This window comes from Molossus molossus, unplaced genomic scaffold (genome assembly GCF_014108415.1).
Source record: "Molossus molossus isolate mMolMol1 unplaced genomic scaffold, mMolMol1.p scaffold_m16_p_18, whole genome shotgun sequence".
NCBI classification, from domain to species: Eukaryota; Metazoa; Chordata; class Mammalia; order Chiroptera; family Molossidae; genus Molossus; species Molossus molossus.
In genome coordinates, this window is record NW_023425353.1 from 65790214 (window position 1) to 65927966 (window position 137753).

Here is a 137753-nt window from a genome sequence, read left to right on the forward strand (position 1 = left end):
TCCTGCCCTCTGTACTGTGTCGCAGAGGTCCAGTGCCCATTGTCCACCCCAACGACCACCGCAGCCTCCTCACAGTCCCCTGTCCTGCACACTTGCTCCTCTGGCTATTCTCCTCTTAGCAGCAGGGGATCCTTCTAGTGCCAACCAGATCCTGTCAGCCCTGGGCCTGAAGCCCTTACAGGGCTCCCCTGGGCCCCAGCCCGGCTCTTCCTGGTCCGCACAGCCCGAGAAGGGCTGCGGCTGCTCCCCTCTGGGCCAGCGGAGCAGGTGTGGGTGTGGAGGGGCCAATGGAGACACACGATGCCCGGAAGCTGCAGGTAGGTGCTGGCCCCTGCAGGTGGGCGGTGGGCGGCCCGGGAAGGGGCTGCTGCCGGAGACAAGGGGGTTCTGGCAGGGGCTGGAGTCCTGTGTCATCTGTAGGGGATCATCTGACCCAGAGACAATGGGACCGAGGCCTGGTCCTACCTCTGGAGATGTGCTAATGGTGGGCTTCATGGCCTGGGAAGAGAGGACCTCACGCAGGCCACGCCCTGATGACGGGAGGCGGGAGTCAGAGGCAGGTGGTCCCTCCATCGCTGTGAGGCCTGCTTGGGCTTGTTCATCTGAGAAACGAGGGTGTGTGTGTGTGTGCGTGTGCACATGTCCGTGCGTGTATATCCGGTCCTCCAGGGCCCGAGGGCCAAGACTCCCAGCTGGTTGAAGGAGGCAGGACCTAGATGGGGAGGCTCAGGCAGCAGGGTGGGGAGCCCACTGCCACCCTGTCTCACTCTGACTCCGGCTGCTGGGGGGGCCGGAGGGTTCTGAGCCCTCCCGGGACTCTCAGGTCTGCTGGGCACCGGGAGTCAGAGGGCAGCGATCCCCGGAGGCCTCTGGGAAGACACGAGGGCTGTGCCCAGATGAGGCCGGAACAAGCAGGGGACATGTGTCAAAGATCAGACCAGACACTCCCATGAAACCCAGGCTCCTGGGGTACCCAGAGGTTAACATGTTAGCACCCTCCCTCCAGGTACACTGCAACCCATGAGGCTCTCTGGCCTCTGCTAGGGGCTGGGTGTGGGGGCTGATGTTGTCGGCCACGTCCACGCGGACACCCAGGGCAGCCCCGAGTGCCAGGCAGCGGCGGCAACAGGGGAGGGGCAGGTGCCATCCTGGGCTTGCTGCCCGCCCGCACCCTGCCCCATTCCTGAGGGATGAATGACTCTGCACTCTGGGGAGGGGCTGTGGGGGGGGGGGCTCTCCAGAGGGCTGCCCCTCCACCAGGCTCAGAACAGACCCACCCCAAGGAAATGCTCCCATCGTCTGTGGTCTCCTTGTCAGACCTACAAGGTGACGGCTCCACGGTGCTGCAAGTCCTTTCTTGTGTCCGGCCTTAGTCACTGCTGCTGCTGCACCTGATTCATTAATCAGAGGCCAAGTGAGGGCCCCATTATCCTGCGGCCCAGCCTGACATCACTGAACTTCCCTGGGGCATGTTCCCACTCCTGGGCCGGCCCGCCAGCCCGGACACGGCGGCAGGGCGAGCGGGTGAGCAGCTCAGATCCCTCTCCCGTGGGAATGCTAAGTGGCTGAGGGGTCTCTGGGAACTGCGCTGAGAGGCAGACAGAAGCGGGGCCCCCAAGGGAGGCAAAGGGTCAGGAGTGTCGGGAGGGAAGAGATGGGACCGAGGCCACAGAGACAAGCCGACTCCACCTCGGCTGGTGTCCAGGAGTCCGGGGACACAGGCGCCAAGGGCTTCGCCTCGGAGGCTGGGGCAACAGTAGAGCAGGAACAGGTGCAATAATGAGCCCCGAGTGGACTGTGGGCCAGGTCAGAGGGACCGTGAAGCAAGAACCTGGGACCCAGGGGGAACAGCCACCCAGAATAAGCATGGCCCAGCCCAAGGTCACGAAGTGAGCCACCCAGCCATGACCTGGCCCTCTGTCCCCACCAGAAGGGAGCCCCAGCCAGGCAAGGTGCTGAGGTGCCAATTTCTACAGATGAGGACACTGCGGGTCATAGAGGCCACCGGGCCTGGGGAGGGCCCTGTGGGGGAGGCCTCTGTCCTGAGGGCTGCCCCGCCATCCTGTGCCTGGGCACACTGGCACCGTCAGGCACTTACTCATCCTGTGAGGGCCCAGCCCCCTGCCGGGCGCCGCGGGCTTCCCCAGCCCTGGCTGAGGGCAGCGAGAGGGAACAAAGGCCCAGTCTCTGCCTGCTCAGCCGCCCACCCCGTGCCCACCCCGGCACAGAAGGCCGGGGCCTCAGGAAGCACACGAGCAGATGTAGCACCCACCCCCCCAGGCCGGCCGGCACACAGCGGTGGCCCCAGTTCTGCGCGAGGGGGAGGAGCAGCAGCCACGCAGCTGGGGTGCGAAACCAGCCCCCTGTGCTCACAGACCTGCCCTCCACCCTCCTCCCGTGCTCGCAGGTGCGGCCTTCTGGTCAGCGGTCACTCCAGGCAGAGGCGGGCAGGGCACAGCGAGTAGAGCCTGGACAGCCCAGCCGGGAGGGTCCTTGGAAAGGGGTTGAGTTGCCCTCCCCCTTCTGGCCAGCCTACCTCTTACCCGCCTATCCGGGGCCAGTCCAGTGTAGGTCACCTGGAAGGGAGCAAGTCATGTGAGAGCCAGAGGTGGGGAAACCAAGTCAGCACCCAAACTCCCTCGTCCCTGACTGGGGTCACTCAGTCCAGCTGGAGATGGAGACATGAAGCCCTCTGGAGACTGTGTCCACACCTGTAACACGGGACTGTCACCCACAAGGGGCCCTACTTCCCCAGGCAAGACCACCCTCCTCTCCAGGCCTCTTCCCTGCTCCCAGGGACTGGTCTTGAGCCCCCCAGAGGGGCCTGCATGGGTGGCCAATTCCTCCCTGTAGGCCCGGACCAGGAAATGAATACGAAGGGGGCTGGGTATCCGGGTGACTGACCCCACCTGACAGAGATGGAAACAGACTCAGGAAGGCTGAGACCTGTCGGAGGTCAGCCATGACCTCCAAAGGAGCGAAGTAGGCTGACTTGTCCTTGGGCAGGTGTCATGTCCCACTGGTGGCCCTGCGGCTGCAGGGATGTGGGGAGAGTGTGATAAACGTGCACAAGGGTCCCACCGACAGGAGCAGCAGGAGAAAGGTCAGGCCCTGGGGCTGCAGGGGACAGAGCCCTGTGCACCCAGGCAATGTCCAGAGCAGGCAGATTCAGGAGAGACTGGTGAGCAGAGGCTCAGCGTTGGGACCTTGGTCCATGAACCTCGCCAGGCCTCCTCCTGTCAACCACCAGCCCACAGAGAAAGCCGGTGCCGGCCTACCCGTGCCCACGGGCTGGGTGAGTGCCCACACCCAGCTCCTCCGAGGCAGGGCAGCTCCTCCCGGCTGCGGGCACCTGACCTGTCAAAGCAAGTGCCCAGTAGGCCCAGCCACCACCTCACACGAACGAGCCCCGGGATGCTGGCCACAGTGTCCCCTGGCCCCCGGCCCTCATCAGACACCACGACTCATCTTAAAGAAAAAATAATATTTATTTGCAATATAAACAAAGTCCCGTCGCTGGCTCGGGATATATATGTGTGTGTGTATACATGTAGGGTCACAAATTTTCCTTCATAAGGTCATAAAGCAAAACTGGCCCCCTCTTGGCAAACTCTCATTCACACAAATCTGATGCATCTTTCTGGGTTTTTCTTTTTAAAAGTAAGAGAGAGAAAGAGCCGTGTCAGCATGGAAGCTTTTCGTCGATTTCTCGACTGTGGCAAGATTCGAACCCACTGCCTGAAGAATCCCTGAAACAACCCCGTGAGGTAAGATGCAGTGGGGGGAGGGGCGTGGCCGCGCTCCGGCCAAGTTCGGCTCGCTCAGGGACCAGGCCCGGCTGCTCCCCGCCGGCCCCCATGCAGTCCTGACTCCAGGTAGAAGTGAGGTTGGAGAAGGAACAAAACTGGAGGAGGATAACGGAATCCGTGGCTTTGTTCTGTAGACGCCGGGGGTGGGGCGCAGAGGACAGGGCCTCACCCCTTTCCCTTGTCCATCCCTGCCCCCCGCCCCGCGCCTGCCCTGGGACTGAAATGGGATGGGAACGAGGTTCCTGGCCACAGAAGGCATGGGCAAGACGGGCGCCGGGCAGGCTTCCACTGGGACAAAGGGGCTGGGAGGGGCAGCTGAACCGAAGCAACAGCCAGGGTGAGGGGCAGACCTGGGAGGCAGGGCTGGGTCCCCACCACCTAAGCTTCCCCCAGCCACTGGGCCCTCACTCTCAGCAACCAGCAGAGAGTGAGAAAGAGACAGAAGTAGTGAGTATGTAGAGGAAAGGGCCCGGGCCCTGTGTGGGGCTGAGCCCTGAGGGCTGATGCTCCCACCGCCGCGGCCCCACCGCGCAGGGAGCTGCAGGGCCCCGGTCCTGCCTCTGGGAGTCTGCGGGGCCGCCCGGTCCTGCCTCTGGGAGTCTGCGGGCCGCCCGAGGGCAGCGGGAAGGCAGAGAAGGCAGAGACCACTCGTCTCACCGCCCAAGCGTGCGGCTGTCATTCGCCCAAGGCAGGGCCAGGCTGCGCGGGCCAGGTCGGGCGATGTGGGCGCGATTGGGGCGCACGCCGAGCAGCGAACCACCCCTTGGAGGAGGGCCTGCCGCAGAACCGGGCTTCGCACATGTGCAAAATGCATTTGGTCAAGATCAACACGGGGTTTGTCTTTTCCATTAAAAAAAGAAAACAAAAAACCAATAACTGCTTTTGGAAATAGAAAGAAAAACAAAACTGAGAACACTTCTCTCTCTCGCAGGATCAAGAAAGGGATGAAATACTGGTTTATACAATCCACTGTTGTATATAGCCTGAAAATAACACTTTTCATTAAAAAAAGAAAAATCAAGACGACCGTGAACACTCTGTGCTCCGGGGGGCTTGGATTTACCTGCCAGAAGTAAAAAGTACACTCGGGTCCGTGGGTGTCTTTAAAAAACGCCGAACTGGCTGAGCCGTTAGCAGAAAGAAGGGTCCTGAGCACAGGAGGCCCCACGGGACTCCCCGAGCCCTGCGCCTGAGCGCCCGGGCCCCTGAAAGTCCTGCACACGGGGACCTGGCGGTGGGCTCCGTCCGCCCCGGATGACGAGGGCAGCTCAGCCACCTGCCAGCCGGGGCCTCTGGACATCGGCGATGTCCGGGGAGGGCCCGGCGCCCTGCCCACCCGTGCCCGGGCCTCACGTGGACTCCAGGGTGTTCAGTGGGAACAGGTTGTGGTTGGTGGGCGTGGAGAAATGGAGCTGCTCGCCGGGTGTGTGGTTGTCACACGGGCTGCTGAGCCCCAGCGTCCGCTCGAAGTCCAGCAGCTGTCCCATAAAGTTGAAGTTGGGTGAGATGTTGGATTTTTTCCTCTTGACAAAGTCGTAGGCGTCATTGAGTGACAGGTTCATCTTCTGCATCAGGTAGGCCACAGTGACCGTCACCGAGCGGCTGATGCCTGCCAGGCAGTGCACCAGGACACCACACTTCTTGGAGCGGGCCTCGTCTGAAACACACAGGCACGGGTCAGGGAGGCACCTCCAAGGAGCCGCAGGCAGGGCTGGGGCACAGAGGGTGGCATGGTTACTGGCTGGTGCTGCCCCACTCTTGAGAGACCTGGTTAAGTCCCACATGAGTGGGACAGCAATTTGGGGTAGAGGTCGAAAGCATGACTGGGAGAGGGGTCTGCCATGTGTCAGCCAAGTCCCTGGACACCCCGTGCCTCCGTGTGCCCGCCTACAGGACAGGGCCCTCGTTACCAGCTCTGACAAGGGCCTGAGCCAAGGGCCCTGTGACGACGGGTCACTGCTGCTCGAGTGAGCTGCGGTGTCACCTGCCCTCGCAGGTCACCAGTTAAGCTAATTATAAATGAGGCGAAACGAGCCCCAGGCCACACAGAGGCTCCTCCTAAGTCATAGCATCCACCACGGCCAGCCACAGACATGCACCCCATGGGCACATCCTCCGCAGGGAACAGGGGCCCCAGCCCCACACTCCGCTCTGCCCTGCCAGCCAGTCCCCAGGGCTTAGCCCTGCTCCTGAATGGCCAGGGACAGGAGAGCCACGCCTGAGGTTTCACAAGTGGGATTCGCTTAAGTGGTACTGGACCCTCCCCGGCAGGCCCACAGGCCAGTGACAGTTCCCATCACTGCCAGCCCTGCCCGCACCCGTCTCGGCTTCCCCGTTCTGCTCCTCTGCCTCACACACAAGTAGGAGCTCGACAAATACTGGTTGAGCCACTGAACAACTCGGTCTCCGCCCCGGACCCAGGGCAGCTGCCCCTCTCTACACCATAGCTGTGCCAGGGGCACAGAACAACAAGAGGCAGCCCTGAGCCCTCCAGGTCCCCACATCCCTGTCCGCGAGCCCCGAGAGCCATGCAGTCGGCACAACCAGTGACTCCCACACCCACCATGACCACAGGTTCAGACTGTTCTGCAGCTGGTGCTCCCGCCTGCGGCCAGGCAGAGCTTCCCCTCCCCACCCCCACCCGAGAGTCCCCAGGGCTAAGCACGCAGTAGGTGCTTCATCCCCACTCGGGGCTAACTCGGGGTAAGACCAGCAGGAGGAGGGAGAGTTCTTGCGGCCTCACATAGAGCTATGTGGTCTGACCTTGAGATTTGGGGCAGAAGGGGGTGGTGGAGATGAGCCTCCAGTGGTGACACACCAGGATATGGGCAACGCCTGGCCCCCAAACCCACTCCCGTGTGATCCAAAGTGAAACCACTTCCGCCAGCTTTATTTTTAGCCCTCTCAGGGCGTGGCTGAGCACTGGGGGGCTGGTGCTGGAGCCTGTCCCACGTCCTCTGATGCTTGGGCCTCAATCCCTTCACGTGTCAAGTGGGGAACAATGTCCCCCCCCATTACATCCTGTTCTGGCCCCCTCCCCAGATGTAGAGGGGCCTCCAGGAAGGGGAAAGGCATGGGGCACCCCTCCATTTCTCCCACTCACTGGGGCAGCACCACCTCCCGGTGGCCCAGGTCCCGGCAGAGACGGACGCTCAGGGCAGCCCCAGCCCCTCCCCCAGGCCTCTGCTTCCTTCCTTCCTCCCGGCAAGGCACCTAGTTTTGGTTCCCAGTAAGCGGATGAGGCGGGGAAGCCTCCCACTTCCTGTTATTAAAGCTAGCCCAGCCCAGCTGACACCAAAAGGCCCTCCATCGGACACACCACCAGCATAAGACTGCCCTGGCCACCCCTCCTTGCCACCGGAGGCTGGGAAGAAACACTGGGTCACCAGGCTCAGAGAACCATGGTTCTCATTCACCCTGTGTCCCTTCCCAGCACCATGGGTGAGAGGGGAGGCCAGGGAAGATGATCTGCCATCCAACAGCCTCCAGCTGGCTGAGGAGGAAGCAGGATGAGGGGTTAGAGATAAAGTGACTCCGGAGACCAAGTCAGCTGAGGCTGGGACACAGCAGGCTCGGAGGGCTCTAAGCCAGACAACAGAGCACACTGCTCTGGGGAGGCCTTCCTCTGCCTCCCCCCACATTTTCTCTACACCCCCTATACTCCAAATAAACCCCACTGGCTGTGGGGAGCATCTGGGGCCCACCAAGGCGTTCAGGCTCCCCACATTCCAACAGCTGTCTATTTTGGGCAGGCCTTTGGCTGCAGACCACCCATCAGCCCCCTCAGGTACACAGTAAAGGCAAAGAGGCCCTGTGACAGCCCCATCCTGGAGAGACACGTGTGCTGAGGCGTGACGCAGAGCCAGTGAGACCCGTGGGAGGTCTGAGAGCTGTGATGTTTCAGCTTGCTCAGCCTGAAACAGCAGAGCCAGAAAAACCCAAGCTGGACAGAAGAGGCTATGAGGTGCCCAGGACTCAGGGGACTGCTTAGACCTGGAGGGCCCCGGTGACTCACAGCAGGCATGGGTACACCCATGGGCACACGCTGGCACATGCAGGGCACACACAGGCCTCAGCAGGCCCAGAGGTACCCAGTCAGGCACGGGCAACACCCAGAGTCCTGTACACACCTTGACATGCCTGCCCACCCACCCTGCCCAGAGCACAGCAACACCTACCAATGAAGCTGATGGCCTCAGGGAAGAACTGGGAGAGGTTCTGGCTCCAGTGGTCGGAGATGGGGATCTGCTTGTAGGTGAACTCGCCACCGTGCTCGAAGGCGTTGGGCAGGTTGGGCGTGACGTTGAGGATGTACTTGATGCCATACTTGCCGAGCACGTCCAGGTTGGTGGAGTCCTTGGCGCAGCCGAGGTAGAGGTAGGGCAAAATCTGGACGGGGAAGGCCGGCTGGCTGGATGGCACAGGGCTGCCGTCCGACTCGGTGGCACTGCTGGGCAGCTCTCGGTCTGATTCCCCGTCCGAGCAGTCCGAGCTGATGCGCAGGCCCCCCAGGCCCAGCACCGAGGTGGGCGGCGAGCTGCTTGGCGAGGACGAGCTGTCGACGTTGGTCTCGCAGTGCTCAGAGTACTCAGTCTGGAACTTGTTGAAACCACCTGTGGCCAGGGCAAGACAGGGCTGGGGTGAGAGACTGTCGATGCCACTGGCCAATGCCCCTCCACCCAGATGGGCTGCAGGAGACCAACCATGGTCATGGGTCCCCATGTCAAGCACCGTAACAACAGCCACCGTGGGCCATGCCAAGTATGTCACACATGTACCTTCTCATGTTTTTTCCACGTCTGTCCTATGACCCACTTCATAGATGAAGAAACTGAGGCCCCAGGAGAAGTAACATGCCTGAGCTCCATACTCTTACTCAAGGCTTCAGGGCCCCAGCCATAGCACCAGCTTTAAGGCACTTAAGGACAGGCCCCAGCTCAGCCCTCTTCTGCAGCTCCGTGCCCACCTGGCACACACGCTGCCCAATAATGGCTAAGTGATAAAGGAAAGCAGACAGCCCCATCTCAGGCCAGCACCTGTGGGTTTGCAAGCCTCTTATAGAAGAGACTGCAGATGCCAGAGCTGTGTCTGGGTTAGAGGCAGAGAGGGCCTGAGCCTCCAGATTTGGGAGTCTAGAGCTTGCCCCCCACCCCCAACCAGAGTCAGGGAGGGTAGTGTGACAGTATTGGTTGGTCCTTTCCCCCAGCGGGGGCAGATTCATAAAAGAGGTCCCAGCTCCACCTCTCCAGAACCCCCCTTAGAACATAAGTCCCCTCTAGCCTTAGACCCACAGAGTCAGAGGGCCACTGGGGGCCTTACAGGGACAAGACGGGAGCGCCTTGCAGCGAGGCATGGGCCCTGCGCCCGAGGGTGCCGCAGGCCTCCCCTCCCCTCCCGCCTGCCCGCCCGCTGCCAGCGAGAGGCCATTTTGGAATGTTAATTGGAAACACCGGCTGCAGCCACTCGCCCCCCCCCCCCCAGTGCTGCCTCCCCCTTCTGCAAGCTCAGGGGCAGCAGTTTGGGGACTGGGGGGACCCGGAAAACTAGGGCCAGGGCAAGGGATACTACTCACAGCCCCACCCAGATGCCTCCAAGCAGCGAGAAATATGCAGGAATACTCAGAGTCCCCCAACCCAAACCCTGGGGGCGGGGATGGGGCTGAGAAACGCTCTCATCTTGACCCTGGCCTTCCAGGGACATGCATTCCAGGCTGGAGAAGCTGGACTTCGGTGCCCTATGCCTTTGGGGGGGGGGTCCCAAGAGGGGCCCCTCCCTCCTCTGAGGGGCTCAGCTGGAAGTTGGGCGCTGCTATGGCGCCAACAACAGTTAAAAAGGAAAGCTCAGGCGGGGTAAAGTTTGTCCAGCCCCCAAAAAGGGGTGCACAGGAGGCCCCCCCACCAGGCTAAACCGCGGGGGCCGGGCTCCGGGGAGGGGCGGATGCGGGCCGGGGGCGACGTGGCGCCTGCGGAGCAGGCTGGGCGCGTGGAGAGAAAGCAGCCTCCGGCGGGGGCGTCGGGGAGCCTCGGGAGATCCCTAATCCCGGACGGGAGTCTCGTGGCCTCACCTTGGAGGTAGTAGGCCTGGCAGCCGTCGTCGCGCAGCTTCTGCAGGAGCAGGCCAAGCACCGAGGCGGGAGCGCCGGGCTCCGGCTGCCACTCGGCCGTGGCCTCGTCGTAGAGCAGCACGGTGGCCGCCTTGCAGCGCGTAGCGAAGCGCTCCTTGTCCGCGTGGTTGGGGATGATGGAGCGGATGGGCAGGTTGCCCTTGCGCAGGCGGCGCAGCATGAGGCCCGGGATGGCCAGGTTGATGGCCGTCTCGATATGCGACGACTCGAAGAGCTCGTGCGGCCGGCAGTCGAGCAGCAGCAGGGACGCGCCGCCGCGCGCCTCCAGCTCCTCCTGCAGCCACTCTGCGCTCTTGCACGGCATGGCCCCCGCACCCGTCGCCGCGCCCGTGCCGGTGCCCGCGCCGGACCCCGCACCGGGCTCCGACCCCGCCCCGGTACCCCCAGCCGCCGACGTCCCCGAGGCCGACATGTGCGCCCGCGCTGGGGGGCCACGGAGCTGGTTTTTCATGTGGAGCGCGGGTGGCCCGGGCCGGGGCCGGGCAGCCCTGCCCAGGGACGGCGCCCCGGCCGCGCGGGCCCCAGCCGCGTCTCCGGGCGCCCGCCTCCCGCCGAGCTGCGCGCCCTCCGCCCCGGCCTCCCGGCCTCCGTCCCGCCCGGCCCTCCGCGCGCGCCGCGGCCTGACAGCCCCAATTAAACGGCGGCTCCGGCGGTCGCGCGCCGAGGCGTCCTCCGGGGGGCGGGGCCGCGGGGCCGGCGTCTGGGCTTAAAGGCGCCGCGCCGCTGCCGCCCCTCCCCACGGGGTACGCGGGCGCGCTCGCGGCCCCGGGTGCCCCGGCCCTCGCCCCGACTCAGCGCCGCCGCGGTCTCGCCCTGCCCGGAACCGGCTGTGACCCGCCTAGAGGGCCCGGCACGACGCCCTCCTGGGTCCCGTGCCCGCGCTCCCAACGCTACAGGGCCCTACCGCGAAAGGGGGCTTTGGGGGCGTTCTGCACTGGGCGTCCCCTCCCCACACGAACAGACGCTGAGTCCCCCCGCGATGGGGCGGTCACGCCGAGCCCACCTCCCCCTTCCTGCCAACCCCCCCATTCATTCTCTCGGCGAGTTCATTCAACAAAAGGAAACTGACCGCCTACTACGTGCCAGGCTCTGTGCTTAGGCGGTCACCGTTTCAGGTGACCACATCGTCCCTGCGGTGGCCACAGGCTCCGAGACCCGACAGAGGTCTCACCCCAGTAGGCCCGATCGGAAATCAGCCCCTGGGCCACTGGCTAAGTAGGACGGCCCAGGCAGGCCACCCTCGTTGGGCAGGGGTGGAGAAATCCTGGAAAGGACCAGTCCTAGGGAGAGAGCGCGAGCCCTTTAAGAAAGCTTTCCAAGCGGGGTGGTGACAGGCGCCGAGTGAAGCGCCACGTGACTTTTGCACTGGGGCGGGTGGGCGGGGGAGCGCTCCTTTAGGATCGGCTCTCCTTCGCCTACCCCCTTCCCCACGCACCAATCAACTTTCGCGGTAGGCGGGAGCGCGTTGTGCAGATGGCCAATCGCGGCCAAAGGAGAGCGTGGAGGAGGAAGGCGGGGCTCGCCGCCGGTCCCACCCAGCGCGGGAAGTGGGCGGGGTCTGCGCGAGCGGGCTGCACCCGCTCGCTTGCGGGCGGGGCGGAGGAGGTGAATGGATCCGCAGGTAGCGCTGGAACAAAGCGGCTCCACTCGAGCGGCGCGCGTGCGCAGGGCCTGCCGCGCTTTCCTGCAGTCACGGTGCACGCCCGCGTAGGGCTCGCGGCTGGACCCCGGGGTCCGCCCAGTGCGTCCCCTGTCCGGCAGCGTGCCCCCACCTCCTTCGGCTTAGCCTCCCACTCTGCCCGAGGCTGGCCCGCCCACCGCCACCTTGCCTCCGCCCCCGCTGGAGGGAGTCGCGGTCAGAGGTGTGGGGCGGTGGCGCTGAGATTTGCCGGATGGGGGCCTCTGTGACCCGGGGGATGTGAGCTTTCCGATGACCCGAAGGCACGGAGCAGGGCGGCCCTGCAGCAGTCCCGCTCCCCCAGCCTTCCCTGCGAAGGACAGTCCACTTGAAGGGCTTCGCCCCGGCCCGCAGGGCTGTATCGCAAAGCAGCAGGGGTCTTGCCCACAGTCCCGGCCTCAAAGACCGCAGGTTGCAGTCAGAGATGGCCTGGCCACCTAGGGTTGTCCTGGGGTTGTTAGGCAGAGCCTACTTCCCGGGGGTCCTAGGACCCGTGGAGAGAGCTTCCGGGGCCTGAGAGGCCGGACCGGATTCTGCCCTGCCACTCGCTGCCCTGTGGTGTGGTTGTCACCTCTCTGGACCTCAGTCTCCCAGAGGAAGGAGTGTGCTGGCCAGGGCAGCACCCAGCCAGGGCAGCACAAACCTGCCCGTTTGGGAGGGTGCTGCTCCCAGGCCAGGGCAGGTGCTGGGTGTCAGGGATGGAGGCAGCACTCTAAAAGGAGCCTGAGGACCCCCAGGAGGGAGGGGACCTGCTGGCCAGGGAATCGGTCCTCAGAAGCTGTTTGAGGAGCTTCTGCCCTACCAGTGCCTGGAGAGGAACTGGCCACCGCTCTCACTAGTGGGGCACAGCTGTAATGGAACCTCCCCGGCAGGCACCCCGCAGTCCCCATCCCTGGAGAGAAGACCGGCACATTAGCTTGTGATGGCTGCCTTGTCTCCCCCTCTGCATTCCTCCAGTGGGGACCTACACCCTGGAGGGGAGGGCTGGGGGAGTGTGGGGCTGGAATGACTCCCCGGGGTACGGATGTAAAGAGGAGGGTTTGGATGAGTACAGGAGTGAGAGCATATGGGGACAGGGTGGCAGTGGAACCAAAGGGGTGGAGAATTAACATGGCCCTATGTGGGGCCCTAGGCCCCCATCATCCGGGTTCCTGGTGGAAGGAAGCCCTGCCTCCTGCCTCGAACAGCTAGACACAATGCATAGACTGGATAAAAGAGAGCTGCCCTTGGGTGTGTGGGGCAGGGGTGAGGGGGCCACAGAAACCCTTTGACTTACAAGGCCCAGAGCACGACAGGAGCTTGCCCTTGGTCAGACGGCAAGAGACTAGAGCTGTCCCTGCCCAGGGACTTGCCCTGCAACTGTGAGCCTCCCGAGGATGCTGGGAGAAGGAACCTGGTGCCCTGGACCAGGCCTGGAGATCAGGGACATTCCTTCTTTCCAGGAAGGTGGCCTTTCCTACCCTGAGGATTCAGGCTTCCTCTCACCTGCAGCCCCCAGGAGAGGCCCCTGCTCACCAGGCCCATTCCTCCTCCTGCCATCTCTGCCTCACCCCTGTTCACCCAGGTGCCATGCGGAGCCCATGCGGCATGTTGGGAGCTGCCCTCCTGTCTGTACATGTCCAGCCCCTGAACCACACAGTGAAGGGACCATCCCAGCAGGGCAAGGCTTGGCCTAATGGTGGGACTTTTGATGTGGACCAAGCAGACATGAACTGGTGTGCACTCCTCATACACATTCTACATGACTTAGGAGCTGTGTCACCAAGAATAGTTTACGCATCTTGGAAGCAGACTTTCCTTTTTCCACTGGTGTCCACGCATCTCTTAGAGACGGGCCACCATGTTTTGAATGGCATTTGCTGGGGGGGAGGGGAGGGGAGAAGAGCCGGTCAGTTCCTTGCCCGCCCGGCCTAAGAGGCTAGCACAGACTTAGGGTGAGCTCCTGCTTGCTTCCAGCAGGGCAGCTTTCCAATAAGGTCCATTTCACATTCCCCTGAGTGCAGAGCAGGTGGGGGCAGGGGCTGGGCCCTCCCGCCCATGATGCCATGATGCCAGCTTCTGACCAGGGCAGCTCCACCACGCTGGGGAGGTGTGCCGTCAGAGCCCTGCCTGAGACCCAGACTGGGGGGGGGGTCACTCTGCTTGCCCCTGAACCTTGGGACAGCTTCTTACGTGTCCCTTGGTGAGGTGCCTGCCTGGGTGACAGTCAGGACAGGAAATGTCTAAGCAAGGACAAGAGTGGACTGTGAAAGACCTGGCAAGTCTTCTGCCCTGGACAGAGCTCCTGGACGTACACACCAATGCATGTGCATGGACACACGCACAGTGCAGGCACAAACACATACAGACCTACCTATCTAGCTATGTATGCTCACGGGCACATATGTGGGTGTACAGAAATACATAGGTACAGACCTGTGCACGAGTGCAGAAATATACAACTCATACATGCACGCACACTGTATGCACCCTCACAGACAGACGCTGTATGTCTGGGCACTTGCCACTCTTGTTGGAAGGGTGCCCATAGAGGGGTTGTTAGCCAGGTGCAATCCATGCTCCCCTCCCCCAGCCCTCCAGTCACCTGGGCTCACCCTGCCCTGTTGCTGTTGTTGGGATCCCAAGGAGACAGGTTCTGGATGGAGTGATGGTTGATGCCGATATGGCAGGGAAAGCTGTTGCCCGGGACAACTCTGGTGCTAGGGAGCCACGTGCCTGTTCGTGTCCTCGTGCCCTGCCCAGGTGAATGGGGTAGAGGGGTAGACAGGACAGGAAAATCAGAACAAGACCTGGCAGGGTGGCGGCTAGGGCCCGGGAGATGGGGAACTCCCCCAGCTGCTGGAAAAGACAAAGGGGGAAGAATGAAGACGGTGCCCCTCCATTTGTGCGCAGACCTTTCCTGAGCACCTGCTGTGGCCAGGGACTGTGCCGGATGGTGAGCGCGACCTCAGAGGGGGATGAAACGGAAATAATTCCTCCTTCAACCAAGCTCTTCAGCCAGCAGTGACAGCAGGCCCTCGCCCCCCCCCGCCCCCCGTGTGAGTTCCCGTGGCCCCTCTCCGAGCCGCATACCCAGCCAGCCCACTGGGTCAACCTGAGGATGGGAAACAGAGACTAACGCTCACCACTCGGCAAAGCTAGGTCCTCGGCAGACATCACTAGTTAATCACGGCACTGTCTCTGTCGCCATCTGCTTGCTTCTAGACCCTTCTAAGCAGGTGCAAACAGCTGACTGACTATGGTAGACAAGGCAAATAAAACCTATTCGTTAAGCCTCAATTCATAGCCAGACCAGCCAGGGCCCCCCTGTCCCCACCCCCAGCACTTCACCCTGACCTCCTCCTGCTCCCTGCTGTGCCCTAGACACAGCACCCTGCCCCCACCCTCTGCAATCAGCCTGTTTTTGAGGGGTCACCACCTCAGACTACCCTACCTCACCTCATTCTCTGTGGGGCCCTGTGTGCCACCCTCCACCCATTTAAGGGCAGTTTGGCCTGGAGGGGTCTGGGGCGGGGCAACCAGGCCTGCCTCATGGCCCCACCCTCCCTCCACTCCAAGCTCTTGTCCGTACAGGTTCCTCCAAGGGGGCCGGGGCCCTGCTGGGTCGGTTGGCCTGGGCAAGTAAGCTTTTCAAGCTGTGCTCGGGCTGACTTGGGACTGGCGTCAAGCAGGCCTGGTTTCTGTCCTGGCCCGAAGGTCACTCCCCATGTTGCAGTGTTTACACCCTCAGCCCTGCTTCACCCCAGTTTCCAGTCTGTTCTACAGATGGGAAAGCTGAGGCCCAGGAAGGGAAATGTCTAGCCCCAGGGCCTGGCTCCCGCCCAAGCCGGTTACTCACTCACCCACTGGGCCTGGGCTGAGTCATGGTGGCCCAGGTGATGGGAAGGAAACACAAACAGAGCGAGTGGGAGGAATGGGCTGAGGGCGGATGTGCCTGCCTGGGGTTCCCAGCTAGGAGCTCCCCACCACAGGCTTCGGGCTTCCTAGGCAGGTGCACACCTGCCTTTCCAGTCCGGCTCCTCTGACTCCAGGTCCAGGCCGTGTATCAGCCCTGGGGGGGCTGTCAACCCATTTGGCAGCCGGGGAAACGGAGGCCCAAGGTTACACAAATTAAGCTGCGGCAGAGGGCTGGGCCCCAGACTGAGAGCTCAGGGGGTCCCAGCTGGCGCTCTCTGTGGCTGCAGGATCTGAAGGAGGGGCCCCTTGCTCTACCCGCTGTTCCATGTCCGGGTGGCAGGGCCCAGCAATGCAGGGAGGGGACACACGGGAGGCATGGACAGCCACGCACCGCACCTGGGGCGGGGGGCTATTCGTGTGCAGCTCCGGCACGGTCAGATGCTCTTTCCACACCCACGTCGCTGACCCTCCCCAGGACCCAGGCCCTGGACCCAGGCCCATCCTCTCTCGCATCCACAGTCCAGGCCCTCTTACCTCTCCCTGGACCATCTCGCCAGCTCCTCTCAGCTCGCTGCTCCATCCTCACAGTCCGTGCCCCTTATGCAGGCAGAGGGATCGGGGAGAATGTGAATCGGACCTGGTCCTCCCCTGCTCCGAAGCCTCCCACGGTTCCCAGCACAGAGCCCCCTGTGGCTAGCATGGCCCTGGGTGATCCGGCCCTGCTCCTCCCCCCTCCTGGCCTCTCCGATCACTGCCCCCAACCCAGCCCCCTCATTGTTCCGCCTGCTCTCTCTCTCCAGGGCCTTTGCACCCACTGGTCCCTCTTCTCGAATCTTCCCCTCCTAGCTGTTTCCTTTGACTACGTTTTTTTTTTTACTTTTTTTTTTTTTGTATCCTCACCCGAGGACATTTTTTTGATATTTTGTTCAGATAGAGTGGGAGGGAGAGAGAGAGAGAGAAACATCGACGTGAAAGGGACACATCAAGTAGTTGCCACCCGCACAACCCAACCAGGGCCGGGGACACACTGCAACCAGGCACATGCCCTTAGCGGGAACCGAACCCGGGTCTCTCGGGACCGCAGGCTGGCACTCTAACCGCTGAGCCAAACCAGCTAGGGCCCTTTGACTACGTTTTAATCCTTCCCCAAACCCACCCGTCCTCCAGGGTCAGAGAGGGCACCTGGGACATGACTGAGCCGAACTGGACCCCAGCCTCCTTTTAGACTCTTGTCAGCACATGGTCCTGTGATTTCAAATGCCACTGGCTCTCCCTGCCACACGGGATGATTCTGGAAGCTTCTCACTTGCATTCCCCACGTGGGCCTCAGCCGGTCCTGCATGACCTGCCCAGATTCAGATTCTCTTGCCAGAGGCTCCCACCGTGCTTGTCCTGGCCTCAGGCTGCAGGTCACCATTTCCAGTTCAGCAAGGGCTCCTCTCCCATCCAGGAGCTGCTCATCCTCCCTGCTCAGATGGAGCCCAAACTCCCTGGAGCCCCAAGCCTGGGTTCCAGTCCTGCACACTGCCACCTTAGTGGATGGGCCGGGCTGGGTGGGGGCCCTGACTCTGCTGGGAGCCCCATTTGCTGGCACTGAGGCCATGGAGGGCCAGGCGCTGTTCAACTGCCCCTGGAAGCCAGGCAGGCTGGGTTCAATGTCCTTGAAACTCAGAGGAAGGCAGAACAAGAGGGAAAGCCCAGGCGAGCCCAGGTGGGCCAGTCCCCTGCCCCCAAGCCACAGGTGAAGGCCAGACCCTTTGACTTTACATCCCCTCCCCGGACCGTCTATCTGGGCTGATGTCCCCTCCCTCTTATGGCACCACAGGCCTTCTGGCAGCACCCCGCGTCCACACAGGGCTCTGAGGGATGGATCAGGGCTCTGGGGAGCAAGTGTCCTTAGCTGCCTGCCCTTCTGGCCGCCAGTTCACCCTTGGATGTGCTGCCCTGACCCTCGGAGGCCACCTCTGCCAGAAAGGTGGCTGGAGCAGGCCTGGGGGCAGGTGGGCACCTCGGGCAGGCGTGCCCAGCCAGGGGAAAGGCAGGGGCAGCGGCGGCGGCGGGGAGGGGACCGGGTTCTGTCTTTGCCCAACAGCCTGTGGTTCTGGGTTAGGAAGGCCAGCGTGGCAGGCTCCTTGCAGGAAAGCCAGTCCAACCTGTGAGGCTGGGAATCCCGGGGCACCTGGCGGGCGGATGTGCCAGGGGCCGGGGCTGGGTCTGCTTTGGGAGGGCCAACAGGCAGGTGCTAGTCGGTCTCTCTGTAGCTGCCAGGCCTAATTGGCCTCATTAGCATCTGCCTGCTGCCCAGGCCTGTCTGCTCCTGTCCCCTGCGGCCCACACAGCCCTGTTTTTCAGGAATCCTCCCATGAGGCATTGACGGTGACAGTGACGGTAACCATGTCACCATGATGAGGCTGGGGAACGTCCTGGGAGCTGGCTGGCTGGTCCAGGCCTGAGGTTTCGAGGTTGAGGCTCAGTGCCCAGCCCACCCCACCCCAGGTTTCACGGGCAGTACCAGCCTACACGGGCTCAGCACCTGCCTGGAGCTGGAACCGCGGTTCCCATCGCCAGGGGGGCAGCACCAGGAAGCCTGGGCACTCTCCTTCCTGCCCGGCCCCTCCCAGCCCGACTCCTGCCACAGGGGCATGGGCCCCAGGACCTGGGAGACTCCCTCCCTTCAAAGACAAGAGTCTCCTGGGAGAGGAGGGCCCAGCAAACCGACTCCCAGGGCTCCTGACAGCCCGCGGAGCAGGGACTGGGGACCAGGAGCCAGCTCTGCCCGAGGCCCCGCCCACGTCCCTGGTCCAGCCAGGGCTTCCGCAGTCTCCCCTCAGAGAGCACTGCCCTGACCCCCATCTGCAGACCACAGCCTCTGGCCTGAGCCCTCGGGGCAGCGCAGAGCCCAGGCCCGGCCTGGGTGAGGTATGGCGAGGCCGTCTGGCCGGAGCTGCAGTCGTCCTCAGACATCTTCCCAGGAGCCTCCCCAGCCTCCCCAGCACCACCAGGCCTGGCCCGAGAACTCATGCTGGGGAGCGGGCTGGATCCCCAGGCCATGCACTAGCAGATGTGAACCCCAACAGAGCTGGGGACACAGTCCACTTCCTGCTGTAGAATCGGGTGGTCCCTGGAGGTGCCTCAGCCTCTTTCGCTACAAAATGGGGCAAAACCTCCTGCCTACCTAGCTCCAGGGGTGCAGGGCAGCCAGGCAGGTTCTGCATTGGAACTGTCAGGGGGAAGGGGCTCTCTGGCTCCAGAGTGGGCACAGAGCCCCAACCGCACCCGGGCACTGCAGGCAGCAGGAGTGGCCTTGGCCTGGCACCTGCTCTAGGCAAGGTCAGGCGCCGCCCACCTGCCAGGCCCTGCACTGGACATAGCAGACAGTCCTATGTGGCCCTCAGATGACCACGGTACAAGTGGGCATGTGTGTTGGGCCAGGGCATGGGTGAGATGTTGGGGGCAGGGGGCGGAGACTGGGGAGCTTGACCTCGAGACCTGGTTCTAACACTGACTTGCTCACTGGCCTCCCCTCCCTGGGTCTCAGTCTCCTCCTCTATAAAGCGGGTGCAGTATACCACGTCAGCCGTCTGTGAGGCAGGAGGGAACATACCGCGTGAGAGGCCCGCCCTGGAAGGAACCCCTGCCCTTGGGAAGGCCAGGGAGTGTGGGCAGAGGGGCTGAGGACAGAGGCTGGCCCTGGGAAATGGGGACCGGAGACAGAGCATCGATTCTGAACCCAGAGCCGGGCTGCCCAGCCTGAGGCTGTGGTGGTGGGGGCGGCACCTGGACGCGCCCCACCCCCGGGGCTTGCCCGTGCAGGTCCCATCCCCAGGGCCAGGCTCTGCCCACCAGCCTCGGCCTCTGCGCCTGCACCTGCCCTCCCATGAGGAAGGGAGGAGATCTGGATCGCCAGGGCCCTGGCATGGCTCAAGCCTTGGGCTCGCCAGCCCCTGCTGCCCCCTGCTCACCTCCTTAGCTCTCATCCCACTCAATCCCACCCTGGGCTCAGACCCAGCAGAAAACAGCCCCTTCTCTGACCTCAAGGAGCCTTTCCCATCAGGGGCTCTGACCCATGCCTCCTGCCCGCTCGGGGCTCCTCCTGGACCACTGTCCTGGGATCCGTGGAACACCAGGCCTGCTGGGTGCATGCACCTCGATACAAAGGTTCGCGGGGTCAAGTGTCTGGGAGGGCCATGAACCGTGGCCCTGGCTGCACAGCACAGGAGCACGTTAAAGGCTCTGACAAGTACTGCAGGCCCAGACCTGGCTTTATTGTGTTCACCTGGCATTTCCCTAACTGGTGACCACAGATCAGTGTTCGCATAACCTCTACCACCAGCTCAGCTCATGGGACCGTGCCCTCAGTGCATCCTTCAGGAAAAGTGGCCTTATGTTGCCCAGGAGCTGTTCATGCCACGTTTCTCTTCTCTGGGTCCCCCTTTGCATTTTCAGACGGGAAGCTGAGGGTCATCAAGGTTGCGGCTCAGAACCCCACACTCTGCTCCAGCCCACTGCCGCAGGTCCAGCTGCCCCCGTGGGATCAAAGTGCACTTGGCCTGGCTCCTGGGGAGGCTGGGATGATGAAATCGGCGCTGGAGAGGGGAGCCGGACGCCTGGCCGTGCGTCCGTCCCCTGGCTTCAGCCAGCTTCTGGCCATCCCCCTCCTGTGGTCTCTAGCTGGAGGCTGCACAGGGCGACACGGGCCAGACGGTGCCTGCTCCAGCTCTCCGCATGGGGGCTGAGGACAGGCCCCTCCCCACATCCAGGCGAGTTGGGTTACGAGCCCTGAGGGTCTCCTAATGAGTTCCATAGGCAGCAGATGCCTCGGAGAGGAAATGGGAAGGGGCTGGGGAGGGGAGAGGGGCCTGAGTCAGGGCGGAAAACATGTGTTTTGGAGGAGGAAGAAGGGAGGAGGGAGGGAAAGGGCAGAGGAGCCAAGAGTCAGGGAAGACTTTGTCCCTGGAAATCCTTGCCCCCCCGGACTCCCCTTCCCGAAAGGTTGATTCCAGCCTCCCTGGAAGGCCCCAGTGGTCTGCTGGGGTGGGAGAGACCCCTTAGAAGGCCCAGGCCTCTCTTCCAGGCAGAGAAGCCCCAAGTCCCTGGCTCTGCTCGGCTGGGTCTGAGCCATTAGGAGCAGAACGGAACCAGGCAGGCGGGAGGGTCCATGGCATTAGGGAGCCCCACTGCCCACCACAGCCAGTCGGCCAGCAGCACCACGCTCAGACCCAGCCCAGCGCCCCAGCCTTAACCGAGGGAGGCTGGGGTACAGTGGGGCCGCTGCTCCGGCCAGCCCTAACCCCCGCCTTTGCCCCCTCGGCTAGCAGGCGGGCAGGGGGCCTGGCTTGTGGGCTGGTTGCCCCTCCCTCCCTCCCTCCCTCCCTCCCTCCCTCTCCAGTGGGGGCCGTGCATGGGCACCCAGACTGGCCTGGCAGCTGGAAGCCTCATTAGGGAAAGGCTGTGTGGGAGCCAGGCTGATGTGGGGTGGGGGGTTCAGGGAGACCTGTGGCGGTTAGGGAGCGGAGCCTGAGGGCCTTACAGGTTCCCCTCACGGGTCCCCCTTGCAGGAGCACTAGTCAAACCCCAGGTTTCTAGCTGGCCAGCTAGGGATGAGCCTGCAGCTGGCAGGACTCTGACGCTGGGGGCCGCCCTTCCGCCCCCACCCCCAGCCACCTGGCAGGTCGTGGTTCCGAGCCCAGGACGGACAAAGCCTGCTCTCAGGACTCAGAGTGAACTGTGAGCAAATCCTCCCAGCAACCCTACGAGGCCACTCCTGCTCTTACTCCACGCTATGGACCAGGAGACCAGGGCACCAACTGAAGCCAGAGCATTCCTGGCGGTGGGAATGGCAGGTGCAAAGGCCCTGGGGCTGGAACTTGCCTGGCATGGCTGGGGGTGGGGCATGAGGGGAGAGTAACTGCGGTAGATGGGGGTGGGGACAGGCAGGATGCAGGAGGGGTCATAGCTGTGGTGGGTGCTGTGGCCTGTCCTGGGAGGAGGCTGGGAAACCACGAGAAGGCTTTGAGCAGGGATGGCATGAGCCGTCTTACAAGTTTCCTTTTTATTACTTATTTTAATCTTTCTGCTATGTGGAGAACAGTGGGGTGGCACAGGGCAGAGTGGAGACCAGGCAGGAAATGAGGCCACCTCCCTGCAGGTCCTGGCTCCCGGGGGGGGGGGGGTGCTCCAGGATGGCCCGAGTGGCGGCAGGCCCGAGCTTCCGGGGGACATGGAAAGGGCCCTCACCTGCCCTGCCCTAGCCTGAGGCTCCTTTCCCCCACCACAGGGGCCCGCAGGGCTGAGGACCCCACACCAGACGCACTGTCTCCAACAGTAGACTTCAGGTTATCTCGGGGGGCACGGGTGTCCTCATGGGCCCTCACAAATGACCCTACTCCTGAGCACACCCTAACTACTGGGGAGCTGGACCCCACCCAGGGCCAGGGCACCCTTGGGAACAGAGGTCAGCGTCACAGTCCCAGCCAGGAGTCTCACTGCAGCAGCCCAGATGAGGGCCGGCCCGCGGCAGGAACGTGGTTTCTCGCGAGCAGCACGCGCTCTGCCTGGGGCCTGGGAGGACTCGGCGCTTCTCCTGCCCTGAACCCAGGGGCTCCCGGGAGCCGGACCTGGAGCAGTGGTCATGGCAGAGACGTCGGGGCAGAGCGGGGGTGGGAATGCGCTGTCTTGGGGGGCACAATCAGCGCTCCTGAGCCAACCCTGGGACAAGGGCATCTTTGGGGTGGCTCTGGCTGGGGTCAGAGTTTGAGGGGCTCAGTGCAGAGCGGGGGTAGAGCATCACAGGAGTTTTGGGAGAACCGGTGAGTCTACAGACCTGCCCGGCCAAGGCAAGGCCCTGCGCTGGGGGTGGGGGGGGGCAGGGGTCTGGAAGAGGCCAGCTGAGCACGTGCAGCTGCGTGCACCTGGGCCAGGCCTGCGCCCCGGACAGGTGGCCTCCATCAACGTGGGCCAAGGTGCTCAGGGCCGTCCACGCTCCGAAGTCGGTCTGGCCTCCGGGTGCCCAGCCGGGGAAGGGTGCAGACGGGCAGGTGCAGTACCACTGGCTCCTACAGCCAGGCCTCTGCCCCCAGGCACCCCGGAAGAGCTGGGGTCCTCCTTTCAGGAGCACGCACTGTGCCTAGAGAGAAGCCTGGGCCAAGACGGGCAGCCTCAGGACGCGCTGCCCCGGCTCCCTGGAAGCGCCCCCGGCAGCGGGCTGGGGGCTCGCTCTCCTCAGGCTGAAGCACAGGAAGCTCCCCGACGGCTTCGCCCAGGCTCTCGCCCTGGCTTGTCTCATCTTGCAAATGGCTGACGGCCCCGGTCCCGGGCCTTCCTGTTAGGAGGCAGGGTGACACCGCTGGAGCAAGGCTCTCCAAGGGGCTGAGCGAGTGCGCCCAGGTGCCGGCCACCAGCCGGGGTGAGCCCACCGGGCCCGGGACAAGGCCTTGTGCCGGACCGAGATGCGCAAGCAAGTGCGATGATGCCCCGGGCACCGGCGTCACCCGCCCACCACGGCTGCCTTGCCAAGGTGGCCCCTCAGCAGCCGGCGGGTGGAGTGGGGTGCTTGGCGAGGACCCCGGCTTGGAGCAAATCATTTTGGAAGAGAGGTTAATGGCAGGGAGCGGGGCACAGGGCAGATGACTCAGCGTGCTCCCGCTGGCTCAGCAGCCGTTTCCGGGATTCCGGGCAGTCACACCCGCCCACCCGAGCCTGCGGGGCCTCGGTGACAGCAGCAGAGGTGGCCTTGCAGGGCTTGCTCCCGCAGGTGACAGGGGCTGCCCTGAGCCCTACGCCCCCCCCCCCGGGATGCCCATAGCAGGGACCACTGGACCAGTGACCATGGCTCTGGCCACCTGGAATTTCGGGGCCAGAGGGACCCTGGGTGCACCATGGACACATGGACAAAGTTCCAGGGAAGGGCCCACAGGACAAGGTGTGTGTGGGTGTGGGTGTGGGTGTGGGGGGTGCGCACGTGTGGTTACCCCCACCAGTTTACATTGAATAACAGTAGTGGGGCTTCCAGGGACAAATACCAGCACCCCCCACCCCAGCCACTTCCCACATCCCTGGCAGACCCCCACACCACCGTGTCTTTGGAGACGGCCCCTCCCGGGGCTGCTGCTCCAATCAGCGGAGCCCTAGCTCCCAGGAGCTCCAGCTCCGGAAGCCACAGGACAGCCAGCACGAGGGATGACAGGGCCGCCCCACTAGCTGCACCCCCAGAGCAGACTAGGGTTGCACTCTCCACAAAAGCCTCCAAGGATGGGAGCCGTGGCCGCCGCAGCAACTGACGGCCCCCGCCTGCCAAGTCGAACAGGCCTGCCAGCTCCCCTACACGCTGGGGGGCCCCAGGGGTGCACGCAGCAGCCTCTTCCCCACCTACAGCTCTCGGGAAGCACGTCGTCATGTCATGTCATCGTGTCGTCATGTCATTGACAGCGGCCCGTTGTCCTCGTGGGCCCGGTGGGGTGGGGAGCGATGGGCACAGCACGTGGGTGAGTGCGGCACCCAGCTCGCGACCACCTGGAGGGACTTACCGCCACCACTCACCACAAGAACCGGAGGCTCAGAGAGGTCATGTCAACGTGTCGAGGTCACACAGCGGGCCAAAAGCCTTCAGCCTGACCCGGCCTTCAGCTCTGCGTCCCCGGCCGCTGGAGGCAGCTGCCTGCTCTCGTCCGTCGGCCGCCTCGCGGGAGCTCCCAGGCTGCTCCCACAGGAAGCCGCGGCAGCTGGAGCCGTACTAGCCGAGTGGCACTGACAGCTCCTGGGAAGCTCTGACTGTCCCCCCACGCCCCCAGGGCAGGTGCACTGGAGGACGAACCGGCCCGGCTGGCTGGGCCCCAAGCGGAATGCTGAAGGCATGGACACCAGACATGGGGCAAACACGCCTGCTTTCCTGCACGGACGCAGAGGGAGGAGCCTCGGGAAGCCCCCATGAGCCAGTGGAAATGCGGTGCCTGCAGGTCCCAGTGGAAGCTGGCTGAGGCCAGCCAGGAGGGAGGTGGCATGCAGGGGCTCTGGCTGTCCCTGCTCCCCCAACACCCTGAACGGCTGAAAACAAGGGTGCCCTGGCCTCAGAGTTGATCCTAGCAGGGACCTCCCAAGTGGCCATCATCATTTTCACTGTATGGGCCCTGGGGACGGGGCTGATTAGGCCTCTCAGAACGAGCCATTTCTACAACAACCTCAATCAAGTCCATTTTAATTCTGATTCGTTTGCCCTGGTGCACACAGAGGAGGCCACCAGGGCCCAGGCAGAGCGGAAATCAAGCCACTGCAGAGCCAGTGCTCAGTCCTGGACACACCAAGTCAGATGGGCCCACGCTGGGGCCTCCGTCCGAGTAGAGAACAGTCCTGGGTCATCCATCCGGGAGCCATCGTGTCTCAGCTGTGATGGCGGGGACAGTGGTCACAGGGTAGGAGGGACGAAGCCCAGCAAGGCAAATGAAACAAGGGCTTGGAGCTACCTCCTCTGGGAACTGGGCTCTCGGGATTCTCAAGACTGAAGCAGCTCACGTTCCCCAGCAGCTCCTTCCCCTCGAACCAGCTGGGGCCCGCTGGGCAGGTGTGGGCCCCAGGTACGGACAGCTGGGCAGACCGGCACAAGCCCCAGGCTCAGGGTGGATGTGATTCCCGCTGGGCTGAGTCCCACAGTACAAACCCCAGCCCGCCACCCCCCCCAATCAACCGAGCTCCTGGTGCCTGCTCCCGGTCACGGCGCCGTCCCCTGTGCCGCTAGCTGCTGATGCTCCGGGTCACGGCGCCGTCCCCTGTGCCGCTAGCTGCTGATGCTCCAGGCACTGCTTCAGCCGGTCCTCCGTCAGTGTCAGCCGCTGCTCCAGCACGGAGACCGTCTGCAAGACAGCAGGCACGGGCTCACCGCTTGCCCGGGGCCTCCGCCAGTCCCGCTCCACACCGCGCTGCCCCAGGGCCGGCCGTGGCTCCCCCCCCAGTCCCGCTCCGCACCCTCCCTGCCCCAGGGCCGGCCGTGGCTCCCCACCCAGTCCCGCTCCACACCCTCCCTGCCCCAGGGCCGGCCGTGGTTCTACCCCAGTCCCGCTCCACACCCTCCCTGCCCCAGGGCCGGCCGTGGCTCCCCCAGTCCCGCTCCGCACCCGCCCTGCCCCAGGGCCGGCCGTGGCTCCCCCAGTCCCGCTCCGCACCCTCCCTGCCCCAGGGCCGGCCGTGGCTCCCCCAGGGCCCTGGCCGCCCTCCCCGGTGTTGCTGGAACAGCCTCCTGCCTTCATGCACACCCTTCCTGGCACTGGGGGGCTGTCCTCTGACATCTGTGGGCAGGGGCAAGACAGTGAGAGGAGGTGGCAGGTCCCACAGCCTGTGGTCATTCCCGAGACAACCGAGGTCAGGAGGAATCCCTGGTCCTGGTGGACCGCCACCATCAACCACCTTCATTCCAAAGGCTCGAACACCACACCCACGGCGAAGGCCCCCACGGGCCCTGCCCACGCCTCGGGCCCTCACCTCCACACTGGCAGAGGCTTCCCAGGCTGGGAGGACCACTGCAGGAATGTGCCATCAGGGCACGGCCCCGACTCTCACCTCCGAGCCCACTTGCCCCTCAGTGAGGGGAAGGGCATGCTGAGCTCGCAGCCATCCTGGGAACTGAGGTGACTCCGCGTGGGGCCCAGCTTGTTAGCGTGCCCGTGCTGGCCACTGTGACAATGCCTGTCATCACAGTGGCTTCCGAAGGCTGTGCCCTTGCTCCCTGGCCCTCCACACACCCAGCATGACAGCTAGCCTGCCAGATGCCCCAGCTGCTGGGCTACACGGCCTTTGTGCGCCGGGCGTCCTGCCGACATGGCCCAGCCAAGGCCACTAGAGCAGCCCGTGTGCCAGCCTGGCCGTGGACGGGGTGTCAGCAGAGGGGCAGTGGTGTCTGGGTGCCTGTGTGCTCCCCAGGGAGAGCTGGCCAACAGCCCTGAGGCCTCTCCCAAGGGCCTGCCCCGCCGTCACGCCACCGCAGCCCTCGCTCGACCTGACCCGGGCGGGCCACAGCGGCCACGCTCACCGTGGGCGCCTCGCCGAGGGCTGGTGGAGGGCCTATGCATGCCAGGCCCACACCAAGCAGAGTCCACCGTGGACGGGCATCAGAAACGGGTCAGATAAGAAACAAAACCTTCCATTAATTTTCCCCATTTGTTGGGCTTTTCCAAGAGGTCTCACCACCTTCCCTGAGGCTCTGGGCCTCGGTCCAGTGGAAGGAAAACTTCCTTTCACACGTGATGCAACACTGGCTCTCCGGCGGGAGTTCCCGGAGGCCGCTAGCCGTTCTCGCAGCAGCCCGACGATGAGCCGCTGGGGAGTCGGCTTCTCCTGGGGGCTGGCCCTCGGGGCTGGCCGGCTGCACGGCCTGAGCAGCTGGTGCCCCTGGAGCAGGGACTTCACCGGGAGGCAGAGCTGAGCCGAGCCCGGCACCACCCCAGCCAGCCGAGGGTCTGCGGCTCGTCCAGCGGGGTGAACAGCCCCCGGCCCAGGGCAGCGTTCCTGGAGTTCCCACTGCTGCTGAGAGCTCGCGCCAAGCCGAGCGCCAAGACCGTTCCTCATCCGGACTTTTCCGACGGCCCCAACGCCAGGCCGCAGGGGGGAGCCAGCCTGCTCTTCCTTCCCTGCCCCCCCCTTCACAGGGACCCTCCTTCCAAATGTGGAGGCACGGGGTGCTGGGCCCTGTCGGTACCAGGGTGCCACGCATTTCACGAGGCCTCGTTCAGGTCACGGGGCCCACACGTCAGCTCAGCAGGAATATGGTCCTCGTGTCGATACGAAACTTCTTTGAACAGAAAAGCGGGGCTACTTCCCATCACGCCCTGTCGAGGGGCCGGCCCTTTCTGTGGGAGCTTCAGGTGCTGCACAGCATGTCGTAGGCAAACAGGTTTGGAAAAGCCCACCAGCCCCCCTGCAGCTCCTCTCCTGCGCCCCCTCTTCTCCCCTTCCCGCCAGGCTTCTGCAGGTCTGTCACCTCCGTTTGGTCTTCACCCTCCCACCCTCCTCTGCCCCCAGCCTACTTTGCCAAGACGCTGGGTGCAGCCACCACCAGGGACTCAGCCCACAGGCGCCCGAGCCGGAAGGACAGCGGGGAGGGGGGAGTACGGGTTTCTGCATCTAACGCTGCGCTCCGCTCCATCACGGGTCTCTGTAGTCCCACTTGGGTCCTAAGCCTTCACGCAAGACACGCTCCCCCAGGACCGCGAACCCCGGAGATGCTGGCTCTGAGTCTGCCCGCCTTCCCTCACCAGGGAGGGTGACCCAGGGGTGGGCAGGCTCAGGCCACCACCTGCCACGTGATCCCCGGCTGCTGTGGCCACGGGCGGAGGAGGAGCCTCTGGGAGAGAATGCGGCTGCCGGGAGGGCTGCGTCCCACCCTGTCGTGTGGCCTTGTGCGCAGTGTGGCCGTGTGCGCAGTGTGACCTTGTGTGCAGTGTGGGCCTGTGCGCAGTGTGACCTTGTGCGCAGTGTGGGCCTGTGCGCAGTGTGGCCTGTGCGCAGTGTGGCCCTGTGCGCAGTGTGGGCCTGTGCGCAGTGTGACCTTGTGCGCAGTGTGGGCCTGTGCGCAGTGTGGGCCCTGTGCGCAGTGTGGCCCTGTGAGCAGTGTGGGCCTGTGCGCAGTGTGGCCGTGTGCGCAGTGTGGCCGTGTGCGCAGTGTGGGCCTGTGCACAGTGTGGCCTGTGCGCAGTGTGGCCCTGTGCGCAGTGTGGCCGTGTGCGCAGTGTGGGCCGTGTGCGCAGTGTGGCCCGTGTGCGCAGTGTGGGCCTGTGCGCAGTGTGACCGTGTGCGCAGTGTGGGCCTGTGTGCAGTGTGGCCTGTGCGCAGTGTGGGCCTGTGCGCAGTGTGACCGTGTGTGCAGTGTGGGCCGTGTGCGCAGTGTGGCCCGTGTGCGCAGTGTGGGCCTGTGTGCAGTGTGACCGTGTGCGCAGTGTGGGCCTGTGTGCAGTGTGGCCTGTGCGCAGTGTGGGCCTGTGCGCAGTGTGACCGTGTGCGCAGTGTGGCCCGTGTGCGCAGTGTGGCCGTGTGCGCAGTGTGGGCCGTGTGCGCAGTGTGGCCCTGTGCGCAGTGTGGGCCTGTGCGCAGTGTGGCCGTGTGCGCAGTGTGGGCCTGTGTGCAGTGTGACCGTGTGTGCAGTGTGGGCCTTGTGCGCAGTGTGGCATTGTGCGCAGTGTGGGCCTGTGCACAGTGTGGGCGTGTGCACTGTGTGGCCGTGTGCGCAGTGTGGCCGTGTGTGCAGTGTGACCGTGTGCGCAGTGTGGCCTTGTGCGCAGTGTGACCTGCACTGCTCGGGCCGCAGGCACAGCCACAGCCCACACCAGGCGTCGGGCGCACAGCAGGCCTCGGGCTGCTGCCCAGGGCCACGCAGGCAGCTCGAGGCTCACCTGCCACGTGCCCGGGGCGGCCCGGAGAGCACTGCAGACACCCCTGCGCCTTCCTGTTCTCGGGCAGACGAGCACGGCCTTCCCGCAGCCCCACAGCACACACCTCTCACCTTTCTCGGTCCAAAGAAACGGGCCAGAGGTGTTAGCCTCCCGGGAAGGCCCCAGGAGGTGCAGGCTGGGTCTACTGGCAGGTGCCTGACACGGGCCAAGGGAATGGAGGGCAGCTGACAAATCCAGGGTCTTAGCTGCTGGGCAGACCTGTCTGGGTAGGTGACCAGGAAAGAAGGCTCATCTCCTGACTCCATTTCGGGTCCAAACTCATCCAGAGACTGACCCCTCCTACCTGTTGACCTTGGCCCCTGTGCCACCCACACAGCTCACCTACGTCCCCTCCGTAACTGAGTGTGGAGCCCGGACTCGAGACCAGTGGAGGCCCAGGCCGGGCTCTGGGGGTCATCCTGACGGTTTCTGACTCTCGGTCCAGGGACTACTCACGACGTGGCGCGCACGCCTCAGCACCCCAGGTGGAGCCTCCCCCCTTACAGCGAGGAAAGCGAGGCACAGGGACAGAAGCTTGCCTGGTTACACCACCCGTGCACGACAGACGTGGGCCTGAGACCCGGAGGCCTGACTTCAGTGGGAACCAGGTGCCTCAGCCTCGTCCCCACGGACACGTGTCAGGACAGGCCTGGCGACTCCCTTTCCCTCACTCACTCTGGCCGTGCTGAGGTCTCCTGGCCATGTGACCCCAGGGGCCAGCATGGGCTGGGCCTGCACAGGCTCCAGACAGCACGGGCTGAGTACGAGGCCCTTGTGTGAGGGTCAGGCGGAGGGTGGCTGGCAAAGCCAGGGGCCTGGAGGTGGGGGGAGGAAGCCCTGGAGGTAAGCGGAGGGCCCAGGCAGGGGCCAGAATGATGTCAGTGACCTGCTGAGACCCACTACGGAGCAGCCTGGCCCCTCGAGGGGCAGTGAGGAGAGGCTGCCCGACCCAGGGGCCCCACGGGAGCAGGAGAGCTGGGAGGAGGCACTGGGGACCAAACCAAGACCACGAGCCAGGGGTGTCCACCCGAGCCCTCCCGAGAAACCCTCCCGGGAGAGGCTGCAAGGGCGTCTTACTCAACCCCGTGCTCCTGCTTAGGGGAGACACTGTCACCTCCTCCCACGGCGGCAGCAGGCGAGGGGCTGCTCGCACTCACTCCAGGTGTGCAAGACGTCTCACTGACACCCTGAAGGGCCTCCGGGTGCGGCATAAAAATAACCGTGTATTTTTAGCCCCCGAAGAACTGCAGTGATGCCCAAAGTAGCTGCCCCAAATGCCAGTCCTCAGTGACACGTCGGCATCTGGGGCCCCAACTCCAAGTCGGGGAGCACACCACGCAGGGGACTCCGCAGACCCCTCTCCGAGCCTCGCTGCCTCAGGGCCTTTTCTCTATGGGCACGGAGTTCTCAGGGCTCTGCCCAAGGCTGGCTCTGGGACCTGGAACAGGGGAGCCCCGCTCCCACACTGTCCCCCACGCCCACCAAGGGCCCAAGCTGGCCAGTCTGGGTGCCCCGTGTGGGCCAGAGCCTGGGTGAGTGTATCTCCAGTGGCCTCTAAGTGACCAAGGCTGAGCCTCCACAGCGATGTGTGTGGCAGGGGCTCACGCATCTATGGTGCTGGGAGGCCCGGTGCTGTGAGGGGGTCAGGCAGCGTGGCTTCTCCTCTGGCTCCACGGGGGTCCAGGGCACAGCTCGCAAGGCAGAGGCAGTCAGGTGCTCCCTGAGAGAGGGCACCCCGCTTGGAAGGGGGTGACAAGTCGGAGCGAGGGGAGTCCTCAGAGAGTGCAAGGCCCCTTGGTCCGCATGTCCTGTCCCTGTCCAGTGGCGCCGTGGCACTCTCTGGGCCTGGCCACCCTTTCCTTTGTCCCCACTTTCTCCTTGGCCACCTAGTTCCCAGCCCCCCCCCCCCCCGGCCGACCCTGCTTCCTGAAGCCGCCCCCCCCCCCCCCCCCCCCCCGGCGCAGCTTCCTCTGGGGTGTGTCCTGATCTCCTCCCCGCTCTCTCCCCAGCTCCCACTTCTGCTCCCTTCTCAGGCCTCTTGCTCACCCCCTTTTCACTGTGTTTGGGGAGCAGGATGCGGATCTGGCCCACGGGGACTGAGCTCCTAGGGAAAGTCTGGGCCCGTCGCGGCTCATCTGCTCGGGGTGACCCCGGCTGGCAGACCTGGGAAGGAGAGCTCCCCCTGACAGGGCTGGGAGGCCCCTGTTCACACGTCTCATTAATATTCCTCTAAGACTTTACAATAAACTCATGGCATCAAATTTGTTTCTACTGCTGGTAAATTTAAAAAATACTTTTAAAATAAAATTCAAATCGTAAGTTAAAAAAAAAAAAAAAAGACAACACGAGATGGGTCAAGGAAAATGCATTCCGGTATCAGCTATAGCAGTGCAAAGGCCCTGAGGCAGAGAAGAATATGGCGCACTCCTAGAAGGCCAGCAGCCCAGAGAGGGTGCTTGGAGTGGGTCAACAGGGGCGAGAGCACGGTGACCTCAGGGAGGGTGGAAGAGGGCTGCAGGGCTCTTAGCAGAAAGGGACAGGAACGGGGAGGCCTCGGCTCGCTGCACTGCCTCAGCACACTCACAGGTCTGAGCAGGCAGAGCCAGGGAGGGTGGTGGCCAGTCCCAGAGCACTGCTCCCGAGCGAGCTTGGGAGAAGAGGCCTGGCCTGGAACTGACCGTGGCTGCCTGGCCCGCGTCACAGTGAAGGGAAGGGAGTGAACGGGCACTTCGAGACCAAGGGCATCCAGGCCCGGTCCCTTCCAGCTGCTGCTCCTCCGCCCACAGCCACCGCCGCGGCCTTTGCTGAAGGCTCCCTGCAGGCGCCCACGAGCCGATGTGGGGAGCCTGGAGCCACAGCTTCGAGAGCCTGCGGGGCATGGACACCACGAGCCCTCCTGATGCCACCCCCTCCCCACGTCTCTCAGGTGCCCGCCACGTGCAGCAAACAAGAAACTAGCTCCTCTGGGCTTCCGGGCTCGACGTGGCCACAGGACCAGTCCTGTCTGGGCTGGCTTTGGGCCAAGCTGCTCTGCCAAGACTGACAGCAAATACCATTTTGGAGGAGGGAGAAAGAACGGGATAACCAGCCAGCCACTCTCTGCACTTCCCAGATCTCTGGCCAACTCCTACAGATGCTTCCTCAGTGCAGGCCTCCCTCAGCGCCCACCTCGCGCCCCACCCACCCAGCTCAGGACTTCTCTGTGTCCACACCCTGGTCTGCGCAGGCCCTCTGGATCAGCACCGGTTCTCTGGACGAATTCCCTCCTGGGCCTCCTTGGAACACGGGAGGCAGCTGGCACAGAGGTGGACAGGGTGGCTGGGCCAGAGGAAGACAGGGTGGAGGCACAGGCCTCCATCCAGCCACGCGCACCCCTCTGCCTAGGCTGAGGGCACAGCGGCAGGGGAGCGAACCTGTCCTGGGCGGCAGCCTAGCAGGAAGCCAGGACACTGGCTGTCAGCATCCAAAGGGGCAAGACGGGGACAGGACAGGGGTCTGAAACGTTCAGGGTGCTGCTGCCCAAGCAGGAGGCTGCAGGGCCATGGGAGGCAGACGCGGGTCAGGAGAGAAGTGTGCTGGGCAGCGGCCGGGAGAGGGCAGGGGACGAGTTCAGCAGCGCTGGCGAGGTTGCAGAAAGCCAGTATCACGGTCACACCCGTGTCCGAGACCCTGGCTGTGTGTCACGCTGGCCGAGCAGTCCTGTTGGGGTGCTGCCTGAGGAGTCTCTTCCCCAGATTCGGGCAGGCCACCCTGCCCCAGGCGCTTCCTTCTTGGTCCCATCCTTAGACCTCACCTTCCTGGTGACTCCCAGAGGCCAGCCTCCACGCTGCTCCTGTCGTTGTCCCTGTGCGGTCCCACAGCGTGGCGGTGCGCGCCCATGTGGCGTCCAGGCCTGTGCCCTACCCGAAGCCCCCTCCAGTCCTCCAGCCTGCGCTCAGGGTCCACCGTGTCTCCTGTGCTGCCCGAGGGCTCCTCCGGCCTGGGCCCCACCAGAAGCCCCCTCCAGTCCTCTGGCCCGCCCTCGGGGTCCACCGTGTCTCCTGTGCTGCCCGAGGGCTCCTCCGGCCTGGGCCCCACCAGAAGCCCCCTCCAGTCCTCCGGCCCGCCCTCGGGGTCCACCGTGTCTCCAGCAGATCACGGTGCAGCACAGGTGTGGGTCCTTGGAAAATGCTGTCCGAGTGTCTCCTAGTCCCCACCTCTAGCTCGGATGGTAGGACCACAGGTTCCGGCTGTACAGCCTGGACTTGACCGTGGACCTGCCGAGTGCACTCGGGCAAGCTGTCCCCTAGGGCTTCAGACGGCTGGGCTGCACGGCGCCCGCGCACGGCACTGCCACCCCACACCAGCAGCAGCATCTACGTGCACTTGCTCTGTGCCAGGATGGGCACGGGGTGCACATGGGCAGTACGGCTCCCCCAGCTCTTGCCCTCACAAGGGCCATTGCTGAGCTGAGCTCTTGGGGGAGGCCGGGGCACTGATGGGGCTCGCAGAGGCTCCCAACAAGCCGGCCTGCGGTCAGGCCTGGAAGGGTTTGAGCCATGGGGGCATGTGGTGGTCTGGCCGCTCCTCCGGTGATAGAAAGTTCCTTTTAATCACTTCCAGCCTTGTGGTTGATCTGTGCTCCCCCAGGCAGAAGCCCCAGAGGGGCGTGGGTGCCCAGCCCCCGGGGCACGAGGAGAGAGCACAGTCACCCAGCCGCATCACTGGGGCACTTGTGCCAGGCCACGGGAACATCCTGGGCTGGCCACTGGCTCAGCTCCCGTCTCGCCTGTGCCACACAGGCTGTAGAACTTTCCTTTGGTTTCATGGCAAAAATGGGAAAATGTGGAATTAATCTCCCCTGTAGCACGGTTTTGACTTCACTTAGATTCTAAAGATCTAAAACAGATGCAATAAAAGGGGCTTTTGGCTGTGGGGTCTCGTGAGCTATCAAAACAAAATGGGGCTCCGGGGCCCAGCGCCTGCGCGGCTCCTGCCTGCTCCAGCTGTGTGTGTGTGTGTGTGTGTGTGTGTGTGTGCACGCGCGCAGGGACAACCCACTGCCAAGTGTCACGGGTGACTGGGGCCACAGGAGCCAGCCCGGCCCTTCCCGCACCAAGGCTCCGCCTCTCAGCCCGGCTGTGTCCAGACCAATGGTCTCCAGCACAGGGGCAAAGGCCAGCCCCGGAGCAGGTTCTGACTTCGCTTAGATTCTAAAGATCTAAAACAGACGCACTGTCTGACACTGAATGCCAGCAGCACAGGGACAGGGTCTGGTCTCTTCTTGCTCACTCCTGGCCGCCTACGTCCAGGCACAGATCCTTGAACATGACAGGTGCACGCTGAGTGCTGAGTGGACAGATGCCCTGAGCACTGGGCACAGCAGGCCCGGCACCAGCTGGCCCAGGCCCCTGAAGACAGCCCTCGTCTGGGTGGTGAGGGATACTCCCTAGCGTGGGTCTTGGTGCTAGGCAGGGAGACAAAGGTGGGCCGGCCAGAGGGGCGCGGCCTGGGGAGGGAGGAAACCCCGGGCTCAGCAAGAAGTGGGGCTGCACCCAGTGGGGTGGGAGTCCAGGAAGCAGCCCTGTTCCTCCCCTTCCCACCCAGGACTGACGTGACGAAGACTAAACGCTCCGAGGCCTGGACTCCGGGGGAGGATGGAGACCCCTCGCGCTGACGCCGAGCGAGCTTGCCCAGGCTCACACACGGCTGGCGCACCGCGGAGTCTCTGCAGCACTGCCTCCCGCCTCTCCGGGCTCTGCCACCGGCCTTTCAGCCGCCCCTTACCCCACAGGGCTGCAAACAGTGCAAAACACGCTCTGTGCCTTGAGCCCACGGGTCGCTCGTGTTTCTGTTTGGCATTATCGCAGGGACACAGGGTTTCTCTGTCATTTCTGCACCCCACCAGCCTCTCCTGAGGACCAGCTCCTCGGAAGTGCAGGAGACAATCTGCTGCTGGATTAGCACGGGACTGAGAAACCTCGGCTAACGTGCCTCCTCGCGGCCTTGCAGCACTCCTTTCACACACGGCTAACGTGCCTCCTCGTGGCCTTGCAGCACTCCTTTCACACACACGGCTAACGTGCCTCCTCGCGGCCTTGCAGCACTCCTTTCACACACGGCTAACGTGCCTCCTCGCGGCCTTGCAGCACTCCTTTCACACACGGCTAACGTGCCTCCTCGTGGCCTTGCAGCACTCCTTTCACACACACGGCTAACGTGCCTCCTCGCGGCCTTGCAGCACTCCTTTCACACACGGCTAACGTGCCTCCTCGTGGCCTTGCAGCACTCCTTTCACACACGGCTAACGTGCCTCCTCGTGGCCTTGCAGCACTCCTTTCACACACACGGCTAACGTGCCTCCTCGCGGCCTTGCAGCACTCCTTTCACACACGGCTAACGTGCCTCCTCGCGGCCTTGCAGCACTCCTTTCACACACACGGCTAACGTGCCTCCTCGCGGCCTTGCAGCACTCCTTTCACACACGGCTAACGTGCCTCCTCGCGGCCTTGCAGCACTCCTTTCACACACGGCTAACGTGCCTCCTCGCGGCCTTGCAGCACTCCTTTCACACACACGGCTAACGTGCCTCCTCGCGGCCTTGCAGCACTCCTTTCACACACGGCTAACGTGCCTCCTCGCGGCCTTGCAGCACTCCTTTCACACACGGCTAACGTGCCTCCTCGCGGCCTTGCAGCACTCCTTTCACACACGGCTAACGTGCCTCCTCGTGGCCTTGCAGCACTCCTTTCACACACGGCTAACGTGCCTCCTCGCGGCCTTGCAGCACTCCTTTTATACACACAGCTTTTCCATATTACCCCCGAGGGACAAGCTATAAAAATGGTTTACTCCCCACCACCCAGAAAACCGGATGTTCCTGGGACCCGCGGGGCGCTGCCCGCACTAGGAGGAGGACCTGAGCGCACAGCCCGCCGACACTGGCCTGCGTTCAAGCCCATCTCTTTGCCAGCCATGGGCAGGCCACCAGGGAAGCCACATGCCCGACAGGGACAGGTCCCAAGGTGCAGGACGCTAGTCACTGCTCGGCCGCAGGCTCTGCTGTACTCTGACTCCAAGGTGAGTCCAAACAGGGCTGAGCCTGGGGTAGGGACCGTGGGCCTGGCCTTCTGCAGCCCATTTCTGCAGAGGCTGACTTGTCGGACAACCTCACGAAGGGTTAATTTACCAGGACCTGATGAAACAGCCGTACTGAGCCAGAGCCTGGGAGCTCTGGGGGGCCTGAGCCTCGGCACAGCAGACAAGCCCGCCCGGGCGCCCCTGCCCCGGCGAGCACCCGATCTGACCCGTGGGGGAAACCTGGCTTTCCCGTGGCTAGTTTTCTGGACGCACCAGCTGGGCCCAGACCACTCTCTCAAATGCCATGTCCTGCTGAGGGCGAAGCTTCAGTCTGCCTTTTCTCCTCCATCCAGCCATGGCCATGTGGGCACAGTCCCCGCCTGGACAGTCCCTCTACTGAGGGGGCGGGAGGTGGCAGGCCCGGCTGTAGCTGTCACCGCTCCCCTCTAGCAGGGCTTCCCTGGGAGGGCCACGGGGCCACGGGGCCGGCTGTGCGTGGTCCGTCTCGGAGCCATCAGGCCTGTTTGGGGCTGCCTGTCACAACCACAATACTCACAGAGGCCCCTTCTCGTGGCCTGGCCTTGACCCTTCCTTGGAGGGCACTTGGCTCCCCAGAAGAGCAAGAGCAAGCCTCCTGGAGTCCCCTCTTCCCTCCTCCCAGAGTGAGCCCCTGCTCCCCCACCAGCTCCAGGCCAGCTGGGCCTCACAGGAGGAATCGCACACGACCGTGACCATTCCCAGGCCCCGGAGGTAACCGCAGCCATCCTGAGCCCATCTGGCGGACCGGGGCCTCCAATCCGCAGCCCCTCTGGGAGGGGTGCTTCGGTCACAAGGGCAGTGATGGGAGGGGAATCGGAGCTGCCACCCAGACCCGTGTGGCGCAAACATGAGCTGGCCCATCAGGGTGCTGCCCGCAGCAGCCCTGTCTGGTCCTGGGACCTGCAGCCTCCCCGGTGCCTGTGGGCAACAGCCAGGAAGGCAACAGGACCAGCCCCCCCGCGACCTGCACTCAGACCCCAAGTGTCTCTTCAGCACAGACAGCGCATGTCTGAGTCCCTTGCCCCCCGGAAGCAGCCTCTCAACAGAGTGAAAACAAATCTCTTGTCTCCAAACCCAAGGGCAGAAGCTCAGGCTGTCCTGCACTCGCCTGGCCCAAGGGCAGCCCTGACCGGCCATGAAGAGAGGACGGCCCGCCCAGTGCGGACTACGCAGGCCGGGTGGCTACACGAGCTGATGTGGGGGGCACTCGGGAAACCAGTGACCACCGGCCTGTGGCACTGCCGACTCGGCCTCGGCGGGCTGCACACCCTGTATCGGGGCCAGTGCGCCGGGCAACTCACTCTGCGCCTTCCAGCAGGTTCGGTCTGGGCACACCTGGGGGGGCTGTCCCCAGGGAAAGGGCATCACTGCTTCAAAATCTGGAGTCTGTTTCCGCAAACAATAGCAGGTCTGCCCAGGAAAGGGACACGAAGAGCACCCGAGGGGGTCAGGCAGCTCAGCCCCCCAGGGTGGGCCCAGCGGCCCTGCTTCGCCACCAGGCTGGGACTAGACGGCTCACCTGAGTAGCCCAGCAAATAGGGAACGGCCAGGGCTGGGAGGGGGGGGCAGTGCAGGGGTCAGGGTGTCTGGAAGCAAATGGGCCATCCTCTCCAACTCCCCAAAGCAAACTGGTGAAACTCACTCAGGTGGGCAGTTACACACACCTGGACATGTGACAGACGCAACGCTGGAGCCCAACTGGTGCCCCCCCGCCTGCTCCCATTCTGAGCTCCAGGTCCCAAGCCCAGTGGCCCCCGGCGAGTCACAGGAACCTGAATGTGATGTCACAGCAATGCGGTGGCCAGCTTGAACCACGGGGGCCATAAAAACAGCTGGAGCCGGAATTCCATGGTCGGCCTTTTAAAAAGCAGCAAGACGTAAAGCTGGAGTCAGAAAGAGCTGCGTGCGCTTCCGCCCACCGCTCGCCCGCCCCAGCTGCTCGCCAGCCAGGTCCTCCCGTGGCCCCAGGGCTCCACACCCCGCCCCTCGGCCTCCAGGAAGACCCAGGGCTCCGCAGCTCCCAGACACCACGGGGACCTCTCACTCAGGAGGCGGCGGGAGCCAGCTGGGGAGGGAGCCCACTCAGGGACCGAGCTGTGGAAACGGCCTCGCCCTGCTCATTGCTACTTTTCCGGCTTCGGCGAAAGGGACACTACATCACTGGCGACACCCCCACAAGAACACGAGGGGAAATGTCAGGGCCTCCGTCTGGGCACCTACTGAACGCGCATCGCCAGGCGGACAGGCCTGGGCCCAGCGGGTCCACTCTGGCTTCTGTGTGTGGACCCAGGGGCGGGGCCTGGCCGCGGGTGGATGAGAGGAAAGTCATGGGACGAAGGTCCCCCCGAAATGCTGCCCTCTACTGCCCATCCTATGGGACAGACAGGGGACTCCTCTCCTCTGCAGAGGAGGACACCGAACTGCCCAGGCCCAGAGACGGGAAGAGGCCGAGCTGGGCCAGGGCAGCAGAGGCTTCGGACTCCTGGTCGGGCTTTTCTCTGGACCCCGAAGCCTCGGGGTCGGGCCAGCTTCCTCAGGGAGAAGAGCGGGGGTAGGCCGCAGGCCAGGGACCAGGGTACACAGGACAGGGGCGTGTCCTCCCAGAGGGGAGGGGTTGGGCTCGCAGGCTCACAAGAGGAAGAGCGCCACGGGGCACACAGCACCTCCCAGCTCCTGAGAAGTCCCACGCGGGGTTTGAGGAAAAAAGCGTCTCCCCAAGAAAACCTGGACTCCATCCCTAGGGAAGCTCTCTCCCTCTCCGCTGTCCCACCAGACCCTCTCCGCTGCCCCTCCGGACCCCCTCCCCTCTGCCCCTCCGGACCCCCCCTCCTCTGCCCCCCGGACCCCCCCTCCCCTGCCCCTCCAGACCCCCCCTCCTCTGCCCCTCCGGACCCCCCCTCCTCTGCCCCTCCGGACCCCTCCCCTCTGCCCCTCCGGACCCCCCCTCCCCTGCCCCTCCGGACCCCCCCTCCCCTGCCCCTCCGGACCCTCTCCTCTACCCCTCCGGACCCCCTCTCCTCTGCCCCTCCGGACCCTCTCCTCTGCCCCCACCAGACTATGGTCTCGCTGGCTGCTCAAAGCATTCCTGGGCCTCGAGTCCAGAGGTCAGAGGCCTGTGCAATGGCCACCACGGGCCTCCTGGCCCTCCAGCCCTCGGACAACATGGACTTACGGCTGTGCTTCGCCAAACAGCCAGGAGCCCAGAACATTCAGGTAGCCGGTGGGCTCGATTGTCCCCACTTTACAGGGAAGGAAACTGAGGCTCTGGGGAGCAACATCACCCGCCCAAGGTCACCTAGGTGATGAACAGTAGATTTGGTCTTCAGATCCAGGAGGGCAGGTGTGCCCAGGCCCTCTCCAGAGGGGGCTCCCTGCGCTCCCCACCGCTGCTCGGGACACGCAAGGTGGAGCCGACCTGCTCAGAGCAGGGCTGTGCTGGGATCAGGGCCCTGAGGAGCTCAGGGGGACGCAGTCAGCCCCAAACAGAGCCTCCCAGGAGTGCGGAGGGGTCAGGGCGAGGGCCTGACCTGCTGGCTGTGACGCAGGGCACTGAGCAAAAGCTTCGGACTCCCTTCGGGAAGGTGACCTTTGCTCTGCAGACTCCCTTCTCGATGGACCCCCCGGGGTGGACGGAGTGTCGGGTGGGTCTGTGAAGGGCTGATGCTGTGAGGTGAACAAAGGCCACCGAGGTACCCGGACCCAGCCACAGGCCAAGGCCACGGGAGCACACTGACTCCGTGACGCCAGATTCTCGCAAAGCTACCACCGTACCCCTAATTGCTAACACCACAAACCTTCCATGCGTACCCCAAAAACAGTGACAGGAAATATTTTTAGTGTTTTCCTCTTCTGGATCCAAGGAAGCTATTTTTAACCACTTTCTCAGACTTAATTTTCAACTTTACCCTCCAGAGTTCTCAGGACGCACCATCCTGTCCTCTCCTTGGCCAGGCGACTAGAGTCGGCACCTGCCCCCTCAGCACGCCTGCCGCAGCCCGCCCCGCCCTGAAGCCAGACCTCTCTCTCCGTGCCGTCGGCGGGTCCGAGTGTGCAGTCCTGGCTGGGATGCTGGGACATGCTGTGGCCCATATGACACGAGGGGGACTTTTCTCACCTGCCCCTGGCCCAGAGGCAGGGAAGGAGGCCGTGTCCCTGCGTGTTTGTCACAGACTCTGGGTCCTTGCATCCCTCCCGCACCCTCACATGACCCATGAGCCGGACCCAGAGGGGGTGCCTACACCCACAGCCAAGTAGGGAAGGACCGAAGACCTTTCGTCTAGCCTCACCCGCTCCCCGTGACCCACCCACCCACGAGAACCACACTGGGCTTGGCTCGGGCCCGGAGGCACCCAGGTCCGCCCCGGCTGCACCCTTGGCCAGCACTGCTCCCCCAGGATGAGGTCCCCGCCAGCACGGCCCGGCGCTAGCTTCCACCTCATCAGGGCCTTTTACTTACTGCAGCTGCTGCCCCACGTGCCCACGACAAGCTGCCAGGCCCACGCGTGCTCCACAGGGGGCCCGTGTCTGCCCTGCCAGTGAGGGTGGTCAGGCGGCTGATCCCCACGTGCCCGCTATGAGCTGCCAGGCCCACGCGTGCTCCACAGGGCGACCTGTGTCTGCCCTGCCAGTGAGGGTGGTCAGGCGGCTGATCCCCACGTGCCCACGACAAGCTGCCAGGCCCACGCGTGCTCCACAGGGGGCCCGTGTCTGCCCTGCCAGTGAGGGTGGTCAGGCGGCTGATCCCCACGTGCCCGCTATGAGCTGCTGCCCCACGCGTGCTCCACAGGGGGCCCGTGTCTGCCCTGCCAGTGAGGGTGGTCAGGCGGCTGATCCCCACGTGCCCGCTATGAGCTGCTGCCCCACGCGTGCTCCACAGGGGGCCCGTAAGGGTGATCAGGCGGCTGATCCCTACGGCCAGTCAGGCCAACACTTCCCACAGACTCACCTCCTTCATTGTTCACGAGTACGGGAGGCAGAGCCCACGACCACGGCTCCTCACAGACAGACATACCCGGTCATTCCAAGGATAGGGAACAGTGCCCACTCAAACCCAGAGCCCGGGCTCCCGGAGGCCCTGACTCACACCTCCAGAGTGACCACCCAGAAGAGCGGGGTGAACGGAGTGTTCTCTCCAAGCTCTGCTGTGGCCCGGGCTCAGGCAGCTCCGAGAGCAGGGTCCCAGGGCAGCCACTGCCATCTCACTCACTTGGACTGGAAGATGGGTCCATTATCATTACGTTTTTGAAAAATCCAGCACCCGCTGGCCAACTTCAAATGGTCCGGCACCAGCCGAGGGGACGACGGTGCCGCCGCGGCCTACCTGCGTGAGGACGTCCAGCTGGCCCACGATGTGCTCCAGCGTGCTGGTCAGCGTCTGCGGCATGCTGGCAGGCTCCTGCAGGGGGCTCTGCACCGACTCCTGGCTCCTGCCTCGGCCCGGGGGGACGGGGAAGTCCACTTCTGGCTAAAGGCAGCGGAAGAAAGGGAGCCCTCAGTCCTGAGTGAGCGCTCACGGAAACTGCGCGAGGAAGAGCCCCTGCGAAGGGCTGACAGGAAAACCAGCAGCACATGTGAGAAAATGAGCTCCGAATGTTGGGAAACGGCTACAGCCAGGACCCCGCATCGGGACGCTCTCTCTTCTAGGCCGTCCCTTCTGAGCAGAGGCCACCAGTGAGGGGCTGGACGGCTGGGAGGGACCCGCAGGTGGACCGGGCGCACTCAGCAGCTGTTGGAGGCCCTGGCCTGCTTCTGATGGGGCTCGGGGTTTCTGGCGAAGATCCTTCAGCCCCCGAATGCAGAAGCCACCCCCCCTCCGAGGACAAGTGATCTCATAGGGGGACTCTTCCCAGTCCAACGTGTGTGCCCCAAGTCAGGCACCACTCTGCACACACAGAGGCTTCTCCTGACCTGGGAAGCACCGGGTTCCTACGGACATGGCCAGCAGACGCCCCAGTTTGGTCTGGGAACCTGCAACCCCTCCGAGGACTTGTGCCCTGTGGGAGAGCCGTGCTCCATGAGGCTCACACTCGTGGCTGGGCCCAGAGACCCACCAAGGCAGCCACACTGGGCTCGGGGTTTATGTTTTTTAAATTTTTTTTCTTTATTGATGTTTAGACAGAGAGGAAGGGAGAGAAAGAGAGAGATAGAAACATCAATGAGAAAGAACATCAACTGGCCGCCTCCTGCACGCCCCCCACTGGGAACCTGGGCATGTGCCCTGACGGGAAATCGAACCAGCAGCCTCTGGGTGCATGGGTTGACGCTCAACCACTGAGCTACATCAGCCAGTCTGGGCTCAGTGTTTTAAACCACAACCTCGCTAAGGGGCATCCAAATGCTACCATGTCACAGCCAGCATCCCCAGTCCTCCAGGGCTCTCGGCCTGCCACCTTCGGAAGCAAACTCAAGCAAGGCACCAGCTCCCCCTGCCTCCTCCGGAAGCTCCACCCCTCCGCGGCCCTCCGCGGCCCTCCGCGGCCCTCCGCGCCAGGAAGGCTCGCGCCCACCCCTCTTTGCCCTTGCTCTGAGCAGCCCGTGCTCCATCGCTGCCTCCCCATGCTCCTGATCAGAAGTCCTCTGAGCTCCTGCAACCTGGGCTGTTCCTCCAGCCACCGCATCTCAGGGCCAGGACACTGGAGCAGCATGAAGCAATGCCGGCCGCCCACCCACGCTTGTGTCCCTCTTCCTGTGTCCTGCTTGCTCATCACTCCTCAGTGCTCTCAACCCAGGCCAGCCCTGGGCCCAGGCACCACAGTGGAGGCGGCCTGCATGTTGTCCTTTATCAGGAATGCACGCCAGCCTCGTGGATCATGAACTCTCGAGTGCACATTCATTTAACTTGGAAAACTGCAGACCCTGGTGCTCACGAGAGTAAATGTGCACAGCGAGAGGGGAGTTCTTCACAGCAGGGTGTCAGCGCCCACCCATGGCCACCCTGAGAGCTGGCCCACAGGGCTGGCGCTCCCTCCTGCGGAACCGTGCACTCCAGAGCTGGTGCCAGCGCCCGTCCGAAGGAAGCGCACCAGAGGCCCTGAGCCAGGCGGCCCCCAGGAGAAGCAGGGTGCAGGGGAGGGCAGCGCCTCGGCCAGCATCCGAGCCCCACCGCTCACCCTGTGAACGGGCGAGGACTCGCCTGCCCCCACAGGGCTGGGCGTGAGTGCTGGTCTGAACCCCCGCAAGCCTTCCTCAGACAGTCAGTCCTGTGCCCCTACGCCAAAGGACCCCAACTCCAGACACCGAGTCCCCGTGGCTCCTCAGGAAAGGCCACCCAAGGAAGAGTGGGAGCGGGCAGCAGGAGATGGAGATCCTGAGTGTTTCTGCAGAATGGCCTGGGAACCAATGTGTCCCGCTGGGGAGGGGCCTGTGGGAAGCACCCTGTTTCCCATCTACTCCAGCTTTCACCACAAAGAAACTGAGGCTCAGACAAGAAGCTACTGTGGGGAGGTACCAGCCTCAAGCCTCACTCCCAAATCCAGGGGCCTGCCGCTGGGCTGCCCTCTGGCCACTTGGTCCCCGTCTTCCCTTCTCTGCTTCCTGCCCACTCCCATCAGCAAACACCACAGCACTGGACGCACGGCCGGTCCAGCTGGAAAGATGGCCCTGGCCCTGGCTAACGTCACCTGTGTGCCCGCGATTTAAACTGGACTTTCAGCCTCTCAATGGCCCTTTACAGCAGGCTTTACCAACCTTATTTTTCAGGTGGGGAAGCAGGCTCAGGGAGAGTCAGTAACTTGCCCTAAGTCACCCAGGAAGTGACAGAGATGGGATCCGAACCCAAAATACAGGCGGATCCTGGCCCCTGGGCAGGTTCTGACAGGTCACATCACACAGGCCCAGCTGCTCTTACATCCAGCCCTGGGCCGACACTTTCTGCCATCCCCCCACCCCAGCTGCTCTGCAATGCCCGGCTGGCGCGGAGAACAGAGTAGGCCCTCGCAAACACTCCCGCACTGCGAAGAGCCAAGCCCACCACAGTAGTGAATGTTACTATTTATATATTATTAAGCCTGACTTTTTAAAAGTGCAGTCACAACGGAAATGCCCCTGGGCACCCAATCTGCCATCGCATGACACTGCTCTTGACACTACCCATCACTGCCGCCCTGCACTCAGGGTGCAGATCACCTCTTCACGGGCATCGCCAGTGAGCTCAGCCCAAGGCTGGGGCCGAGGGGAGGCCGCGAGTCCCGTGGTCTGGGGTCAGCTCCCAATGCAGCGCCAGCCTCCAGGCTTGCAGGTCCCAGAGCCGGTCTCCTCGGCCGCCAGCAGGTGCCCCCGGGCAGGCTGGGGCCGAGGGGAGGCCGCGAGTCCCGTGGTCTGGGGTCAGTCCTCAATGCAGCGCCAGCCTCCAGGCTTGCAGGTCCCGAAGCCGGTCTCCTCGGCCGCCGGCAGGTGCCCCCGGGCAGGAGTCCCCAAGCAGGGGCTGCCCAGTCTATGGACATCCGGCCTCAGCCACCAGGGGTCCATACACCTGGCCGGCAGCCAGGAGCGACTGGAGTTTTCCCACAAAGATGTCATGAGCTCACCTGACAGAAAGCCCCCTCTCTGTGGGTGGTGGCCAGTTATTAACATCTGCTCAAGGCAGAAATTACTTTTCCTTTTCATCTCTAACACTCCGCCTTGCCCCTGCCCGGCTGGCTCCGGGAACAAACTCTGTAACAGACACAACCATCCAGAACCTGGTCCACGGCTTGAGTCTGGGACAGAGAGAAGACAGGGAGGAGACCCGGGCCCAAGGTCTGGGCTAGCTCTCTGGTACCACCTCCTTGCAGACACCCAGGCGGGGAACGCATCTGGCCACTGCCCACTTAAAACACCAATGCATGTCACTGTTTCCAAAGCAGGGTCGAGTGCAAACAGGAAGGTGTGGACACGTGGACACACACACACACACCACGATGACATCTTTGCAACGGGATCTTTCATCAGGCTGTTCACTGCAGTCTGCCGAGCGTGGGTGTAGGTTCGTGGCCACAGACCTGTCACACCTCGGGCCCTTGGCTTTGGCGACCTGCCCTCGTGGAACGGTACGGGGTCCCTGTCCACTGCCCGTTTGCTCGGCCGGGCCCCGCGAGGACAGCAGGGCGCAGGCAGAGCTCGCGCGGGCTCACGCTCATCGCGAGTGTCCAGCGGGGACAGGCACGGCTGTTCCTCAGCCCAGCTCAGAACACTGGCACTGTGTTCCCCACGTTTGTGGGCTAGATATATGACGGCCTTGTTTGCCCTGTCATTTAGGGTTCCGGCCTGGAGTCCACCAAGAGGGGAAACTTCGGGTTCTAAACATAGCCCTGAGCCCACGAGGAATTCTTGTTTCTTCAAACCTACTTGCCCGGCAACCTTGCCAATGTGCGTCCAAGGCAGCCGAGCGCGGGCTGCGGTCACTGCCGCGGCGCGTGAACGTGTGAGTGCAGGTGCCCCGTCGTGGGCAAGGCCTCTGTCCGAGCCGCCCGCTGACCACCACCTGTGTCCGGGGGCCGCCCTGCTCCGTGCAGCTCCTCACACATGGCCCAGGGCCACTCCCCCCCGCGCACCGAGTGCCTTCGGGTTGCCTGCCCCCACCCTGAGGCAGAGCACCCACCCTCCCGCTGAGGCCGAGGCCGAGGCCGCCATGGGAGGGCTTCTCATGAAGCCCAGGTGTTGACTGTGGGTTTAAAAAAATTAAACTGCTCTGAATGAATTTTAGACGTAAATTCGTAAAGAATTCCCATCGATTCTTCTCCCAGGTGCCCGCACACTGACATCGTGCCCACCACCAGGACCGGGGCGCAGGAAATCAGCGCCAGGACCGCACATCAGCCGGCTCCGGACCCTCTGGGCGCCCACCAGGTTTCCTGCTCACGTCCCTGGACCCTGCTGGTCCAGAATCCGACCCAGAGCTCGCGCTGCCTGTGGGCCCTTCTCCCGGTCGCTGCCATCTGTGCCAGCTCCTCTTCTCTCGTCTTTTGTCACCCTGACACTTTTGGAGAGAACTTATCAGTTATATGGTCCAGGGTCCCTCAGTCTGATGTTTTCTCAAGACTGGACTGTGGTTATGCATTTTCTCAGAGGAACACCACGCAGGCCACGCGTGTGACATTGCGGGGCTCACGTGAACAGGCCCGGCGACTAGCAGCGCTGACCTTGGTCAGTGACCTTGACCTCTCTGCCAGGTTTCCGCAGTGCTAAGTTACAACCTCCCGTGCAGCTCATGTCGGGCTGTGGCCTTGGAAGGGACGTGCTGCTGTCGTCACAAACTCCAGCGTCTGCCCAGCTGCAGCTGCCCCGCAGATGAGCGGCATCTCAGGAAGAGCGGAGAGCGACATCTCTGGAAGACGCCGAAGCGCTCGGTGACAGAGAGGAACAGTAGCGGTCTATTTATAGATCCACTGGAAGACAGCTCACTGTAACCACCGGAGCTGAGTTTTTTGAGCCTCGGGAACAAAGGCTGGCTATTTTAAACTCTCCTCCACTTAGTTCAATGGAGAGTGTTGGAGGCACTGACTGCACCCGGGCATCACTCCCAAGCTTGGCAATTCATATTTTGTGCATCTCAGGACACGAGCAAAGCCTGCCAAGACAGATAACCAGCTGGCTCTACCTCCCTTGCAGAGGTGGCAGGCCTCAGACGAGCCAAAGTCCTCACCCCCAGGGCACCCCGGGGCCTTGCAGCCTCCCTGGCCTAGAAATAAAGCTGCAGGCAGCTGCGTGAACCCGGGCGACATGCCCTCCCGCCGCCCCTCCCTGCAGGCTGCGAAGAGAAGCAGAGCCCAGCGGATGCCACCCGGACAGCTGGCAGTGGCCGAACCACCTGCGGGACACAGGGCATCCTGGGGCTCACAGTCACCACTATCCCTGAGGGCCCTGGCTGGTGTGCTCAGCGGTTAGAGTGTCAGCCCAAGGACCAAAGAGTCACAGGTTCAATTCTGGTCAAAGGCACGAACCTGGGTTAGTTTGTCCCCAGCCCTGGTCTGGGTAGTGCAGGCGGCAACCAATCAATGTTTTTCCCTCCTTCCCTCCCACTCTATCTGACGATAAAGAGAAAAATATACTCGGGTGAGGATTAAAAAACAAAAACAACAAAAAACAACTATCCCTGAGGACAGAGGAGGGTGCGGCCCAAGCTCCTCCAGCTCTAAGCCGAGACTGCGCAATCTCTGACCAGGGCGCTTTTCTCAGGTCTCCCACGCCCCGTTGAACAGAAAGCGCCGAACGACATCCTTGACCCGGCGTGGGAATGTGACTGGACTGGGCACCTGGACTAAGGACTTATTACTTATTACTTTTCTCAAGGTCTCCCACGCCCCGCGGAACAGAGAGCGCCGAACGACATTCTTGACCCGGCGTGGAAATGTGACTGGACTAGGCACCTGGACTAAGGACTTATTACTTTTGCTGGACGTGATGAAAGCACTACAGTTATGTAAGCAAGAGACACCTTTACTTAGGGTGAGAATATATCTGGGGTCGAATAAGAGTCCTCCAACTCTCCTGAGACGGGAGATGAGCACACAGGGTGGCGAAGGTAATGGGTAACGGCTGCGCCAGGTAACGGGGGCGGGGCTCGGCACACTGCTCTCTGCTTCCTGCCGGCTCACACAGCTCCACCACAGAAACGTTTTCTGTTTTGTTTTAATAATAATAATAAAAAAGCTCCTAGGAAATGGGAATGAGCTGCGGAGCCAAGGCAGGCGCGTGGGACCCCAAGAGGACGCAGAGACACAGGGCCACCCCCGCGTCCCAGCCTTCCCAGCGCAGAAGGGGTCTGTCGAACCCATGAGTGTGGGGAGCAGCCCTGGGCACTGCCCGGGAAAGCCCGATGGCACCGAGAGCATCCACTGGACCTGCAGCAATGTCCACACCTTCATTTTAAGATAATCTCCATGGAAACCATCTGTTCTGATTTTTTCCATGGTAACCAAAGAGAACACAAACACAAGTATTACCCAACACCTCACACCACATGGCAAGGCTGCCGTCCAACCTGGGAAATACGAGCTGCTAAGGGCTTTCTCCTCTGAAGCTTCTGGTCCAGACACGCAGATTCTACCACCCTCCGCTGCCCAGTCACTGCCCAGCCCACCCCCGCCACCTGCCCCAAATGGACACACCAGGCCAGAAAGTGGTTTCCCTCATTTAGCCTGCGACCATAAAAAATGCCCCAAGGGAAGAGCCAGAGCCTGCCTCCAGCCTCCATGCTCCACCCACACTTCCCAAAGGCATGTGTCCCCTGAACTGACGTCCTGAGCATTGTGCTCCAGACACATGCTGGGCACCACCGGAGACCATGACCCCAGCTTCTCAGGGACACAAGTGAGGCCTGTGAATAACTGACTTCAGGAGACAGGGCTGCCACAGTGAGCAGAGTGCCTGGGTGGGTGGAGTGGGGAGAATTCACAACCTGCTGGCCGTCCTGGGAAGACTGCATGGAGGAGGTGCCATCTGGAAGGGATGAGTGTAGCTCTGTTAGGGAACAGGGAGTATGGCCCAAAAAATCAGTCAGACTTAAGCAAGTGGGTCTATTCCCACCTGTGGGTGATCCCTTCTATCTTCGGGATTCAGGGCTGAAAGGCAGCATGGAGCAGGAAGCGGGGACGGAGAGGCAGGCTCAGACCCCACGGCCTCGGCCCGCGCCCACCCTCCCCGCGTCACACCCTGTGGCCTCTGCTGGCTCGCCTGGAGCGAGGCTTTGCCAGCGTGGCCTGACCGGGCTGTCATCACTGTCACTCAATGGCAGCGTCACAGCAGGGGCCCGGGCTGGAACCAAAGGTGCTCCGAGGCAAGTAGCCTGGCCCGGCCTGGGACTTGGGTTCATTCCTTTACGTGCGACTACGGAATCTCCGCTGGCCTTACACCAGCTTTTGGATGCCAGAGGAAAAAAAAACCCAAACAGCCCTGGCCGGTTTGGCTCGGTGGTTAGTGCATCGGCCTGCGGTCCAGAGAGACCTGGGTTCGGTTCCCGCTAAGGGCATGTACCTCGGTTGCGGTTTGTCCCCGGCCCTGGTTGGGTCGTGTGGGTGGCAACCACTCGATGTGTCCCTTTCACGTCGATGTTTCTCTCTCTCTCTCTTTCTCTCTCTTCCTCTCTCTCCCTCCCACTCTATGTGAACAAAAAATGAAAAGATGTCCTCGGGTGAGGATAAAAAAAAAAGAAAGCCCCCAAACAGTTCGAGGCTCTCAGAGGCGTGTGTGCAAGCCCAGGTCTAGGCACCAGGTGTCACAGTACAGAGCTGGCACCCGGCCTCACCAGGGCTCCAGAGCCAGGTGTGTCCATCTTATGCCTGCCCTGGGTTTCTGTGACCACGTCTCCTGCTGGTCTGTCATTAACTAGGCCTTCCTTCCTGAGAACCAGGCCACTGTCCTCTGCACAGCGACCTGTTGGCCTACAGAGTGGATGGGAACTTTCCAGTGGCAGGAAACTCCCACCAGCCCCTCGAAGGGGCCGTTCAGAAGAGGGAGTTTGCCCCTGCCCCATCCCCCAGCCCCCCCCCTGTCCCCACTGCTGTCCTTGCTCTGCAAGGCTTGCTCCTGCCCCCACTTCCTGCAGGCGCTGCCCCAAAGGCTCTGCAGAGAGGACCGAGAGGACCATCCCCCGGGGTCTGGATGCTGGCTGTGCACCCAGGCCACCCTGCGCTCAGCTGCCAGGCGCTGTCACCTGCCAGCTTCCCTGAAGGCCCACAGGCTCTGCAGGAGGGAAGCTGACCGAGGTGCCACATCTGCCGGGCAAAGGGCAGGAGGCAGGCGGCCTGTGGATCCAAGAACAGGTGGCTGGACAGACGCAGCAGCACTAGGGGACAGGACACAGCAAGACGGGGTGACAGGCCCAGCAGAGGCCCATGGAGGGCTGCACTGGGTCCCTCTCACTGACCCTCAGCTGGAAGCAGAACCACACCTCTGCCCGCCTAGCTGTTAGCAGAGCCCGGAAGGCGCTTCTGGGTTTAGAGACCCCACAGAGCAGGATGGGTTTCTTCTAGCACTGCACTGAGATTAGAACTCAGGACACGCCATTTTTCCTCTTCTGGAAAGGGGCCGACTGCAGCTCTCCAGGGCCTCTCCTAAGCTGTAGCCCACAAGCCGCAGACACACCTACGAGGGACAGACTGTTGTCAACGGGCCAGTGACTCACAAAGTGGGTCCCTGAATCAGCAGCAGCAGCATCACCTGGAAACGGGTTAGAAACGCCAAGTCCTCCCTGCAGCTGGCCCCCAGGGATGGCACGCTGTGCGCGAACAAGCCACCAGGGACACTGCACACTGAGGCGTGGGGGCACTCGAGCGGCTTCCTGCTCCCCGTCCGCTGAAGGCCCGTGACCTCGCTCGCGGCCAGAGGCGCGCTCACTTCCACGTGCTTGTGCTGGCGAAGGCACCCCGCTCTGCAGACACTGCCGTTCTCTAACACACGCCTGCCAACAGCCCTGACCCACCCCCGTAGTCAGCTGTAGCCTCTGGAAGGAAAGGAGACGGGGTCCCACCTGCTCCCCAGTAGTGTACACAACCTGACAGACCCTGAGGGAAGGGTCCTGACCCCATCCTGAGCCCTGGCATGGGGTCCCTCTGCCAAGAGTGCTGGGTCGTCGACACTCCCAGACCGCACAGCAGTGCACGGCCCCCGGCCACTGTCCCAGGACGCTCCCAGACAGCACAGCAGTACACGGCCACTGTCCTGGGATGCTCCCAGACCACACAGAAGTGCACGGCCACTGTCCCAGGACGCTCCCAGACCGCACAGAAGTGCACGGCCCCCGGCCACTGTCCCAGGACGCTCCCAGACTGCACAGCAGTAGTACACGGCCCCCGGCCACTGTCCCAGGACACTCCCAGACCGCACAGCAGCAGTGCACGGCCCCCGGCCACTGTCCCAGGACACTCCCAGACCGCACAGAAGTGCACGGCCCCCGGCCACTGTCCCAGGACGCTCCCAGACTGCACAGCAGTAGTACACGGCCCCCGGCCACTGTCCCAGGACGCTCCCAGACCGCACAGCAGTACACGGCCACTGTCCCAGGACGCTCCCAGACCGCACAGAAGTGCACGGCCCCCGGCCACTGTCCCAGGACGCTCCCAGACTGCACAGCAGTAGTACACGGCCCCCGGCCACTGTCCCAGGACACTCCCAGACCGCACAGCAGCAGTGCACGGCCCCCGGCCACTGTCCCAGGACGCTCCCAGACTGCACAGCAGTAGTACACGGCCCCCCAGCCACTGTCCCAGGACGCTCACAGGCCGCACAGCAGTAGTACACGGCCCCCCGGCCACTGTCCCAGGACGCTCCCAGACCGCACAGCAATAGTACACGGCCCCCCGGCCACTGTCCCAGGACGCTCCCAGACCGCACAGCAGCAGTGCACGGCCCCTGGCCACTGTCCCAGGACGCTCCCGGGTCGCACAAAAGTAGTACACGGCCCCCGGCCACTGTCCCAGGACGCTCCCGGGCCGCACAGCCGTAGTGCACGGCCCCCCGGCCACTGTCCCAGGACGCTCCCAGACGGCACAACAGTAGTACACGGCCCCCGGCCACTGTCCAAGGAAGCACGTTTCACACAGGAAACTTTAAAAACTAGAGTTGGTAACAAATACTGAATCTTCTTCAGTCTCCTGTTTTCCTGCTGAAACTAAGGAACCCGGAGCACTTTCCCTGACTCCACGCAGGCGAGGTGGGGTGATGCTGGCGGGCGTGGAGGAGGCGCCGGCCTGAGGCCTCTGCCACACGGAGCACGTCTCCCGCAGCCTGCGCCTGCGCCTGCGCCTGCGCCTGGAAAATGCCAGCAAGGCGGCTGGTGGGGAGCGGGCAGGGGCAGAGACCCAGCTGGGGCTACAGCAGAAGCCCCAGGCCCAGCCTCCGCGAGGACCACGGTGCAGGCACACAGCTCGCCCGGTGCCGGAACCTCCCGCCTCACCCACCTCCCGGGAGGGGCTGCTCGAGAGCCCTTTCCAGCCCTTCCCAGAGAGGGGCCGGCCGGCCAGTCTCCTGCACAGGCCATCGCTGGAGACCTGAAGATGCCCGGGAAGAGGAACCCTGAGATCTCGATGAGCGAACAATGGGGATGGGCACAGGGGGTCCGGCTTCTCCACGGTGGGACCCCAGCAGTGTGGGCAGGGGTCTGCACAGGTGAGAACAGCTGTGTCTGAGTCCCCAGCACCTGCCCTGCACTGGGTCTGGGTACCCATCCCAGGGGCTGAGGACACTGGGCTCCTTTCTCCACTGAGACATGGAGTCCCTCTTGCTCTTTTCCAGTCAAGGGCCTCTTAGTTTTGCTGGCAAAGGGGCGGAGACCTGCCCCTCAAGCCAGAGGCATGAGCTTGGTTGGGGCCGGGGCCACCCACCAGCAGGTAGGCTGGTCCTCTGCGCAGCAGACGGGCAGAAATGAATTACCCCCCAGAGTCCCACCGAGATGTGCCACCAGGTAAGTCCCCGGAAGCATGAAAACAAAGCCCCACTGTTCCCAAGTTAGCTCCTAAAGCCCAGGCCCCGCCAGGTCCTACGACTGCCAAACTGCTTCTCCCCAGGCGCGCTCACATCGATGGAGGGGCCTGTGGACAAGGCCGGCCACTCAGCAGTGTGAGCAGACCAGAGCCGCTGGCACATGACAGACACGTCTCGACTGACCCCACAGATGACCCGAGCCCAGGCCCAGACGCCTTGCGGGGAGCTGGGCCCCAGGAAACCAACACTTCCCTACGATGCCTGCCTGCCTGGCGTCCTCCGACTCACCTGCTGCCAAGAGCCCCCTGAACAGTCTGGAAAACTCGGAGCCAGAGCTGGGCTTGGAGGAAGAGGCTCCTCTCCGAGGCGTGGAGAGAGGACGCTCACTCCTGCTCCGAACACCCACAACACCCCGTCTGCCGAGCACTACCCCAACCACACTCTCCTCTCTGTGGGAAGCAAACGCCAGCCAGAAACCTGTGCTGTCGGCAGGAGACCCACGTCCATGCTGCCAGGCGAGAAGGCGGATCTGTGGGGCAGGTGCAAACGGCCCCCCCTCGATGCTACGGCTCCTCCGGCTTAGAGCCTGGGCCAGGCCCAGGTCTTCAGTAGCCATCACCCAGGACCCCCAGGACCCCGGTCAGGCAAGATCCAGGGCCAAGACCCTCTGGGCCAGGGAATGGGCCCAAGAACCCCGTCAGGCCCAGCCCTGTGCAGCACCCCAGAACACACTGTGGGAGCTGAAGTGAGGTGTGGGACTGGCCGGCCTCCACCCTCAGACCCAGAGCAGCCAGGAAGAGAAGGCCATCCTCAGGAAGGCTAGGGCCTTAGGTCAGAAGTCTCAGGCTACCCCGGCCTCCTCCTCCAGGGACAGCTGAGGCTGGGGCGCCCTGGGGGCGGGAGAGGAGACTGACTCTCGTCTGGAAGCACAGCCCCCGAGGGCCCCACAGGACAGCCTGCAGAGCGGAACCAACATGGAAAATGACCGGTCAGAACGGCCCCTCCTGCCTGCTGGCCTTCACCCTGCCTGCTGTAGGTTTTTTTTTTATCCTCACCGAGGACATTTTCCCATTTTTTCGTTCAGGTAGAGTGGGAGGGAGAGAGAGGAACAGAGAGAGAGAAACATTGACGTGAAAGGAACACATCGAGTGGCTGCCACCTGCACGACTGACCAGGGCCGGGGACAAACTGCAACCGAGGTACGTGCCCTTAGCGGGAACCGAACCCGGGTCTCTCCGGACCGCAGGTCGACGCTCTAACCGCTGAGCCAAACCGGCCAGGGCCCTGCTGTAGGTTTTTTTTTTTGTTTTTTTTGTTTTTTTTTTTTTATCCTCACCCGAGGACATTTTTCCATTTTTTGTTCAGGTAGAGTGGGAGGGAGAGAGAGGAACAGAGAGAGAGAGAAACATCGATGTGAAAGGAACACATCGAGTGGCTGCCACCCGCACAACCGACCAGGGCCGGGGACAAACTGCAGCCGAGGTACGCGCCCTTAGCGGGAACCGAACCCGGGTCTCTCCGGACCGCAGGTCGACGCTCTAACCGCTGAGCCAAACCGGCCAGGGCCCTGCTGTAGGTTTTGAATACACAATTACCCTGGTTGGGCAGGGGGTTCACCCAGCTCTTGGTCAGACAGAGGAAGGAAAAGGAACATTTTAAAAATAGCTAAGGCTTGGTGAGCACTCGCCAGGTGCCAGGCACAGTTCCAAGTGCCGGCTGGCATGTGCCACCTCATGGAACGTCAGCAAGGAGGACCTGGCATCCCCCGCTCTGAGGTGCGTGGCGAAAGGCCCCCAGCCCTGCAGTCAAGGTTACTGTCTGCACTGGAGGACAGCCAGCCCTGAGAACGTGGTCAGTGGGTTTCCAGTTGTACTGAATTACCCAGAATTCTGCCCCCCCCACACACACCCTGTCCCATACAACCTTCCTTCCCAATTCTGCACGCTGGGCTCAGAAACATTTGGGGGGAGAGCAAGAACACATGAATCTTTGCTGTTCAAAGTGGTTTTAAAATGCTTCCATGGTAAAGCCAGAATCAGTCCTATGGCAGCTGGGACTCGAGGGGCAGGTGCCAAACCCAAGGTCAGCCAAGACGCAGTGGCCCTTACGCCTCAGGGACAGGCCCCCAAGCACAGGCAGCAGGAGGGAGAAGACGGTGCAGATGAGGGCAGAGGGCAGAGGGCAGAGGGCAGAGGGCAGGCACACAGCAGGGACAGAGCTCGACGCCAGAACCAGCCAGGCGGGCGCCTGCGGGCCCCGCGCGCCCCCGGGAGGCACTCCTGCTCAGAACCTCCCGACCTCTCTCCGGCCTCGAAGCTTCCTGGCCACCCTCAGCCCTCCCTCTGCAGCCCTCCAAGCAGAGACAGCCCCCCAGCCACCGCCCGAAAACCCCTCCTGACAACGCAGCCGAGAACAGACAGAAAATGGAACCCATTATTCTCATTCTGAAGGGCTGGGAAGTGGCTTTTGCTTTTCAACATGAAAAGCGCCTAAAAATAAGCTGTGAATTTCAACCAGCGATGGGAACAGCTCCGGCGAGAGCAGAGCTGTCCAGAGCGGGCTCGAGACGACCTCCGTTCCGAGTGAGAGCTGAACGCGGGCGGGCCGGGCTCCCGGGCAGGGCTTCCAGGCAGAGCGGCTGTCAGGGCGCCCGGGCTGTCCTTGCCCTGGTCTGCCCCTCTGGCTTTGACGGCCACGCTTGAACAAGCACGTGGCCAGGAATTCAAGACCCGGCACCTGGCCCGATGGGCTTCCTGCAATCCGCAAATGCCCAGGCGTGACCCACGTGGCCTTAGGGCCGAGGCCTGGCGTGCACAGGGCTGGAGGGTGAGGCCCAGGTCAGAGAGCTCGTGGGGCACAGCGGCAGTGCTCGCGGGCTCCCGGAGAAGCCAAGCCCCTGGCCGGCCACCAGACCACGTACTAGGCACAATCCCGGCCAGGCAAGCCACAGGCTGGAAGGGCCAGGCCATTCTCCAATTCAAGTGAGAAACCAAGTTGCTAAAGGTCCTTTGTTTGCCTTCGCTCTGGAAGGTTACAGAGTTTGACAGGCCACGCATTTCTACAATACGGGCTTGTGTCAGAAACCCCGGCTTGCGAAGAGGGGTGCTTTGCCTGGAACCACACAACGGGGTTCAGACCCGAGCCCACATGCTTTCCCCCGCTTGAGGCCCACGTCGGGGTGCCCGCCCTGCCTGTCCTGCTGGCTTCCCCACCACAGGCCTCTTCCAAGATTACCAGGCCCCACAGCTCTAGGAAGCAAGGGTGCCCCACCCCACCTCTGAGCTAGGACTGAAGCATGAGAGGCAGCTTGTCCAATAGGTTTCCTAGCAACCCGAAGCAAAGGAGCAGAGGTTCGCCCCTTGCTGGTGGTCACCAGCCCGAGAGACAGGTGCACGCTCCCCTGGGATGAGGAAGGGCAAAGCGTGGGGAGGGTCCCTTTGCTGGAGCCAAAGGCTGGATGGACTCAGGCTTCCTGGTTCTATTCTGGGCCAGCCTTGGCTCACCGGGGCCTTGGGCAAGCCGCTTCCTGTTGTCCGGGCCAGTTTCCGGGTGTGGGAGAGGCCGTGCTGCCTGCAGGGCCAGGGCACAGCTACCAGCCTGCAGCCACTGCAGCCACTGCAGCCTAGGCCCTCGCCTACCCAGACCCTCAGCTCAGTGCTGATTCGGCCAAAGCTCAATGCGACCTTATACACTGAAACCATATAAGTTATCACTTTTCCCCAAAACATCTACAAAAAAATACCATTAACTATTTTAAGTCAAGAACACTGAATGCCCTTTTACCAACAAAGGCACTAAAAATGGCTTGTAGCTGAGGAACTTCCTTTCCAAGGATTTTCTGCAACGGGAAGTGAGAGCGACAGGGCCAGAGCTGTGCTACCAGCCCAGCCGTGGCTCCGGCTCCGTGCCCTCTGGGAACCCAGGGCCCCCTCGCCTCGGGCCGTGCCCCAGCAGGTGCAGGTGGGGGCCGAGCCCAGGGTCTCGCTACCCTAGGCCTCCTCGTCTCGTCTGCTCACTCCAGGTCTGAAAAAAGCAGCCCCACCGGGCCGAAGCACTAACAGCTACATGACGAAGATCTTACTCGAGTCCCTTCCCTGTGACCGGCCCAGCCTCCAACCCCACACGGTCGCGGAGCCCTGAGCGCTCACCATGACCCAGGCAGCCTGAACCACAGGCTCAGACATGCTGCCTGCAGGCCACTTACCAGATTCCCAGAGGAGGCAGCCGGCGTGGCTGGGCGCCTCTGCACTTTCACGGCGTCTCCATAATCTACGACGTCAAAGTTGCTCTTCCAAACCATCACCTGCAGAGAACACACACACAGGATTAGGGGAGAAAAACCACTTGCCGCTCCACGGAGAAAACAGGCCAAGAGGCCGCCCCAAAGCTCTGGGCAGAGGAAGAAAAGAGGTCCCACCTGACAGCCCAAGTCGACGCTGGGACCTGCCCGACCTCCCCAGAGGGCAGGCTTTAGGGACAGGCCTCGCACTTGCTGGCCCTTCTGCCCGGCTGCCCCCGGCCCGAGCTCCATGCAGCTGGCTCCTGGGGCCAAGGGTCTATTCAACACCACCTTCCGAGACGCCTGCGGGCCCTGCCGATTCTCATCAGGCCCTCCGCTTCCTTCAGGTGCCAGTCACTAGTCACTCAGTCTCCCCACCGAGGCAGGGGCGCCGGGGTGGTGGCCTGGCCACCGCACTGTGAGGGGTGGTTGACATGGATTCGGCCCAGGCCACCTGAGTGCAGCTCCAGGCAAGGGACTCGACCTCTCTGTGCCTCAGTTTCCTCTTCTGGGAAAAGAGGATGATCCTAGTTCCCAACTCACAGGGCTGCAGTGAGGCTCACGGGGGGGCAGACACTGGCCCCAGGGAGAAGCTGGCAACACCCCTATATCCACATCGCGGTCATCCGAGGACCTGCATGCCCTGAGGCTCCCGGGCAGCAGAGCACCCCCTGCTGGGAGGCATTACCTCACGTGGCTGCCTGTGTGGGGCCACCCCCAGGACAGCGACCGTGGATTCTATAAGGATGACCATCAACGTGCCCCGGGGCACTCCACTCGTGAGGGGACATAGCACCGCTGGTCCCTTGGGAGGCTCCTCGCCACTCCCAGAGCAGAACCACCTGGGCTGCTTCCCAGAGATGGGCACCCGGGGTCTCACCTGTCCCCACCACAAACAGAATGGGACACTCAACCTTGTTCGTGGGGTCCTTGTGCAACGGGGCACGTCCTACTGTGGAGTCGATTCCAACAGTAAAAGGCCATCAGAGCCCTGGCCAGTTTGGCTCAGCGGTTAGAGCGTCGGCCTGCGGTCCTGAGAGACCCGGGTTCGGTTCCCGCTAAGGGCATGTACCTCGGTTGCAGTTTGTCCCCGGCCCTGGTTGGTCGTGCGGGTGGCAGCCACTCGGTGTGTCCCTTTCACATCGATGTTTCTCTCTCTCTGTTCCTCTCTCTCCCTCCCACTCTACCTGAACAAAAAATGGAAAAATGTCCTCGGGTGAGGATAAAAAAAAAAAAAAAAAAAAAAAAGCCATCAGAGACGTGGAGAGATGTCACCACAAGGCTCCGGCGCAGCCTGAGGCCGGGCCAGAGTGGACGGAAGCCTGCCTCTCCCAGGCTGCCTCCAGGCGGCGCGTGTCTGCCGGGACTTTCCTGCTGGTGTGAACTCACCCTCTGGTTCCCTGTCCCAGCAACGAGCCAGGCCTCACGCCAGGGAAGGCTCAGGGGTCCCCTTGCTCTTCTCCTCCTTGTCTGGTTAGCACAGGTGTGGGAAGACACCTGCCATCTTTTACCCCCACTGGGAGGCTGGGGCTCCTCCTGCGCTGAGCAGTGCCAGCTGCAAGGCATGGCCTCAGGGGGGGACACTCTGGGCGACCTCCCAGTCAGGAACTGCTACCCGGGGCCGGGAGAGATTCCCATGGGGGGGTCGGCGGGCTCCCCAGGCCTTTCCGATGCCAGAGTCTGGCTGCACCCAGAGCCAGGGTGCCCGCCAGGAGACCGTTGTCAGTGCTTAGCCGGCTGGCAGGAGGCGCCAGGGTCTCAGCACACAGGGTGACAGGACAGGACGGGCCTCCTCACACCTGTCCTCTCTGCAGCCCCGGAGTTTGAAGATGCTGACGCCCCCAACAGCACGCAGGCAGCCCCGAGGCAGAGGGCTGCTAGGACGGCACGGACACTCCAGGGCAGCCCCGGAGTTTGAAGATGCTGACGCCCCCAGCAGCACGCAGGCAGCCCCGAGGCAGAGGGCCGGTAGGACGGCACGGACGCTCCAGGGCAGCCCCGGAGTTTGAAGATGCTGACGCCCCCAGCAGCACGCAGGCAGCCCCGAGGCAGAGGGCCGGTAGGACGGCACGGACGCTCCAGGGCAGCCCCAGCTCTGCCATCGGCGGACTCGTCCCTCACCCACAGAAAGGTGACGAGAGGGCCTGCGCCAGGGCTGCCTGTGGCCAGATGAGGAGCGGAGCTCTGGCCACATCGCCCGGCCGCAGACGCACAGCAAGTATCCAGGGATCACCTAGTCAGTCAACTATAAGCAGGGGAAGGAAGTTATTTAAAAACTTTGTTTTTAGTTTTCTCAGGGCGACAGCAGCCAGGACTCCTTCCCCTACGCTGGTTTGAGCAGCAAGGGCTTCGAGACATGGACACAGGGCGGGGCCTGCAGGAGACCTGCTCCGAGAGGTCAAGACCTGGGCCTGAGACCCTGCCTGCGTGCCGGCCTTCACGGTCACCGAGAGCACCAAGAACGCACCCGCAACCCTCAGCCACGCTGTACCCACCTGTTCATCAGAGCCTCCGGAAGCAAAGTACTCCCCCGTCCTCGAAAAGGCAACAGTGGTGGCTGGACCCTATCAGAATGAACAAAAAGAACACTCACAAAGGTCACTTCTGGGAGCACAGTCGGAAACCTGAGTCAGTGGGGGAGGGAACCCGAGGCACAGGGGGAGGGAACCTGAGGCACAGGGGGGGAAGGGAACCCGAGGCACTGCAGGGGGGAGGGAACCCTCGAGGCACTGCAGGGGGAGGGAACCCTCGAGGCACTGCAGGGGGAGGGAACCCTCGAGGCACTGCAGGGGGAGGGAACCCTCGAGGCACTGCAGGGGGAGGGAACCTGAGGCACAGGGGGGGAAGGGAACCCGAGGCACTGCAGGGGGGAGGGAACCCTCGAGGCACTGCAGGGGGAGGGAACCCTCGAGGCACTGCAGGGGGAGGGAACCCTCGAGGCACTGCAGGGGGAGGGAACCCTCGAGGCACTGCAGGGGGAGGGAACCCTCGAGGCACTGCAGGGGGGAGGGAACCCGAGGCACTGCAGGGGGAGGGAACCCGAGGCACTGCAGGGGGGAGGGAACCCTCGAGGCACTGCAGGGGGAGGGAACCCTCGAGGCACTGCAGGGGGGAGGGAACCCGAGGCACTGCAGGGGGAGGGAACCCTCGAGGCACTGCAGGGGGAGGGAACCCTCGAGGCACTGCAGGGGGGAGGGAACCCGAGGCACTGCAGGGGGGAGGGAACCCTCGAGGCACTGCAGGGGGAGGGAACCCTCGAGGCACTGCAGGGGGAGGGAACCCTCGAGGCACTGCAGGGGGGAGGGAACCCTCGAGGCACTGCAGGGGGGAGGGAACCCGAGGCACTGCAGGGGGGAGGGAACCCGAGGCACTGCAGGGGGAGGGAACCCTCGAGGCACTGCAGGGGGGAGGGAACCCGAGGCACTGCAGGGGGGAGGGAACCCGAGGCACTGCAGGGGGAGGGAACCCTCGAGGCACTGCAGGGGGGAGGGAACCCGAGGCACTGCAGGGGGGAGGGAACCCGAGGCACTGCAGGGGGGAGGGAACCCGAGGCACTGCAGGGGGGAGGGAACCCGAGGCACTGCAGGGGGGAGGGAACCCGAGGCACTGCAGGGGGGAGGGAACCCGAGGCACTGCAGGGGGGAGGGAACCCGAGGCACTGCAGGGGGGAGGGAACCCGAGGCACTGCAGGGGGGAGGGAACCCGAGGCACTGCAGGGGGGAGGGAACCCTCGAGGCACTGCAGGGGGAGGGAACCCTCGAGGCACTGCAGGGGGGAGGGAACCCGAGGCACTGCAGGGGGGAGGGAACCCTCGAGGCACTGCAGGGGGAGGGAACCCTCGAGGCACTGCAGGGGGGAGGGAACCCGAGGCACTGCAGGGGGAGGGAACCCGAGGTACTGCAGGGGGGAGGGAACCCTCGAGGCACTGCAGGGGGAGGGAACCCGAGGCACTGCAGGGGGGAGGGAACCCGAGGCACTGCAGGGGGAGGGAACCCGAGGCACTGCAGGGGGAGGGAACCCTCGAGGCACTGCAGGGGGAGGGAACCCTCGAGGCACTGCAGGGGGAGGGAACCCTCGAGGCACTGCAGGGGGAGGGAACCCTCGAGGTACTGCAGGGGGGAGGGAACCCGAGGTACTGCAGGGGGGAGGGAACCCGAGGTACTGCAGGGGGGAGGGAACCCTCGAGGCACTGCAGGGGGGAGGGAACCCGAGGTACTGCAGGGGGGAGGGAACCCTCGAGGCACTGCAGGGGGAGGGAACCCTCGAGGCACTGCAGAGGGAGGGAACCCGAGGTACTGCAGGGGGGAGGGAACCCTCGAGGCACTGCAGGGGGGAGGGAACCCGAGGTACTGCAGGGGGAGGGAACCCTCGAGGCACTGCAGGGGGAGGGAACCCTCGAGGCACTGCAGGGGGAGGGAACCCTCGAGGCACTGCAGGGGGGAGGGAACCCTCGAGGCACTGCAGGGGGGAGGGAACCCTCGAGGCACTGCAGGGGGAGGGAACCCTCGAGGCACTGCAGGGGGGAGGGAACCCGAGGCACTGCAGGGGGGAGGGAACCCGAGGCACTGCAGGGGGAGGGAACCCGAGGCACTGCAGGGGGGAGGGAACCCGAGGCACTGCAGGGGGAGGGAACCCGAGGCACTGCAGGGGGAGGGAACCCGAGGCACTGCAGGGGGGAGGGAACCCGAGGCACTGCAGGGGGGAGGGAACCCGAGGCACTGCAGGGGGGAGGGAACCCGAGGTACTGCAGGGGGAGGGAACCCTCGAGGCACAGGGGGGAGGGAACCCGAGGCACTGCAGGGGGAGGGAACCCTCGAGGCACTGCAGGGGGAGGGAACCCTCGAGGCACTGCAGGGGGAGGGAACCCTCGAGGCACTGCAGGGGGAGGGAACCCTCGAGGTACTGCAGGGGGAGGGAACCCTCGAGGTACTGCAGGGGGGAGGGAACCCTCGAGGCACTGCAGGGGGAGGGAACCCTCGAGGCACTGCAGGGGGAGGGAACCCTCGAGGCACTGCAGGGGGAGGGAACCCTCGAGGCACTGCAGGGGGAGGGAACCCTCGAGGTACTGCAGGGGGGAGGGAACCCTCGAGGCACTGCAGGGGGAGGGAACCCTCGAGGTACTGCAGGGGGGAGGGAACCCTCGAGGCACTGCAGGGGGAGGGAACCCTCGAGGCACTGCAGGGGGAGGGAACCCTCGAGGCACTGCAGAGGGAGGGAACCCGAGGTACTGCAGGGGGGAGGGAACCCTCGAGGCACTGCAGGGGGGAGGGAACCCGAGGTACTGCAGGGGGGAGGGAACCCGAGGTACTGCAGGGGGGAGGGAACCCTCGAGGCACTGCAGGGGGGAGGGAACCCGAGGTACTGCAGGGGGGAGGGAACCCTCGAGGCACTGCAGGGGGAGGGAACCCTCGAGGCACTGCAGGGGGAGGGAACCCGAGGCACTGCAGGGGGGAGGGAACCCTCGAGGCACTGCAGGGGGGAGGGAACCCGAGGTACTGCAGGGGGGAGGGAACCCTCAAGGTACTGCAGGGGGGAGGGAACCCTCGAGGCACTGCAGGGGGAGGGAACCCTCGAGGCATTGCAGGGGGGAGGGAACCCTCGAGGCACTGCAGGGGGAGGGAACCCTCGAGGCACTGCAGGGGGAGGGAACCCCCGAGGCACTGCAGGGGGGAGGGAACCCTCGAGGCATTGCAGGGGGGAGGGAACCCTCGAGGCACTGCAGGGGGAGGGAACCCTCGAGGCACTGCAGGGGGAGGGAACCCTCGAGGCACTGCAGGGGGAGGGAACCCTCGAGGCACTGCAGGGGGGAGGGAACCCTCGAGGCACTGCAGGGGGGAGGGAACCCTCGAGGCACTGCAGGGGGAGGGAACCCTCGAGGCACTGCAGGGGGGAGGGAACCCTCGAGGTACTGCAGGGGGGAGGGAACCCTCGAGGCACTGCAGGGGGAGGGAACCCTCGAGGTACTGCAGGGGGGAGGGAACCCTCGAGGCACTGCAGGGGGAGGGAACCCTCGAGGCACTGCAGGGGGAGGGAACCCTCGAGGCACTGCAGGGGGAGGGAACCCTCGAGGCACTGCAGGGGGGAGGGAACCCGAGGCACTGCAGGGGGAAGGGAACCCTCGAGGCATTGCAGGGGGGAGGGAACCCTCGAGGCACTGCAGGGGGAGGGAACCCTCGAGGCACTGCAGAGGGAGGGAACCCGAGGTACTGCAGGGGGGAGGGAACCCTCGAGGCACTGCAGGGGGGAGGGAACCCGAGGTACTGCAGGGGGGAGGGAACCCTCGAGGCACTGCAGGGGGAGGGAACCCTCGAGGCACTGCAGGGGGAGGGAACCCGAGGTACTGCAGGGGGGAGGGAACCCTCGAGGCACTGCAGGGGGGAGGGAACCCGAGGCATTGCAGGGGGGAGGGAACCCGAGGTACTGCAGGGGGAAGGGAACCCTCGAGGCACTGCAGGGGGAGGGAACCCTCGAGGCACTGCAGAGGGGAGGGAACCCTCGAGGCACTGCAGGGGGGAGGGAACTCGAGGCACTGCAGGGGGAGGGAACCCTCGAGGCATTGCAGGGGGGAGGGAACCCTGGAGGCACTGCAGGGGGGAGGGAACCCGAGGCACTGCAGGGGGAGGGAACCCTCGAGGCATTGCAGGGGGGAGGGAACCCGAGGTACTGCAGGGGGAGGGAACCCTCGAGGCACTGCAGGGGGAGGGAACCCTCGAGGCACTGCAGGGGGGAGGGAACCCGAGGCACTGCAGGGGGAGGGAACCCTCGAGGCACTGCAGGGGGGAGGGAACCGAGGCACTGCAGGGGGGAGGGAACCGAGGCAGAGGTAACTATGGGTGCCCGGGCATGAGCACCACCCTGAGAGCACGGACAGGGCGAAGGCCAGGCCATGGGCTGTGGGTGGGCAGGGGAAGGGCAGGACAATCCACTGTGGCAGCCCTGCTCAGCTGGCATCACCGTCCCCATTTCCCAAGGAGAGGGCAGCAGTCAGAGGCAGTGACTTATCCCAGGCCTAGCGTGAGACCAGAACAGGCCCCTGCCCAGGCCGCTCCTCCCACACCACCCTGCCGCTGACCGGCCGTGTGCAGGGGCCCACGGAGGAGCCGATAAGCAGAGGCTGAGTGCAGTCAAGGAGCCCAGGCAACACCAGAGGCCAGAACCAAGGGCGGGAGGGAGACCGGGGAAAAGGTCACCAAAGGTGCCTGGGCAGAGGAGCAACAGGACAGTCCTCTATTGAGCATGTCACCGTCCTTATGCTTGGACCCTGGGGGGAGACATGTCCACTCTGGCTTCCCAGGTGCTCAAGGTCCCAAGACTGTCTGAAGGGTAGTGCCAGGCTTGGGCAGCGCCCTGAGGGCCAGTGAGCATGTCCAGGCGTGGGGCGGGAGCATGACCTCCCAGGAGAGGGGGGCTCTTCCCCACGTGCGTGACGGAGGCACAGGGTGACGACGTGCTCAGCCCACCACCATGAACCGTCCCCTCCTCCTTGCCAAACTCAGGGCGGCAGTCCCTGGCCTTCCCCGAGCACAACCAGAAACGAGGTTCTTTCCCAGATGACAGCTTGGCCACTGCCACGAAGCCCTCGGTCCCTTCCGCCGGCACGGGGAACAGCAAGGCCCAGGTGCCCACGAGGAGCCTCCAGCGGGGGGCTGGGGGCACTGGGGAGCACTGGGCAGCACCTCCCACTCAGTGCCGGAACAGACCAGCCAGGCTGCGGGCTGGCAAGGGACCGAGGTCACGGAGCAAGAGGAGACAAGTGCGCGGACCGGCCCTGGGCCGGCACACTGGCGGCGGGGACGCCCCTCGCACTTGCAGACCCCCCCCCTCCAAGGCACCGCGATGGGGCTGAGGTCGGTCCAAGGCCGGCAGCACCCAGTGCTGACCCCAGGTCCTCGGAGGGCGTGTGTACGTCACCCCCCGGCTGTGCGTCTGCGAGGGCAGGTGCCTCCAGCCTGTGCCTTTCACTGCTGTGTGTGGGGTGGGGCCCCAACGGGCCGGGGATCACCCAAACCAGGAGCCCTGTGTGGCCATCAACAGGACCAAGGAGAAGCCTGTTCCGTTCCACTGGGGAGCGTGCAGCGCCAGGGGCAAAGCTGCAAGCACGAGGCCTGAGTGAGGGGCGGGGCAGGTGAGGCATCAGATGCCCTTCCAGTGCCACTCACCAGGGCTAACGAGGCTGACAGGACGCAGTAAATTTCAGGTGGCTGTCACCTGATTCCTGGAAATCTCTGCACTGTGAGTTTTTAACAAATATAAGACATTGTTACATAACATGAAAACAAAATGACGAAACTACTCTCGTTTTGAGGAAAAACAAAGAGGGAAGGAAGAGAAGGTACCAGTACAAGGACTGCCCAAAGAGCTGGGTTCTCTGCCTGCGCAGAGCTGGCCAAGGAGTGGCAGGTGTCCAAGAAGCTGCAGTCACTCAACCACAAGATGCCAAGCTGGGGACGAGATGTCAGAGACCACGCAGGGACAGCAGCACCGGCACAGAGGACGCAGCTGGCGGCCCGGGCTCGGCAGGTGGTTCGGGACCAGAGAGCAGGTGCGGGAGCCCTGCAGGCAAGAGGTGCTAGAACTTGCCCCAAAGCCCCCTTGCCAGGAGACTGCATCAGCAGCTGTGAAGGGAGCCCAGGGGGTGAGGCCCGCAGGCCTCCCCGCGAGTGCCCATGTACCAGGAGGCCGCACGCGGCACCTCCACAAAGCCCCTGACCCGTCTGTCTGTCTGTCAGCCGGGGCCAGGCAGCGGCCCGGGGCTCTCGGAGCACAGTGCAGGGACGCTGGCCCTGGGCTGCGCTGTGGGCCAAGCAGCATGGACTGGAGCAGGCGGGCTCCCCCCTGACATCCGGTGCCGACCCGTGGCCTTCGCTGGGCCGCCCGGGCCCCCTCCCACCCTCACGGCTCTGCAGCACCAGGGCCCCTGCTGCTCGGACACGGGCTGCTCGGGTCTCCTTTCTCCGCATTCCACCTGCACCTGTGCATGCAGCTCCCAATCCAGCTCTTTTCCGTCTTTCTTGGTTTCAAATAAATTCATTTAAGGCTATACACTGGGCCCCGATTCCAGGGCCTGGCTCCCGCGTGGCTCTTCAGCCAGCAGACTGCGAGGGCAGTCCCGTTCCCTGACAGCAGTCAGACGGGACACGGGCTCTCAGGTCCACCTGCCTCCACGGTGGCGTCTTCCTTTCCGTTAGTCACTCCTGATGCCTTAGCGACCCAAGAGCTACTGCCGCTCTCGCTGGGCCTTCAGCAGTGTGGAGCCCAGCCTGCCGGCGGCTCTGGTCCCCAGGTGGCTCCAGGCCAGGTCCACCAGCAGGGACGCCTCCTGGGCCCACCAGGTGCTCCCTCCCTCCATGCCCTCCCCCTCCTGACCCAGCCGCACTTGGCCCTCGAGTTTGGCGGGACCCACACCCAGCCACTTCACCACATGCCACCTCTGCCACGCCAACCTCTGGACCCAAGGGAGCCATACTGTCTGGTTTATTTCTCTCACATGACAAAGCATCAGTGGAGAAAGTCTGAAAAAAAAAGGCCAGCCCACGGGGCCCCTCTGTCTACGCCCCACAGCCCCTGGTGACCTGCTCTGCTCCCCTCACTCGTCCCACCTGACTCCCTCACTCCTGAACTCTGACCCCTGTGCCCACAGCAGCCACTCGGGCAAAGGTCCAGCCAGGTACTGTACCCACCATCACCTCGTAAGAGTTCTGAAGTTTTTAGGTGGCTGCCACTGAACAAACAGGAATGTCACCCACGTGCCCCAAGTCAGAGGTAAAAGAAGAGTGTCTATCACACAGACACAGAGCCCAAGGAGCCCAAGAGGCCTGTGGAGTGGGTGCTCCGGTCTCTGCCCCACGCTCCGGCCGCTCTACAAACTCTAGCCACGGAGGCCCCTGCACTCCTGTGGGCCGGCTCTGTGGCCAGCGGTGGTCCCTGGACAAGGAGGGCCTCTGGGAGGGCTGGCCCAGCAACGCGGAGACTCTTGTCCGACCAAGACCAGGGACATCCATTCCCAGCCCTCGTGGGCTGCAGGCAGGGGACGAGGGCCAGGCTGATGTCTGGGTGACTTAGGTTGAAGCAAATGAGCTGTTCCCCATCTTGATGTCCCCTCACCTCTCCAGGAGGTGCCCAATTATCCACGCAGGAAGTATGACCTTCCTTCTTCCCTGGAGCAGTCTGAGAGAGCCCGTGGGCCCCACCCACTCAGTCACAGAGCCTCTCACCGGCTGCAGGGCGAGGCCCCCTTGTGGCCACTGTCCCAGGTGCCACGAGGCCCCAGCACGCACAGGCTGGGAGTAGCATCACAGCAGCCACGCCCCCAGCACGGACGGGGTGGGCCCAGGCAATGGTTGCCTGCCCACACGGCAGGCCAGCTGGGGCGCGTGCAGCCATATGCCGCTGGTCCCCGTGCAGTGCAGTCACTCCACAGCGACAGAACACCAACTGCAGCCACGAGCATCAGATTTAACTCCCCACCCACATCCCGCCCACCATCCTCTCCCGAATAGCTCTGGGACTTAGACCAAATGAGCATGGCTTGAGATGTTTCAGAAAATACAGAAAAATAAATCTCTATTCCTAGTACCTCGCCCTGCTCGGGCACAAGGCTCCGAACGACAGCTGTCACTGGTGGGAAAGCCCTTCCCTCCGGTCTCCCTGCTGCCGCGGGGCTGAGATGGCTGAGGACGCTCCGGGCAGCCTGCCTCCCCCACGTCTGCCCCTTTCCTCCTGCTCCACGGCATGGCTGTGGCAGCCCCAAGGAAGACCCAGAGCCTCCGCGCAGGCGCTGGCACTCCCGCCAGCCCGCAGAAGATCCCCGGCGGGCAGGACTACTGAGGGCCCTGCACAGACCTGCAGATGGTCTCGGGGACCAGCAGGCCACACCCACCATGGCAGTGGGCAGTGGCGAGGGCACTTGAGCCAGAGGAGTCACCAGCCCACCCACCAGGGGAGGGTTCAGGACCTGATGACAGAAAGGCCAGAGCAAGAGGGTGTTCCGAGGGAGAGGACAGCCCTCAACAAAATAAAGCCAGATAAACCCTCGAGGGCCTCTGTGGGTGGGGGGAGGGGACGAGGGCCGCCCCCAGCCCACAGGGAAGACTGGTGTCTGCAGCCCGGGCCCACCACCGGGGCCACGGCATCAGAGACCACGCAGACTCGTTTCCTGACGGACATGACGGCCGCCCAGCCCCAAGAACTACGAATGGCCTTTTAAAGAGCTGTCACCTGGAGCGGCACGGGACCGTGTCTGAGAGCTGAGGTGCAGAGGGGCTACCGTCCCTGAGGACCTGCTGGGCGGTGCCGGGCAGCAGACACGTCCCCTCCTCGAATGAGGCGGACGCAAAGTCGTGTATGGACTACGGAAGACTCAGCAAAGCCGAGGCCTTGTCCACGTCACAGGGCAAGAGGCCAGCTGCAGGGGTCTGTCCCAAAGCCCAGGGCCTGACTCCCACGCACAGCCCCCACCTTCCTCCCGCAGGCTTCCATGGCTGAAACCAGACAGGTGTGTGACCCCTCCCCAAAAACGAACACACCCAGCACTTGGCCTCCGGCAGAGGGAGTGGCGCACGCAGGCTCCTTACCAGCCCAGCCACGGAGAGACATGACAGTGTGGCCCTGGCCGGTGTGGCTCGGTGGCTGGAGCACTGGCCCTTGGACCAGAGTCCTAGGTTAGGTATGTGCTACGGGCACATACCTTGGCCCCCGCTGGGGCTGTGCGGGTGGCAACCAGTCAATGTGTCTCTCTCACATAGATGTTCCTCTCTTCCTCCCTCTCTCCCTCCCACTCTACCTGAAGATAAGTACAAAAATGTCCTCGAGTGAGGAGAAAAAAGAAAAAAGAAAAAAAAAGAAATGCCAGTGTCCTAGGTGCAGGCGGAAAAGGAGGGCCTTGGTCATGCCAGCACCTCCTGCTGTCCACTCTCCACTGGGTGGGCAGGTGTGGCTGGAGACAGGGGCAGCTAGGTCACCCACCTCTCAGCCCCAACAGGCTCCTCAGTGCTGTGCCCCTCCCTCAGCCAGCCTTCAAGCAGGACACTTCCCTGGCACAGAGCGCCCCCTCCTGGCCAAGGTCTCACCCCAGCACTGGCTCCCTGGGGCTGGCTTCTCTGCTGGTCTCTGACCCCCTCCTGCTCTGTCCCTTCCAGCAGGTGTGTCCCTTCCAGCTCAGGGGGCTGCTGCCCAATGGCCGACAACCGCAATGACCCCTCCGTGCCCTCTCAGGGCCGTGCCTGGGGACCGTCCCCGGGAGGTCCTCCAAGTCCAAACCAGTGTCAAGGGTTCCCTCCTGCTGGACCAGATGGGGTGATGCAGCAGCAGGGCGGGGCACAGGCAGCCCAGGCCTCCCGGCCTCCCACAGACCTGTGGCCTGAGAACACGTGTAGTCCCAAGTCGGTGTCTACAAGCTGCCCACGTGAGGCAAGTAAGTGTGGCAGGATCTCAGACGCGGTCCATCCCGCTGCCCCGCCCCTAAGCTGCGTGAGACCCTACGGGTCCAGCCACTCTCCGGGCCTCCACTCCCCTCCTGACAGGAAGTGGTTTCGGGTCACCATCCTCACCTCTGGGGACCCGGGACCTCGCAGGAGCCCAGGGGCTTCTTATCACCAGCTTCAGGAAGCAGCTCCCTCCCAGGCATCAGCCACCTCCCAGAACAGAATGTGAAAGCCCAAGTCACCCCAAAGCCCAGTGACGCATCTCCCAGAAGGCCAGGGCGGGAGTGGACGTCAGGACAGGCACCTTGGGGGACTATACACCTGTAGGGCGCCGGGCTGGGACCCCACCCGGCTCCGTCCCTGGGCTCAGCGGAGGTGATACATGCCCTAAAGGGGTCAAGGCAGGTGTCACAGAACGACTTCCTGGAGCTGAGCCACTTCAGCCAGCAGCATCTCACAAACTGTCAGGAGCATCCTCAGAGTTTGACTGTCACGGGCTCCTCCCCACCACAGCCCAGGGCTGAGCAGAGCAGCCCAGCCCTCGCCACGGGCTCCTCCCCACCACAGCCCAGGGCTGAGCAGAGCAGCCCAGCCCTCGCCACGGGCTCCTCCCCACCACAGCCCAGGGCGGAGCAGAGCAGCCCAGACCCGCCACGGCCCGCCACGGGCTCCTCCCCACCACAGCCCAGGGCGGAGCAGAGCAGCCACGGCCCCGCCACGGGCTCCTCCTCACCACAGCCCAGGGCTGAGCAGAGCAGCCACGGCCCCGCCACGGGCTCCTCCTCACCACAGCCCAGGGCTGAGCAGAGCAGCCACGGCCCCCGCCATGGCCCCGCCACGGGCTCCTCCCCACCACAGCCCAGGGCGGAGCAGAGCAGCCACGGCCCCGCCACGGGCTCCTCCTCACCACAGCCCAGGGCTGAGCAGAGCAGCCACGGCCCCACCACGGCTCCTCCCACCACAGCCCAGGGCTGAGCAGAGCAGCCCAGCCCCTGCCATGGCCCCACCACGGCTCCTCCCACCACAGCCCAGGGCTGAGCAGAGCAGCCCAGCCCCTGCCATGGCCCCGCCACGGGCTCCTCCCACCACAGCCCAGGGCTGAGCAGAGCAGCCCAGCCCCTGCCATGGCCCCACCACGGCTCCTCCCACCACAGCCCAGGGCTGAGCAGAGCAGCCCAGCCCCTGCCATGGCCCCGCCACGGGCTCCTCCTCACCACAGCCCAGGGCTGAGCAGAGCAGCCACGGCCCCGCCACGGGCTCCTCCCCACCACAGCCCAGGGCTGAGCAGAGCAGCCACGGCCCCACCACGGCTCCTCCCACCACAGCCCAGGGCTGAGCAGAGCAGCCCAGCCCCTGCCATGGCCCCACCACGGCTCCTCCCACCACAGCCCAGGGCTGAGCAGAGCAGCCCAGCCCCTGCCATGGCCCCGCCACGGGCTCCTCCCACCACAGCCCAGGGCTGAGCAGAGCAGCCCAGCCCCTGCCATGGCCCCACCACGGCTCCTCCCACCACAGCCCAGGGCTGAGCAGAGCAGCCCAGCCCCTGCCATGGCCCCACCACGGCTCCTCCCACCACAGCCCAGGGCTGAGCAGAGCAGCCCAGCCCCTGCCATGGCCCCACCACGGCTCCTCCCACCACAGCCCAGGGCTGAGCAGAGCAGCCCAGCCCCTGCCATGGCCCCGCCACGGGCTCCTCCTCACCACAGCCCAGGGCTGAGCAGAGCAGCCACGGCCCCGCCACGGGCTCCTCCCCACCACAGCCCAGGGCTGAGCAGAGCAGCCCAGCACCCGCATGGGCTCCTCCCCACCACAGCCCAGGGCTGAGCAGAGCAGCCACGGCCCCGCCACGGGCTCCTCCCCACCACAGCCCAGGGCTGAGCAGAGCAGCCCAGCACCCGCATGGGCTCCTCCCCACCACAGCCCAGGGCTGAGCAGAGCAGCCCAGCACCCGCATGGGCTCCTCCCCACCACAGCCCAGGGCTGAGCAGAGCAGCCCAGCACCCGCATGGGCTCCTCCCCACCACAGCCCAGGGCTGAGCAGAGCAGCCGGCCCCCACCACGGCCCGCCACGGGCTCCTCCCCACCACAGCCCAGGGCTGAGCAGAGCAGCCGGCCCGCCACAGGTCCACAGGCACTAGCCCACTAGGTCTGGCTAGCGGGCAGCTTAAACCTGCTGCCCAAATCCAGGCTGCTCCGCAGCACCGTCCTCCCTCAGGGAGGCGCTCTGGGCAGAATGGCCATCGCCTCAAACCCAGGGGCAGAGCCCGGCCCACAGGAGCCAGAGTGGACCCCGGGGCACCGAGGGCAAGCAGGGCTTTGCTCAGGGCAAGCAGGCTGTCCTCAGGCACCCGTCCGCGGGCACCTGTCCGCCTCATGAACAACACACTCGCACCCCAACATCAGCCCCGACCAGACGCTTTGATCATGCTGCTGCCTCCATGTCGTTAGGAAGTCCCCCCAAGAACGTCCTCTCGAGGCAGAGAGGGCAAAGGAGCCCGAGTGGTCAGCTGCAGCACCCAGCACCGAGGTGCCACCGCCAGCCAGGAGTGCAGCAGCCTCACGGCAGGTCTGGAGGAGGGAGGGGGAGGGAAGGGAGAGGGAGGGGGAGGGAAAGCAGGAGGAAGAGGAGGAGGAGCAGCTCTCTAGGAAGAGGCCAGGCTGGAGCGAGTGCGGGCGAGCGCAGGGCAAGCCCGGCCCCGGGGCTGGGAACAGAAGCACCTGGGGCCTCACTCGGACTCCCACGCCCACTGGAGCTGTGCCCTGGGGGAGAAGCTGCCGTCCTTCACCCACCCCTCCAGGTGCCACCGAGACTCGGCCTGCCTCTCCTGGTCGAACAGCTCACGCCGTCTGGGCTCTGCTGACCGCCCGGGGAGGCCCGGATTACCAGGCCGTGTGCCCGGGAGGCAGGGCGGTGACGCCCATCGTGTGGCCGCAGGACAGCCCGGCGAGCTGGGAGCAGATGGCAAAGGGACAGAGGTGAGCTCCCACCTTTCCTCTCCCTTCCTCGGGGGAGGTGAGCCTGGTGCCCTGAGGCAGAAATAGTCCTGTGGAGCCATTTCCTGCTCCCACACCCCCAAACCGCCAGCTGTCCCTTGGCCGGCCCCTCATCTCCAGGTTCAGCAGCAGACAGACGACAGCGCAGTCTCACTTCTCAGGAAGCACAGCACTGGGTCTCCTTGCCGCGCCTGCTGCTCGCCCGGGCACGGGAGGGCACGGCAGGGAGGGCACGGCAGGGAGTGCACAGGAGGACACAGGAGGACACAGGAGGGCAGGGAGGACACAGGAGGGCAGGGAGGGCAGGGAGGACACAGGAGGGCAGGGAGGGCAGGGAGGACACAGGAGGGCAGGGAGGGCACAGGAGGGCAGGGAGGACACAGGAGGGCAGGGAGGACACAGGAGGGCACAGGAGGGCAGGGAGGGCACAGGAGGGCAGGGAGGGCAGGGAGGACACAGGAGGGCAAGGAGGACACAGGAGGGCAGGGAGGGCACAGGAGGGCAGGGAGGACACAGGAGGGCAGGGAGGACACAGGAGGGCAGGGAGGGCACAGGAGGGCAGGGAGGACACAGGAGGGCAGGGAGGACACAGGAGGGCAGGGAGGACACAGGAGGGCAGGGAGGGCAGGGAGGACACAGGAGGGCAGGGAGGACACAGGAGGGCAGGGAGGACACAGGAGGGCAGGGAGGGCAGGGAGGACACAGGAGGGCACAGGAGGGCAGGGAGGGCACGGGAGGGCAGGGAGGGCACGGGAGGGCAGGGAGGACACAGGAGGGCACAGGAGGGCAGGGAGGACACAGGAGGGCAGGGAGGACACAGGAGGGCAGGGAGGGCAGGGAGGACACAGGAGGGCAGGGAGGACACAGGAGGGCAGGGAGGACACAGGAGGGCAGGGAGGACACAGGAGGGCAGGGAGGGCAGGGAGGACACAGGAGGGCAGGGAGGACACAGGAGGGCACAGGAGGGCAGGGAGGACACAGGAGGGCAGGGAGGACACAGGAGGGCAGGGAGGGCAGGGAGGACACAGGAGGGCAGGGAGGACACAGGAGGGCAGGGAGGACACAGGAGGGCAGGGAGGGCAGGGAGGGCAGAGAGAGCACAGGAGGGCAGGGAGGACACAGGAGGACACAGGAGGGCAGGGAGGGCACAGGAGGGCAGGGAGGGCACAGGAGGGCAGGGAGGACACAGGAGGGCAGGGAGGGCACAGGAGGGCAGGGAGGGCACAGGAGGGCAGGGAGGGCACAGGAGGACAGGGAGGACACAGGAGGACAGGGAGGGCAGGGAGGGCACAGGAGGGCAGGGAGGACACAGGAGGACACAGGAGGGCACAGGAGGGCAGGGAGGACACAGGAGGGCAGGGAGGACACAGGAGGGCAGGGAGGACACAGGAGGGCAGGGAGGACACAGGAGGGCACAGGAGGGCAGGGAGGGCACAGGAGGGCAGGGAGGACACAGGAGGGCAGGGAGGACACAGGAGGGCACAGGAGGGCAGGGAGGACACAGGAGGGCAGGGAGGACACAGGAGGGCAGGGAGGGCAGGGAGGGCAGGGAGGGTACGGCAGACGCTCAGAGGCGGGTCAGCGGTCGAGAGCCTCCTCCGGAAAGCACAGGGCCTGGGGACCCTCGCGCTGCACTTGCCGGTGCGTCTGTGGCTGCTTCCTCTCTTTCCACGGGGACCAGGAGGCAGCAGCAGCCACACGATTTCAAACGCTGTCCCGGTCATAAGCCCCAACACTGGACTAATCACTGACTCCCAGGAGCTAACCAAGGGGCTCCCAGCAAGCTCCCAACAAGAGCGGCCTTCGCCCAGCCTAGTGGTCACATTTACACCACTGTGCTGGCCCCTGGGTGAACGGCGCACATGCCTCGGACAGGGACAGGGGTCCACTAAGCAGCCTCCAGGTCCAACGAGGCAGAAGGGCCCGTGCCCCCACCCTAAGCACGGCCAATAGCCCCCAGGTGTCCCAACTCCACGGCAGTGGGCCCCAGAGCCCTGCGCTAGACACCTCACACCTGGCTGCTGCCCCAAGACCACGAGCCCCCAGGGCCTCCCTCAGCCCTCAGAGACTGTCCCTCTCCCCACCCGGCCTGCCTCCTGCTCACAGGTGGAGAAGGGGCCCGTGAGAGCCCCAGTCAGCCACCTCCCTGCCGTGGGCTCAGGCCCCTCCCACCGCTGCCCTCCCTCCAGGGAGCCCGGGAGCTCCCGAGCAAGTGCGCCGGGCACTGCCCTCCGGCTCCGTGCCGCCTAGTCTCCAAGGAGAGTCTGCAGAGCCTGGGAGACCCCAAGCAATTCAGGGCTCGGGGTCCAGGGCTCCAATCAAGCGGGACCAAGGGATGCTTGAGGTCACGAGGCGACAGAGGGCATTCAGCCAGCCCTGGGGGGTCTGACAACCACATCTACCCATCGGAAGTCCCTTAGTCCCTTCTCAGCCGCGGAGCCAGGCCCAGCACCTTGACAAAGATCACGAGTCTTGTGGGGGTGCAAGCGGTCTCTGCATCTCCCCCCAGTGCCCAGGCAGCAAGGGGACCACAGAAACCGCCCGTGGGTTCCAGGGCAGGGCTGCCTCAGGGAATCCCAGCCTGGCCTGGGCCCTCTCTGTCCACTGCACGCTCACCTGGTGTCCATGCAGCGTGTAGAGCAGCCGGCCCTCCACGAGGTCCAGGATCTTCAGGGTAGAGTCACTGGAGGCCGTGACCAGGTAGCTCCCCGATGGGTGGAAGGAGAGACCGTTCACCGCGGCGCTGTGCACTGGGGAGGGGACACCAGTCAGGCACTGGCTGGGAGGCCCCGGGGCACTGTGGGAGTCGTGGGGTCTGCGGAGGCCAGGTGGACAGAGAACGGGGGACTCTGAGCTCTAGCTAAAGCCTCTGGCGAGGGCCAAGTCAAGCCCTCCGGGGGCCTGGGCAAGTCAATGGTGAGAATCAACACGGTGCCCAGAGTGGGACAGTGGACAGACGCCAGACTCGAGGCCCTGAGCTGGAGACCCAGATTCACAGCTTCCTGCTGCGTGCCGTGGGCAAGCCTCCAACCACCCGTCTGTGAAGTGGGGAGCGGCCCCATGGACCACTCGGGCTGTCACTGGATGTCGGACCTGCACGTGCCCAGAAACCCTAAGGCACGCTGCAGTTCTGGGATGGACTGCCTGCTGCGCAGATGTCCGAACACTGTGGGCTCCGGCGCATGGAGCCCAGCCTGCCCCGGGGACGGTACTCCCAGGCTCCAGCAGCCCCACCGACCTGCGAAATCAGAGCTGCTCCCACAGGGATCGGCCAGAGCCACCAACTCCTTGCCTGAGACAAATGGCACCAGCTGCCTGCTACAGCCCAAAGTGACTCCCACCACCCGACAAGGGCCGGGAAGTGCTCTCCGAGGAGCGTGACCGTGGGCACTGGCTGCATGCCGCCTATCACCAACCACCTCATGTGCCCAAAGCCCACTCAGGAGTGTCTGGTGTTCACCCAGTGTCACCAGGAGAGACAATGGCTGTTACAGGTCCTTAAGCCTCTCCCCTGGTCTCCCAGGGTCAGAGAAAGAGCATTGCCCAGGTGTCGCTACCAGAGCGGGGGAGCCCTTCTTGGGGAATCTGCCTCCAAACCGACCCCGTGCCTCTGGGGGTGGGGAGAGCCCCTCAGGGATCAGGTTCTGCCACGGAACTCTCTGGGGAGCTGCTTGACCAGAGAAAACCCAACCAGGTCCCCCCATCAGCAAAGAGGGTGTGTCCCCCCCCACTGCCAGGCTCTCCTGGAGCCCCAAAGGGGAGCTGAGGGTGGTGGGATGGGGTTGATGCCCCATGAACACCCAGGGAACACGGTTGTTCATGGGGTGCCCCGGCCCCCGAAGCCTGTGATCTGCACTGGGGTAGCTCAGAAACAAGATGCTGCAGGCTCACTGAGTGTCCCCTTCACAGAGGCAAGGACGGCAGCACAGACTGAATTCTCTCCACGAGGCCTCAGGTCCCCCAGGACTGGCCCTGATGCCATCTCAGTCCCCAGCCCTGCAGTCACTGACGCCTGCTCCCTCAGGAACCCCAGGGACCTCTCCTGGGCCCTCCACCCGGCAGCATCAGCTTCTGCCTGTGCGCAGACCCATCCCCGGTCTGACCGTGCCCCACTCCGCTGCTCGGCCTCACTCGGACATGGGCATGGACCGCCCGCCCCAGCGGCTCTCGGCACTGCTGTCCTCACGCACCGCTCACCCTTGGCTCCTCCGGTGACAGGCCGGTCCCAGCACTGCCAGCCAGCCTGCATCTTTGGAACCTGGGCCAGAGCAAGGCATTCAAGGCCCTACCCAATGGATGCCCACTGCTGCACCCCGCCAACACCGGCCAGGCTCCTGACCCATCAGAGGTGGCCTGGTCCCTCCAACCATGCCCACGGCACTGCATTATAACCCTCAGAAACCCCATAAATAAGGCACCATCACCATCCCCTTCACAGCCAGGGCACAGCCTGGCCCTAGGCTCTGCACCCTCCTCTGCCTGCCCAGGCCCTTCCTCCAGACCCGCCCAGCACTCCTCTGCGCCTGCCGACCACCTTCCCCCACCTTCCCCGATCTCCCTCTGGCCTGGAGCAGAAGAAAGGCCTCTAAGCCTAGAGGAGAGGAGGGAAGGGACAGGGGCGTCTCCAAATAGAGGGCAGACCCCCCACTGCAGCTTTCTTCTAGAAGCCTCTGAAACAGACATCATACTGACAAACCCCAGGGCTCCCAGCGGAGGAAAGAACTGGTCTTGTGGCTGGGCCCTGCCACCTGGTGGTGCTGTAGGGTAATGCAGGCCTTGACCAACGTGGCTGGCCTCCCAGGGACCTGACTCCAGCCTAAGAATCAGGATCATTGTCATTGTCACTAACACTGTACCTGGTTCCCATTTTGTGCCAGGCAACCTCTAAGTTCTTCACGTGAACCAACTCCATACTCTCCCAACATCCCCATCCCCATCACTGTCCCAGGAGGCCCAGAGGGGTCAAGGGACCCACCCGCATCACGCAGCTCCATGTGCTTTTCAAGACCACCCGTTCCCCCTTCTTAGGAGGCTTGTCACTTAGGTTAACCCAAAAAAGTGCTGTCCTCAAGCGTCTGAGAATCGGCTAGAAAGGACTTGTGGGGTGTTGTGGGAAGAGTCCTGAACCCCAGGCCCCATACCTTTGTCCAGACACGTCCCTCCCATTTTTAGGTGTGAATTTTGGAAGTGAGCCCACGAACTTAAACTTAGTCCCAACTCAACGACCATAGTTCCCCCAACCACTCAGCTCTGCCCCTGCCCCGCCTCAGCCCTGAGTCCACAGGCCGCCCGCCGGCCCGCTTCGCCTCCTGCCCAACTCCCAGCTCCTCCGGGCGTCCCCACAGCCCCTGCCTCACCCTGCCAGTCACTCTGCTCTCAGGCCAGTCCACTACCCCCACCCACCCACCCGGGCCTGACCCCAGCCCGTTTCTCCCCCCACCCACCCGGGCCTGACCCCAGCCCGCTTCTTCCCACCACCAACCACCCCAGCCTGACCCCAGCCCCCTTCTCCCCCCACCCACCCGGGCCTGACCCCAGCCCGCTTCTCCCCCCAACCCACCGAGCCTGACCCCAGCCCGCTTCTTCCCACCACCCACCCGGGCCTGACCCCAGCCCGCTTCTCCCCCCAACCCACCGAGCCTGACCCCAGCCCGCTTCTCCCCCCAACCCACCGAGCCTGACCCCAGCCCGCTTCTCCCCCCACCCACCCGGGCCTGACCCCAGCCCGCTTCTCCCCCCAACCCACCGAGCCTGACCCCAGCCCGCTTCTCCCCCCAACCCACCGAGCCTGACCCCAGCCCGCTTCTCCCCCCAACCCACCGAGCCTGACCCCAGCCCGCTTCTCCCCCCAACCCACCGAGCCTGACCCCAGCCCGCTTCTCCCCCCACCCACCCGAGCCTGACCCCAGCCCGCTTCTCCCCCCAACCCACCGAGCCTGACCCCAGCCCGCTTCTCCCCCCAACCCACCGAGCCTGACCCCAGCCCGCTTCTCCCCCCACCCACCCAGGCCTGACCCCAGCCCGCTTCTCCCCCCACCCACCCGGGCCTGACCCCAGCCCGCTTCTCCCCCCACCCACCGGGCCTGACCCCAGCCCCCTTCTCCCCCCACCCACCGGGCCTGACCCCAGCCCGCTTCTCCCCCCACCCACCCGGACCTGACCCCAGCCCGCTTCTCCCCCCACCCACCCGGGCCTGACCCCAGCCCGCTTCTCCCCAACACCCACCTGAGCCTGACCCCAGCCCGCTTCTCCCCCACCCACCTGGGCCTGACCCCAGCCCACAATGACCACTGCTGCCCAGCCTTCCAAGTGCTACAGTTAAATAAGGGAGACAGCCTGGGAGGCTCCTGAGCCTGGGTCCAAGCCCAATCGACCCTCCACACGCTCACAGCTCCACATCTGTGGAGGACCCCGTGGGACCAGAGGTAGCCAACGTTGACCTCTTTGGACAGATCTGCCCCTTTACAGGTCAGGATTGCCACTCTGGTTCTGGAGGGCAAAGCCTCCACTGCAGGGGGAGGCAAATGGCACAGGCAGCGCCTGGGAGGTGCCCTTGAAAGGAGCTCTGCCCAGAGACCCATCGCTGGCCCCTCACCTGGCCCGGCAGTGTGCCTGCGACTCTGCCACTCATAAGCGGGCACAAAGGCTTGGTGGGCGCCAGGTCGCACCGCACTCCATCTCCTGGCCAAAGCTCCAAGCAGGACAGCCATGCCACAGTCTACCTGCCCCTGGAGATCCCAACAGACCCGGGCCCCTCCCCACTGACCAGGGCTACCCTCGGGCCCTCCGCACGGCAGCCAGGAGCCCCGCCACACGCCACAGACCCAGCGCCGCTGCGCGCGGACACTCACGCTGGTAATGCTGCAGGAGCCGGCGAGTCCGCACGTCCCACAGCTTCACCGTGTTGTCCATGCCGGCGGCGGCGATGCACGTGCCGCTGGGGTGGAAGTCCACGCAGGTGACAAAGCTGGGGAGACAGGGCCAGCGTGTGCTCCAGGGTCTGCGCTGCGCAGAACAGCCCCACACCCAGCACCGTCATCCTGCACCTACTCACGCTCTCAGAATGACCCCTCCCACCCTATCTCTGTAGCCAGTGGCCCGGGAAGAGCTGGGAGGAGCGGGTGACAACAGTGACTTGAGCTGACTCACCAGGGAGCAAGGCCCAGCACCAATTTCTAAATGTAAGTAGAGAAAGCGGTCTTCAGACCAAGGTCAGCAAGCCGGCTGCTCGGGGCTCTCAGTCAGACACGGTGCCCTTACCAGGGCTGGAGGCAGGCCGGCCTGCCCGCTGAGGCCCAGACACAAAGGGCCAGCGAGGCCCGAGGCCCTCAATCTACCCACGCAGGACACCCAGGCCGGAATCGTGGCCAGCTCCCAGGAGTCCTCACTGAGCGGGCAGAAGCCAGGGTTCGTTTAGAAACCCAAACAGGGGAGTCCCTGCTCAGCTGCAGGTCCTCCCTCTCCCGATGACACCACGTGTGGATGGCCACCATCTGGTTATGGCTGCAATGACCTCTCACTTATAAGGCCACCACAGGTAACACACCAACGTGCTTTTTAGGGGGTCTGCTTTCAGAGAGACATGTCACAATTCTGAGCACCAGAGAGTGAAAAGAGAGGCCCCAAGAATTATGTGCTCCCCTTACTGGAGGGGATGGGGGTGAGGCTGCACCTTCCAGCCACCAGCAAAAGATGTGGAGGCCGGGAGCAGAGGCGTGGCCGGCCCCCACCGCCTCCCTGGGCCGCCTGCCGCGCAGGGCTGCTGTCCGTAGGCACCTCCGGTGGAGGGGCCGGGGGCTCACCCGCCGTGCTCGCAGTACGAGTGCACACACTCCCGGCTGGTCTTGTCCCACAGCTTGACAGTCTTGTCATCACTGGCAGACACGATGAGCCGCCCGTCGGGGGAGAACCTGAATCAGGCAGGGCAAGTCACACCACAGACTGACAGATGTCACACAGGCGCCACACTGCCTCCCACAGCCTCCCTCCTGCACTGCCCACGAGCTGACCCCAGGAACCAGCAGGACTGCACGCCCTGCCCTGACCCGGGTAACCCTGGGCAAGTGGCTTCCCCTCTGTGAGATGGGCAGGCACAGGAGGGCACCGCACACGGCAGGTGGCAATATCCGTGCTGACTGCTGGTGCTGTTGGCGTTAAGGTGGCCGAAAGCTCCCCCGGCATCATGGCCCGGTTCCAGGTCCCGAGTCCACACACGACTCTGAGCGGGTCAGCAGCGCACAGGCTGCCAGCAGCCAGGTGGGGGCCCTGAGGCCACCACCACAGGCCAGTGCGGGCTTGACACTGTCTGCTGGCCCTGCCCTCTCCTGTTCTCAGGAGCCTGGGGGAGGCCTCCCAGCACAAAGATCAGGGGCCTGGAGAACAAATAACTTGCACGGGGATCCCCAGAACAACACAACCACAGTCCCCAGTGACCTCTCATTCCCATGGTTTCCTGTGTCCCCAGATACCCCCAAGGTCCTCTACTGGAGCAGAGATATGACAAAGGAGATCTCTGTTCAAAGGACTGAAAAAGCTGGAAACAGACACTTCTGTGTCTGTAACTCTTGGACCTTGAAAGGTCCTTTGAGTCACCCCATCCCCACAGCACTGCCCCCTACACCAAAGGGAGGGTCAGCACCCAGACCAGGTCCCCCCAGACACCTGGCCCCATCTGGCAGCCCTGGAGCAAAATCAACCCGAGGAGCAGACAGCCCAAAGGAGCGCTAGCAAGCTTGGTGCCAGAGGTCGGGTCCAGCCCCAGCTCTGCCAGTTCCCCACCGTGTGCCCTGGTCAGACGCCGCCCTGTTCCGAGCCTCGGTCTCCCCATCCCAAAGCGGGAGTGGCACCCCGCCGCAGGACGCCGCAGGGACCAGAAGGGACGGCGCGGCCGTGCTGCCGTCATCTCACTGTTGCTGCTGCTGCCAGCAAGGGCCCCGGTGTCTCGCCTGGGGCTGCGTCGGCACAGATGTCGGTCACCGTTAACTAGCGACGGGACCACTTACTTGTCGTGCATCAGCTCAGTGAAGCTGCTCAACAACTTCCAATGGAAGAGCTATTATTATTCCCGTTTCCCAGATGAGGAAGCTGAGGTTCGGGAAGATTAAAGCACGGCTACCTTGACCGAGGTCATGGTGCTGGCACCCGGCAGTCCCTCCGTGGCCCCCCACCTGGTCCCTCTGAGGGTCTTGGGAAGGACGCTCACTTGGCACAGCGGACCCAGTTAATGTGCTGGCTCAGGGAGAACAGGAATTTCTGGCGATGGGTCGACCACACCTTGACTGTCTTGTCATCGGAGGCTGTCACGAGGGACTGGCCATCGCTGCAGAAATGGACGCTCCTCACTGTGGCCGTGTGGGCACGAAACACGGTTGATTCACCTTTGCTGTAGGCAGGCACCCAGAATCAGCGGCGTGAGGGCCTGCAAGCACACCGGAGCTCCCCCGCCCCGGAGAGCCCTCCCCGAGTCCATCCAGCCGAAGCGTCCGGTGTCCCCGACAGGAGCAGAGCCCCAGGTCACCCATGCGCAGGCAGCCGCAGGCAAGTCCCATCTACAAAGCTGGGGTCAGCCCAGGATTCCTCTCCCAACCCTGATGGGAGGGCCCCAACTGAAGCCTCAGTCTCTAATGTCACCTTCTCAGGAGTGGGGGAGATGTCCCACTGTGACCAGTCCAGTGCCAGGACGGGGACCTGGATGGGGACGGTGCTGACACCAGGGCCGACTCAGACAAGCACCTCCAAGTCCGTAACTCACACATTGGGTACCCAGAGGCGAACAGTCTTGTCGCGGGAGCCGGAGGCCAGCAGGTGTCCGGAAGGGGAGAAGTTCACAGCGGTGACGGCATCCTTGTGGCCCGAGAAGCGGTAGGCACGTGCCTGGGGCTTCATGTGCCAGACCATGAGGCATGAGTCCATGGAGCCGCTGGCTAAGGAGAGCAGCAACACTGTGACCCTCGGCTCCAGTGGGCCTCGAGTCTCCCCCAGGACTCTGGGGTGACAGGGTCAGGAGCAGCAGCCCCCCTTTCCCTACAGGGACAGACCATACTCCCAGTGAATGCTGACCAGGAGTTTGGAGCAGGCCCACATCAGAACCAGACTAAGAAATGCCCTTCATGTGCCAGCCCTGGGCTGTAACTTAGGGGGCCTCTGGGAAAACTCAACCCCCAGTGGGTCCCAGGTCTCCCAGACACACCCTGAGGGCACTAGAGAGCAAGTCCTCCCAACACAAGGGCGCAGCTCACCCAACAAGCCTTTTACCACTCAGAAGCCTAGATGAGGTCCCCTCTGCCAAGAGACTTTGACCCTAAGATGAAGGGGGACTCCCACCCAAAGAAACAAAGAAGCCACAGCCAGACAGCTGTGTATGAACCCTCAAGTGGCCAAGCTGGGGGTACAGCTGCAGCACAAGGGCAGTGGGGGAGGGGAGTCCTGGGCCCTGCCCCACATCCTCCTCTCTGGCAGGCATCTCCAACTACACGTGCCCATATCACTGAGGACAACAGACCCAATGGAGACCCAAGAGGTGGCTGAGGTGTTCAGGGAAAACCCCAGAATCCAGTCCCACCCTCAAAATCTGTGCTGACTTTGTAAGGCCCCCAACCTTTCTGAGCCTCACACCCTGCATGCAAAATGGAGCCCACGAAGCCCCGCACCCCGACAGCTGGCCACCAGAAGCAAGATTCAGGTCTAGGCAGAGCACACGGGTCCTCACACTGCCCTGCTGCCCCCGTGCCTACCTCCCAAGTGGAAAGCCGACTCTCCAGCCAACATCCTAGTGCCTAGGACAAGACGCCCCCTCTTACCCAGCTGCTTCATGTTGAGGTTGAAGTCTACACAGGTAACTGCATCTCGGTGGCCCTTAAAATGTCTCTCCAGCGAGGGGTCCTCCTGGGGGGACCAGGTCAAACGTGTGCATGAGGAAGAGGCTTTCCCAGGGCCAAGACCCTTCCTACGACAGCGGGGAGTTACAACTGCTCACAGCATGACCTTGTGTAAAGGAAACCCTAAGGCACCCACCACAAGACTATCAAGACTAAGAAACAAATTCAGCAAAACTGTAGGATACAAAGTCAATATACAAAAATCAATTGTATTTTTGTATACCAGCAATGAACAATCTGAAAAAAGTCAGGCAACAATTCCATTTATAATATATATATTTTTTTAACATAAAATATGGCCCTAGCCAGTTTGGCTCAGTGGTAGAGTCTCAGCCCTCAGACCAATGAGTCACGGGTTCGATTCCAGCCAAGGGCACGTATCTCGGTTGTGGTTTGTCCCTGGCCCTGGTCGGGGTCGTGCGAGAGGCAACCAGTCGATGTGTCCCTCTCGTGTCAATGTTTCTTTCTCTCTCCCTTTCTCTCCCTCCCACTCTATCTTTTTTTTTTTTTTTTTTTTACAGATAGAGTGGGAGGAAGGGAGAGGGAGAGAGAGAGAGAGAGAGAGAGAGAGAGAGAGAGAGAAACATCAACGTGAAAGGGACACATTGAGTGGCTGCCACCCGCACGACCAACCAGGGCTGGGGACAAACTGCAACCGAAGCACGTGCCCCTAGCGGGAACTGAACCCGGGTCTCTCCGGACCACAGGCCAACGCTCTAACCGCTGAACCAAACTGGCCAGGGCTATCTTAAGATAAACAGAAAAATATCCTTGGGTGAGGATTAAAAAGAAAAAATGTAAAACACGAATAATTTAACAAAATAAGTACAAGATGTAACCAATGAAAACTACAAAACATCATCGAAAGAAATTTAGAACGAACTAGATAAATGAAGACATCCCATGTTCTTTGGAAAAACTGATCATTTCAAGATACAACACTCCCTAAATTGTTCTACAGATTCAACATAATCCCTATGAAAATCCTAGATGCATTTCTTTAAACAGAAATTGATAAGCTGATCCTAAAATTTATCAAAAAATGTGAGACAGCCAGAATAGAAAAAGAAACTGGAAGGAAGGGGAGTAACTCCTTAACGGGCATGGGGGTTCCTCTGAGTTGACAAAAATGTTCAATGGTGCCCTGGCCGGTTTGGCTCAGCGGTTGGAGCATCGGCCTGCAGTCCAGAGAGACCCGGGTTCGGTTCCCGCTAAGGTCACATACTTCGGTTGCAGTTGTCCCCGGCCCTGGTTGGTCGTGCAGGTGGCAGCCACTCGATGTGTCCCTTCACATCGATGTTTCTCTCTCTCTCTCCCTCCCACTCTATCTGTACAAAAAATGGAAAAATATCCTCGGGTGAGGATAAAAAAAAAAAAAGTTCAATGGTGGTTGCACAATTAACACTGTGAAGTTACTAAGAACCACTAAATTTTACACTTGAAAAGGGTGAATTTCATGGTATGTGAGTAATGTTTCAATAAAGTTACTCTTTTAAGACCTAAAGAAAGAAAATGGGGGTGTTTCGGCAGCCCCCATCTCAGGAACCACATCCCCTATGCTCAATCCCACTGGGAATGGCTGGTGAACCTAAAGGTCAGCCTGGAGAGGCCCCTGGTCTCCTCTCCACTCCACCAAGCATCAGAGGCTAGGTCAGGACCCAGCTTAGGAAGACGTGGAGACTCTCTCCATCCAGCAGCAGCTCCTGTCTTAGCACCCGAGTTCCATCCCAGCGCCCGAACATCTCCCCTGCCCCAAATATCAGAAACCTCAAGTAGCGCTTTGGGTGCAGCAGGGAGCCCAGCAAGGTGACTGCCATCCTACAGAGCTGTAACCAGATGGAAGGTCCCCAAGGCCCAGTGCCCGGCTCCACCTCCAACACACCTGCCAGAGTCCCCCGTTCAACAAGAGAGGGAGTGGCGGCTGGGGAGGGCCCCCAACAGAGCAGCAACCGCCCTACCTGAGTCTCTTGGAAAAACAAGAGCAAGACAGTGCCCACCTTTAGGCTAGTGGGCAGGGGCAACCTCAGGTCCAACCCTGACCGGGGACTCCCTAAAATCTCCCACCACCCTCTCCCCCAATCCCATGGGCTCTGCGGTTCATCTCCCCCCTAAAGTGGTTTATATCTTGGGGTGGAGGTGGAGGTGTCTCTGGGAAGAACACTGGATTGGGGTAAAACTGCCTGGATCCTGGTTTGGGCTCTCTGCTCAAGTCCCCAGGTGCCTGCCTAACGAGACCCCCCGCTTCCCGGCCTCGCCCCCAGCCAGAAGGCCAGGCAAGTTCGAAACAACCCCTCAAGAAAAGGGAACCCGGAGCCCCACCGCTCCTCGCGGCCAACGCCCCGGCCAGGTACCCACTGTCCCTGCGGGGAAACTAAGGCCCGGGCGGCCGCCGCCTGCGGGAACTCACCGGACAGGGCGCGGCCATCGCAGGGCCGGGGCGGCCAGAGCACCGGAGGAGTAAGTGGCGGCAGCGGCTGCCGTTGCGGCGCGTTCAGTTTCCGCGCCCCCACTCGCCGCCAATAGCAACGCCGGTCGCGCCCCAAGCCCCGCCCACCGCGATTACAGGCGACGCGGTGCCTCGACTATTTGCTCCCCGACCGGAAGCAGAGCAGTGGGGCGGGCTCCGTGGTCCCCACTCCGACTTCTGCCAGGCCAGGCAGCCTTCAGCCGGCGCCGCCCAACGACTCTGTCCGCCTTCGCTCATCCTCCCCGAGAACTCAAAGAGCGCTGGATGAGGGGTTCGCCCCACACGCCCGTAGCCGGCTGCCGAGAGGGCGAGCACAGCCTTCTGGGAAATGCAGTTCCAAGACAGCCGCCACCTTGGGTCGGGAGGAAGCTGGAACTACATTTCCCAAGATGCCACGAGAGCGGGATTGAGAACCCAGGATTAACCACCGGTGGGGAAAGTATTAAGAATCCCGGAAGCGCCCTGCGGTGTTGCTCCGTGGACTGAGAGCCCCGCCGTGGATTGAGAGGTCGCTGTTGGAGTTGGGTCCGGGCACCTGCGCGGTTGCGGGCTGGATCCCCAGTAGGGGGCGTGCAGGAGGCAGCCAACTGATGTTTCTCACCTCGACGTTTCTTTCTTTCTTTTTCTCTCTCTAAAATCAATAAAGAAAAAAAAATTTTTTAAATCAATAAAAACATTAAAGAAGAAGAAGAAAAAGAAGAATTCCAGAAGTGAGTTCTTGTATGGGTGTCATGTTAGAGCGCTCAGGGCTGGTTTTCATTCAGTACCTTAATAAGGGCCAATTCCTTGTGTGCTGACACGTTTATAGCCCCATAACTGATTATTGGTAAAAATCACTGTGTGCCCTCTAGCTGAATTTGTTTTGTAAGGAATTTAATTAACAGGATAGAGATCAAAATAACCTCAGTAAATTGGAATACCCCCTGCACCAAAATATGTCCAAGAAATGTCCGGTTCCCAGGTTAGCCAACTGCCTAACTGCATGTTTTCGCATCTGTACGTGCTTGCTTGCTATGCTCCAGTGCACACCGGAATGTGGTTTTAAGCTTTAAAAGGTGTGCGTGTAAGGAGGTCGAGGCTGATCTCCGAAGACTCTGTCGCAGGGGTGTTCGGAATCAGACGCCGGCCGGCTAATAAACGGCTCTTATCTGGACTTCAGTTCTCTAGTGGTCTTTCTTTGACTCTGTCGGGCCACCACAGTTGTTCCTGGGAGATTCTTGAAGTGGTTCGCTCCTCCAAACGCGGTTATAACAAATGCCCATTAAAAGAAAAACAACACTAGTCACTCGGAATCACATCCGTGGAGAGAAGAATCCTAAGTTCCACTCTCGGTTCTCCCCGTGCTTCATGTATGACCGAGGGAGAAAAACACCTCTGCTCTGTGGGCCTCAGTTTCCCCATTTGTAATATGAGGGAGTGTGGTGGAATCCCCTCTGGAGCCCTGCGAAACCCTTGTAAATGAATTGCAGGCTTAAAGGGAAGGAGACAGTCCAGGGGCCTGGCCACCAGAGGGCCTTGCTGCCCACTTTCCGCTGTGGGAAGGCCCAGGCTCTAGACTACCTGGAACTGACCTGGGCCGGATGTTTTGCAAGATTCAGGAAACTTCTGTAGACAAAGAATGTCCAATCTATAGAAAAAATTTGGAGTTTATTTGAGCGAAAATTTTGAGGACATGCCTGGAAGCAAAATCTCAACGGATTGAGAAAATGCTCAGAGGATGGCAGTGCTGCCGCATATTTTATACATTAGAATCAAAGGAAAAGTAAGCAAAAGTATATGAAATCCATTGGTAGTAGATTAAAGAAGCAGGGGAAAGCAAAGTGGGGCTATCTCTGGGATTAGATAAAAAGCAAAATGGCCCTGGCCGGTTTGGCTCAGCGGTTAGAGCGTCGGCCTGCGGTCCGGAGAGACCCGGGTTTGGTTCCCGCTAAGGGTATGTACCTCGGTTGCAGTTTGTCCCCGGCCCTGGTTGGTTGTGTGGGTGGCAGCCACTCGATGTGTCCCTTTCATATCGATGTTTCTCTCTCTCTCTCTCCCTCCCACTCTGTCTGTACAAAAAATGGAAAAATGTCCTCGAATGAGGATTAAAAAAAAAAGCAAAATGGAGCCCTAGCTGGTTTGGCTCAGCGGTTAGAGTGTCAGCCTGAGGACCAATGAGTCTCAGGTTCAATTCCAGTCAAGAGCACAAACCTCGGTTGCAGTTGGTCCCCAGCCCTGGTTGGGGTTGTGCGGGAGGCAACCAGTTGATGTGTCTGTCTCACATCAATGTTTCTCTCTCCCTCCCTCCCACTCTATCTGAAGATAAATAGAAAAAGATAAATAGAAAAATATCCTCGGGTGAGATTAAAAAAATAATAATAAGTGGAACAACAAATCAATGTTTCTCTCTCTACTCTAAAATCAATAAAGAAAAAAAATTTTAAATCCTTACCCAAGGATATTTTTTTATTTATCTTCAGATAGAGTGGGAGGGAGGGAGAGAGGGAGAGAGAGAGAAATTGATGTGAAAGGGACACATTGACTGGTTTCCTTTCACACAACCCCGACCAGGACTGGGACGAATCACAACCGAGTTACTTGCCCTTGACCGGAATCGAACCCTTGACTCACTGTTCTGCAGGCCGACGCTCTAACCGCTGAGCCAAACCAGTCAGGGCAATAAAGAATTTTTTTTAAAAAGGAAAGAAAATTACTCTAACATATCAAAGATATATTATCTTAGAAGCACAAGAACAATGGACAGGCTCACTTAAGGTCAAGATTGACTTCGCTCAGGAAGCTATGGGCCGGGGTGTGATTACCCACCATGGCCTGCCCAGCTGGGAATTTATGATCAGACTATCCAGTGTGTTTACTTTCAGTCACTGAACTTGCCAGGCCTCCATGTTGCCTCCCAATAGCTTGTCAGGTTTATGACATAGCCCATTCACACTTTCATCCCTTCCCTGGGCAGGCTGACTTGGCCAGACTCCAACACTGATTAGGATCTAGCTGGGCCCTGACGTTTCTGACGACATCTGAGGCCTAAGATGATGTTTACCGCACCTGCGTACCAGAGCCCGACTCAACAAGCTCAGAAACGGGCAGGTGCACAGAGCTGGACTGTGGGGGAATGGGTCTCTCATTCGGACCTGGACGGTCTAGGGCCAGACTCAAGGAACATTTAACTCACTCTTCACTGTGATGAAGCATAGAATTTGTTCCTTTGTGTTAGAAATGTTAACGCTGATTTCACTTAGATACTATGAAGTTCTCTTCCAAACAAGTATAGTATCACTCACTCCCTGAAATTCTTCAACACTGTTCAAGGGATGGTTGTTTTTGTTTGTTTGGTTGGTTTTTTTGCATTTATCTTCAGATAGAGCGGGAGGGAGAGAAGAGGGAAGAGAGAGAGAGAGAGAAACATCGACGTGAGAGAGACACATCAACTGGTTGCCACCCATACGACCCCAACCAGGGCCGGGGACAAACTGCAACTCAGGTACATGCCCTTAGTGGGAACCGAACCTGTGACTCTGGTCCGCAGGCCCACGCTCTAACCGCTGAGCCAAACTGGTCAGGGCTCAAGGGGTGGTTTTCAAGCATGGAACACCCCTAGTTTACAGGAGCTTGTAATCCACAGACCCGAATTTAGAGAAACCCTTCTATAAAATGATTTTCAAATGTCAGGTTTGCTCAAATGAGAGGCACTGGAAGATTTTACTCATCCTCCCTAGTCTTTCCAGATCCTACTATCTTCTTTTTTTAAAATGTTTTATTAATTTTTTTGGTACGTGCCCCTAGCAGGAACCGAATCCGGGACTCTCTGGTCCATAGACCGACACTCCAACCGCTGAACCAAACCTACCAGGGCTTATTATTTTTTGTTACAGATGTTTCTCCTTTTTCCCCCCTAGACACCCTCCTCCCTATCCCCCCTCCCCAAGCATTGTTGTTTATGTCCATTGGTTACTCATACATGCATATAAGTTCTTCGGTTTATCTCATCCCTCCCCCCACCCCCCCTCCTCTGAGGTTTGTCAGTCTGAATCATACACTTTTCTAAAAGGTCCGAGCCGGCGGGAGATCACATCCACAACACAAGGCCAGTGTAGAGCAAAATGGGTTTATTGCATACACCTGGGTGCCGGCGGGCTGAGCCGAGAAGGGTTCAGCCTCGAATTAGAATTGGGGTGTCGGTTATATACCCTCCTTTTAGCTTCCGGCAGTTCTGCTAATGTACTTTATCCGGCCCATTGTCCACCTTGCAGTAGGGCTGGGCTGGTATCTGGACCGGCATCTGCCAGGTGATCCATTGCCTCCGGGACAATCCAGATAAATCTTATCGTACTCAACAAAAGGCTGAGCAAAGGTCGTGAAAGCAACACAATGTCCATAGTTTCCGCCTTTTGCGAACTTTTACCCTTACCCTTTAAAACATGACTAACCCTTTCACTTTCTATGTCTCTGGGTCTATTTTGTTCATCAGCCTTTTCTGTTCATTATGTGCCACAAATAAGTGAGACCATGTCGTATTTGTCTTTCCAGATCCTACTGTCTTCTATTCTCAATCATCAGGGAGGAGGAGCAGGGGCTGCCCCGCCCTCCCTTTTTTATTTATTCTCCAAAAGTTGCAGAGGTTGACCCTGCCAACACCACACAGACAACCACTGGCACAACCTGCATAAGCCAAGACGGTGCCTTCACTTCCTGCCGGAGCAGCCCCCACCCCACGGCCCCTCCATTAGCTCGGACTCCCTGGGTGACTAGGGCTTCCGTGTCGGGGGTGCTTAATGTTGGAGGAAACTCAGTGTTGAAGGGGGTCTGGAAGACAGCTTCTTTTTCAAGCTCTCTTGTGGCAGGGATGTCTCCATCCTGGTACAAAACCCACAGACAGCCCGGCCGGTGTGGCTCAGTGGTTGAGCGTCGACCAAGAGGTTGCTGGTTCAATTCCTGGTCAGGACACATGCACCAGGTTGTGGGCCCGATCCCCAGTGGGGGGCGTGCAAGAGGCGGCCAATCGATGTTCTCCCTCATTGATGTTTCTATTCCTCTCCCTCTCTCTTGCTCTCTCTCTGAAAATCAATAAAGAAAAAAAATTAAAACAAACAAAAACAAAACAAAACCCACGGTCCCCAGTATGATAGCCTCCTTCCCTGTCATCACGCCCAGACCCCCTGCCCAAGGGCCAAGACTACCAGAGGGAGGGGCAGAGAAAGCAGGAGGAAAGGTAGCGATTCCACCCACCCACGTAGCCCCGCCCAACCTGTCTGGGAAAGCCCCCTGGATGCTATCAGTCTCACCGGCCCCCAGGTGGCAGGGCAGCTCGGGCTTGTCCCAGGGGCAGGCTAGGGGAGAGTCCAGGTGCTGCCTTCTCCGGGCTGGGCGATTTAGCAAGAGTCACTCCGAGTCTCTGTGTCCTCGGTTGTGAAACAATCACAATAATCCTGCCCCAGTGGGGGAGGGAGGATTCCATGAGCTTCACCTCAGAGCTGGTGCTGGGCTGCCACTGAATGCATGTGACTCCTTATATGACCTCAGCACATCACACACCTCCGTCTGAAGGTCTGGCCCACGCCTCTCTGCCTCAGCTCGTCCACCCCTCCTGGCTCTCTCTGCGCCAGCATGTCGGTGTTCTCGCTGTTCTTTGAACAGAACGTGCTGAACACATTCTCCTCTCGGGAGGCTCGCGCTGGCTGTTGTCCCAGGGTCCGGGCAGCTCGACCCATCACTTCCACCAGGGCTTGTGTTGAACACCACCTTCTCCACGTAGCCTTCCCTGACCACCCTACTGGAAACGCCAAGCGCCTTCCCCTGTCCCTGCCTTGTCCTCCACCAGCAGGGCATGGCTGTCTGACACACTGAGACCCTCACTCTGAGAACAGAGATGGCCACATTGCTGCACTCAGTGTGGGGCCTGGACAGAGGGAGCAAACAGTAAACCTTTGCCAAGTAAACAGATGACTCATGACAAGATTGCTCATTGATCGTAATGGGCCTGTGAGAGGCAGGGCTTGCTCTCAGCTGGAGAGGAGGAGGGGGGCTAAGGTCATCAGGAAAAGCTTCTTCCAGGGAGCAGGGAGAGCTTACCGTACGGGTACAGGTTGGCAGGAGAGAAGGAGGACCCCAGCTCCAATGCTGGGAGCAGCCTCAGCAAAGGTCTGGCCGCGGGACTAAACGTGTAGTGTCTGGGGAGCAGGGCCAAAGCAGGTGGGCTCAGGAGTAAGGCTTGATTGTAAGGCCAAACATAGGCAAGACCCATAAAAACCAGTCCTGAAGGGTCAGGGGGCTACATGTCCCCTCCTAGGTCTGAGCTGAGCCAGAAGAGACCCCTCACAGATGGCGCTTTGCTAACAGGTCTGCTTGTTTTGGGAGTGACTCACATAAACAAAATGAAGCGTAAAAAGCATATGATCGTGTCAATAGAGGCAGGAAAAGCATTGACAAAATCCAACATCTCTTTACGATAAAAACTCTCAACAAGGTGGGGATAGAGGGAACATACCTCAACATAAGGAAGGTCATATATAACAAAGATCATACTTAACAGTGAAAAGCTGAAAGCTTTTTCTTTAAGATCAGGAATAAGACAAAGATGTTCACTTTCACCATTTTTATTCAACATAGTATTGAAAGTCTTAGCCACAGCAATTAGATAAGAAAAAGAAATAAAAGGTATCCAAATTGTAAGGAAGAAGTAAAACTGTCATTATTTGTATATGACATGATACTGTATATATAGAGAACCCTAAAGAGTTCACCAAAAAACTATTAGAACTACCCTGGCCAGTTTGGCTTGAGGTTAGAGCATCCGCCTGTGGACCAAGGAGTCCCAGGTTCAATTCCAGTCAAGGGCTCATGTCTTGGTTTCAGTTCGATCCCTGGCCCTGGTCAGGGTGGTGTGGGAGTCAACCAATCAATGTGTCTCTCTCACATCGATCTTTCTCTCTCTTTCTCTCCCTGCCCCCCAACTCTATCTGAAAATCAATATATCCTCAGGTGAAGATTAAAAAAAACACAAAACTATTAGAACTAATAAATGAATTCAGCAAAGTAGCAGAACACAAAATTAATATTCAGAATTTGTTATTGGTGCCTGGCCGGTGTGGCTCAGTGGTTGAGCATCAACCCATGCACCAAGAGGCTGCCGATTCGATTCCCGGTCAGGACACATGGCCAGGTTGTGAGCCAAATTCCCAGTGGGGGTCATGCAGAAGGCAGCCAATCGATGTTCTCTCTCATCAACGTTTCTATCTCTATCTCCTTCTCCCTTTCTCTCTCTCTAAAATCAATAAAGAAAAAAAAGATTTTTTAAAGAAAACATTTTTATAAAAAAAAAGAAATCATTGCCCTGGCCGGTTTGGCTCAGCGGTTAGAGCGTCAGCCTGCGGTCCTGAGAGACCCGGGTTCGGTTCCCGTTAAGGACACGTACCTCGGTTGCAGTTTGTCCCCGGCCCTGGTCGGCTGTGCGGGTGGCAGCCACTCGATGTGTTCCTTTCACATTGATGTTTCTCTCTCTCTCTCTGTTCCTCTCTCTCCCTCCCACTCTACCTGAACAAAAAATGGAAAAATGTCCTCGGGTGAGGAAAAAAAAAAAAAAAAGAAATCATTATTGGTGCACAAAATGTTGGTGGAATTGTACATTGGTGCAGCCACTGTGGAAAACAGTATGGAATGGAAGTTCCTCAAAATACAGAACTATCATATGACTGAGCAATTCCACTTCTGGGTATTTAGCTGAAGAAATCGAAAACACCAATATATGTACCCCTATGTTCATTGCAGTATTATTTACAATAGCCAAGATATGGAGGCAACCTAAGTGTCCATCAATAGACAAGTAAATAAAGAAGACCTGGTACATTTGTGCAATGGAATATTAGTCATAAAAAGAATGAAATCTGCCTTGGTCAGTTTGGCTCAGCGGTTAGAGCATCGGCCTGCGGTCCAGAGAGACCTGGGTTTGGTTCCTGCTAAGAGCACGGACATCAGTTGCAGTTTGTCCCCGGCCCTGGTTGGGTCATGTGGGAGGCAGCCACTCAATGTGTCCCTTTCACGTCGATGTTTCTCTCTCTCTCTCTCCCTCCCACTCTATCTGAACAAAAAATGGTAAAAAATATCCTCGGGTGAGGATTTTAAAAAAAAAAAAATGAAATCTTGCCATTGGTGACAATATGGATGGACCTAGAGGGTACTGGGCTAAGTAAAATAAATCAGACAGAGAAAGACAAATACCATATGACTTCACTCGTGTGTGAAATCTAAAAACCAAAATAAACAAGAAAGAAACAAACTCATAGATGCAGAGAACAAAGTGATGATCACCAGATGGATGGGGGTTGGGATGAGTGAAGAAGGTAAAGGGATTGAGAAATACAAATGGGCAGTTACCAGACAGTCACGAGATGTAAAGTACAGCACAGGGGATATAGTCAATAATATTATAATAACTATGTATGGTGTCAGGTGGATACTAGACTTATTGGGGGGATCACTTTATAAGTTATATAAATGTCTGATCACTTGAAAATAATATTGTATGTCAATGGTATTTAAAGAATTGAAAAATTATTGTGTAATAAAAAATAAAAAGTAGATTCTTGAGAAGAATCAGTCCTTCATTCTTAGCCTCTGGATTGGTCTGCAATAATAATCTTTCAGATGTCCCTGGTCGGGATAATGGATGTCCGGCGGTGTGGACAGACATTGTTTCCTAAGTCCTTTGGGAAGTAATCACAGGTTATCTACACATATCTCTCTCCACATGGACAGCTGGGAGCACCACCAAGGGCTGAGGCCACTGTGGGGTCTGGGGTACGGTGATGGGCACCCCTGCAGGGGAAAGGAAGGAGGGAGGTGAAGCTGGAGCTTGGGGACGCTTGGACACTGGAAGAGTCTTTAGGAGCGAGCAAGGAAGACCCCCAGCAAGGAGGGGATGGGGTATCCCCTATGGCTGTGTGTGTATGTGGGGGTACTGTAGGGGATCAGGGGATGGAGCCAAGGAAGAAGGTGACAGGTTGCAGGGAGTGTCCTGCCAGGGAGGGGGCGTTGCGCAGGCCTGGCTTCCAATCCCAGCTGCAACACTGGCTTTGCTGCGTCAGTGGGGGCCAGAGCTCACCCAGGGAGCCTCATTTCCTCGTGGAAAATGGGAGTGTGTGGGAATCATAACAGAAGCTGGGTGCATAAGCTTCCTGGGGCTGCTATCACCGAGTACCACCACCTGGGTGGCTTAAATCTCTTCAACAACAGAACTGTGTTGTCTCACAGTTCCGAAGGCCAGGGGTTAGAGGTCGAGGTGTCGGTAGGACCATTCTTTTTATTTTAATCCTCACCCAAGGATTTTTTCCATTTATCATCAGATAGAGTGGGAGGGAGGGGGGGAGAGAGAGCGAGAAACATCGATGTATTGACTGGTTGCCTCCCGCTCGCTCGACCCCAACCAGGGCTGGGGACGAACCCCAGCCAAGGTACATGCCTTTGACTAGAATCGATCACGTGACTCGTTGGTCTGCCGGCTGATGCTTTAACCGCTGAGCCAAATGGGCTAGGGCAGTAGGCCTCTAGGGGCGGAGCCTCCCTCTCTCTTCCAGCGCCGGCGGCCCTGCCTTCCTTGGTGTGTGGCAGCCTCCCTCCAGTCTGGCTCCTCCACACGGCACCTTTGCTATGCGCCTCTGTGCCCAAATGTTCCTCCTCTCACAAGGACGCCAGGCATGGGGTTAGGGCCCAGTCTGATCCACTATACCTGCATTTTAACTTGATGACATTTGCAAAGACCATATTTCCAAATAAGGTCACATTCACAGGTACTGAGGGTTAGGACCTCAACATATCTTTTTGGGGAAGGGATGCAACCACAAGCCTGGCACATAGAAAACTCTCAATAAATTATAGCTTTACAAAGAAGGGCAGCCCAGCCAGTGTGGCTCACTGGTTGAGCATCGACCCTGCACCAAGAGGTCACCGGTTTCGATTCCTGGTCAGGCCACATGCCCAGGTCGTGGGCCCGATCCTCCATGGGGGGCGTGCGGGAGGCGGCCAATCGATGTTCTCTCCTGTCGGTGTTTCTATCTCTCTCTCCCTCTCCCTTCCTCTCTCTATAAAATCAATAAAGAAAAAAAAAAAAAAGAAGGGCAGGAGGTTGTGGAGCTCGGACTGGCAGACTCTTCCTGCAGGGACTCACATGTATGTGCACACGTGTGTAGATACGAGTGCATGGGAAGCCAAACCTCCATAAGGCGCTACAGGAGGAGGGCGGGACCCGTGGCCCAGGGGCCTCAGCCCGCAGCCACCTGCCGGCAGAGCTGTGCACATCAAAGCCTGCTTATCAGCACATTCCTTGGGGATCTGAGCAAGGTCACCACTGACATCAGGCACATCACAGGGAGTCCCCCCCCCCCACAAGGCGACTCAAACCCACTACAGCCAGCACAGCCACTGTGGGGGGAAGCAGGACACAGAATTTGACAGGTCACAGTGACCCCCGTAAAGATTCTGGGTCACCACCCCCACCTCCCAGAGGAGGTCAGAGGGGGTCTGCCACCCTCCCAACCCTCCCCTTAACTCCTATGCCCCTGGCAGTCACATAGGCCTGAGCTGACCCTCCTTCCCTCAGCTGCCAGGCCCGGCCACGGGACACCCTCTGAGCTCATCAGGGTCACCGTGGGCAGCTGGTTGAGCTGAGTTCGTCAGCACCGCCATGACCTCTGGGTTTGCGTCAGCAACATCCAGTGACCTAAGGATAGGATGCAGGTCAGCCCTGATAAGGTTCGTGGAACCAGGGTCAGAGTCTGGCTGCTCACAGGGCGGTGCCCCCCTTCCCCGCCTGGGCACCTCTCCCCTCCTCCCCACCCCCACCCAGGGCACCAGACCTGACATCAGCCCAGAGAGCCCCATTCCATGCCCTCCTGTGTGAGGGTCCCCGGCTGCTCAGGCTCGGCGGGCTTGTTCATTTCAGGGCACCCCTAAACCTTCCTCCCGCACCTTTGCCAAGCATTGTGCTGGGAACTAGGGACGGAGCCTGACAAGGTGGCACGGCCCTGCCACAGGGCTGAGCGCAGGGCTGTGGAAGGTGGCAGGCAGGACCTCCGGGACAGCAGGGCTGGCAGGATGGGGTTGGGGATGAGAATGGACCCATAGGAGGGCAGGCTTGCCCACCAGACCTGGGGCAGGGGCATCATGGGTCAGAGGGGACTGCAACCGCAAAGGCCAAGATGGTGATCTGCGGGGGGGTCTAAGGGACAGGAAAACAAGTGTATGCGGGTATCATCCAGGTGGGTGGGCCTCGCAGACTCCTGTGGCTTCTACTGAGTGAGGGGGAGCAACGGGGGGCTCTGAGCAGAGGGGGGCTCCGGACACAAAGCTCCCCCTGGCTGCTTGAGACTAGCGGTTTGCGCCCGGCCGGCGTGGCTCAGGGGCTGAGCATCGACCCTGCACCAAGAGGTCGTCGGGTGGATTCCCCGTCAGGACACAGGCCCAGGTCGTGGGCCCAGTCCCCAGTGGGGGGCGTGCAGGAGGCGGCCAATTGATGTTCTCTCTCATCGATGTTTCTCCCTCTCTCCCTGTCTCTTCCCCTCTCTAAAATCAATAACGAAAGAAAAGATGAGTGGTTTGCCGAGTGTGGTCCAGGCAGCAGCCCTGAGACGGAGCCATGCAGGCTCTGGGGCGCCTTGCTGAGTCGGGAGCCGGGCGGGGAAGGCCGGGGCCCTGGAGCAGCGCACTCAAGTGCTCCCATCACCAGGGGCTCTGAGGAGGGGGGGGTGAGACTTGCTGGATTGGCCCTCCCCTCCCGCTGTACCCCTGAGCTCTCCGGCAGAGCGCAGACTGCGAGGCCCTGCCAGAGCCCGCAGACAGGAAACGGCTCACCTTCGCTCAGCCCCACTGGATTATATAATACGCTTTCCTTACTCGACCCAGAACATTTATTTTCAGAAAACACCTGTTACACACCCTGCACATCCACGGACGACAAAGGCTACTTTAGTTGCACTTTGGCCTATTTCCTCTCCCCCAATCTCCCGCCCTTCCCCCCAGCTCTGCCTGGCACGAAGGGACCATTCAACTGCCCTTTGGGAAGTGCACGAATCTCTAGGTGCACAGAATGGTGCCCCAGCCTGGACTGGGGTGCTTTACAAAGTCACTGACCTTTCCCGAGGTCTAGGGGACCACACTTGCTCCTGGGCTGCCCTGGGACCCTAGGGGTCTGGAGGATCAGGAACAAGAAGGCAAGAGGGAGGGGCCCACCTGAGCATGTGGCTGAGTTACAGGCAGTTTCTCCAGAAGCCCTGTGTGCTGGGAGGCGTGGGTGGGTCCCCGGTGACCCCTCCTCTGGCCCCGCGGCTCAGGGCCCTCGCGGCCTCAAGCGTAGCTGGGCCATGCTTTGCTCCAGGAAAGCTTGCTGGGGCCCATTCCTTAGCAAGGGGCATCCGGCCACAAGGTGGAGTGGAGACTCAGGGGCAGATGGCCCTGCTCCAAGGAGCCCCGGGCCTGGGAAGTGCCAGAGAGGCCACAAGGCCGTAGCTGTCCCCACATCATAAGTGCCAGAAAATACCTGGAGCCACCAGGTCCATGCCCCCATTCAACAGGTGGAGAAACTGAGGCCCTGAAAGAAGGACTGTTGTGGTCACACAGCTTGACTGCAATGCCCCAGGGAGCAACCTGGGTTCACACTGTCAGTTGGGTCGTTCTCACAGGGATACAAGGCCAGCGGGGCACCCTTGAGCAAGATGCCACAGAGCAGGCAGGCTGAGGGAGGGCCAGTCAGGGCTCATGGCCCCCTGACTCATCAGGGATGTGGGTAGGAGAAGGGACGGTGAGGCTCCATCCCAGGAAGCTAGTGAGCACTTGGTTTGGGGGGGGGCGCAGTAAGGATGAAGGATGACACAACGTCCAGGATCCTGTGACCCTGCACCGCTCAACGCCCACGGGTGTGACACCGTATGATGATGTCACACATGGTGCACAATGGCTGTCCTCGTGTGTCCTGTAGCAATGGGACTGCAGCTGTCCCTCTGATTAGAGTGGCTGGGCACACGGGGTGCTAGTGACTCCGGCCCCTGCGGGTGGCGACCACACGTGAGTCAGAAATAGCCAGTGTGTGCACCTGTGGACGCGAACGCAGGCTCCCTGGCAGAAACCCGGCCCCGGAACTCCTGACGGGTCATCGGAGCCGCCAGCAGTTTCTGTCCGCGAGGCACGGGCAGGCTGCGGACAAACTGTTTTCTACACGTAGTGACTCAGACACAGAGTGGAGGCCCCCACCCGCGTCATCTGCCCACACACTGGCCACAGAAGGCAGCGGCGGGACCGGGAGGGGGTCGGGGGTGGGGAGAGGTGCCACCTGCCTGTGGCCTCCTGCAGCGCCCACTCCAGCTCAGCTGCAAGGGGTCTCAGTGGGTCCTGACCGCACACAGTCCACAGAGCAGGCGCAGGATCGAGCCGGCAGCCCCAACAAGCACAGGTGGAGGCGTGGGGTGTGTGCAGACCCGGGGGGACCCGTGTGAGCCTGGACGTGGGAGAGGAGGTGCAGGGTGCCCAGGACTCCCAGATCTCCCGGCAGGCCCCCCCGGCACCCAAGCCAGCGGGTGCCTACAAGTGAGCTCGCCGGGGTTCTCTGCCCGTCTCCGGGCGGCGTGCTGACCAGCCCTCTGCTCCGCTTTCCACACGCCTCTTCGCTGGCACAACTGCCCACAAGCGTCCTCACCGCTGGGCCTGAGAACCCCCCACGCATTCGCAGACAACCTGCGTGTACCGCCCTGTCGCACGCTTGCATGCACACACCTGCTCGTTCCTTCCTTCCTTCCACAAACGCTCAATGAGCACCCCCTGTGAGTCACCGGCATTGCTGACCCCCGCCAGCCCCCCCAGGTCACAGGAACGAAGGCAAAGTCCCAACGGACCTCGATGTGGGTGGGTCAGAAAAGAGGAACCCAGGGGCTGGGTGGGTGGGTGACCGTTAGGTGGAGGGAAGCTCCGAGCTGGTGTCACAACCAGGCTTCAGCACGGAGCCAGGTGGGCTCGGGAGGTCGGGCAAATGTCATGGCTGCCCCCCCCCCCCAGCCCCTCTGGCTGGGTCTGGCACAGTCACCCTGCCTGAAGGCCAGGGTCTGCCTCAGCTGGGGTTGAGCCCCAAAGCTTCAGAGCTGTCCCCCAATCCCAAACCCTCAGAATAAGGTCCCTCTCTAGGCTGGCTCCAAGGGCCCCCTCAGCTGGGCCCAGACTGCCTTTGCTGCCCGCCAGCTGCACCAGCCTTCCCATCAGCTACGCCAGCCTCTCTGCCTTCAGTGAAGCTTGGAGGGCTTCCAGCGCCCCCCGTGCCCCCTCCCCAGGGTCCTTGCAGGCCTAGAGAGCCTGGAGATCACCTTCTGTGTGCTGCCCGCTTCCGCCACCTGAGCACCCAGGTCACCTGGCTCCTGTTTTGGCAATAGGAGGGGCATAGCAATGCCCCCCTGGTGCTGGGCACGATGCACAGCGCTCAGTACAAAGAGCAAGGCGGGAACACGGAAGAGGATGTTTTTGCAAAAGCAGCACTGGACATGTGGTAGGTGATCCACACAAATGCTGAATGAGTGGGATCGTTCTGGAAGGACCCTTGAGACCGGCGAGCAGTTGTCTGGGGAAAGACAGATGAAGAGAACTTCTTTGATTACCCTGCATTCTATTTACATTTTTACCATAAACAAACATTATCTATTCAAATAAGTTTGTGTTGTTGTTGTGGTTAACCCTCACCCTAGAATATTTTCCCACTGATTTTTAGAGAGAGTGGAAGGGAGGGAGAGAGGGGTAGACAGAGAGAGAGAGAGGGAGAGAGAGACATCAGTGGGAGACAGACATCGATTGGTTGCCTCTCGAACGACCCCAACCAGGGCTGGGGATTGATCTGCAACTCAGGTATGTGCCTTGACTGCAATCGAATCCACGACCCCTTGGTCTGCAGGCCAACACTCTAACTGTTGAGCCAAACCAGCCAGGGCTCAAACAAGTTTTTCTTATTTTATTTTTCCTCACTCGAGGACATTTTTCCATTTTTTATTCAGATAGAGCGGGAAGGAGAGAGAGGAGGAGAGAGAGGAAGAGATAGAGAAAGAAACATCGATGTGAAAGGGACACATCGAGTGGCCGCTACCCACACAACCCAACCAGGGCCAGGGACAAACTGCAGCCAAGGTACATGCCCTTAGCGGGAACCGAACCCTGGTCTCTCTGGACCACAGGCTGACGCTCTAACCGCTGAGCCAAACCAGCCAGGGCACAAGTTTTTCTTATTAAAAAACAGTAAGAGCCTGGCTGGTGAGGCTCAGTGGTTGGGCGTCAACCCATGTACCAAGAGGTCATCAACTTGATTCCCAGTCAGGACACATGCCAGGTTGTGGGCCAAATCCCCAGTGGGGAGCACGCAGGAGGCGGCCAATTCATGTTCTCTCTCACATGGATGTTTCTCTCTCTCTCCTTCCCTCTCTAAAATCAATAATAAAAAGAACAACAGTAAAAACGGTAAGAATTCAAAGTGCTCACATAAAAACCTGGATGTGAGGCTTCCCTTTGAAAACGAGAAAGCCCGCCCTGGCCGGTTTGGCTCAGCGGGTGGAGCGTCGGCCTGCGGTCCGGAGAGACCCGGGTTCGGTTCCCACTAAGGGCACGTACCTTGGTTGCAGTTTGTCCCCGGCCCTGGTTGGTCGTGCGGGTGGCAGCCACTCGATGTGTCCCTTTCACATCGATGTTTTTCTCTCTCTCTCTCTCCCTCCCACTCTGTCTGAACAAAAAATGGAAAAATGTCCTCGGATGAGGATAAAAATAAATAAAATAAAGGGAATAAGGACAGAACAGAAAGAAAAAATAAAACTTTCTGGAAATGAGGTTTGTATATAAAAAAGAAAGAAAGAAAACGAGAAGGCCTGCCATCCGGGGCTGTGTTCCTGGGGATGACAATGGCCAGAGCTGGGATGTGGCTGCCCCTCAGCCCAGGGGCCCAGGTCCCCCGCTGCCCTCACCTCCTGGCCCCCGTGGGCCTCGGTGCTGCAGAGGTTGACCTGCTAGGTGTGCGGGCGGGTGGGGGGCAGGGCAGGGCAGGGCAGGCTCCCCGAGGCGGTGAGCGCGGGCTGTTGAGCCATCACTCCTGGCTGATTTCACTCCCAGTGACTCAAGGCCACAGCACTTGTCGGGCTGGGGGACGTTGGCATGTCACAAGCCGGCTGGTCTTGCACAAGAAACTGTTAGCTCCAGACCAGCAGGGCCCGGCAACGTTTCTGCCTCCCCTCCCCCACGGCTCGAGGGCTGTAGACCCAAAGGGGACCCCTGGGGAGAGCGAGCCATGGCCCTTGGGCGCCTGGATCGAGGGAGGCAGGCCTGCTGGAAGCCTGACTGGGCTCTGACACTCGGACAAGTCCCTTCCCTCGGTTCCCTCATTCGGAGCCGCTGGCCAGGTAGGTGCCTGCTGTTCCCAGGGGCTGGCCCTGCCCCGGACACAGAGCCCCAGGCACAGATGGCTCTCGGGAGTCCCCACGTCGGCCAGGGTTCTGCAGAGAAACAGGACCAAGTTCCAGTATTATTTTAGGAACTGGCTCCCGGGACCCTGGAGGCTGGTGAAGGCGGGGAGGCTGGAGCCTCGGGCCGGATTAGTTCCAGGGTCAGGAGTCCTTCCCTGGAAACTGGTTTTGCACTGAAGGTCCACCCACGTTACCAAGGAAAATCTCCTTCACTGACTGTAGGTGTTATGTCCAACATTCCTGCTCAGCAACACCTAGGGTTTAACCAGACAGTGGACACAGTGGTCTCGCCAAGTACACATGTAATAGTGAACCATCTCGGAAAGTCTGGTTTCCTTTCGTACGTGAGGAAATAGCTCAGAGAGGCTGTGCCAACTGCTCAAGGCCACACAGCACAGAGGAGGGAGCTGGGAGCTGAGCACCACCACAGGTCTGCCTCCCTGAGGACTGGCCGGAGGGCCACTTCTCAGGGCAGGGAGTGGGGTAGAGACTGAATTCAGTAAGGCCGTGCCTGTTATCACAGAATCATATTTTTTTTAATCCTCACCCAAGGACATTTTTTGCATTTATCTTCAGATAGAGTGGGAGGGAGAGAGGGAGGAGGAGAGAGAGAAAAACATCGATGTGAGAGAGACACATCAACTGGTTGCCACCCACACGACCCTAACCAGGGCCGGGGACAAACTGCAACCAAGGTACAGGCCCTCAGCGGGAACCGAACCCGGGTCTCTCTGGTCCGCGGGCCGACGCTCTAACCGCTGAGCCACACCGGCCAGGGCTGGAATCACTATTAATACTGGGAAAAGATGACGCGGCTGTGGGAACTGGAGGAGGGGCAAAGAAGAGCTGCTCCCCACCACTGGGGACAAGTCCTGGGGTGTGGGGCAGAAACCCACAGTCCCCCGGGCCCCTCTCATCCTTCCAGGGGCCCCCAAAGAGAAAGGAGAGGGTAGGAAGAGGCCTCCGTGGACCTGGTGCAAGGGATAGAGGAGCACTGTCCACCAGCATGTGGGGTCTGGGAGGACTCAGGGCCGGCTGCCTAGAAGTTTCTGGAAGTGGGTGACTTCCACCAAGTTGGGCTGGCTGGCTGGCTTCTTGGTGGGGCACTCCCACCGGCTCACCCAAACTGCACCCACCACCCAGAGGTAGAGGGCCACTTCCACTGAGACCTGAAGTCGACGCAGACACAGCCTCATTCCTCCCGGCTCCCTCTTCCACCCCGGGTGCACTGGACTGGAAGGCAGGTCAGTCGGGCAGCCATGTTCTCTACTCAGGGGCTGTGTGACCTTGGGCAAGTTACTTAGCCATTCTGAACTTTTGCCCTATGTATGGGGCTAATCATTATACTGACCTGCTGCTTTGAGAGAGCTAAGGTTGTGTTTTTTTGTTGTTAATCCTCACCTAAGGATATTTTTCCATTGATTTTTAGGGAGGGAGGGAGGGAGGAAGGGAGGGAGGGAGGGAGGGAGAGGAACATCTATGTGAGACACGTTGATTGGTTGCCTCCTGCATGACCCCAACAGGGGCCGGGGATCGAGCTCCTGCAACCCAGGTATGTGCCCCTAACCGGGAATTGATCCCACGACCCTTCGCTCCACAGGCTGATGCTTTAACTGCTGAGCCAAAACAGCAAGAGCAAGAGCTGAAGTTTCGTATATGATCACAGTGCCAGGCCAAACATCTGAACTGAGCTGTTACTGCTGCCATACTGTTCACCGTACTGTTATCCTCGCTGGCTCTCTCCTTATTGCCCCATCCACCCCGCACCACATCCCTGAGCCTTGGTCACTTTCTCCTCCCTCCTCTGTCCCTGCTCCCCCACATTTGGGCAGAAGGGGTCCTGGGCAGGCCTTTAAATGCCTCCAGGACCAGAGAGAAACAGGCCCTTGCCTTGGTTGATAATCGCATTGCTGGTAACAGTTGGTGACTCTGGGCTAGCCCAAGGCCAAAGCCATGCCAAGCACCAGCTGCACAGGCTCGAGGTTTTGTCCACCTTCAAAACGGTCCCACGTCCATCCAGGTCTCCTTGAGGGCAAGGCTGAAGGGTTTCTCACGTGCCTGACAGATGTGCAAACAGGCCCAGAGGAAAGCAGTCAAAGTAAGCTTGCCCAAGGTCCCTCGTCTACTTGGCCCCACAGAGGGACCTGGCTAAAAATAACTCCTGGGTCCCAGAGTGGGACAGAATGGAATTCTGGGGCTGGGGTTGACATTTGCCTTCTGCCTTGACCGCTGGGTGGGTGCTGTGTGCAAGCGTCCCGGACGGTGACGATGACGCAGTCTGGGGGGGAGGAAGTGGGGAAGGCCAGGCCCCAGTGTTATCCCCAGGATGGGGCCCGGCTTTGCCTGAACTCCGGCAGCTTGGCCTTCCCTGCCCAGGGCCAGGGTGATAAGATGAGTCTGCACTGCAGCTCTGAGGGGGGAGGCAAGACAGCAGTGAAGGGAGAAGAGGGAGGGAGGGTTGGAGGGGAAAGAGAAGAGGGAGAGAGGAGAAGCCTAAATGAAGCCAGCAGAGGGATCACAACTCTGCCAGAATGGGGTCTATCCAGACGTAGGGCATTTGCAAAAACGGAGGCTTAGGGTGTTGGGCGATTTGCCTACAATCCCAGAGGCAGAAAGGGGCAGAGCCAGGATGGCAACTCATGGCTTTAGCCTTTGCCCCTCCCAATCTCAAAGTGGAAACCACTTTCCCAAAATGTGACCCCAAGACACTTCGCCCCACGTCACCAGGAGAGAGGTCTGGTTAAAACACAAATTCTTGGGTCAGAATCAGAGGGGTATGGCCCATGAGTATGCATTTTGGCCTTTGTCCAGGTGGTGGTCTTGAGCCCTGACACTGGGAAGTTCTGTGGCTCGTTTATGGCCTTTCTCTTCTGACCTGGCCCCAAATCCCAGCTGCAGCCCCGCTGTTAAGGCTGACTCACACTGCCCCCGGACAGGCCCGGGCCTTTCCCACTCCAGGCCTCCCCACCCGCCTCCCCCACATACCCTCCTCCTCCCAGCAGCAGGCTCCTCGCCTTCCCAGCAGTGGGATTCCCCGCCTGCGGTGTCTGCTGCAGTAACTGCCTCTTCCTCAATCTGGAATTGTTACTCCTGCTTCCTTTGCCCTGCCAGTCGGCTTTGTTTCCCAGCTTTCTCTCTATTAAACAGGAAACTCCCAGAGGGCTGGAGACTCATTGGTTTAAACAATAAGCCTCTGCAATCCATGACTTCACCTGACCCTCCTGACAACCACAAGGACCAGGACTCGGAGAGCTTGGCAACAGGAAAACGAGCCACAGAGAGGCTGTGGCCTGCCTGGAACCCGTGTCCAGCCCCACTGTCCAGCAGTTCTTTCTGCTCTGCTTGCCTCTGATCTCTCAAACAGCTCTGTGAGGCGGGCCGAACAGGGACTATGATCCCACTGCTCAGACAAGGAAAGTGAGGCCCAGAGATGGGCAAAGCATTCAACACCATCTTCATCCTGTTCTCACGTCCAGTGATACTTGCGTCTGAGTCCAAATGTTGCTTTTTTTTCTCTTGACTCCCTCCAGCTGATGGGCACTGCCCAGGGCCCCTCAGCAGGATGGGTCAGAGCTGGGCCTTGACCTCCCAGGCCAAAGCCTTCATTCTGGGCCCCTGGACTGGTCCCAGTGCCACTCTGGACCCAGACACCTTCTCTGAAAGTGAAGAGTCACCTCACCTACCTTGTAGTTGGCCGGAGACTCAGAGAGGGAGGGACAAAGTACCTGGACACAACTTGGTCACTATTGCTCTGGACTCTCTCCCTCTTAAAGCCCAGCTGAAGGAGCAACCTGGCTAGCCCCCAAGAGTGGACGGCAGCTGAGCCCTGCACAGGGTCAGCCCAGCCCAGCCTGTTAAGCTGGGAAGGGTGTGGAGCAAGGTGGCTAGGCTGGCGCTCCTGAGAGGGGCCTGCCAACTCTACCCTGCAGTGTGGTCTGGGGGGACGCTCAACAGAGGCCACAGCCCAACTGTCAACCTTGGGGTGGAGTCCGAGCCACCCAGCTGGTGCCCAGCAAGGGACTTGGGACAGCCCACAGTGGAGAATAAAAATAAGAACTGATATGTGTCAAACCCGAATTGTGTGTCAGGCCCAGTGCTTCCAGCCCTGCCCCCACCCACGGACCCCAGGTGCTCAGAGGTGTGCAGAGTGCCACAGCTGGGTGTCCTCCAGCTTCGGCTCCTCCTCCCTGCAAGCCACCCCTCCAGGCCCAGGCACCGCACCCCAGGACCACTCCGGCCTTGGCGCTCCAGCCCCGCCTCCCCCAGGAAGCCCTGGGTCACAGCCTAGAAGGGAGCCGGGTGGGGTGGGTTCTGCCTCAGATCCTGGTCTGGGACCCCGTGTTTCCTCTTCCTCCTCTGTCCAAGTCACCCGTTCTCACAGCCCTAGCAACGCTTGCCTCCGACGCTGCCCTTTTATGGCCCACGGTGGGGGAGTCGGTTCGCAAGCACTGGGCAGCCGGGGTGCAGGCTGAAGTCGCCCGCCCACCGCCCCTCCCCTCCCCCTCCCCGCCCTTCCCCCTCCCCGCCCGCCCCGCGGGACCCGGGGCCGCCCGACCCACCGGCTCCAGGTAGGCGACCCGACTCCCCCGGCGCGACGCGGCGCGCCTGCGCCGGGGGAGCCTGCGCCCAGCGCGCATGCGCAGCGGTCCCTCCCGCTGTATATTAGGACGACGGCGCCCTGGGCCGAAGGCGCCTCGCGGACAAGGGCAACGTTTTGATTCAACTCGTCGGCTTGGGTACCCGCCGCCGCCGCCGCCGCCACCCCGCCACCCCCCCCGCAGTCACCGGCGCAGGTGAGAGTCCGCGATCTGGGGCCGCGCGTCCTGCCAGCCCGCGCCCCAGGCCGTTGGGACCCCATCCCCCACCGCCCCAGTCACCTGCCGCCCTGGGGTCAGTGTTCTCCCAGACCTCTGGCCTAGTCCACCGCCTTCCGACTGTCCCCGTTCACCTGGCCGCTTCAGAGTTCCCTTCCCACACGCCCCCGGCGCTCCCAGCCCGTGACCCCCGGGTCACCTCTGACCTCCCCGTGCCCAGGACCGCCTGGCGCCAGACCCCCGCCCCTGCGCGCGTCCCCTCTCCCGGCCCTTTGTGCGCCCTGCTCCAGCGCCAGGCCCGGGTCCTGGGAACCCTGCCTCCCTGGGTTTGGGGGAGTGGAGCAGGAGGAGCCCAGAATCCCGAAGAGCCCTTTCTGCCTGGATGGGTGCCATCGGCTTCCTCCCCAGCCTCACTTCTCCACTGGGTGTGTGCTGAGGTGTCCTATCTGCCCGATGCATCTTCCCGGAGAAGCCTTTGACCTCCCAAACCTGTTCCTGACTTGTCCCTGGTTGTCCCACCCCTTGAATAATCAGTATGTGCGCCATTTGGCAGAGTTGCTGTCTGGGTACTTTTGTATGGAGCTAGGGACCTGGGTGGCTTTTGGGGACCTGGGTGGAGTGTGGCCACCGCTCCTTGGTTGAGTTCCATATCAGTGCTGTGCTTAAACATTTTTGAGTGACACTGACTCGTACCCTAGAGTACCCGTGCCATGAACTGCTGGTGACACCTGAACCCAGTGACCTTGCGGTGTTTTTGCCTGATTATTAACATGTTGATGCTCTTCATCTTCCCACAGGATCAGTGCACCTCCCGGACATGGAGACTGTTGTTCGCAGATGCCCATTCTTATCCCGAGTGCCTCAGGCCTTCCTGCAGAAGGCCGGCAAATCGCTGCTGTTCTATGCCCAGCACTGCCCTAAGATGATGGAGGTCGGGGCCAAGCCAGCCGCTCGGGCCCTGTCTACCTCAGCAGTAGTGCACTGCCAGCGGGTCCAAGAGACCCCTCCAGCCGGTGACAGTAAGTAGCCTCAGCCCTGAAGTAGGGCTTCCGTTCATCACCAGACCAGGAGCAGTTTAGCCCACAGTGGTGATGGGGGTCACTCCAACCAAGGGGGTTACTTGGTGCCAGGCTCAGTTCTTCAAGTGGGTTATCTCCTGTCATTGTCGCCCCAACCCTACAAAGTAGGCACTTACCAGCGTTCCACGTTATAGGTTTCTGGATTGCAGGCCTTGGGGCTCAGTGCTTGTTGGTGCCTTGTTCACAGCAGCCGAAGAAAGTGGGTATGTCCTGCCCTGGCCAGTTGTTCAGTGGTTAGAGCATTGGCCTGCGGACCAATGAGTCGCAGGTTCAGCTCTGGTCAAGGGCATGTACCTTGGTTGCCTTTGTCCCTGGCCCTAGTCGGGTTGTGCGGGAGGCACATCGATGTTTCTCTCTCTCTCCCCCCTCCCTCCCTCTCCCACCCACTCTATCTGATGATAAATAGAAAAAATATCCTCGGATGAGGATTAATAAAAAAAAGATGGGCATGTTCTGTTCCAGTCATTCAGTCATGAAATATTTGGCCCTTTAACTTTTTTTTTTTTTAAGTGAATAGACTTTTTATTTTTTTCCTTTATTGATTTTAGAGAGAGAGGGAGAGAGAGATAGAAACATCAATGAGAGAGAACATTGAATGGCCGCCTCCTGCATGCCCTCCACTGGGGATCGGGCCCACAATCTGGGCGTGTGTCCTGACTGGGAATCGAACCAGCAACCTCTTGGTGCATGGGTTGATGCTCAACCACTGAGCCACACTGACTAGTCACGAATAGACTATATTTAGAGTTATTTCAGGTTCACAGCAAAATTGAGGGGAAGCTTTTGGCTTTTAAAGTTGTTATTTTGTTCTATTTTGCCTTTTAAAATTACTTTTTAGTGTGGCAAAATGTAACAAAAGTTACCATCTCAGTCTTTCTTAAGTTTCTTTTTAAAAGTGCTTATTTATTTTTAGGGGTTTTTTTTGTTTGTTTTTTTTTAATTCTCACCAGAGGACATTTTTCCATTTTTTATTCAGACAGAGTGGGAGGGAGAGCAAGGAAGAGAGAGAGAGAAACATCGATGTGAAAGGGACACATTGAGTGGCTGCCACCCGCACGACCCAACCAGGGCCGGGGACAAACTGCAACTAAGGTTCGTGCCCTTGGCAGGAACCCGGGTCTCTCTGGACCGCGGGCTGACGCTCTAACCGCTGAGCCAAACCGACCAGGGCTATTGTCGATCATTTTTAAGTATACAGCTCAGTGGCATTAAGTACGTTCATGTTGCGCAACCATCCACCCCCAGAACTCTTCATCTTGCAAAACTGAAACTCTGTCCCCATTACACACTAACTCCCCATCTCCCTCCCCCAGCCCCTGGCCGACGCCATGCTGCTCTGTCTCTGAATGTGACTGTTCTAGGACGCTCACGGAAGTGGAGTCCTATAGAATTTGTTAAAATAGGATTGTTGAACACATGGATCTTTATTTTGTATAACATTTTTAAGTGTTTTGTTTTTAATAAAGAGATCAGAGTAGGCTTCTGTTTGGTCTGGCTCTGCCAGGAGAGGACGAGGGTTTCAGGTTGCACTTAATCCAAGGGAATAATTGACCTCACGGGCTCTGTTAGGTGTGTGCTCTGGGAGTGGGCGTGTAAGAAAGGAATGTCTTTTTCTTTAGGTAGAAAAGATTTCAACCTTTATAGGGTTTCTTTTCCTCGTGACCTTTGTTCAGGAGCTATTTTTTTACTGAACGTCAGAACCCTTTCCTGCCACCGTGTCCCTGCCAGCGGAGGAACAGCTGAGTGGCATGCGGCCTGTCCACGTATCGGGCTGCCCTGAGCCTCGCAGGTGACACTCAGCCGGCTGGCTCAGGCAGCTCCGCAGTGAAAGGAGCAGAATAAACGAGCATCTACTGAATGAGAAAAAACTTTTTTTTAATTTTAGAAAAACATTTTTTAAACTTGTACGTAGGGAGCCCGGCTGGTGTGGCTCAGTGGTTGAGCGTCGACCCATACACCAGGAGGTCACCAGTTCGATTCCCAGTCAGGGCACATGTCCAGGTTGAGGACCCAATCCCCAGTGCAGGGCGTGCAGGAGGCAGCCAATCATTGTTCTCGCTCATCGATGTTTCTATCTCTCTCTCCCTCTCACTTTTTCTCTCTCTAAAATCAATAAAGGAAAAAAATAAGAAACATTGATGAGAGAGAACATTGATTGGCTGCCTCCTGCATGCCCCGTACTGGGGATCGGGTCCACAACCTGGGCATGTGTCCTGACCGGGAATCGAACCCACGACTTCCTGGTGCATGGCTCAACCACTGAACCACACTGACCGGATTCATTGATGTTTCTGTCTCACTCTCCCTCCCTTCCTCTCTCTCTAAAATCAATAAAGAAAAAAATTAAAAAACAAAAACCTGTCTGTAGGGAAAAATAGGTAATATACCCAAATGTTTGCAATGGTTGTGTTTTTGTTATAATCAATTTTTTTTAATTGATTTTAGAGATGAAGGGAGGGAGCGAGGGAGGACGAGAGAGAGAGACATTGATCAGTTGCCTCCTGTACATGCCCCGACTGAAGATTGAACCTACAACCTGGGCATGTGCTCTGACTGGGCATCGAACTTGCCACACCTTTGTTGTACGGGACGATGCTCCAGCCAGCTGAGCCACAGCCGGGGCTAGTAGTTATGTTCTGAAGGACAGAACTCTTTATTTTTCTAGACTTCCTACGTTGAATATGTATAATGAATGAAGTGAATGTCAAAGCAATTTTTTAAACTTTTCTTTATAGAAGTTTTTTTTTTTTTTTTTTGCATTTATCTTGAGACAGAGCAGGAGGGAGAGAGGGAAGAAGAGAGAGAGAGAAACATCAATGTGAGAGAGACACATTGAATGGTTGTCACCCACACAACCTCAACCGGGGCTGGAGACAAACTTCAACTGAGGCACATGCCCTCAATAGGAACCGAACCTGGGTCTCTCTGGTCCACGGGCCGATGCTTCAACCACTGAGCAGAACCGGCCAGGGCTCCTTTATAGAAGATTTTAATAAAATGTGTATTGTGACATATTACCCAGGTTGTAGGAGGGGCTAGCCTATGACTCACAGGAATATTCCAGAATGATGGAGGAAGGTGAATTTGCTGAAGGGGAGAGGGACGTCATTGTAACTAGAAGCCCCCTGTGGGAAGTTGGTGAACGATGATGATGTGTGTGTCTGTGACACAGTAATAACTTGAACTCTATTAGACAACAGTCTAAGCATCTTACTTTTAGCCTGATTTCTTTTGTTGAGAAGAAAACCAATAGTTTGTGTGTTTTATTTGTTTATTTATTTTTTATTTTGTAATCCTCACCTGAGAATATTTTTCTACTGATTTTCAGAGTGAGGGGGAAGGGAGAGAGAGAGAAACATGGATGTGAGAGGGACACATCGACTGGTTGCCTCCTTCATGACCCTGACCAGGGCTGGGGACCGAACTGCAACCGAGGTCCACGCCCTTGACCTGATCGAACCCGCGAGGCGCTCTAACCACTGAGCACACCAGCCAGGGCGATAGTGTGTATGTTAAGAAACAGCAAGCTTCTTTGTCAGGAGCCCATAGAAAATATTAGCGAAGAAACTGTGTGGACATTTCTTCCAGTGACTTCGAGAGCGTGTTCTCATGGAACATGCTGCGTGCACGTGGGCAGACATGCAGGAAAGACTTCCGCCGGGAGCCCTGGCGTCTGAGAGCACAGTGAGGTGGCCGGGCTGCGCCGGCGCCACTGCCCCAGTGAGGCAGTGAGCAGGCCACACGAGCAGAGCCCGATGAAAATAAATGTGTCGGGGGGTGGGGGGGAGTAAGTACCAAGTTTGTCTTGGGGCCTTAAGCGAAGCGGGTGGTTTTCTTATGAGCTGTGCCACCAGGTCTGGTGCTTCAGTTTTTCCAACCCGCCCCCCTCCAGAGGTTAAAACTGCCAACGTCGAGGCTCAGCCGGCTCCGGATGGATCCCAGCTGGCTCCAGATGGCAGGCAGCTTCCCGCTGGACGCCCGGCCCCGGCCCCGGCCCCGAGCCAGGGCGCTGCGAGCAGATGCCCGTTCCTGGCAGCCCAGATGAGCCAGCAGGGCAGCAGCGTGTTCCGCAGAGCCAGCCTGGAGCTGCAGGAGGACGTGCAGGAGATGCGCGCCGTGCGGGAAGGTAAGGCGCGAGCGCGGGAGCGAGGAGTCCTTGGCTCTCGGACCCTCGGGTTATTTACAGGCTATTATTAGGGTAGCATTTATGTAATTACTTTCCTCTTTTAGAGCCAAGGAGGAAGGTCATTGAGATAGTCAGAGGCTGCGTTGCACAATGGGGGACTTTCTTTGGTGTAGCAGGGCCTGCCCGGCTTTTACAGGAACTCCCTGGCTTCTGGGAACACCCTGCGGGCATGAGTGTCCCCGCCGCCCTTTCCTCCTCTGCCGCAGCCGGTGGGCAACAGGTGGAGAACAGCACTGCTGCGTGAGCGGTGGTCCTCGGACTCCCGCGCTGTGTGTCCTGGTTACTGATCCAACCTTAATCCCAGCGTGGCTTCTCCGTGGAGCACCCAAGGTCCCCGAAAAACATCACTAGTCAAATGGTGCATTGGGCTGGAGTTGTCTTCTGTGATGGAAACAGATTAGGGTTGGGGTGTGGTGGGTGGGGAAGACATGCCACCCAGCTAGAGAGCTTTGGATTTGAACATTCGTCAAGGCTGGCTGGTAGCCCTGCCTCTGGCCATTCTGTAACTGAAGGGCAGCAGAGCGTCCTTGCTCAGTCACAGCTCAGTGCGGTCACGGTGGGTGTCAGCATGTGTGACGGCCTGTCTGGAAGGCACGGACTGAGATGCAGTGCTGGTCCCTCCGCCCCTTGGTACTTTGTTGCAGAGGTGGCCCAAGCCTCAGGGGACCCCGGTGTGGTCAGTGTGAAGACGGATGGAGGAGAGCCCGGCGGTTTGCTGAAGAACTTCCAGGACATCATGCGAAAGCAACGGCCAGAAAGAGTGTCCCACCTGCTTCAGGATAACTTGCCAAAATGTAAGACTCACTGGTGCCAGCCAGCTGCAGGAGAGTTCAGAACTGAAACATGCATCAGATCCAACATCGCCCTGCATGTGACGAGTGGACCAGAGCCCTGCTCCGTGCCCGCAGGTGCTCTCGGCCATCGTGCACGCGAGCCCTGCGGGTGCCCCGCCTTCTCTGTAACACCTGCCCCTCCACCGGGCACTGCAGACACTTGACACGCACAGTCCCCGATGAGGACGTGCAGTAACTCGCCCACACGAGCACATCATTAATTTTCCCAGCATCTCTCTGTTGCTAAGTGACTGAGCTGGGATGGGAACCCGGGTCTTTCACCAAAGCCCAGATGTGCTTCTTAACCATCAGACTATATACTGTCTTTTTCTGGTTTTTAGCTGTGTCCACTTTTCAGTATGATCGTTTCTTTGAGAAGAAAATTGAGGAGAAGAAAAATGACCATACCTATCGAGTTTTCAAGACCGTGAACCGGAGGGCACACCTCTTCCCCATGGCGGATGACTACTCGGATTCCCTCATCAGCAAAAAGCAGGTGTCAGTCTGGTGCAGCAACGACTACCTGGGAATGAGTCGCCACCCACGGGTGTGTGGGGCAGTCATGTACGTAGCCCTCAGCCCCGGAGCCCACTGGCATTGTTTGGCAGGACCTTGATGCACAGGCAGTGGTCTGTGGGGGACGTGCAGCGGCTGCAAGTCGCCGCGGCACAGGCCGGTCGTAGCCTTTAGATCGACTTCAGAGAGACCTGAGCGCAGTAGTCGGTGAGGCCCCTTTGTGCGTGAGGTTCATCGTACGCCTGTCTGTCCACTTCCTGTCACTGCACGTAGTGCCCTCAGCACAGGCAGCCGCGCTCGTGCCGCAGATGCCGGACACGCGTGGGCAGCACGGGAGCTGCTGCAGAGCGCTGGCAGGTCTCGTGTCCTGCCGGAGGGCTCCGTGCCAAGGGGCACTGGGCGAGCTGCTCGCGTGGTGACAGCCCGTCTGGGGCTTAGTGACAGATCTGTCCTAATGTGTGGCTGGTCAGCAGAGGGTTTAGGCAGCCACCATCATGAAGTCCCCTGGGGTCTGAAGTCGTGTTATTGGAGAGTGATGTTTGTCACAGGAAGGAAACCTTAGTAAGTCAACTCAGCTAGTGCTAAGTACTCAGGTGACAGGTGACTGTTGAGTGAGCACTTTGTGACCCCTGGGAGGCACCGTCACCCTGTGTTGGGACCTCCTCCCTCTTCCTCCACCATGGAGTTGGTCTGCAGTTCTGGCCCCCGTGAGAGTTCCCAGATCCGCAGGAGTTCGTCTCCCAGATCCCGGGAGGAGCGGTTCGCACGTGCTCGCCTCAGGAGGCTTGTTTCTGTCTGCTCTCTGTGAAGGGAAACTTTGAAACAGCATGGCGCGGGAGCAGGTGGGACCAGGAACATTTCTGGAACGAGTAAGTTCCACGTGGACCTGGAGCAGGAGCTGGCCGACCTGCACGGGAAGGACGCGGCCCTCTTGTTCTCCTCCTGCTTCGTGGCCAACGACTCGACCCTCTTCACTCTGGCCAAGATGATGCCAGGTAAGGGAGCCCGCCGGCCACGGCAGCGCCGGTCTGCTCTGCGTTCGTTACCGTGCTCCGCTGCAGCCAAAATATTAAACGGAAAGTTCCCGAAGTAAATGATTCATAAGTTTTAAATTGCATGTCACTCCGAGTTGTGTGATAAAATCTCCAAGTCCTGCTCCGTGCCCCCGGGACATGACTCATCCCTGTGTCCAGCGTCTCCCCGAAGCATGTGCTCCCATCTGTTAGTCTCTCGGGAGTGTCTCATGTGTCAGAGGAGCTGTCGAGGTATCACGTGCTTCCTTTAAGTGCAAAGGTGGAAGTTCATGACTTAAAAATGAAATGTATGCTGAGGTGGCTGAGATCTACAGTGAGAACGAATCCGCCCTGGCCAGCGTGGCTCAGCGGCTAGAGCATTGGCCCGCGGACCGGAGAGACCCGGGTTCGGTTCCCGCTGAGGGCATGTACCTCAGTTGCAGTTTGTCCCCGGCCCTGGTTGGAGTCGTGTGGGTGGCAACCATTCAATGTGTCCCTTTCACATCGATGTTTCTCTCTCTCTCTCTCTCTCTCTCTCCCCCTCCCGCTCTGTCTGAAGATAAATGCAAAAATGTCCTCGCGTGAGGATTAAAAAAAAATTCTGTCCGTGGGATTGTATGATTTATAAATTTAACTTTACCATAGGTGTGTACATACAGGAAAGAACATAGTACATACAGTGTTGAGTAGTATCCACAGTTGTTTGAGGCGTCCACTGGGGGATTCAGAACGTGTCCCCTCTAGATAACGGGGGTAATGTAAGAGGAGTGTGACAACAGAGAAGGCTCACCGGAAGCACTCAGAGTTGTGGCAGCAGCTGGGCCCTTATCCTGGACGGAGCGTGAGTGCCCGCGCGCGTCCTGAGGTCCAGCGGGCCTGACTCCGTGTCCTGGACGGAGCGTGAGTGCCCGCCCGCGGCCTGAGGTCCAGTGGGCCTGACTCCGTGTCCTGGATGGCGCGTGAGTGCCCGCCCGCGGCCTGAGGTCCAGCGGGCCTGACTCCGTGTCCTGGACGGAGCGTGAGTGCCCGCCCGCGGCCTGAGGTCCAGTGGGCCTGACTCCGTGTCCTGGATGGCGCGTGAGTGCCCGCCCGCGGCCTGAGGTCCAGCGGGCCTGACTCCGTGTCCTGGACGGAGCGTGAGTGCCCGCGCGTCCTGAGGTCCAGCGGGCCTGACTCCGTGTCCTGGACGGAGCGTGAGTGCCCGCGCGCGTCCTGAGGTCCAGCGGGCCTGACTCCGTGTCCTGGACGGAGCGTGAGTGCCCGCGCGCGTCCTGAGGTCCAGCGGGCCTGACTCCGTGTCCTGGACGGAGTGTGAGTGCCCGCGCGGCCTGAGGTCCAGCGGGCCTGACTCCAGGGAAGGGTCAGAGTGGCAGGGCTTGTCCTTAAGCTGATTGCTTCAAATGTGTTTTGTAGTCTATGAAAGTCCTGTGGAAAATTCTGATGGTTTGTAGCTATCTTCTGACTGAGTTTGGAGTGAGGCAGCCGGATGTAAGAGCAGAGTAACTGCCTGCTGCAGGGTCACCTCACTCGTGGGCCTTCTCGGCGGAGGAGCCCTGCTAGCCGTTTGCCAGAGGAAGCCGGCGCTGAGCGGCTCTTCCCTGCGGGGCAAATGCAGCCTGCTCTGAGCAGTCTGTTGCCCTGGGTGTCTAAGAAATCATTTGTCTTTGGTGAAGATGGCCATAACAGTATTCCTGGCTCTGGCTGGTTTGGCTCAGTGGTTAGAGCATTGGCCTGTGGACCAATGGGTCACAGGTTCAATTCTGGTCAAGGGCCCGAACCTTGGTTGTGGTTCGTCCCCAGCCCTGGTCGGGGTCGTGTGGGAGGCAACCAGTCAGTGTGTCCCTCTCACATCGATGTTTCTCTCTCTCTCTCTCTCCCTCCCTCCCTCCCACTCTGTCTGATGATACATTCTCAGATGAAGATTAAAAAATAACAATCATAACATTTCTGTCACGTCAGGCTGTGAGATTTACTCTGATTCTGGGAACCACGCCTCCATGATCCAAGGGATTCGGAACAGCCGGGTGCCAAAGTACATCTTCCGCCACAATGACGTCAGCCACCTCCGGGAGCTGCTGCAGAGATCCGACCCCCAGGTCCCCAAGATTGTAGCCTTTGAAACTGTCCACTCCATGGATGGTGAGTCTAACAGAGGCCAGTCTGAAGCCTGAAATGAAAAACCTTTAAAAGTGTGTTTATTTAGTTTTTGTAATTTCTTTTCTTTTAACTCTTTGCTAGGATTTTGTAATTGGTGGACATTGTATGGATTTGGGTAAATGTAGACTTTCTACTCTGATTTTTACTCGGTTCTGAGACTCCAAGATCACCTAGAAACTGGGGAAAGTTCATTTATTTCCTCAATATTAAAAATATGTACCTACAGCATAAGTCATCTTGTTCTGGCTGACTCTCAGCAAAGCAGAATTGGGTCCCCCCCGGTCCAGCCCTTCAGAGTGGCCCGTGTCTCCCGCAGGGGCAGTGTGCCCGCTGGAAGAACTGTGCGACACGGCCCACGAGTTCGGGGCCATCACCTTCGTGGACGAAGTGCACGCGGTGGGGCTGTACGGGGCCCGCGGCGGAGGGATCGGCGACCGGGACGGAGTCATGCCCAAGATGGACATCATCTCCGGGACGCTCGGTATGTGTCCTGCGCGTCCTGCACCCACCCCGGGTTCCCCTGTCCCGCGCGTCCATGGACTGCTAGCGGGGCAGGTGAGGAGCATAGAAAGCCTGGGCCAGTTTTGGGGTGAGTTTTTCCTTTCTCAGTGAGGAGCGGGTACAGCCTGGCAGAGTCCCTTGGAGCCTGGAGGTCTGGCTCAAGCAGCCGGACAGACAGAAACGCCAGTGTGGCCACCAGAACGCGTTCCACACAGCTGTGGCTCCAGCGACCTGCCATGGCAGCCGCCTTCCCTCGCCCTCAGTGCTGGCAAGACCCGCAGGTCCGGTGCTGTGCCGGGCGGAGCTGCTCTGCGGGAACCAGCCCCTCGCGAGCCTCTCTGCGACCGCTGCTGCTCCCCGTGGGGAGGCGGGGCTCCTGGGCCCAACGCGGAGCCCACTCGCCGCGGCCTGCGGGCGGAGAGTCCTCCCCGTGGAGCCCACTCGCTGCGGCCTGGGGCTGCTGGTGGGCCGGGCTGGCCTGTCTCCCCAGTAGAATAGCGATAACAATAGCATCCCCCTCGGGTTTTATGGAAGAAGGTAAATGAATTGTGTGACAATAATTACTGTGGACATTCTTTGCCCATGAGACTCTCAACTTAGACGTCTAAAGAGATGTAAATCGCATACAGTTGAGTTCAGGATAGTGAGGCGGCTGGAGACTCGGGGCAGCTGGTGAAGGAGGGCGAGCTGAGGAGGCGGCGGAGGCCCAGGCTCGGGTCAGCCCTGGGGGCCCCTGTTCGGGGTCCAGGTCCCAGCAGCTCTTCTCAGCAGCGCCCTTGACAGGGCTCTGGAGGGGTGTCACCATGAAACGGGAAGGCCGGAGAGGCATCTCGGGGGAGCGTGCAGCACCCACCCTGCATGGGGTGCGAGGAGTGTTAGTCCCGGAACATAACGTTCTGGTCTCGGGACTCTGGAATCATTAATCCTGGAACCTGAGACACAGATTATATAAAGGGACTTAACGAGGCTTGAAAAATGAGGCTGGCCTGAAATTGCCCTGGACAGGAAATAATACCGGTCCCACCAAAACAGCTAAATGCCTTTGTTGGGTTACACTCCGCCTCCAGGGTGTGCTCAGCGCGCGAACGGAGGAGGGGAGTCAGTGCCGAGGCCCAGAGCGCCCTGCGCCGAGGGCTGCTGGCGGGTAGTAAGGGGCGTCTCCTCCCAGGCAAAGCCTTCGGCTGTGTGGGCGGGTACGTCGCCAGCACGCGCTCCCTGATCGACACCGTGCGCTCCTACGCGGCTGGCTTTATCTTCACCACCTCGCTGCCGCCCATGCTGCTGGCCGGAGCCCTGGAGTCCGTGCGGGTCCTCAAGAGCGCCGAGGGCCGGGCGCTGCGCCGCCAGCACCAGCGCAACGTCAAGCTCCTGCGGCAGATGCTCATGGACGCCGGCCTCCCCGTCGTGCACTGCCCCAGTCACATCATCCCTGTCCGGGTAACGGCCGGCCGGCGGGCGTGGGCCTCGGGACGATCTGGGCTGGGTGGGGTGGCTGCCCGGGCAGGGCCGGGCGGATGTCCCTCGCTGAGTGTCCGCCTTTGGCTGACGTCACAGCGAGCACGAAGCCTTTGAACCCAGCAGGCTGGAGCAGAGGCTCCTTCCCCAGAGCACTGGCCTCAACAGGGTAAACACAGCTCATATCTGGAAACGCCCAAAGCAGAGCTTGGCTGGCTCTGAAGTACGGCTCCCTATTCAGTTCATTTCAGAGCAGGCCCTGGCTCCCTCTGTGAGCAGGAATCCATGGGCGTCACCGTGGGGTCAGAGTAGTTAGCACGGCTGGGGTACCCAAAGCTGCCTCCATCCCCAATTTGCCGCGCCTTGGCTTTGTGCCAGCCGCCACTCCCACGTGAGCCTGGGGGCACCGACATCACCGGTCTGGTTCCCTGTCGGCTGGGGCCTGTCCCTCACCGCGTGGGTCTCATTAGACTCCACTGCGGTGGTCTGTCCTGCCCTGGTCTTAACCTTGTGTCATCGTCAAACTCAGGTGGCAGATGCTGCTAAAAACACAGAAGTCTGTGACGAGCTAATGAGCAGACATAACATCTACGTGCAAGCCATCAACTACCCCACGGTGCCCCGGGGGGAAGAGCTGCTGCGGATCGCCCCCACCCCGCACCACACCCCCCAGATGATGGACTACTTCCTTGGTGAGTGCCGCCGGCCTCCCTCAGCAGTGGCCGTCACTGGGTGCCCTCAGACGTGCAGACGCTAAGGCCGTTCAGGTGTTCGATTCACTGTGGGAGGCTGCAGCGTTTGGAAGGCCTGAGGGAGCCTGCTGACCCACCCAGGTTGTCCAGGGCCCCTGTCGGCAACTCACGCACAGTGACGGCTGTTGCCGGGGAGGGGACAGAGGCCTCCAAAGGCCTGAGTCTGTCCTGGCCTCGGGGTTAGCTTTGCTCCTCTCTCTTCCCTGACACTATGTGGTCCCTGCGCCATCTGCACACCTGGCCAACGCCACACCTACCCCTTCTGATGAGAGTGGAGATTTTGTCACGCTAGTCAGAGAGTGTGCGATTTAAAACTTAGGAACTATTTCTGGAATTTTCCTTTTAATATTTCCAGACCACAGTTGACTGCAGGTAACTGAAACTACAGAAAGGGAAATAGAATAAGGGGGAGGGGACTGTCTGTTGGGTGTACGTCGTCCGAGTCCAGAATTCTCATCACCCTGAAGAGAAACCCCACAGTCATTAGCAGCTGCTCCCCACTTTCTCCCCCCCCCTCGCCCCGTCTGTGTGTTCACCACACTTCCCGTTTCCTGGAGCGGAGCCGCGGTGTGTGGTCTCGTGCCGGCTTCCTCCACGGCAGGGTTGCCCGGGCTCGCGCCGGAGCACGAATCGGCTCCGTTTCTCTTCCTTACCACACAGTCCTCCTTGGTTCGGATGGACCCCATGTGTCCAACTGATGGACGCTTAGGTTCCCACCTTTTGACTATTGTGAAAATAGTGACTCTGAACATCTGTGCGCAGGTTTTTGGTTGGGTATATTCTCATTTCTCTTGGGTGCATATTCCTTTGAATTCTGTCAAACTGTCTGTCCCCACAGAGAACCTGCTGGCCACGTGGAAGCGGGTGGGGCTGGACCTGAAGCCACATTCCTCGGCCGAATGCAACTTCTGCAGGAGGCCGCTGCACTTCGAAGTGATGAGTGAGAGAGAGCGGGCCTACTTCTCCGGCCTGAGCAAGCTGGTCTCTGCCCGGGCCTGAGGGGCCTGCCCGCCCCCGCCGGCCCCGCCGTTCGCATCCATACAGGCCGGCGTCGGCTTTCTACGCAGATTAAATTATAGCACATTGTAATCTGAAGTAAAAGCATAGTCCTGAAAATAAATTCTTGTTTAAGTCATGGGTCCTCCTGGTTTTGGCTACTGAATCGAAGTCATTTTCTTCCTCCTTTGAGCTTGGTCTGTATCGCTGAGATGGGTCAGGTGTCTGAGGACACACTGGTCCCTGCTGACGGCTCGGGCCCTGCCGCCCTGCTGGAGCCCAGCCTCCTCCGAGAGCCTGCTCGTGGGACAGGCCGCTGCAGTGACAGCAGCTTCACTTTCTTTTTTTTTTTTTATCCTCACCCGAGGACATTTCTCCATTTTTTGTTCAGACAGAGTGGGAGGGAGAGAGAGAGAGAGACATCGACATGAAAGGGACACGTTGAGTAGCTGCCACCCGCACGACCAACCAGGGCCGGGGACAAACTGCACTGAGGCACGCACCCCTAGCGGGAACCGTACCCGGGTCTCTCTGGACCACAGGCCGACGCTCCAACCGCTGAGCCAAACCGGCCAGGGCAGCAGTTTCACTTTCAATTTCTTGCCTCCAATCTTAACCGCGCCCAGCAACCTGCCGCGGCTGCCCGCTCCCCTTTCCCTTCCCGCTGCTGCCGCGGCCGCACTTCCCGTGCAGGTCGGGCCTCCGGCTGCCCTGCCCCGTCCTGTGCCCTCCTGGACGGTGGGCGGGCGCGTCCCTCGCGTCCCTGTCCGTTGCTGCCTGCGCGCGCCGGCAGCCGCTGTCTTCAGGGATCCCATCCTGCTCAGCCCTCGGCAGCGGGCGTCGTGACCCACCTGGAAGCAACCGAGCTCAGGTGTCCTTTGACAACGAGGGATACAGACGGTCCGTGTATACAGGGGAATATCGTTCAGCTGTGAAAATGAAACGCTGCCGTGGTTTTTTTTTTAAAGTTTTCGATGCTTTCCCCCCCTCTTTATTGATTTTAGAGAGAGGGAGGGAGAAGGAGAGAGAAACATCAACGAGAAAGAACATCGATTGGCCGCCTCCTGTGTGCCCCCTCTGGGGATTTGGCCCACAACCTGGGCCTGTGTCCTGACCGGGAATCGAAGCAGCCACCTCGGTGCTGAGCCACACCGGCTGGGCTCCAGCATGGATCTGAGGGATCGTGCTGAGTCACGCGGGAAAGGGCAAGAACAGTCTGATTTCACTTATATGCTGATATAACGCAACAAAAACCCCAGCAGAACTGGTTACTAGAAGGGTGCAGGGTGAAGAGGGTCACATGCACGGTGACGAAAGGAGCCTAGACTTGTGAGCACACGACGGATGGCACCGAGCGGTGCGCTGAGACTTACGTCACTGACCAGTGTTACCCAATCAACTTAAAAAAGGGAAAAGCTCTCCCCAGCTCCCTTCTAGCTGCTGTCCCTTTTCTGCTGGTCCCTCCCCACTGGGTCTGTGGGCCCTGTCCCCTATGGAGCCGCTCTCTTGGCCCGCCTCACTGTCTGGCTGGCTCTGTGCGCCTGCCGCCGGCTGTCCCAGTGTCTGAGGTGGCTGTCCTCGCCTGTTACAGCTTTCTCCGCCCTTCCTGCCACGAATTCCCCTGCCATCCTGTCTGGCTGCCTTAACCCCTTCCCTCCCAATGGGCCTCGCCCTGCGGGGTTCCAGTCCAGCTCTCCAACACCTGGAGCCACCCTGGCCGGCTGCCTCCCCCGTCTGACCTTCCGCCGGTCACTCGGGCCTCAGATACATCTCGGGCCAGGCCACATCCCGCCACCTCCCCGCTCCCTTCACACCGCTGTCATCGTGCCAACTGCCCCAGCCTCGACCCCACACGGCGCCTAGATCAGCACACCCTCCGTGCAGGAGAGGCCCTGGGCTGTCATCGCCTCCTCACAGCTGACGCTGTTCTCCGGGACCCCGGGACCCCCCTCGTTCCTCCCTCCGATCCTGTGGGCACCACCCCCAGCCTCAAGCCCCCAGGAGGGCCTCTGGCCCCAGGCCTTGGTGGCAGCCATGGTTTCCCCACCTGGACCCCGGTGGGGCTGCACTTCTCCCAGGACAAGGGCTCGGCCGAGCCCCGGCCTGCGGCAGCTCTCGGGTCCTGTCCTCACCTGCCCTCCGGCCATCCCTGTGCCCTTCACAGCCCCGCCCCGCCACTGACCGGCCGTGGACCATCGGCCGTCTCCTCACATCTGCAGCCCAGTGGCCAGCACAGCACCTAACAGGAGGCCCTGAGCACATGTGCTGAATGAAGGAGACTGTCTCAGCCCAGGCCCGGTGACAGACACCGTGGACTCGGCAGCAGACAGTGGTGTCTCACAGTTCTGGAGGCTGGGAGGTCGAGGTCCGGGGGCTGGCCCCTTGGCTCCTGGGGACAGCATGCCCCCTGCGTGCTGATGGCCGCCTCCTCGCTGTGGGCTGAATTCACGTGGCCTCTTCGTGGGCAGGCAGGGAGGTCTTCCTCTTCTCGCGAGAGTCCCACTTCATGACCTGGTCTAAGTCTACCTTCCCAAGGTCTCACTTGCAAATGCCACCACACTGGGGTTAGGGTTCAGCACAGGAATCGGGGTGGGAGGTGGGGGGCAGACGTTCAGCCCGTACAGGGAGGATGGCGGCGCCCATGCCCGCTTCCCCAGAAGGAAGAAGTGAGCTGGAGAGAGCCCAAGCCGCTGGAGGACAAAGAACCCCAAGTTCTGGGAAGGGCTGCTGTGGCCCTGCCCAAGGGCTGGGAGTGGGCGCCGGCACCCTGATCGGCAGAGCCCTGGTCCCATCAGACGGCCACACACCTCGGCAGGCCACCGGCACGAGGAAAGTCACCGCAGTGCCTCTGCCTCCCGGGGCTCTCGGCGTTCCCGTGCCCGGGACCCGTCCTCTAGGGGGCCCTGCTCCTCTGAAGGCTTCCACCACCCACCCTTCTCACAGGACTCGGAGCCAGCGGGTCTCGGGGCTCTTAGCTCCTGGGGTCACAGAGGATGGCGGAGGGCCCGCAGGAAGGGGCGGGATTTGTGAACTTCAGAACGAGGAGCTGGCTTCTGGTAAGACCTCAGGTGAAAACAAATGAGGTCACGGAAGTTTTCCACGAGTGTTTAGAAGCCCAGCACCTTGAACTGTCCTGGAGGGAAAGGTGAGGTGTGGTTTCAAATCTCAGCAGGTAGCGTTGCTCTCAGGAGTTCCTGTCTCGCTAGTGTTCCCTGCTCCCCCAAAGCCAACAACAGGAGGTAAGGCCAGTGTCTGCAGGTGCCCGGCCCTGCTCCCAGCTCTGTGCCTGAGTCACCGAGTCTCTCTGATCCCTGGCCAGTGCTCCGGGCAGCGACCCTGGCTCGGGAGGATCGGTCTCTGGATAGAGAGAGAAAACATCGAAGCCCCATGAGCTGGTTGCCCTCAGCACAACCCCTGATAATGACGACCGAGGGGGACCTGCTAGGTTTGTCAGACCTCACACCCATGGTCACGAACCCAATGGCAGCGGTGGCCAGCTCCATTTCCAGATGAGCAAGCTGAGGCTCTGCGGGAGCTCACACCTGCCCCTAGGTGGCAGAGCTGGTCCTTACCTTGGCAATCTGAGGCCCATCTCTTCCCGCCTGCAGGCGCTGTCGATGGGGCGTGCCTGGCAGTGTGGAGAGGCCTGGGCCTATGGTGGGCTGAGCACCCTTTCTGTCCCCGCCCCCCACGCCTCCTGCAGGGGAGCCTCCTGGGAGAGGGGAGCTCTGGCCCTCCTCATCCTGTAGACCGGAGCCCAACAGTCCCACCACAGCCCATCTTCATCTCCAAAATGTCCTTCTGAACATGCAGAGCCCCGAGACCAGGACTGTGGGCAGGAGTGGGGTGGGAGCAGACCCAGCTGTTCTGAGACAGGCAAACTGCTTCCTGCTCCTGACCCTCCACAGCAGCTTCCTCCAGCCGCCAGCCCGGGACAGGACGGTTCCTGTTTTCTGTGACCCAGGCAGGGGGCCAAGGAAGTGTGTGCTGTGCCCCGCGTCTCCAGGAGCCAGGCTGGCCTCTCAGGACAGGACCGAGCCCACGCGGGGCTCCTCGTCGGTGGGTCAGAGACCCTCCTTCTGTCTTCTTTCAGGCAAGCGGATAACGAGGGACACCAGCCCACGGCAGAGGCCCCTGTGCCCAAGTCAGAAAGAGGAAGGTGGCCTACATTTCTCTCCCAGCTGTGAGGGCAGAAACGGCCCCAACCCCACCCTGGGGCTGCCCACAGTCAGGCTGCAGGATTAGCAAAGCCGCAGCCAGCTCCAGCCTTCCCCCAGCGGCCTCACACTGGCCTGGGCCGTCCACTGGTTCCACTTTGCCGCCCAGGCCCCAGCTCCCACTGTCGGCAGTACATGTCTCTCCTGCTCCCGAAGGGGGAGTTTCATTGTGCGGATGGTGAGGCCACTGGCCCAGCACAAAACACTTCAGTGTCTCCAGGCCTGACATGACCCAGGACTTCCCACACACCCGTGCAGAACACGGACGCCGGCAGCTGTCTTCAAACACTGGCCGTCGGGGATCCCAGTAGTGCCTCGAAGTTCACACACACACACACACACACACACACACACACACACTCCATTCTGATCCCACGCAGCTGTGTCTACTAAGCCCAATCCGTTGTGAGAAGCAGAGTCAGGGAAGGGGCCCCCAGCTTTGCCACCAGGTGGAGGAGGCTCACCGAGATGTCTCTTTATATCAGAGCAGACCCAGCATGTACTGTCGGTGAAGCAGAGAGGGATGGACTGTGAGCTCACTCTGGAATCTTCTGTGGCTCCCTGCTCCTGGCGGCAGGGATCATCCCAGCTGGCCTTCCCCTCTCCGGCCTGGGCCAGCCCTGTCGTCGGGCGCAGCACAGGCATGGCCACCAGAGGGCGCCGTCGCCCCTCTGAACTCACCACAGAGCTTTCCCGCCCGCTCGGGCTAGGGCTGCGACCTCAGGACTTGGCTGGGGGCCAGAAGGGAGGCAGGTCTGAAGACATTTTCAGTCTAGCAGGTGAGGAAGGTGGACCCTGAGGCCAATATACAACAGAGGGCAGCCTGGCCCTGCCAGGGACACAGACGGCAGGACACCTAGACCGTTCAGGGACCTATCGCCCTGAGAACACAGCTGCGGGTGGCAGACCCTGCAGACCCTAAAATCGCCTCTAGTGCCTTCGCTTGAGGAAGGCTGGGGACTTCTCCCTTCTTTCCCCCCATTCACGCCTCCTGAGCTCAGGGTAGCCATTGGGCCTGTGGGTGGCATTTATTGAGTGTCTGCTGTATACCAGGGGTGGGGGTAGGGGTGAGGGGCAGAGCGAGGCAGGCTGGGGCGTGCTGGCTGCCCCCTGCTACCCGGCTGTTGTGGGGCCCCGGCAGAAGTTTCGGTTGTAGAAGTGGCGGTTGTCCCTGGTCAGGGCCATGCCCAGCTGGGCCCAGAAGGTGCTCTGGCCGCTGGGCTGTTGGGGCCAGAGGAGGACGCTCCGGCGGCAGAGGTGCTGGCGGAGTCGCACGTAGCGGGAGCGGCGCACGTTGGGCCTCAGGATCACCAGCACCACCACGTCCTTGCGGTCTTCCAGCAGGCGCTGTTGGGCCAGCAGGAAGCTGGACCGCAGGAGGCCGCTGACCCGGTCCGTGTGGGCCAGCACGAACAGCGTCTTGCGGCTGCTGTAGACCGAGGCCCACAGGTTCTCGAAGAGCGTCTTGCCGGGGACCCAGTCCCGCTCCTCCAGGCACAGGTGCAGCGCCCGGCGCCCGCGACGCTCCTCCAGCTGCACGCGCAGCTCGTTGTACACCCAGTCGGCCACCGCGCTGTGCGACTTGTCGAAGACCACGAAGGCATCGTAGAGCAGGGCATCCTTGCCCCGCCGGCGCCCCCGCCGGGACAGCCAGGCCAGGCCCAGGTAGAAGCAGTACCAGAGGTCCCAGCCACAGAGGTGCTGCAGCAGGGGCAGGGCCAGGCCCAGGGCCAGAGCCAGCAGCGAGAGGCTGAAGCAGTCCCAGGAGAGGGCCTCGTCCAGGCACAGGCGCAGGTCCTGTGCGAAGATGCTGCGGCCCTGCAGCTGGCGCGGACTGCCGCACTTCACCTGGCTGGACAGCCCGGGCACGGCGCTCTGCACCTCCAGCAGGAAGTCCAGGAAGTCCGCCCCGCAGGCGCAGTGCAGGGGGTTGGCGCTCACGTCCAGGACTGTCAGGTTGACCGGGATGGAGCCGAACCAGGAGCGCTCCACTGTCTTGAGGGCGTTGCCACTGAGGTTGAGCTCTTGCAGCCCTACGGCCTGAGCGAAGAAGCCCGGGGCCACGAAGCTGATGTGGTTGCGGCTGAAGTCCAGCCTCTGCAGCCGCGTGCCGACAGGGAGGCTGCCGTTGGTCAGCGCCTTCAGCTGGTTCCCCGCCAGGTCCAGGGTTTCCAGGTTGGGCAGGAGCGTCAGGCTGCTCCAGTTGAAGAAGGCCAAGTAGTTGTGCTGGAGACGAAGCAGCCGCAGGCTCTTGGGGAGGTTGCCCAGGGTGTGCGGCAGGAGGGCGTGCAGGTGGTTCTGCGACAGGTCCAGTCTGACCAGCTGTCTCAGGCCTTGGAAGAAGTGGAGGTAGAGGTCTCCTTCGTTCCACATGCGGTTCAGGGCATTGCCGCTGAAGTCCAGGGCCCACAGCGAGGCGCTGCTGAGCCTCGGGGACACGCGGCTGTGGATGGAGTTGTGCGCCAGGCTGAGGTAGCGCAGGTTGCGCAGCCGCGCCACGAAGCTGAGGTTGTGGCCCACGCCCTGCATGCTGAACGGCTGGCTGTTGTAGCTGAGGTCCAGGGCCTGCAGCTGTGGCAGCTCCGTGAATGAGTGCCCGTGGTACAGGTCCAGCTTGTTGTAGGACAGGTCGAGCACCTGCAGGCTGGTCAGTGGCACAAACTGGGAGCCGTTGACCGCCTGCGAGATGCAGTTGTGGCTCAGGCGTAGGCACTGGAGGCGGGACAGCCCAGAGAACATCTCTTGGTGGATGGTCACCAGGTTGTTCCGGGACAGATCCAAGGTGAAGTTGAAGGCCTTGCAGCTTGGCATGAAGTCCTCAGAGCTGGGGGTGTCCTGGAGGCCTGGTGCTAGAGGGCCGGGGGGCAGCCGGACCTCCTCCTCAGCATCCACCTCCGCCGCGGAGGCCATCGACCCCAAGGACCCACTGATGCGGTTGTTGGACAGGTCCACATGGCACAGGCTGGGGAAGGCCTGGAAGATGCTGAGCTGGGCCTGGTTGATGAAGTTCATCTGGAGGCTCAGCTGCTGCAGCCTAGGTAGTTGGGTCAGCGAGTGGAGAGTGTTCTCGCTGAGCTCCCGGAAGAAGATGCCAGTCATGTCCAGCTGCTGTAAGTTCAACAGGCTCTCGAAGGACTTGGCCAGGACCAGGTGGGCGTAGGACACCCCCTTGTGGTAATTGAAAGACAGGTTGAGCTTGCGCAGCTTCTTCAGGCCCTGGAAGGCCAGGGTGGACGTGATGCACTCAGACAGGAAGTTCTCGCTCAGGTCGAGCACTGACAGGTTGCTCAGGCCGTGGAACCATCCAGTGTCCAGTTCGTAGAGTGAGCTGTCCTTCAGCACCAGCCCTTCCAGGTGGCTCAGGTGGCTGAAGGTGTCGGAGTGAAGCTTGGGGAAACCCTTGGGGCACTCCACACAGGGGTTGCGGGCGTGGTCACACCTGCGGCAGTTTCCACCCACGTCAAGCACACGCAGAGCCGTGAGGTTGGCCAGGTCTGCAGGCTCCAGGGAGACAATGCGGTTATAGGACAGCAGCAGGTTCTGCAGGCTGGGGGGCAGGTTTCGGGGCACCATCGTGAGGTTGTTGTATTTGAGCGACAGGTGGGTGAGGTTCCTCAGGCCCAGGAGGGCGCCCGGGGCCACCTGCACGGCTCGGCCGCAGGGATTCTCATAGTAGCAGTTGCCATCCATGTACAGGTGGCTCAAGGCATGCAGGCCCCAGAAGCTGGTGGGGTCGATCACCAGGATGTTGGTGCGGCTCAGAGACAGGTACCTGAGGGAGTGGGGCAGGGCGGGCACGGTCGTGATGTTGTTGTAGCTCAGGTTCAGTTCCTCCAGGGTGGGCACGGCCAGGAAGGTGTTGGGCTCGATGGTCATGTGGCAGGCCCAGTGCATGATGCTGAGGCTGCTCGGCGGGCAGTTCCACTTGAGGTCCAGAGTCTGCAGGCTGGACAGGTGGGCAAAGTCGAAGTTGTGAAGGTGGCGGATGCGGTTGCAGCGCAAGGACAGGCTGGTGATGTTGCCACGGGGCTCAGATGCTAAGAAGTGGGGCACGGATGTCAGGAACAGCCACTCACAGTTGACTCGGGTGCTGTTCTGAAGCTCGCAGGGCAGGAAGGCGGGCAGGGCGCCCTGGGCCAGGGCCACGCCCAGCACCTCGGCCTGCAGCAGGAGACACAGGGGGAGCAGGGCACCACGGCAGGGGCCCTGGGGGTGGGGGCCATGAGTGTGCAGCCCCAGCTGTACCGCCTCGGCCCTCGTCATGGAGTCCCCCCTCCAGCCCTCCCCAGGTAGGCTCCTGCCTCTCTGCCCAGCCCCCATCCCAACTCCAAGGCTCCTGGGGAACCTGGGCTTGGTTCGCAGACCCAGCCTTTGGCTCAGAACAGCTTCTGAAACCTGGAACCCAGACTCATGATCTAGAGCCTCCGCTCAATCAAACCCCAGCTGGACAAGAGAGCCAGCAGGTGGTCCACGGGCCCAGGGGCTCCCCCATTCCTCCTCCCTCCCTCAGGCCATTGCTCTTCTCTCCTGAGTCCCGAGGCCCCTCTGCCCTCCACCAGCTCCCCGGCCCCTCCCTCCGCCTTTGGCCAAGACCCAGGCAGGAATGAGGGTCTCTTCCTGGGGTACGGGCTGGGTACCACCCTGGGCCCTGGCAAGGGTGGGCACTGCCCAGCTCTTTTCCCCTCTGCCCAAGAGCGCTGGGCCGTCCATGGTCAGAATGGGTCAGAGGGGGGTGAGCAGCAAAGGGTCAGACAGAGCCCAGGCCTAGGTGCCCAGCTTTGCCTTCACCCCTGGGCACCTAGAGCCAGCCTCAGCCTCCTCATCCACGCAGGGGGGCTGCCTGCTCGGAGCGGGGCTTCTGCTCTGGCTTCAGGGTTCAGGGAGTGTCCTCGGGGCCGTGTGAGTTGTGGCCCTTTCCATTGTGGTCCGCAGCTGCCAAGCCCACTTTCTCCCCAGTCCCCAGGCTGTCCCCTCCCCGGCGGGCCAAGGGCTGCTGTCCTACCATGACAAGGAGTGGGGACTTCTCCAGAGGGTCTTGCTTGGTATGCTGTCCCTTCCCGCTGTGATGCTGGGAACAGAGGAAGTGAGAATTTCACAAGCTCGTAGCCCCCTCCCTGCCTAAGGCAGCAGGGGTGGGGGTGAGGGGTGCAATGAGTCAGAGGCCATTTGCATAGACAGATGGCAGACAGGAGGGCCCCCTGGCTCCTTCCGCTTTCACTCCCCTCCCTGTTACCCCCAGCCTGCCCTGACCAGCCACACTGCCCCCTGGGGCTCGCACCTGTCTTCCTGGAATTCTGGGGGACAGGAAGGCCAGAGCCCAGGGGCAGTGCCGGACCTCGGCGGGCATGCTGACACCCTGCCAGGGCCATGTCCTCTGTGACTCCCTGCCTGCCCCAGAGCTCTGCGGGGCCGGTGTAGCCATGAAGGGGGAGCCCTGGCCTCATCCCGCTGCACCCGCCTCCCCCACGGCCTGCCACTTCCTCTGGAGCAGGGCCTCCTCTTCTGCATCCCCAGATTCCTGGTGCCAAGTCCAGCGCCAACCCCGAGCTGGGCCAGCGGGGTCTCCTGACTCACCCTCCCCAGCCGGCTCCTCCCACACTCCTCAGGCCCAAAGCCTCAGGGGGACCCAAGCCCCTCAGCAAGTCGGGCTCCACTTCCGGATCTGCCCAGCGTCTGCCCGTTGCCCACGATCCTCACCTCCACCAGCCTGGTCTGAGCCACCATGCTTTCTGCCTAGACCAACGCACCTCCTCACGGCCGGCCTGCTTCGCCTCATGCCCACAGCCTGCTCACATCTGGCCGGGTCACGTTAGGTCCCTCCCCTGCTCGGACCCCTCCGCGGCCCTTTCTGGAGTCAAAAAAATGGCCAACGAGGCCCCATGGGATCTGCCCTCCCAGTGCCTCCGTGACCAGTCTCCAGCCACACTGGCCTCCTGCGGTGGCTTGGACACACCTGTCCCCTCTCCCACCCCAGGACCTTTGAACATACAGTTCCCGCTGCCTGGAAGCTCTTCTCTCAGGCACTCCCAAGTGGCCTCTAGCGCCTCCCTGATGTCTGTGCTCACACCCTTGAGGCCTTCCCTGACTTGTGTAACTTTCTCACCCTGGGCCTCGACGCCTCAGCCCCTTCTCTGGCTGTTTTTCTTCCTTTTCTTTTTATTTTTCTTTATTGATTTTAGCGAGAGAGGGAGAGGAAGAGCGACAGAAACATCGATGAGAGAGAACATTGACTGGCCACCTCCCACTGGGGATCGGGCCCACAACCTGGGCATGTGTCCTGACCAGGAATTGACCGATAACCTCTTGGTGCATGGGTCGACGCTCAACCACGGAGCCGCACTGGCCAGGCGACTGGCTGTTTTTGTCATAAGTGTTTACCAACGAACACACCATATCCTGGCTTTTTCATTGTCTATTAAATGTTGTCTTATTGTCCTGCTGAAAGATCAACTTTTGAAAAAAATTTTCACCCGAGGATATTTCTTTTTCTGTTTATCTTCAGATTAAGTTTGAGGGAGGGAGAGAGGAACATTGGTGTGAGACACATCCGCTGGTTGCCTCCCGCACGACCTGACCAGGGCCGGGGACGAACCACAATGGAGGTACATGCCCTTGACCGGAATCGAACCCACGACTCATTGGTCCGCAGACTGATGCTTTAACCGCTGAGCCAAACTGGCCAGGGCTGGAATGTCAACTTTTTGAGGGCCAGGATCTTGTCTATATCTCCAAGGCCCAGCCCAGTGCCCAGCACGTGGTGGGTGCTCAGTATTTGTTGAATCCATGACTGTCCGGCACTCAGCTCTGGGCAGGCGTCTCTGAGTGACAATGAACGAACGAGCAGAGAGGGCTTCTGCTGGGAGGCAGGGCTGCACAGCGGGGTGGGTGTCACCACAGGCAGGCTCCAAGCTGCCAGGCGTCTGGCTGGCTCATGGGCCCCAGGGGTCGAGCAGCATGGGGGCACCAGCACAGTCTTTCTGCCCACCTGGGAACCAGTGTTTGGAGCGAGCCAGGACTGACCTCCTTCTCTGGGTCCAGCTCTCTTCCCTGCAATTCCAGGGTCTTTAGTAGGGCCCGCGAAAGGCCCCAGGGACAGGACACGGGCCTGAGCCCTAGCCCAGGATATGCTCCCAGGAGGACAGAAGCTGGACCCTCACTGACCCTGCATGTCCTTACCTTGCATACCTCCTGCCGAGTCCCTGGGATCCCAGACCCTCCCCGTCTCCAGAAGTCACGCTGCCTGCCTTGGGGCTGACACGGTGCGCGGGATGGAGCTGCGCCAATGGGAGTCTGCGTGCACACTCGGCACATTCCGAGATCGCAGATGTCCAGACCGCCGGCCACCCCGCAGCCCAGAGGCCGGGACGCCGCGGGGCAGAGTGCCCAGGGAGACCTCGTCCACTCCAAGCTGCGCATGTTCTTTCACAAAGGACTCGGTAGGTGGAGTAAAGGTTCCAGGAGGGGTCTCCTGCACCAGCAGGGAGGGGAAGTGACTAGAGTCAGAAACATCCTTTGTAAGACAGGCGGAGGGGATGTGGCCACAGCAGAGGAAGTAGGACCAGAATCTGAACCAGAGGCTGTGCTTCTGGCCTTGCTGATGGAGGAATGGGGCCTCCAGCCCCTGGAGGAGGGGGGGCATGACTTCTCCCGAGGGAACCGCCCCTGCCAATGCGCAGGTGTTAGCCCGTGAGACTCACTCCAGACTTAAAGTAACTGTAAGAAAACACATTTGTGTTGCTTAAAGCCAGTAAGTCTGGGGAACCTGGAGAGCCATGGGAAACCCACACCCCCAGATCCCTGTGCCACAGTGGAGTTGGCTCCCCCGGGCCAAGCTCCCGCCAGCAAGGGGACCTGTCAGGCTGTGCCCTGGCACCCACACAGGCAGACTCTCCCCGACACCTGCTGAGTGGGGAAGAGGCAGTTACATCCACAGGGGCTCCCAATGCCCAGGACCAGAGGTGCTCCTTGAGCCAGACTCGGGTGTTGATTTAAAAATATTTTATTCTTTAAAAAATACAGCATTCAACCATCTCGTCCTGCAGTGGCCCCCTACCCCAGCCCTGAGTGAGCCCACCCCTTGTGGCCCAAGGCTTCTGGGCTGTGCTGGGTCCCTAGTCTCAGTTTGCTTGGGGGCCAAGTTCATGCCAGGCCCCGGAGACAGCCAAGCAGGGTCCCCAGACACTCTGGGCACACGGGTAAGAGGCAGGGGGAGCAATGGGGGGAAGGGCACAAATGCCAGCCCAGTGGCCCCCAGAAGCCGAGAGGGATCCGCACCAGCCCTCCGGCCCCACAAGGAGACCCTGCCCGGAGCCCCGGCTAGGAAGGAGGGCGGCGATGGGGAGTGGCGAGGCGGGCACCCACAGTCCACACGCCAGCACGACTCGGGTCCCACCTCCTTAGCTGTCGTCCCCGTTCTCGCCGGGGCCACGGATGAGGCGCTTGTGGCCCCGCTTGCCCCCGGGGCCCTTGGGCTTGGCGAAGGCCTGCTTGAAGGCCTGCTGCTTGGGGTGCACCTCGTCGTACAAGAACTCGGCGGTCAGCTCCGCCCCGTCACCGATCTCCATCTGGGTGGGTGGGGCGAGACTGTCACCCCTGCTCCTGGGGCACCCCGCCTGGGGATGTCTCCTCCCAGACCCCCACCTGGGACGGCACCTCCAGGAGCACAGGTCCTAGTGCCTGTCGCCCCGCACACCTCGGTAACCCCTGCTTCCACACCTGGGGACAGGAGGCCTGGGAGCGAGGGCCTGTCCGGGCCATGGGTCAGTGGGGCAGCTGCACAGTGCATGCTCCCCTTGGGCCTGTTTCCCCACCCGTGCCCACCTTCTTGGCGATCTCCAGCTGGAAGTCCTGCTCCACGGAGTCGAGGAGACGGCTCTTGCAGCTGGAGTAGAGCATGCGCTCCTTGATGCTGCACTTGTACCCCGGCATGGAGTAGATGAACACTGCGGGGAAGAGGGGGCGGGGGTGAGTGTGCAGCTGGAGTAGAGCATGCGCTCCTTGATGCTGCACTTGTACCCCGGCATGGAGTAGATGAACACTGCGGGGACGGGGAGGGGGGTGAGTGGGCAGCTGGAGTAGAGCATGCGCTCCTTGATGCTGCACCTGTACCCGGCATGGAGTAGATGAACACTGCGGGGAGGGGGGGCGGGGTGAGTGGGCAGCTGGAGCAGAGCATGCGCTCCTTGATGCTGCACCTGTACCCGGCATGGAGTAGATGAACACTGCGGGGACGGGGAGGGGGGTGAGTGGGCAGCTGGAGTAGAGCATGCGCTCCTTGATGCTGCACCTGTACCCGGCATGGAGTAGATGAACACTGCGGGGACGGGGAGGGGGGTGAGTGGGCAGCTGGAGTAGAGCATGCGCTCCTTGATGCTGCACCTGTACCCGGCATGGAGTAGATGAACACTGCGGGGATGGGGAGGGGGGTGAGTGGGCAGCTGGAGTAGAGCATGCGCTCCTTGATGCTGCACCTGTACCCGGCATGGAGTAGATGAACACTGCGGGGACGGGGAGGGGGGTGAGTGGGCAGCTGGAGTAGAGCATGCGCTCCTTGATGCTGCACCTGTACCCGGCATGGAGTAGATGAACACTGCGGGGACGGGGGGCGGGGGTGAGTGGGCAGCTGGAGTAGAGCATGCGCTCCTTGATGCTGCACCTGTACCCGGCATGGAGTAGATGAACACTGCGGGGACAGGGGGCGGGGGTGAGTGGGCAGCTGGAGTAGAGCATGCGCTCCTTGATGCTGCACTTGTACCCGGCATGGAGTAGATGAACACTGCGGGGACGGGGGGCGGGGGTGAGTGGGCAGCTGGAGCAGAGCATGCGCTCCTTGATGCTGCACTTGTACCCGGCATGGAGTAGATGAACACTGCGGGGACAGGGGTGAGTGGGCAGCCCCCGCCGCGGGCCAGCCTGCTCCGCCCACCCGGCCTGGGCCCGCTGTGGCACTGACCCACGGACTCCAGCGGGTCGCCCTCGTGGGTGTGCTTGTAGAGGAAGAAGTGGTAGCGGGCGGCCTCTCGGGGCACCCGCGAGGGCAGGTGGGCCACGTCCGTGGGCTCGGTGTGCACCAGCTCGATCGTCTCCCGCTCCAGGTCCAGCTTCTGCCGAGGGGCAGTGGGACAGGAAGGCACAGATGAGGGAGGGCCCAGGCCCACCCACCAAACAAGAGTTCCCGAGGTGGTGGGTGGGCTGGCAGGCAGGAGCTCCCTCTGCCAGGACGCCCCTCTCCAGTGGCCCCCGTCCCGGCCTGAACTTGGCCCCTTTGAAAACTCTCCTAGCAAAGGCTCCACCCAGGGCTGTGGACAGGAAGTGGGAAGGGCCTTGACCTTGGGCCAGCCCATCCCCAGAAGAGGCCTCTTGGGGCACCGTCTTAGGAGGAACCATTCTGTTGGGGGGGGGGCCTGAACTGCTGGATCAGAGGGCCCTGCCTGGGGACAGGGTGGTCAGGGGGCTGCAGGAGAGTCTGGGACAGGAAGGGGCTCAGGGCTGAGGGGTCAGCGGACCAGGGGTGAGTATGTGTACGCAGTGTGGTGGGCAGGAGGACGGACAGTGTGCACAGGTGTCCCTGCACACGAGCAGGGACAAGGCAGGGGGACAGAGTGCACCCACGACACATAGCAGCTGCACCCAAAATGGACACAGGTCCAGGGACAGGAGTGGCGGCAGGCCAGTGCGCAGGTGCGCTGCGGTGGACGGGCCAGGGGCGTGGTGTCCGTCTTCACGCGCAGGTGTGAGCAGGCGGGTGGGGGCGCGGCGCCTGGCGGGGGCCTGGGCAGGGCGCACACCCACCAGCTGGATGTAGTTGATGGCCTTGCGCTTGAGCTGCTGCAGTGCCCGCTGGGCCTCTGGCTGCAGGGGGAAGGCGAGGCCCTGCAGCGTCTGGTGCTTGCTCTCCACGCTGATCTCTGTCTTCACCTGGGTGCAGGTGCACAGTGAGCGACTGCAGCCCCCCAGGGAGCACGGCCTGACATCGCCTGGAGGGCCCCGGGGCCCACCCCGCAGGCGCCCCTACCTCGTTGATACGGATCTGCTGAAGCTCTCTCTCGGCCGAGGTCAGCGGGGCGGGAGCAGCACAGGACGACAGGTGCTTCTGGTACCCAGCCAAGGAGAGATCGTCCTGGCCAGTGGATGCAGAGGCATAAAGGGGCCCCTGGCGGGCTGCCAGAAGCCCACGGAGCACCCCACCTGCAGCCCCTGGGCTCTCTCAGCCCTCCCCACTCATCCCCAAGCCCGGTGCCCACTTGCTCTGTGACCCTGAGCCCCATCTCATCCTCTGTGATCCAGGCTCGGAGGTCCTGGCCTGGGGCACTACCTTCACGGTCCCGAAGAGCTCGTCCTTGACGTGGCCGCCTCCAAACTCCTTCTTCACCGTGGCCCGGGTGGCTGCGTACAGCATCTTCAGCCGCACCTGAATGGCAGGGGTCAAACTGTGAGTCCCCCCCAGGCAGGGCTGTCTCTCCAGCAGGCAGGAGCCTCTGGGTGGGGGCCGGTCACCCCCTGTGCCCACCCATCCCGCGGAGGCAGCTCGGACAGCAGGGAAAGCCCTCACCCACCCAACCTCTGGCTCCCGGAACCAGGCTGAGGCGGCCAGGAGGGCTGCAGGCCACCCGAGGGCCTTGTCCCTGACTCTCCAGGGCAGGACCTGATGTCTCTCCCCGCGACTCCCCAGGGCTGAGCCTTGTCTTGACCAGGCCAGCTCCCCTTCCCTCGAGCCTGGGACCAGGCAGGGCCTAGGACTCACGGGGGAGCTGTCGGGCGACCAGGCGAGGAAAAGCCACTCGAAGCCCTGGGCATTCTTCGAGTCCAGACGGTACAGCAGGTAGCAGGGCTGCTGGGCACCCAGCAGTGGCAGCACAGCCGCGTCATAGTCCTGGTCCCAGCTGCCCACGGGCTCCCGTGCCGCGCCCAGCACGAGCTGCTCTGAGGGGAGAGGCCGGGTGAGCCCAGGCACTGCTGTGTCCACACCCACCACGCGGCCACCCGCCCACCTCCCCTGGAGCCCCCAAGGCCCCGGAGGACGAGGCTATGGGACTGAAGCAGTGAGTGAGTGAGTGAATGAGTGAGTGAATGAGTGGATGAGTGAGTGAGTGAGGGAGGGAGGGAGTGAGTGAGTGAGTGAGTGAATGAGTGAGTAATGAGTGAGTGAGTGAATGAGTGAGTGAGGGAATGAGAGTAATGAGTGAGTGAATGAGTGAGTGAGTAATGAGTGAGTGAGTGAATGAGTGAGTGAATGAGTGAGTAATGAGTGAGTGAGTGAATGAGTGAGTGAGTGAGTGAGGGAGGGAGTGAGTGAGTGAATGAGTGAGTGAATGAGTAAGTGAATGAGTGAGTGAATGAGTAAGTGAATGAGTGAGTGAATGAGTAAGTGAATGAGTGAGTGAATGAGTAAGTGAATGAGTGAGTGAATGAGTGAGTGAGTGAATGAGTAATGAGTGAGTGGATGAGTGAGTGAGTGAGTGAGTGAATGAGTGAGTGAGTGAGTGAGTGAATGAGGGAATGAATGACACAGCTGCCCGCCAGAGACAGCCGCCAGACTGCCCACAGATGACCCGAAACACAACCACAGGGAGACACGGGGATATGTGCTCACAGCCACCAACAATCGGCCCCTCTCGGACACTCACCCACTACCCCACCGTGCCACCTCCTGCTCCCCTCCTCCCCTCAGCCCAGGGCACCCACACAACCCCCGGCCCGGCCTTCTCAGAACAAATGTGCTCAGCAGCGGGCTCCCAGCTGCAGGTCACGGGGACCTACAGGAGCAAGTGTGCGGGAAAGAGGGAGACGGGGCCCCCACCAAACACCATGCAAGCAGGGACCCTGCTGCCCCCCGCCAGCTGTGGCCCTGCCCAAGAAGTAACACATCAGGAGCAGCACCTCTCAACGCCTGGGGCCACAGGCTTGCCACCCCTGGCTGGTGCACAGGCCCAGGATGGAGGGAAAAGGGGGGCAAGGTCCTGGTACCTAACCACTGGGACCTCCAGATGGGGACAAGGGACCCAACATGCCAGGCCTCACAACTCAGCCGCCTCTCTGGAGCCTTGGCCTCCTGCCCTGCCCTCCCTGACTCAGATGGGGTCAGGGTCGGGAACCAGCAGTCACAGGCCGAGCTGGCCCCAACAGCGCCGCCAACGCTGTTCACCTTGCTGCCCACGTGCTCAGACGTGGACGTTTTACGTAAGAAGTAGAATTCATAGTTTCTTTCTTTTTTTTTTTATCATCCTCACCCGAGGACATTTTTCCATTTTAGTTCAGGTAGAGTGGGAGGGAGAGGGAGGAACAGAGAGAGAGAGAAACATCGACGTGAAAGGGAC

The 137753-nt window shown here is 61.3% G+C and overlaps 4 protein-coding genes across 5 annotated transcripts in view; 1 reads left to right on the forward strand and 3 right to left on the reverse strand.

Annotated features, from left to right (window-relative positions):
• Positions 1–4502: 4502 nt before the first annotated feature.
• On the reverse strand, positions 4503–10384 carry DUSP7 (dual specificity phosphatase 7). Its single transcript, XM_036267539.1, has 3 exons — positions 9874–10384; positions 7988–8422; positions 4503–5466 (listed from the first exon to the last, which is right to left on the reverse strand). Exons 1-3 carry the CDS (start codon positions 10382–10384, stop codon positions 5159–5161), a joined length of 1254 nt encoding a protein of 417 aa, XP_036123432.1. The 3' UTR covers positions 4503–5158.
• A 14827-nt stretch (positions 10385–25211) lies between these two features.
• Positions 25212–85432, reverse strand: POC1A (POC1 centriolar protein A). Its single transcript, XM_036266538.1, has 11 exons — positions 85396–85432; positions 82911–82995; positions 81863–82034; positions 81314–81493; positions 79914–80021; positions 78963–79078; positions 74728–74861; positions 59191–59259; positions 56621–56719; positions 41339–41482; positions 25212–25353 (listed from the first exon to the last, which is right to left on the reverse strand). Exons 1-11 carry the CDS (start codon positions 85411–85413, stop codon positions 25255–25257), a joined length of 1224 nt encoding a protein of 407 aa, XP_036122431.1. The 5' UTR covers positions 85414–85432; the 3' UTR covers positions 25212–25254.
• Positions 85433–106683: 21251 nt separating this feature from the next.
• ALAS1 (5'-aminolevulinate synthase 1) lies at positions 106684–120355 on the forward strand. Its single transcript, XM_036267204.1, has 11 exons — positions 106684–106711; positions 107530–107751; positions 111704–111937; positions 112642–112791; positions 113172–113394; positions 114157–114341; positions 116319–116498; positions 116833–116997; positions 118186–118454; positions 119002–119164; positions 120063–120355. The coding sequence occupies exons 2-11, from the start codon at positions 107550–107552 to the stop codon at positions 120221–120223; spliced, it is 1932 nt and encodes a 643-aa protein (XP_036123097.1). The 5' UTR covers positions 106684–106711; positions 107530–107549; the 3' UTR covers positions 120224–120355.
• Positions 120356–125536: 5181 nt separating this feature from the next.
• LOC118633316 (twinfilin-2) overlaps positions 125537–137753 on the reverse strand; it is a 16729-nt gene continuing 4512 nt past the window's right edge. The window contains exons 3-9 of one of the 2 annotated variants that reach the window (XM_036267128.1): positions 136181–136359; positions 135752–135847; positions 135452–135556; positions 135229–135354; positions 134390–134540; positions 133258–133379; positions 125537–128643 (exon numbers count right to left, since the gene is read on the reverse strand). In XM_036267128.1, coding sequence (XP_036123021.1) covers positions 125551–128643; positions 133258–133379; positions 134390–134540; positions 135229–135354; positions 135452–135556; positions 135752–135847; positions 136181–136359 — 3872 coding nt within the window. In that variant the 3' untranslated portion in view covers positions 125537–125550. Of the gene's footprint in view, positions 128644–132420; positions 133002–133257; positions 133380–134389; positions 134541–135228; positions 135355–135451; positions 135557–135751; positions 135848–136180; positions 136360–137753 lie in introns of those variants that run through there. The other variant, XM_036267129.1, reaches the window with a different exon arrangement.

Excerpts from the sequence above, each read along its gene's own strand:
- ALAS1 (XM_036267204.1), top strand. The coding sequence starts at position 107,550 with ATGGAGACTGTTGTTCGCAGATGCCCATTCTTATCCCGAGTGCCTCAG. Across the intron at positions 112,792-113,171 it reads TCAGGATAACTTGCCAAAAT|CTGTGTCCACTTTTCAGTAT; the intron begins GTAAGACTCACT and ends TCTGGTTTTTAG. Across the intron at positions 114,342-116,318 it reads TCTGGCCAAGATGATGCCAG|GCTGTGAGATTTACTCTGAT; the intron begins GTAAGGGAGCCC and ends CTGTCACGTCAG.
- DUSP7 (XM_036267539.1), bottom strand. The coding sequence starts at position 10,384 with ATGAAAAACCAGCTCCGTGGCCCCCCAGCGCGGGCGCACATGTCGGCC. Across the intron at positions 8,423-9,873 it reads CCAGGCCTACTACCTCCAAG|GTGGTTTCAACAAGTTCCAG; the intron begins GTGAGGCCACGA and ends CCCTGGCCACAG. Across the intron at positions 5,467-7,987 it reads TGAGGCCATCAGCTTCATTG|ACGAGGCCCGCTCCAAGAAG; the intron begins GTAGGTGTTGCT and ends TGTGTGTTTCAG.
- POC1A (XM_036266538.1), bottom strand. Across the intron at positions 82,035-82,910 it reads CCTCAACATGAAGCAGCTGG|CCAGCGGCTCCATGGACTCA; the intron begins GTAAGAGGGGGC and ends TGCTCTCCTTAG. Across the intron at positions 74,862-78,962 it reads GCTCCTGCAGCATTACCAGC|TGCACAGCGCCGCGGTGAAC; the intron begins GTGAGTGTCCGC and ends TCCCCTCCCCAG.